The sequence below is a fragment of the Aedes albopictus genome, chromosome 3, assembly GCF_035046485.1.
Source record: "Aedes albopictus strain Foshan chromosome 3, AalbF5, whole genome shotgun sequence".
NCBI lineage: Eukaryota > Metazoa > Arthropoda > Insecta > Diptera > Culicidae > Aedes > Aedes albopictus.
This window is the reverse complement of record NC_085138.1, coordinates 326191207-326335385: the sequence shown is the minus strand read 5'-3', so window position 1 is coordinate 326335385 and position 144179 is coordinate 326191207. Positions and strand designations below refer to the sequence as shown.

General features: G+C 41.0%; 2 protein-coding genes across 2 annotated transcripts in view; one reads left to right on the top strand and one right to left on the bottom strand.

Annotated features, from left to right (window-relative positions):
• Positions 1–2314, top strand: part of LOC134290828 (uncharacterized) — a 5379-nt gene extending 3065 nt beyond the window's left edge. The window contains exon 2 of the mRNA XM_062858033.1: positions 1–2314. This exon is cut by the window's left edge and continues 254 nt beyond it. Coding sequence (XP_062714017.1) covers positions 1–2314 — 2314 coding nt within the window.
• A 62716-nt stretch (positions 2315–65030) lies between these two features.
• LOC115266850 (uncharacterized) lies at positions 65031–122156 on the bottom strand. The gene is made up of 4 exons (XM_062842838.1): positions 121964–122156; positions 83628–83724; positions 83346–83556; positions 65031–71233 (listed from the first exon to the last, which is right to left on the bottom strand). Exons 1-4 carry the CDS (start codon positions 121982–121984, stop codon positions 67801–67803), a joined length of 3762 nt encoding a protein of 1253 aa, XP_062698822.1. The 5' UTR covers positions 121985–122156; the 3' UTR covers positions 65031–67800.
• Between the last annotated feature and the right edge of the window lie 22023 nt (positions 122157–144179).

Below are 144179 nucleotides of genomic sequence, written 5' to 3'. Positions count from 1 at the left end.
TGCACCAGTTGTGGTTCGAGCAAAAATACTAATGCAAGAGCTATGGCTATTGTCCTGTGGTTGGGATGACCCTGTACCGGAGCCCGTGAAGTCAAACTGGGAGATCTACCACCAAGACCTGTCAAAAATCTCCGAACACCGAGTGGACCGTTATGCCTTCCTCCCAAATTCGATCATACAACTCCACACATTCGCGGATGCATCCCAGGCCGCGTATGGTGCCTGCACGTACGCCCGATGCGAAGATGAACATGGAAAAGTGCGTATCCAGCTCCTAGCATCGAAATCCCGAGTTGCCCCACTAAAACGACTAACCATTGCTCGTTTGGAACTATGTGCAGCCGTTGTAGCAGCTCATTTGCACGACCGCATCAAGAAGGCCATCGACGTAAACATTTCGACTTCCTATTTCTGGTCGGATTCAGCAGTAACACTACAATGGCTGCGGTCACCTCCGAATACCTGGCCGACATTTGTGGCCAATCGAGTGTCGGAAATTCAGCAGTACACGCACGGATGCCAATGGAAACACGTTCGAGGAGTCGATAATCCAGCCGATTTGGTCTCGCGCGGTATGTCTGTGGAAGAATTTCTCAAGAGTGAGTTGTGGAGTCAAGGTCCCGGATGGTTGGCCAGCTCACCACAAGACTGGCCTTTGTCAATCCCCCCAGGAGTAGCAGAAGAAGAGTTGGAGATTAAATCAACAGTTGCAATTGTCCAAGCATCATTCGTCCACCCGTTATTTCTCCGCTGGTCCTCTTATAGCCGCCTGCTTCACGTCGTCGGATACATAGTTCGTTTCATCACCAACACCCGCTCCAAAATCCGTACAATGTCATCCCGAGAAAGGTCTTGCAACGGTACGCCACTCACAATTGCCGAAATCGCCAAAGCCAAGACCATTCTGATCCGATTAGCCCAGGAAGATGGATACGCAGACGAGATTAAGGAGCTGAGGAAAGGAAAAACTGTTCGCAAGCAATCACACATTCGCCGGATGAATCCATTTTTTGACCCAGAGGGAGTGTTGAGAGTAGGAGGTAGACTGAATCTGGCCCTACTACCTTATCAAGCAAAGCACCCCGCCTTACTGCCTACCAAGCACCCGCTCACACGCCTGATTTTCGAGCATTTTCATCGGAAGTTGCTTCACGGCGGCGGGCGTCAACTCCTAACAACGGTTCGTGAAGAGTTCTGGCCCCCGCGGGGTCGAAGACTGGCGCAAAATGTTGTCAGAAACTGTTTCCGTTGTTCTCGCCTAAATCCAACACCAGCAGTTCAACAAATCGGGCAACTACCAGCCCAGCGAGTCATTCCAAGCCGACCCTTCAACGTCACTGGAGTTGATTACGCTGGCCCGCTTTACCTTCGTCCCATTCACAAACGTGCGTTACCAGCCAAAGCTTACTTGTGTCTGTTTGTCTGTTTTTCGACCAAAGCAGTACATCTGGAGTTGGTCAGTGATCTGTCTACTCAGGGCTTCCTGTGTTCACTACGTCGATTCATCTCTCGACGCGGACGTCCTAGCCATCTCCATTCAGACAATGGCAAAAATTTCGAGGGGGCAAAGAACGAATTAACCGAACTATTTCACAGATTCAACGACCGATCCCAGCAAGACAGCATTGCATCAGCATGCGCCGACGAAGGAATCACTTGGCACCTTACGCCACCCAAAGCTCCTCATTTCGGAGGACTTTGGGAAGCTGCTGTCAAAGTAGCAAAGCGACACCTCTTCCGACAGCTTGGGTCAACACGATTATCGTTTGAGGACATGTGCACGATTCTTACTCAGATCGAAGCCGTCATGAACTCTCGCCCTTTGTTACCGATGACTGAGGACCCAAACGACCTGGCAGCATTAACACCGGCACATTTCCTAATTGGATCGTCGCTCCAAGCCCTGCCCGGCCCAGACCTGCACAACATTCCAACGACCAGACTCGAGCATTACCAGCAACTGCAGCAACACGTCCAGCAATTTTGGATCCACTGGAGGAGAGAGTATCTTCAGGAGCTCCAACATGACACTCGTGGTTGGGAGCGCAACGACGAAATTATCCCCGGCCGGATGGTCATTCTTGTCGATGAGATGCAACCTACTTTGCGTTGGCCACTTGCCCGCATCGAATCGATTATCCCTGGGAAAGATCATCTAACTCGAGTTGTTGTGCTGCGCACTGCCCGTGGTACAATCACTCGGCCAATCACCAAAATATGCCTGCTTCCGAACGCCACCAGCCAGAGTAGTGAAAATCCACCAGCATCCACAAGCGGTACTTCCAAGGATCAGCCGTCAGCGAAATCAGCTTAAAATAAGTTAAATATCCTGTTAGTTTTAAGAGATAAGTTCGTAGTTCATTCCACAGTAGCAATAAGTTCAATGTTAATTGTTTTTGTTTACGTTTTCTCTTTGTGTTGAACTTGTTCAAGGCGGCGGGTATGTTGGTTCACAACCTATACTACGGCGACTCTGAGTGAGAATCATCATCTCACTCAGTGGTCGGTGCTATCGCTCATGCATGGAGCAAGAATATCTAGCCATTCTGGCAGCTCGGCGCGCTGTTGCTTTCGAGAATCAGCATACCCACTGCAACCACTCCAATTAGTTGCAATTAGATATTGAGGTAGACAACATCCAATAGGAATAAAAGTGAAAGTTATTTAAAATCCCATCGCCCAATAAAGTTCTTCCTGTTGTAACCCGAAGCAAAGTTATCGATTAGTGCATGCAAGTGATAGCCGATAAATAAAGTGTTTGTCGTATGTATAAGGAAAGGTGTTTCGTTATTCCTACTACCGGAGAAAGCACAGCACGTTGCGACTGCCCACCAGTGATTTAGTGCTATTCTGTGCTCTGCTGTCGCGATTACTTTCGTGAAGATAAAGGTGGCCATCCAGCTTCCGATTACCGTCTTGGAGCTACGGAATCCTGGTAAGACGCGCAAAAAAAAAACACAACGTAGGGTCCACGACATCACCCACGCTCCAATTATGTGCATTATATGTCACATATACACTTTTTTGCGATCTGTGTATGTATTGACCAGAAATATGTTAGTGTTGCTTCGTATTTGATCGCCAACACCCTCAGATAGGGGCCCATATAGCCGAGGCGGTAAACGCACGGGTATTCAGCATGACCATGCTGAGGGTGACGGGTTCGATTCCCGGTCGGTCCAGGATCTTTTCGTAAAGGAAATTTCCTTGACTTCCTTGGGCATAGAGTATCTTCGTGCCTGCCACACGATATACGCATGCAAAATGGTCATTGGCAGAGGAAGCTCTCAGTTAATAACTGTGGAAGTGCTCATAGAACACTAAGCTGAGAAGCAGGCTTTGTCCCAATGAGGACGTTACGCCAAGAAGAGAGAGAGAGAGACCCTCAGATAATATCCAAAGGAATCGCCGGATGGATGGATTATCAAAGAAAACACATAATGAATTTTCGAGAAAATCTTCAGCGGAATCCCAGAAGGAGGTATCGCTGAGATCAGAAATGTAAAAAATAGTCCTAGTTAATGAAGTAGGTTGAACATTTCTTGCTAAATTTCTTTCAAAAACGCTCTCAGAAATTCTTCTAGGGATTTCTTTGAAAAAAATCTCAAAGAATTTCAGGAGAAATTCTTTTGGAAACTTCTTCAGGAATCCTCTGAAAAAAAAAATTCAATCAGAAATTCTTCTGGAGATTTATTTATCACGAAATTTCTCAAAGGATTCCCTTAGAAGTTCCTCCTGGGAGGCTATTAGGAAGCTATCTAAGAAATTATTGAGAAATTTTTTAAAAGATTCTTCCGGATGTTTCTCCAAGGATTTTATCAGATTACCTTCCACAAAAAAATATAAAAAAAACTTCTGCAGATATTCTTTCAAAACATCTTTTTAGAGATAATTTTCTTCAAGTACACCTTCAAAAATTCCTCCACAGATTCCTCCAAAAATTCTTCTAGGGTTTGATACTTATATTTCTCAATATTTATTTCACTTTTTTCCTGGGTTTCTTTTGGATAATCTTCAATGAATTTCTAAAGAAATTTTATAACGATTCCTCCAGAAATTTTTGTAGATATTCCTACAAAAATATATTCAAGGATTACGGATTAGGATTATGGATCTGCTATGTGATTCCTATACTGCCCCTATTCGCATAACAGTCCCATGTTTGCTGGGTTTCCTATTCACATGGGACTGTTGTGCGAATGGGGGCAGTATAGAAACTCCTGCAAATTCGAAATCTCTCCAGCGATTCCTTCATAAATGTCTCTGAGAATTCCTTCAGAAATTCTTTCAGGATATTTTTTTTTTGAAAACCATCTATAGATGTTTTTAGAAATTCGACCAGTTTCCAAAGACTTCTACTGATTCCTTTAGAAAGAAGAAATCTCTCATATCACTTAGAAAATCTTTCAATGATCCCTTTCGAAATTGGTTATGTTCATTAGAAATTTTCCCAGGTATTCCGTTTGAAAATCTGCCATTGGATTTCTCTAAGTATGTCTTCATAAAACCTTCTAGGGAGTTGTTTTAGATGTCCATGATTCGTCTAATTTTTATTGAAAAATTTCTTAAAGATATTCCAAGATATATTTTGATTAAACTTTAGAAAAAACCTTTCGTAGAATTAATGGAAAATTCGGTAAAAGCCAATTAAATAAATCATCGAAAATATGTAAAATAGATCGATTGAGGATCCCTGAAAACCTCTGGAACTGATAGAAGTGAAAAAAAAGCACAGACAATTAAACAAAGTGGAATTTGTTTTTTTTTCGAAACACCAAAGTTCAAATAAAAAAACTTTGAAAAAAGAAATGACCAGATTTTTTTTTGTAAATTGAAAATGGTCAATTGTCGTGGGCCGCTAATCTGACTGCTTGCCAAGGGCGCCATGGGACCACGCTACGGCTCTGTGATCAACCTACTTCATTAAACAAGACTAATAGATGAAAGGTTGTGTTGTGCGGGTTGTGAATTTATCGTTCCTGTGTAAGTATCGCGTTATAATAGATTTTCATTTAAGATTGAACCAAGCGTAGCTTGCCCGCAAAGCAAGTATATCACCTTTTGTGGTGCGTTAAGAATAATTATCTACCAAACCGAGACCTAGTGTTGTCCTATTTTTTGTTTTATTTAGAAGCAAGCATTCTGGTAATACAGGCAATCTGAGTATCAAGTCCCTGCTACTGGATTCGTGATGACAGTCTCTGAATAAAATTACAGTCAGGTCTTTTTTTACGCGGTTTTCATTTACGCGGCCGCCTCGCCATTTGTGGCAGAGCTAAATACAGAAAAAAATTATTGATCCATGAGCCCCACTACAAACTTTTAACCTTACTCTCACCGAGGTGTACCGAAAGGCTATGTGTTCACTCTAAAAACGAAAATTTTAATAAAGAGCTCCCGGAGAGGAAGAGTTTTATATAGGGTCAAGTGGGGTAAGATACCATTTTCCATACTTTCATCGTTTTCAATGATATACAGTCGAGTCTCTTACTAAACGAATTCCTATTACAGTCGAGTCTCTTACTAAACGAATTCCTATTAAACTGACTCCTATTAAACGAACTCCTACTAGACAGGGGTGAGCGTTATAGGAGACTAAGAGCTTATGGGATTTCGGCATTTTGGGGGTGTGGCCTATTATCTCGGGTGTGTTAAGAGTTAACGCAATACTTTCTTCGGCAAAGTTTTAGGGCTTGATAATATCTACCATTTAGAACTTTGGTTCATATGATTAGTTGGCAATTTGGCCGCTAGAGGGACCATCAACAATTTGATGCTAAATTGCACTACAGGAACCATATCAGGTTGTCAAGCAAACGTTACGATATGCGACAGCTCAAGACCCTGATAATTTGGAAGGATAGTGTCTTCGGGAAAGTTGTTGGATACGCCAATAACTTACTGAAGATGAGTTGCGAAGTTCGAAATTCCTCCACTGGGCGGCGCTAGTGAGCAAGTAAATTTTCAAAACCTCATATCTCAGAATCCCGATAACTTAGGAAGATGGTGTCTTCGGCAAAGTTGATCATTATGACATAAACTTACATAAAAATAAACACTTGTTTCGCAATTCTGCCACTAGGCGGCGCTAGTGAACATGCAAATTTTAGAAATCTCATAACTCAGAATCCTGACAACTTAGAAAGTTGGTGTCTTCGGCAAAGTTGATCAGTATGACATAAACTCACATAAAAATAAACACTTGTTTCGCAATTCTGCCACTAGGCAGCGCTAGTGAACATGCAAATTTTAGAAATCTCATAACTCAGAATCCCGATAACTTAGGAAGATGGTGTCTTCGGCAAAGTTGATCAGTATGACATAAACTTTCATAAAAATAAACACTTGTTTTACAATTCTGCCACTAGGCGGCGCTAGTGAACATGCAAATTTTAGAAATCTCATAACTCAGAATCCTGACAACTTAGAAAGATGGTGTCTTCGGCAAAGTTGATCAGTATGACATGAACTTACATAAAAATAAACACTTGTTTCGCAATTCTGCCACTAGGCGGCGCTAGTGAACATGCAAATTTTAGAAATCTCATAACTCAGAATCCCGATAACTTAGGAAGATGGTGTCTTCGGCAAAGTTGATCAGTATGGCATAAACTTACATAAAAATAAACACTTGTTTCGCAATTCTGCCACTAGGCGGCGCTAGTGAACATGCAAATTTTAGAAATCTCATAGCTCAGAATCCCGATAACTTAGGAAGATGGTGTCTTCGGCAAAGTTGATCAGAATGACATGAACTTACATAAATATAAACACTTGTTTCGCAATTCTGCCACTAGGCGGCGCTAGTGAACATGCAAATTTTAGAAATCTCATAACTCAGAATCCCGATAACTTAGGAAGATGGTGTCTTCGGCAAAGTTGATCAGTATGGCATAAACTTACATAAAAATAAACACTTGTTTCGCAATTCTGCCACTAGGCGGCGCTAGTGAACATGCAAATTTTAGAAATCTCATAGCTCAGAATCCCGATAACTTAGGAAGATGGTGTCTTCGGCAAAGTTGATCAGAATGACATGAACTTACATAAATATAAACACTTGTTTCGCAATTCTGTCACTAGGCGGCGCTAGTGAACATGAAAATTTTAGAAATCTCATAACTCAGAATCCTGACAACTTAGAAAGTTGGTGTCTTTGGCAAAGTTGATCACTAGGCGGCGTTAGTGAACATGCAAATTTTAGAAATCTCATAGCTCAGAATCCTGATAACTTAGAAAGTTGGTGTCTTCGGCAAAGTTGATCAGTATGACATAAACTTACATAAAAATAAACACTTGTTTCAAAATTCTGCCACTAGGAGGCGTTTACTGCTTTTTTTCGTATTTTTTCGATTTTTTTGGCGGTTTTTTCGGCTTGGCAAAACTAGTGTCGCTTCCCCCGATAACTTAGAAAGTTGGTGTCTTCGGAAAAGTTGTTCAGAATGACATGAACTTACATAAAAATAAACACTTGTTTCAAAGTTCTGCCACTAGGAGGCGCTAGTAAACTTGCAAATTTTAAAAATCTCAAAGCTCAGAATCCTGATAACTTAGGAAGTTGGTGTCTTCGGCAAAGTTGATCAGTATGACTTAAACTTACATAAAAATGAACACTTGGTTCAAAATTCTGCCACAAGGAGGCGCTAGTGAACTTGCAAATTTTAGAAATCTCATAGCTCAGAATCCTGATAACTTAGGAAGTTGGTGTTTTCGCAAAGTTGATCAGTATGACATAAACTTACATACAAATAAACACTTGTTTCAAAATTCTGCCACTAGGCGGCGTTTACTACTTTTTTTTCGTATTTTTTCGACTTTTTTGGGGAGTTTTCGGCTCAGCAAAACTAGTGTCGCTCCCCCCGATAACTTAGAAAGATGTTTTTTTTTTGCAAAGTTGATCAGAATGACATAAACTCACATAAAAATAAACAATTGTTTCGCAATCCTTTAATTTTTTAATTCTTTTAATTCGTCTAGTAGTTTCAGCTGGCATACTCTTAAAAATTCCACGGAAGATTCCTTTCGAGTCCGACTGTCATCAAGGTATACAACTAATAAAATATGCATGCTGCCCAGGGGCAGAATTCCAAACCAAGTATCTCATCAATGAAGAATACAGTCTCTCCAAGATTGCAGAATTCTGAGCTATGAGATTTTCAAAATTTGCGTGATTCCTGATGCCACCTAGAGGCAGAATTCTGACAGAAGTGTCCCATTTTGTGCAAGTCATACTGATCAACTTTGCCGAAGACACCAACTTTCTAACTTATCGGGATTCTGAGCTATGAGATTTCTAAAATTTGTATGTTCACTAGCGCCGCCTAGTGGCAGAATTGCGAAACAAGTGTTTATTTTTATGTAAGTTCATGTCACTCTGATCAACTTTTCCAAAGACACCAACTTTCTAAGTTATCGGGGGGAGCGACACAAGTTTTGCCAAACCGAAAAACCGCCAAAAAAGTCGAAAAAAGGCGAAAAAACCCGGTAAACGCCGCCTAGTGGCAGAATTGCGAAACAAATGTTTATTTTTATGTAAGTTTATGTCATACTGATCAACTTTGCCGAAGACACCAACTTTCTAAGTTATCAGGATTATGAGCTATGAGAATTCTAAAATTTGTATGTTCACTAGCGCCGCCTAGTGGCAGAATTGCGAAACAAGTGTTAATTTTTATGTAAGTTTATGTCACTCTGATCAACTTTTCCGAAGACACCAACTTTCTAAGTTATCGGGGGGAGCGACACTAGTTTGCCAAGCCGAAAAACCGCTAAAAAATCGAAAAAAGACGAAAAAACCCGGTAAACGCCGCCTAGTGGCAGAATTGCGAAACAAGTATTTATTTTTATGTAAGTTTATGTCATACTGATCAACTTTGCCAAAGACACCAACTTTCTAAGTTGTCAGGATTCTGAGTTATGAGATTTCTAAAATTTGCATGTTCACTAGCGCCGCCTAGTGGCAGAATTGCGAAACAAGTGTTTATTTTTATGCAAGTTTATGTCATTCTGATCAACTTTGCCGAAGACACCAACTTTCTAAGTTATCGGGATTCTGAGATATAAGGTTTTGAAAATTTACTTGCTCACTAGCGCCGCCCAGTGGAGGAATTTCGAACTTCGCAACTCATCTTCAGTAAGTTATTGGCGTACCCAACAACTTTCCCGAAGACACTATCCTTCCAAATTATCAGGGTCTTGAGCTGTCGCATATCGTAACGTTTGCTTGACAACCTGATATGGATCCTGTAGTGCAATTTAGCATCAAATTGTTGATGGTCCCTCTAGCGGCCAAATTGCCAACTAACTATATGAACCAAAGTTCTAAATGGTAGATCTTATCAAGCCCTAAAACTTTGCCGAAGAAAGTATTGCGTTAACTCTTAACACATCCGAGATAATAGGCCACACCCCCAAAATGCCGAAATCCCATAAGCTCTTAGTCTCCTATTAAGCGGATTCCTATTGCGCCCCCCGACCAGTGATCTTATAAGAGTCTCGACTGTATATCCTCATTTGTTGGGCTTTCAAAGTGGTAACAGCAACTAGATAATATTTGCTCGACACTTCAGCAAAACTATTCACTAAACTATTGCATTTTCATTGATTTTTAACGATTTTAAAAACTGATTCGTGAAACGGAAGTGGTGCAAAACGACCATGGGGTAAGATGCCACTTCATGAAAACATTCAAAAATTACGTCCATCAGTTTTCAGGCATTTCCGACTCCTTCCCCCCCCCCCTCTGTCGCGCTTTTTTCGTAAACTCAATAAATGGAGTGTTACCCCCCTCCCCGCAAAACGATGATCGTAATATTTGAATGACCCCTAACATGGAAAGCGTAGACATCAACAACCATGCGTCTCCATATGTGCCTCAATCTCGTTGGAAACACTTGGCTGGTAATAAAATCACCAGAAAACCTTAATTGCAAGCACGAAAAACCGGAAGTTGCCAATTTTCATTGGAAAATCAGAAGATTTTTGTGGGTTTGGTGGCCTAGCTTCTAGAATAATGTTCGATGTAAACATATATTGACACCATTCACCTATAGTAATGATCAAGTCCCATTCAGGAATGATTTTATGAGTTGGGTCATTTTACCCCATCTTGGCATTTTGGGCTCTGTTCCCCTACCAATCGACTCAGCTCGACGAATTGAGGTGATATCTTTTTTTTTATAGAAAGAGGAAATCTGCTTCTACAGGTACCCGAGAGGTGGGTCCTCAGGTGATGTGGGGTTGACACTAAAACCTCTTTCTCTCTTCTTCCTTACCTTCGCGGTACGCCCGTTAGGGATGACTTCGAGAAGGGGGGATGACTTCGTACAATGAGTACACTCTACAGTATGCGGCAGGAAAAAATGCGAAAGTGTTTTTCAACTTCAAATCTCATTTTCGGCCATTTGACATTAACCAATTTATGTTTCAACGTTCCATGATCTATAATAGGCTAGTTTTCTGAAAAGTTAATTAAAACATTTCCCATTTTGGTCACTAACCTTTACAGGGCGGCGCCTGAAGATGAAGACAACCAGAATTTTCAAACCACAGTAAATCGCACAGGTCGCTAAATTCCGCATCTGATAAAACAAAATTTTTGATTTTCTCTACAATATCATCAAATATATGTACTTATTTCATCTGCTATGTGAAACTACATGGCTCTGGGTCAGTGTGGTCTGGTTGTTCATCGAATTTGAGCTAATTTTGTTACTGTTACAGTCATTTTGTTTAATGACCATTGGGCACGCAGTTTATTGATATCCGCTATTTAGGCCTACATTATCACATGTTAAATATCAAATGTGTTCATTTTTATTTTCAGTGCTAGAATATAGACATTGACTGATACACTGTCATGAAAAAACAGTCATATTTATCCCATATTTAGCGTGTAATAGTGCCTTGAACTTTTCGCATTTTTTCCTGCCGCACCCTGTAATGGTAAGCGTTCCACCTGCTACCGTCTTAAGTTGTTCGCTCTTCCCCGGAGGCTCGGGCCCTGGCTAGTACATAGACTACCCGTTGGGCTTAAGCTCCTGGATGGGGAGGGGGAGCCAACTCAACTAGCTGTTGTTCGGCTCGCCATTTTCTCTGTAGTTCAAGGACGATTCGAGATACCGAGGAAGAAACGGCATCCCACTTGTCCTCCCCCGTACACATCCTTTCAACAATGTTGTCGGGAGTGATGTCTCTACCGCATACCTCCTGCATAGTCGACCTTTGCTCCACGAAGCGTGGGCATTCAAAGAGCACATGCTCCGCGGTCTCGTCGCAGTCTGCACACTCCGGACATGAAGGAGAACCAGCATGTCAAAATCTGTGCAGATACCACCTAAAGCACCCATGACCTGACAGAAACTGTGTCAAGTGAAAATTCACCTCGCCATGGGGCCTGCTCGTCCACTTGGACACGCTCGGTATGAGCCTGTCTGTCCATCTGCCCTTGCTGGAGGTTGACCAATCCCTCTGCCATTTCAACATCGACGATGTTCTGGCAATCAGTCTTGCGCCTCTTGTGCCTCGTCTCGCGAAGCACTCCTCGTCCTCTGACACCACAAGTGCTATGAGCATCATACCCGCCAGCACGCATACCGCTTCCTTTGACACCGTACGGTATGCGCTGATGACCCTAAGGGCCATCAACCTGTGTGTACTTTCGAGCTTCTCTACGTTTCGCTTGACCTCTAGCGCGCCATGCCGCGGCACCATACCGTAGTATGGAGACCGCAACTGTCGCGAGAAGTCTACGCTTACTCGAGACAATTGCCGAGCTATTTGACATTATCTTCAATAATGCCGCAATCGCCATGCTCGCCCTCTTGCAAACATATTCCACGTGACTACCAAAGTTCAGCTTATCATCGATCATGACTCCGAGTTGCTTCAATGAGCGCTTGGCGTTGATCTCACACCCGCCTGTGGTGACCACCGCATGTTGTTCCGACTTGCGATTGTTCACCACCACCACTTCCGTCTTGTGGTGTGCGAGTGCCAACTGACGTGACCTCATCCAGTCCTCTATTATGCCAATTGCATGCGCCGCTGTCAGTTCCACTTCCTCTATCGACTCGCCGCATACCGTGAGGGTAATGTCATCAGCGAAGCCGACCAGGGGCTCATCGTTCGTCACTGGGGCTACCTCCCCCTGGTCTTTTCGCCAGGGGGGGATGGCAGCCCATGGTCTTGTATCGTGGCGTGGAAACAACGTTTCCACGATCCTCTGTAGCATCACGGGTGAACGTTCCGGGGGCGCAGACGCTCCTATCGTGATATCTGAGTGTGTACATATTAGACTGGGTCAACAAAGTCGATTTTTTGGAACAAAGCTTTTTCGATTCATTTTAGCGTCCAAAGTAACTGTGCAAAATTTGGGAGCGATTGGTTGCTTCCCCGTATTCCGCATTGCGATTGAAATTTGTATGGAATTTAATATGGGAAAACGTGCTTTTTTGCATTTTTCTCATAAGTTAAAATTTTTCGTCTAAAACAGTCTAACCAATGACGGTAAAGTATAGCCTAGGATATGCCGAAAAACTTTGCCCAAGACCGCAAAGTGATCCGACACTTGTGAAAAAAAGTTATAACGTACAGATTGCCCGGTGGCGCTTAATATTTAACATGTAAAGGAATAACATCAATAATAAAATCTCAATTTTTGGCCTAAGTTACCAGGCGAATAACTTTTTCCACTAGCGTCGGATCACTTTGCGGTCTTCGGCAAAGTTTCTCGGCATATCCTAGGCTATACTTTAACGTCATTAGTTACATGGTATTGAACAAAAGAATTCAACTTATGAGTAAAATGCAAAAAAGTACGTTTTCCCATACTAACTTCCATACAAATTTCAATCGCAAAGCGGAATACGGGGACGCAACCAATCGGTCCCAAATTTTGCACAGTTGCTTTGGACGCTAATATAGATTGAAAAAACTTTGTTCCGTGTTGATACGATCAAATTTAAAGATTCTCCATACAACGTTGACCCACTCTAGTACATATGTATGTATGTGTACAAAAAAACTCACATCACTGTTTGGCAGTAAACCTCAACCGTTTTTAATGACCGACGGTTCATTCGACCCGGAATCTGGTCTCATTGTTTCCTATTGAAAATGGTTCAAATCGGTCCATACGTTTCGGAGTTATGACCATTTAGGTGCTCCGGACCAATACCCTAGGAATGGGACATGTATGACAAGGTAACAAACCCATGCATGCGACCCATTAAACCACGACACTTTCTATCATCTGGTGAACGGTAAGCAGGAAAATAGTCTCAGACCATATCTGGACCGGAAATGTTCCAGAACCGGCTCCGGGTGGTAACCGGATGCGCGATTAACAAGAAAAAATATCAAGTCATATTTTGGAAAACTAGTAGGGGAGACACTATCCCCGTGTCGAAACGTCGGGTGAATAAAACAACTCGTTTTTTAAATCCCAAGACTGCGTAGCCGTTAATCGAGAGAAGCAAGCAATAGATATGTATGTGTAAGGGAACCAAAAAACTAACAAAAAAAAAATATACAAAAGCGATCTCAGAAAATCATACCATTTCAGATTCCTGAGGTGTAAATATACAGAATATGGGTCAACTATGCATGGGAAAATTACAATTTTATCGTATCAGCCCCGAACAAAGTTTTTCAATCACCTTTTGTGTGTATAATTATTGGGCAACATTTTGATGCGACTGAAGGGCGTGCTTTGTAATGTGGTTGAAATTTGAATGGGATTTAGTATAGGCAATTCAAATTACTTGCATTTTTGGGCAAACTTTACATAAGTCATGTTATTAATGATAATAAAGTATAGCCTAAAGAATGCAGAAAAACACTTTGTCGAAGACCGCAAAATGATCTGTGAAAAAAGTCATATTCTAGCTTGTAAATTGTCGTCTTGATATGGATCGGCCTTCAGTTTTAGTGAAGGTGGTGAAGCAGTCAACAGAGAAGTTTGATATTTTCAGCTCTGCCTATACACCAAAACCTCCATTTAGGTAATGAGTCGGGACTGCCTAAATAGAATTTTTACCTAAATAGATTCATTACCTAAATGGATCCAGTCTATTACCTAAATGGAGTACAAGGTTGAAAAGAAGTTCAAGAAGGGAGAGTGACTAGGAGATTTAAAGGGGGTCATGCGGAGTTTCAGAGGACTTTCAAGGGAGTCTCAGGAAAGGAGGGGCTTTAGGGGCGTTTTCGGGGGTTTTGGAGGGTCTCAGGTCAGACTTGTCATTCAAATGACTAGATGGGCACGAAACACGAAAAACCCTGCAAAATTCCGCCAGAATGAAATATTATTGAATGTCGGGTCAATGTCGGGTCAATTTTTATCGTATGTTGGGCCACTGTTGGACCAACATCGAAAAACTGTTGGGTCTAAATTGGGTTTGCCGGCCAAAATGAAAACAGGTCAATGATAGGTTGATGTCGGGTTTGACGTCATCAATGATGACCAATGACAATCAAATTCCATTTAGGTAACGTTACCTAAATGGAGGGACCTAAATAGATTTTACCTAAATGGATCCTACCTAAATGGAGGTTTGAGTGTACGTTGAACATAACGTCGGAATAAGTTTCCCAATTTCAGTGATGACTTTGATAAAATTCTTACTTTTAAATAAAATAATTCAAAAGTCAGAAACTTTTCGGCGTTCGTCGATGGAACATTTATTAGAATTAAGCAAGTTGCTCAAATTCCACTTGGTACTAGATTTTGAACAATCCTCGGTACCCAATTAAGTAATTTAAGTTTATTCCTTTACTGTCAGATCGGTGTAACACACTAAATATAGTTTACACAAAATGCAATTTACATGGAAAAATACACGGTAATGAATATTATTGGGAACAGGATTGGTCACACAAAATTTAAAGCTTTTTTTAGTACATCGAGATCTTAAAATTAGTCTATGGTGGTACAGTCCCAGACTGCGGTTATGAGAATTGACTCCCTCCCGTCCGTTACTGCAAAATGTAAAAAAAAAACGGTTGTAAGGTCATACCGGGTGTTTTGGTTATTCGTCCATGAATCTGCCATGTATAATAATTCTGAACTTTTTTACAACTTGAAATGGTAGATCAACACAAGAACACAATGCTGATGTTGTTTTCTAGTGTGAGATGCACCTGAGACTTGATACCAGATGAGTACTTCCTGCAGGTATCGGGGTACAGTATTACCTTAGATCCAATTTCGTGATCAAAATCATTTTGGATCATATTTTTGGAACTTCAGTGTCTTCAAAGAGTTCGTGAGATGATTCAAACATGGATCATACTTTTGGCCAACGAATTATTACAAGATCAGTGCATTAAGGCAGGTGGGAGCCTAGGATTCTTTCCTAAGTGAACCATATCCACACATCAGTGTGGACTTACCACCTTTGGCACCGGGAGGTGACCGAGCACCGGCACATACGAATTGCTCAAGCGGAGTAAGCTTAGGCGTGGCGGGGGACCAGCAGTGGGCTCTGCTGGTCCTCTTCAGAAATTCCACACATCCGGAAGCAACTCTGTTCAAGCGATATGGCACCGCTTCCAAAGTATCACAGCCCAGCTAGAAGTGCCTCGGGCACATCAGGAACGATGCCAGTAAGTTCCTGATTATGGTATACTGGTCATGTTTAGTAATTGGTAAATGAGATGGTACACGCTAAGGTAACTATGCACAAGTGAGCTGATGGCGACGGCATTCTATCCTCTTAGTAAGGTCGGGTGACACTGACTTGAAACGGCGGATAGGCTAATGCCGACGCTGTCTTCCGCCCCATAAAACCGTGGCATGGCCTTAAAGTACGTTCCTGATCTGTGCCCAGCTTAGACAACTATCTGGGTTGAAGTAGGTTCAGATGAACACTCCTGATTAGCGCTGATCCGGCTCTGAGCTCAGTCCACATAAGGGCCTGGGCCAACCCTCGGGTGGCCTCCCTGCTTGCATAGTTAACTACCAGGATCCTTGGCGACTACTTCATCTACAGTGAGGGATAGGGGCTCTAAGGGGGGCCCAACAGACATGACTTCGAAATTCAACAAAAGCGAAGCGCTGCTGATGCTAGCTGAGAAGAGCGGTCCACCCAAACGGACAACTTCCTCCTTGCTGAGCCTTCTGAATCTGCTGAGGAGACGCGGCCAAAGAAGCGTCCGGCAGAGTCGGGTGCAAAGCCGTAGAAAGAGAAGGTGAAATCCAGCGTTAGTAACCAGGCTGCTAAGCCCGTTGCGAAGCGCGCAAGGGGCAGGGAAACCAAGCCCCAGCAAGCCAACAAGAGGAAGAACGGAGACCAACCGGACCTTGGATTACGGTAGGAAAATAGAAGAAGGTGAGAACTACGAAACCAGCCCGCAAACGAGCGAGAAGTGACGCGCTGGTCTTCAAAACCGAGGCAGACACATACGCCGAGGTGCTGAAGGCCATACGAGGCGAGAATCGTCTCTCTCTCTGTAAAAAGCATCCGGCGCACCAGGACGGGAGAGATGATGGTAGTGCTGAAGAAGGAAGCAGCCAATAAAGGTACTTCCTACAAAGCATTAGCCCAAGAGGTACTTGGCGAAAAGGTGCAGGTAAGAGCCCTAACGGCGGAGGCAACTCTCCAGTGTAAAAACCTGGACGAGATTACCGACGCAGAGGAGCTCGCAGCCGCACTCAAACAGCAGTGTGAGATAGATGCACCAAGTGCATCGATCCGCCTGCGTAAGGGTCCGGCTGGTACGCAGATTGCCGCGTTCAAACTCCCCGTAGGGGATGCGAATAAGGCGATTTCAGTCGGAAAGATCAAGGTAGCTTGGTCAGTGTGCCCGCTCAGCATATACGAGCCGCCAGTGGCGTGCTTCAAGTGCTTTGAGCAAGGGCATAAGTCCTGGGCACGCAAAGGCCCAGACCGGAGTAAGCTCTGCAGGAAGTGTGGAGTAGAAGGCCATATCGCCAGGGAGTGCAACTCTGCACCAAAATGCCTGATTTGCACGGCGAACAAGGGCCACACGACGGGCGGGCCTAAATGTCCAGGCACGCGAGGAGGTCGAAGTTCCAAGCGATAATGCAGGTTACACAACTGAACCTGAACCACTGTGAAGCCGCACAACAGTTGCTATGGCAGTCAGTCTCGGAGTCAAGTACAGACATCGCACTACTATCGGACCCATACCGCATCCCTCCCGATAACGGAAACTGGGTAGCGGATAAGGCCAAGCTAGCGGCGATCTGTACAACCGGTCGTTTTCCGGTCCAGGAAATAGTTTTCACGTCGCACGAGGGCTTCGCAATAGCGAAGATCAACGGGGTATACTACTGCAGTTGTTATGCCCCTCCCAGGTGGACGATAGACCAGTTCTCGTCTATGCTGGAATCGTTAACAAGCGCAATGGTGGGATTGAGTCCCGTGATCATCGGTGGAGACTTCAACGCCTGGGCGATTGAGTGGGGTAGCCGCTTGACTAACGCGAGAGGTTGGGCCTTACTCGAAGCTATGGCTAGAATAAACGTGGATGTCGCGAACGTACGCGACAAAAAAAAACCTACAGTAGGAATGGTGCAGAGTCCATCATTGATGTAACTTTCTGGAGCCCGGATCTAAACCCTAGCTTGGACTGGAGGGTCGACGATGGATACACGCATAGTGACCATCTGGCGATTCGATACGGAGTGGAACACGGAGGAAGACGGCCACAGCCGAAGGTCATCGACCGTCATCGGGGATGGCTGACCTCGCGATTCGATAAGCCGGCATTTGTGGAGCGATTGTTTATGGAGAGTAACACCGACGATCTATCCAGCGATGATCTAGTCGGAACCCTAAGCCGTGCATGTGACGCCGCTATGCCAAGGCGATCCCTACCCAGGAATGGACGCAAACCGGTATACTGGTGGTGTCCAGAAATCGCAGAACTCCGCGCATCCTGTTTAAGAGCTAGAAGGAGGATGCAATGGGCTCGTACCGATGAGGATAGAATTGAACGAAGCGAGACCTACAGGGCGGCTAAACTGGCACTGAATAAAGAGATTAAGACTCGTAAGCGGGCGTGCTTCGAAAATCTCTGCCAGGCAGCCAACACGACCCCATGGGGTGATGCCTACAGAGTAGTCATGGCCAAAACGAAGGGCGCGTCAGCACCCCCAGAACGCTCCCCAGAGATGCTGCAGAAGATCGTGGAAACGCTGTTCCCGCGCCACGATACAAGACCATGGGCCCCCGTTCCCTATAGCCAAACCGGCCATAGCGAGGTAGTCGCGGTGACGAACGACGAACTCATTGCAATAGCGAAGTCGCTTAAGTTGAACAAGGCTCCGGGTCCGGACGGTATCCCGATATTAGCCATCAAGACGGCCATCGAGGCTAAGCCTGACATGTTCAGAATGGCTATGCAGATGTGCCTAGACAGAGGCGAATTTCCGGAGAGGTGGAAAAGGCAAAGATTGGTTCTACTGCCCAAACCCGGGAAGCCACCTGGCGACCCGTCGGCATATAGACCTATCTGCCTGCTGGACACCACCGGAAAACTGTTGGAACGGATCATTCTGTCGAGGCTGATGGTCTATACCGAGAAACCCGATGATTCTGGGCTCTCGGATAACCAGTTCGGCTTCCGCAAGGGTCGATCGACGGTGGACGCTATTAGAGCTGTAACCAAAACGGCCGAGATAGCGCTCCAAAAGAAGCGAACAGGAATCCGCTATTGCGCGGTCGTCACGCTGGACGTTAAGAATGCGTTCAACAGCGTCAACTGGACCGCCATTGAGTGCGCAATACACCACCTAGGAGTCCCGGTTAGCCTATGCCAGATATTGGAGAGCTACTTCCCGAATAGAGTGCTAATCTATGACACCGAGGAAGGCGAGAGGAGCTACAAAATCACCGCAGGGGTACCGCAGGGGTACATCTTGGGTCCGGTGCTATGGAACGCGACGTATGATGGCGTATTAAGGCTCAAACTTTCACCTTGCGTAAAGCTGATCGGCTTCGCCGATGATATTACCCTCGTGGTATACGGCGAGTCGATAGAGGAAGTGGAACCGACAGCAACTCACGCAATTGGCATAGTGGAGGATTGGATGAGGTCGAGACATTTGGCACTCGCGCACCACAAAACGGAGGTGGTGGTGGTAAACAACCGCAAGTCTGAACAGCAGGCAGTGGTCACCACAGGTGGATGCACGATCAACTCTAAGCGCTCACTGAAGCAATTGGGGGTCATGATCGACGATAAGCTGAAATTCGGAAGCCACGTAGAATATGCCTGCAAAAGGGCAAGCATGGCGATAATGGCATTGTCAAAGATAATGTTAAACAGCTCGGCAATAGTGTCGAGTAAGCGTAAGCTGCTCGCGGCAGTAGCGGTCTCCATACTACGGTATGGCGCCGCTGCATGGTCGAAGGCGCTAGTGGTTAACCGAAACGTGAAGCGACTTGAGAGTATCCACAGGCTGATGTGCCTTAGGGTGGTGAGCGCATACCGCACGGCCTCAAAGGACGCGGTATGTGTGCTAGCGGGCATGATGCCCATAGCTTTAGTGGTGGCAGAGGATGAAGAATGCTTCGAGCGACGCGGCATAAGAGGGGCGAGGCGTATCGCCAGAACCTCATCTATGCTGAAGTGGCAGAGCGAATGGGATTCCTCCAGCAAGGGTAGATGGACACACAGGCTCATACAAAGCATGTCCAAGTGGACGAGCAGGCCCCATGGCGAGGTGAATTTTCACTTGACTCAATTTCTGTCAGGCCATGGGTGCTTTAGGTGGTATCTGCACAGATTCGGACACGCAGGCTCTCCCGCATGTCCGGAGTGAGCAGACTGCGACGAGACCGCGGAGCATGTGCTCTTTGAATGCCCACGTTTCGTGGAGCAAAGGTCGAGTATGCAGGAGGTATGCGGTAGAGATATCACGCCTGACAACATTGTTGAAAGGATGTGTATGGCGGCAGACAAGTGGTACTCCGTTACTTTCACGGTTTCTCGAATCGTACTCGAACTACAGAGTAAATGGCGAGCCGAACAACAGCTAGTTGAGTTGGCCCCCTTCCCCATCCAGGAGCTTGAGTTCAACGGGTAGTCTAAGTACTAGCCAGGACCCGAGCCTCCAGGGGAAAGTGAACAACTTAAAGCGGTAGCTGGTGGAACGCTTACTATTAGAGTGTACTCCTGTACGGTCCCCCCCCCCCCCCTTCTCGAAGTCATCCCTAACGGGCGTACCGCGAAGGTAAGGAAGAGAGAGAATGAGTATTTAGTGGGTCGATCCCCACATCACCCAAGGAACCATCTCTTGGGTATCTGCCCAGTCAACCAGTGATCGTATAAGATGTTGCATAAGATGATAAAGTGGAGCCGATATACGTACATTTTGCATGCGCCTAAATGGAGGCGTGCACGCATATGGCCTCCACTTTATCATCTTATGCAACATCTTATACGATTACTGGTTGTCTGGGTGTTGCAGATTTTCTCATTCTATAAAAAAAAGATCAGTGCATACTTTCAGGCGTTTATTAGTGTTCGGAGGTTACGGTCCCAATTTACAGAATTGATTCCAATTTGCAAAAACACGGTTCGTTCAAAGATTAAAGTGCAGATTTGAACTCGACATCAATCGATCTAAATCTCGGTTTTGGATGTGGCCGAGATGGATCTTGTTAAAAGGAAAAATAGGTTAGTATGCTTCATCTTTTATTCGGTGTTCACTGGTTTCAAACAGTTGAAAATTCGATCGATACAAACAAGATGTTTGAGTACTGGTTTCTTCTTGGACAAATATTTGACCCTGTGTACTAACAGCTTTAGTTTCCTTAAATACAGCTGACAAGATGTGAGCTATTGCGTGCCGGGTTTGTTATCCATCCATGTCATGCAGTCGCCGCTAACTAGAAGCACATAGACTATAGTTCATAAAGCGACAACAGTTCACACTCAAGTAACCTTAAATGCGAAAATTTATGGAAAGTCAGAATCAGAAAATCAGGCAGCAAGATTGCACGAGTTAGTCTCCGTTACCGATTGAAGAAAGGAAAGTAGAATATCATGACCTCGAAATCGGTGTTCTAACATCATAGGTTACAATATATATAAAATGCATTATATTATCAAAGGATAGCATTTATCGTATGTTTGATATAAGATTTACCGGATAAATTTATTTGAATACATACCAGAGCTCCAAAGTACTACCAGAAACCAATGGCAAACCACTAAAATGTTGGAATTTTACGCCAAATAAGACAGATTCAATCATTCAGTGCCATCCTGATTATCCATATTCATCGATCACATAATATGCTCCAAAATTATCATCTGCCTAAGTTGATTGCCAGCCACGAACTGCCATATGAATAACTGTATGCCCTTCGCCTTGATCAATATCGGAAGCTCACTCTCCCTATACCACTATTCAGATTCGATTATGAGTTGATATGGATTTGGTGTAAATTATTAGCATATTAACGTAACTGTGATTTACATACTGATCGTTTGTCTCGCGCTCATCTCGCGAACGGAGGGTTTGTTGCAACCTAAACAAACTGGTAGGTTTTGTCTTCTTTTTTCAGGAGGCCCTTGATCGTGAACTTCACGGTTGAATCTGGTCGATTAATGAAGATGGCACCGCATGAGCAGCTGATCATTATCATCATGATTCATGTTTTACAACCAACTTCCGGCGTGGGCCGGGTGTCAAGAACCAAACAGCAGCGCTGCTCGCAGGTGTGACATTAATTTAAGTTGGCCCTCTTTTGTTCGTATTTATCATCTGAATTTGCTCAAAATGTGATTTTATAAGGGTTTGTTGGTTAAGGCGCTGTCCATCTCAGACGACCCCTCCCCCTCCCTCCGTATTTTTTTTTTTTTTGAAATTTGTATGGAAGGTAGATTTTGAACAGAAGCCTACGACCACCTCACCCCCCCCCCCCTGCTTCCAATTGTTTTCAAAGTAGAATGACCATCCTAACTTTTTCTAAATTACAAAAGGTAAGTAAAATACCCATAGAATCAATGGCATGCTATTACATAACAAATTTTTCTGCTTCTTTCCAGAACTTTTCGTATGAGAATTTCAAATATTCAACATTTGAATTTTAATAAACAGAACTAACCCCGATCCGATAATGGACTGGCGTGACGATATTTTATGGCCCCGTTGTCGCACAGGCAGACGCCGAGCATTATACTACCTCAATGGAGAACCGAAGAACCAAGTCCACCTCTCAGCCTGAGAAGCGAATGGCGCCATGACACCACCGCACCGCACCGCGTGAATAGGTAAATGAAAATCAGATCGGGCCCCGGTAGCTATAACAGCATTAATTTGTAATAAATTCCGGTCTTAGAGTCCACAATCCTCCGAGAAGATTCCATCAAACTGACGTTGTCGTTTTTTTTTCGCGATCTTCTCCGAAATGGCAGCATGACTACGAGGAAAGGATTTCTTTTCCCAACGAGCAAAGAGGCGCGTTTGTCTTATCTGCTTCTAATGGGCGCCGCCCCGCCAGGAACTGGGTTGGCGCGCCATTTTTCGGGTAGCTTATCAGAAATGGGCTTCCAGATAAAAGGCCATGAATCAGCATATTTCATTGTAACTAAGAGGACAAACGGTTGCTCTCTGTCTGTTCCCGACCCCGGCAATCAAATGCAGCACGCGGGGCTTTTCGGTGGTTATTCTGGGGCGTCAGTGTGGCGTGTCAAAATCCGGCTAATTTCAATTCCATCATCCTAATAAATGGCCACGATTTGATGTGGACTTACTTCCTTACTTGCTCCGTTTTTCATTAGCATCCTTCAGAGTAGTGTATCGGATCTATTTTTTCATCGGTTATTAAAAACGTCGTGATAAGATAAAACGCCGAATAATAGGGTAGTGGCATATTCTACAGTGACGTTACAACGTTTTGACGCCTTTTCTGTCAGATTTTCCGTAAACTTCAAATATCCTTGCATTTTCGGATTTCTTATAAAGTTTGCAATACATATGAACCGTTGACCAGTAAGTTTTCATTTGAAAGATTTGGATGACTTCTTGGAGAACGTGCATCTTCCTAAGCTCCTATATCCACCTATATCCCTCTAAAATTATCTTACAGCATTCCAATACAAATCGCTGGAGGAGCTCCTCAAAATCTTCTGACAATCTTGGAAAAAATCTTGGATACTTCCCTGGAAAAGATGAAAGAAGGATTTCTGAAGAAACCCCTGAATAAGCATTTTGAAGACATCCTGAAAGGATTTTTTTAAAGAATCACCAGAGGATTTCCTGGAGCAATCCAATCCCTAGAAGGATTCCCGGAGTAATCTCTGAGAAAATTCATGGAGGAATCCCTGGAGGAATTTCTGGATAAATCCCTGGAAGAATTCCTGAAGAAATTACTGGAGGAATTTCTGCAGGAATTCCCGGAGGAAACTCTGAAGGAATCCAGGAGGAATTCCCGGAGGAATCAATGGATGAGTCCCTGGAAGAATCCCTGGGGTCATTTCAAAAGAAATCCTTTGAGGAATTTATGAAAGAATTTTTGGAGAAAATTTTAAAGAAATTCCTGGAGGGATCTCTTGAGGAATGCATGAGGGAACTTCTGGACTAATTCCTGGCGTGGAGTAATCCCTGGAATAATTCTAGGAGAAATTCCTTGCGAAACTTTTGGAGGAATTCCTGGAGGGGTTTTTAAAAGACTACCTGAAGAATGTCCTGTAGCAATCCCAGAAGAAATTCCTGGATGAATTCATGGAGCAATCCCTGGAAGACTTCCTGGATGAATTACTGGAGGAATCCTTAGAAGCATTTCTGGATGGAATCCTAGAGGAATCTTCTGAGGAATTCCTTGGAAGAATTCCTGAGGACATCCCTGGAGGGAGTTCTGGAAGAAACTCTGTAGCAGATCTTGGAGGAATCTCTGATCCTTGGAACAATCCCTGAAGGTACTCCCGGAGGAATCCCTGTGGGAATTCCTGAGGAATTTCTGAAAGTATACCTGGAGGAATTCTTGGAGGAATCCCTGAAGAAATTCCTGGATGAATTCCTGGAGCAATCCCTGGAAGACTTCCTTCGGAAATCCTGGAGGAATTACTGGAGGAATTACTGGAGGAATCCTTAGAAGCATTTCTGGATGGAATCCTAGAGGAATCTTCTGATAGCCCTAGAATCCCTGAAGGAATTCCCGGAGGAATCCCTGTCGGAATTCCTGAGGAATTTCTGAAAGTATACCTAAAGGAATTCTTGGAGGAATCCCTGAAGAAATCCCTAGAGACATTTTGGGAGGAATCCTATGAAAATTTCTGGAGGAATTCCTGGAGGGATCCCTGGAGGGATTCCTGGAGGGATCCCTGGAGGATTTAAAAAAATCTCTGGAGGAATCTTTAAAGCAAGTTCTGGAGGAATCTATGGAGGAAGTTCTGGAGGAATACATGGAGGAATACATGGACGAATATATAGAGGAACTACTGGACAAATTCCTAACGGAATCTCTTGGGAAATTTGAAGGGGAGACCCTGGATAAGATCTTGGTGAATTCTTGGAGGAATCCCAGGAGGAACTTCCTGGAGGAATCTCTGGAGGAATTCCTGGAGAAAAATTTAGATAAATTCTGGGAGGAGTTACTGAGGGAACTCTGAGATTAATTCCTAGAGGAACTTCTGAAGGAATTCTTGGAGGAATCCTTGGAAGAATTTCTGGAGGAATTCCTAATGAATCCTCGGAAAAAATCCTGAATTCCTACGGGAATTTCGATTTAGCTATAGAAAAAAGTAATATTTCGTTCACTAAACAACCCAATTGCTGAAAATATTCCTGGAGGAATTGCTGAAGAAATTCCTGGGGTAGTCCCTGGGGGAATTCTGAGAGGAACTTCTAAAAGAATCCCTGGAGAAATTACAGGATGAAATCCTGGAGGAATACCTAGAGGAACTCCTGGAGCAGGGGTTCCCAACCTTTTTAAGGTGGCGACCCCCTTTAAGAATTGTCAAAACATCTGGGGCCCAATGAAAATTTTTGGAAAGAAAAAATATGAGTAAAATGAACGAAAACGGGTTTTTTGGGTACAGTGAAGTAGCCAGAAATTTACTGTGGGAGGAATTTTCGACGATCAATGATTGGTTTGTTTTTGTTCGACACTCACATTTCGTTAACAATGATGTCATGTTCATTCAATTTGAGTCGTAGTTTAAAAATAGCGGCGCAGCCGAAAATTTTTTTCTTCTGAAGGCGTTTTATACTGAAAATTTGTTCCTCAAATTGTGACTTTTGAGGGCCGCGGTATACAAAATTGAATTTTTTTTATAATTTGCACAAAATAGTACATTTTTTTTTGGTAACATCGCGGCCCCCCAGGACTGGCTTCACGGCCCCCAGGGGGTCGCGGTTGGGAATCCGTTTCCTGGAGGAATCGTTTGAGAAATCCTTTGAGGAATTCCTGGAGGTATGTCTGGAAGAATTGCTGTAGAAATTCCAGTAAGTATTTCTGTGGGAAGTCCTGGAAAAAACCCATGGAGCAATTCCTGGAGGAACATTCGGAAGAGATCTTGAAGGAATCCCTGGCGGAATTCCTGGAACAATTTCCGGATAAATTCCGGGAGGAATTCCTGGGGGACTTCAAAAAGGAATTCCTGGCCGAAGGGATTTCTGGAGCAATTTCTGGTAGTATTCCAGAGGGATTTTTTAAGGAATCCTCCTTGGGTAATTCCAGGATGAAATCCTGGAAGAATGCCTGGAGAAGTACCTGGAGGACTATCTGGTGGAATATCTGGAGATATTCCTGTAGAAATTCCAGTAGGTGTTTATGTAGAAAATTCTAAAGGAATTTTCAAGAGGAATCCCTGAAGCAACTTCTTGAGGAATTCCTGGCAAAGATCTTGGAGGCATCCGTGAAGGGATTCCTGAAAGAATTTGTGGATAAATTTCGGGAGAATTTTTTAGAGGAATTTCTGAAGAAATCCCTGGAGATTTTCTTGGAGGATATCCTGGAAAAAATGCTTAAGGAATCTCTGGAGGAATTCCTGGAAGAATTCCTTGATCATTTTTCGGAGGGAATTTCCTGGATTAATTCTAGATGGAGTTCCTGGGCAGAGTCACTGGAGGAATATTTTGAGAAATTCCTGGAGGAATGCATTTAGGCAAGCCTCGAAAAATCCCAAGAGGAATCCATTAAGAAATCCCTGTAGGAATTCCTGGAGAAATCTCTGCATAAGTTTTTGAATGAATCCGTAGAGTAATTCTTGGAGGAATCCCTGACGGGATTCCTTGAAGAATCACTGGAGAAATTCCAGGGGGAATCCCTAGAAGAATTCCTGGAGAAATTTTTGGAGGAATGCCTGTAAGAATTCCTGGAAGAATCTCTAGTAGAACTACTGAAGGAATCTCAAGAGGAATTTCTTTAGGAATCTTTGTCGTCCTTTAGGATTCTCAGGAGGAATTGCTGGAAGATACCTGGTTGAATTTTTAAAGGAACCCTTGCAAGAATTCCCAAAGGAATCCCTGGAATAATTCCTGAAGGAATCAATGGAGGAGTTGCAGGAGTAATCCCTGAAGAAATCCCAGGAATAATTTCTAAAGAAATCCCAGGAGGAATTCCTTAGGGAATCCCAGGAAAAGTTTCTGAATAATTCCCAGAAAAGAACTGTAGAAATCCCAGAATGAGTTCTTTGAAGAATCCTGACAATTTCCTAGAGGAATCTTTGGAGGAATTTTTGGAATAATCCCTGAGGTTGTTCCTGAAAGAATCACAGAAGGAGTTCTCGAGTGAATCTCTGGAGAAATTCTTGGAAAAATACATGGAGGGATTCCTGAAGAAACTCCTTTAGGAATCCCGGAATCAATTTCCTCAGGAACTCCTTAGGAAATCCCACGAGAGTTTTCTTGACCCAGAAATCTCTGGAAAAAACTGAAGGAATCCATATCTGCAGTAATATCTGGACGAATTATTGAATCCTCTAGTTGGACTTTTGAATATTTTCGTGCACAATTTCAAAGGAATTCCTGAATTTATTTCTGAAAAATTTCTGGTAAAATTTTCTGAAATGGTTCCTGGAAGAAATTCCTGCACAAATATTTCGAAAAAATTTCATATGGAATTATTGGAACAACCTCTAGAAGAAAAAAGCCTAAAAGGATCTCTAGTGAAATTTCTTCAGAATCCCTGAAGAATTGCCTTCAGGAATTATCATAAAAAGCACTGGAAAAATAACTGGAGAAAGCTCTAAAGATATTCTATGGAAAATTCCCGGTGGATTGTCTTGTGAAATCCTTAGAGAAATTCTTGAAAAAAAAACTTTGAAGGATTTCTCTCCTTCAAAAAAAAATTTTGGCTGTATTTTGTATTTTGAGGGGGCAGGCAAAAAATATTTATCAAAATATTTGGTTTTACTAAAAATTCTTTAACGAATCCGAAGAGTTTTTAATATTTTTTAGATTAAGTACTTTATTATTTTTATCCCCACCCCCCTCGACCAGCCAAAGAGTGGTGGGACAAAAAGTGAAATAAATATTTGTAACGGCTCTATTAAAAATTGTATGATAAGATTGAAGTAGTAATCTTAGAGATATACTTGGCGATTTTTTTTTGTGGTTTCGAGAGAAACAAATTTGATAATTGTGGATAAAATCCTAAATTATTGGATTGATTCATTTCTTTTGATTTTTTTCTGAATTATTGATGAGCTTGAGATGGCTCAAATTTAAAAAAAATATGGCGGCCAGGGGGGCATGCCCCCCTCCCCACTGACTACGCCCATGATACCTTCTAATATTAATTTGAGGATTCTTCAAGAAGTTCCTACCAGATATTTCAAGAACTCTTTTCTGGAATTTATCCTGGAGATCTTTCTGATATTCATTCAGTTTTGCTCAAGAAGATACTTTTGCAATCTTAGTAGGTTCTACAGGAAGATCACACAGAGTATTCACTAGGCGTATTCCAAAAGAAAGGACCGTCTGGAAGAGTTCTTGAAGAAAAATTAAATTCAAGCAGGTATGCCTTCAGATCCGAGAAGGACCTCCAGAAGTCCAGTATAAACACATGAAGGCAGTACTGGAGGAATTCTTGAGAGTTATCGAAAAAAAACTTAATAAGAAATTTCACAAGTTAACTTTTTGAGGAACCCAACAAGAAATATCTTTAGGAAGAACTTTGATTCTTAATCAGCATTCGGTAAGCATCCATTTCTAGAAATATTCACTTCCAAATTAGGAACATCTAAATAAAAATGTAATTTATTCTATTGTTCTTCCGGAATTAATCTGCCAATATCGCGTGGCACTCTTGGACATGTTGTCCATCAGCTTTAAATCGTTTTGTTAGCATATTCCAAACATAAACCGTTCGCTGATTACCAATGCATGGCAAGGTCGTCCAAATGCACAACTGCTGCTGTCAACCAAAATCGTTTTCTGAAAGGTTTCGTCAACTCCTCCACGACACCAAGGAAAAAAATAATAACAAGCAAACCAGATTCTTCCGATCCGTTGAACTTTCGTGGTGCATCTATGGACGGACGAGCTACTTCTTAGTCCGCCCGCTTCTCCATCACGATCGGAATTTCAAGATCAAATAAACGATCAAGCTACCATGTTGAGATGACCGTTTTCAAAGAGGCACTCTAATTTGGGAAATTTATTCCGGATCAATGCAAATATGATACGCAGGTGAACGATGGCTGTGTAAGACTTACTAGAGAAGGAAGAGAAATTATATCGAAACGAAGCTCGGTCTCCTGTCTGCATTTGACGCATGATACATGATTGTACCATTTGATGGCTCTTGGTGGAAGACTTCGTTGACGACGCCGTTCGAGCATCTAAGGCGAAGATTATAACTCTGAAAATGCTCTCAGCAAGAGATTATAATATTTCATCGAATGACAATCAAATTGGAATTTCGCTCCGACACGCTTGAGCGAATTTAAATGAGTGCAAATTGCTTTATACGGTGAAATTTATTAATTTTGTCATCCCCCAGCCAGATGATTCAACTGCGCGTGGATTTGTTAGGCGCCATGATAAAGCACGACTGCTGCTGGCTGCTACTGCAACGCAACCGGCGACCGGCGACAACCACGCCAACCAACGACGACAGTGACTAACCAGAAACAGGAAAGAGGACGTGATTGCTTCCGAGTTTGTCGTTTTCTGGTTCATCACGACGCGACGTGCGACGGGTCGCGTGAATTGACGATTCTGTGTGAAATTTTGTGCAATGTTTGTGAAATTGCGGTTATTTCGCAGAGCGTGGAATTTTTACTCGATGAGGGCAAACTCCTTGGTGTTTTTCCTATTGAGGCGATCATAAGATGGCTTCGAATACTAGGACTGAAATGAAAACCACGTTTTTCCTAATTTATATTAAAATGATTATACGCACTACTTTAACTACAGGATTATTGTAAGTACATAACGTGAAATAGCTAAACAAAAACAAATGCAAAACTATCGCCATTACACTTGGAATTGTATAAGGTTTAACTTATGGAATACTTCGTTGTTCATGGATCGATTCCAGTCCACATAATTTTGTGTTTTTGTTTTTGCTTTTCATATGAGTTTAATATGTAGAAATTAGTTATAACAAGTTAGATTTATTTCTTAAAGGTAGGTACACTAGATCTATTTTAACACTTATGTGGCCGGCAGGGTACCCGGGTACCTTTTTCAATTTCAAATCTCGATATTTTAATGGTTATTGAGACTAGGATTTTGAAACTCTGTTAGATCTTAGAACTCGTCAATATACATCTATTAATGGGGTTGACCGAATTTTAAAGTGAGGAGGGGCAGGGGGAGGGGCTCCTGCATTTTTTTATTACGTGGAAGGCCGGCAGGGTACCCGGGTACCCACGAAATTGAAATGATCATATCTCCGTCAATTTTTCATCGATTTTGGAAATCTTTAGCTCATTCAACTCAGAAACTCATCATCTATCGGGAAAATATTTGGTTAGACCGATCTAATTACCGTGGTTTTCGGAAAACCCATATTTTTGGGAGCATGTCCTTATACCATATTGAAACCCACATTGTTAAGGCTAGGATACCTTAAAGTGTTTATGGTCAACCATGGCCCCACGGGAAGCGTGTTCCGAAATCACAGTTTCAAGTCAACACGTTTTATGATTCCAGGCCGGTCAGATACAATATGCCAAAGCAATTTTACGATGCTTGGTACCGAAATTGCTACTAACCTACCGAAAATCCCGTATATTGTATTGTATAAAAACATGGATCCGGAAATCCAGATTTTCCGGTACCTATGGTGATCGGACCGGTCCAACCAAATACGATCTCGATAGATAATGAGTTTCTGAGTTAAATGAGGCAAAAACTTTTAAAATCGGTGGAAAAATCGCTGAGATATGATCATTTCCATTTCGTGGGTACCCGGGTACCCTGCCGGCCTTCTACGGGTGTTTTTTTTGCTGGCCACACTACGGTTAATGCCAATTTTATGCAATTATGATTTATGCACCTTTTTATACCTTGCAAAAAATAGAGAGCTATTACGAACCACTATTGTGCTATAGGGGCAAAGGGAGGTTAAGAGGACGTCTCAGGGGGTTTCAAAGGTTTTCAAGTATGCATCAAGGTGTTTTAGAGGTGAATCATAGGGTCTCAGGGGCGTTCAAGGGTGTTTCACGGGAGTTCCAAGGGCGTTTCAGGAGTCCCCAAAGAGTTCCACGGGGTCTCAGGAGCGTTTCAGGGAGCAGGGAGTTGTAACCTACGTACCTACTACTGCTGGCCTTGCGTGAGTTTGTAACAAGGTGGCCTTGCTGGCCTTGCGTATGTAACTCTACATGGTCCGCCATATGAAATGGAAGTTTAAATTCTCTTACCATATGTAAACCACTACACTCACATCATATACAACAGAACACATCTGCGGCTCACCGGCTCGAAAAGATTGGATTACTTACGTACTGCCGTTCTACGCCCGATTGTCCCATGTTATATGGGATTCCCATAAACATGGGACAATTATGTGTATAACGGCAGCGTAGCCATCAACGCATCATCATCCAAATAACCATAGCCAAAACAGCACACTGATAGCGAGAACGTAAGGCCGATCGTTCTACTCATGCGCCGATAAGAGAGCCTAATATAATCTACCCTCGAGCCATAACATCTAATCAGTAACCCTACCTCTATATGACGATGCTCTCGCACTATCTCATCTCTCAGGCTAACTGCGAATTGCTCATTATCGCCACCCACTTCTCAGAGATGAAACTCAAATCTGCACTATAGGGCACTGCATTGTTTTGATTTTGTATGGGATTTTGATGTTTCCTGGCCTTGTTGTTTACAAAATTTCTGTAAGAGTGAAAGAGAAGGAATGAATTCCATGCAGTTCCCTATAGGGCACTGCATGAAATTCTCTTCTTCTCTTTCACTCTTACAGAATTTTTGTAAACAACAAGGCCAAGAAACTTCAAAATCCCATACAAAATCAAAACAGTGAAGTGCCCTATTCCCTATCAATATAACCGAGGCAGAGGATACTTCGATCAGTAGTCAGTTAATTATCAAGCAGGCCAGAAGGTACCTTGCACTAGTAATTTTGCCTGACTGACAAAGCAAGAAGTGACGTAAGAGTGATAGTGAGAACACAGAGTGTGTGCTTAAATGAATCTGAAAAGGGTAAACTAAAGGGTGAACTGTAAAATGTCTGAAGAGGATGTGATTATTCATTTTTAACTCTTTCTCGTAGTTGGAAATATGTACATAAGGTGTGATATAATATCCTCACAAAAAGCAGTATGATGGAGTAGAGTTTGGGAATAATGAGATCGGTAAGCAGAGTGAAGAATGGTGATTTCTAATACCAGTCCCAAATCCACCCCAATAGTGAAGGACTGTGGAATTAAAGTGCCCTTTTTGTGTGTTGTTCAGGCCTTTCTATTTGTGCATCCAACATGACGGTGGCAGCCATCCATTGGTCCACTGTTGAGACCCTGGAATCTGTGCACGACGTTGCCAGCGATGGAGAAGCCGGCATACCGCTAGTCATTAGTCTGTCCGGGCAGGCTCGGAAATGTGCAGTCACCGTGGGATACACTTCTACACACTGACGCCCACACAACTTTCGGATTAAGTATGCAACTAAGTAAGTAATAAACCATTTAACCATTACGCATGTAAAATCTATGCTTTTGATTTCTCCATGGAAGGACCCCAGTAGTCTTTTTTTTTTGTTGGTTCCACTAATTAGAACCAGATTGTTGTTTGGTAAGGTGGATACTTGGGAAACCAATTCCTCCACAGCTTCTTTCAATCGTTTGTCCCCGTCTCATGCGACCTTTCTTTAGGGAGGTGACAGGGTCTCAGAGGATTTTCAGGGTGTCCCAGGAGATCTTAGCATTCTAGGGGATTTCAGGCGCTTCAGGAAGTCTTGAAGGCGTTCCAGAGGGCATTAGGGGCGTTTTAGGGGGTATCACAGGCATTTTTATGGATCCCAGAGGGCTTCAGAGGGTATCAGCAGATCTTAGCAGCGTTTCTGGAGGCTTAGGAGATCGTGGGATGGTAAATGGAGGCTGATTCAGGGCGTTTCAAGGGATCTCTAGGGCGCTTCATGCAATCGAAACACTCCTGAAATCCCCATAATTCCTATGAAATACCCCTGAGCCCCCTTGAAACGCCCCTTAAACGCATCGAAACGCCTCTGAAACCTCCATTATCTCATTGAAACGCCCTTGAAATCCTCGTAATCAATTTGAATTGGCTCTAGTATCCCTGGTAACGTCTTTACAAGGCTCTAGAATCCCCTGTGTAACTATTAAATGCCCTTTAAACATCTCGGAGCGCTCTTAATATGTTCTTGAAACTCCTTCAAGTCTTTTTAAAACAACCTTGCAACCCCTTTGTAATCAAAAACTCCCGAGTCCGCCCCTGAATCGCCCTTCCCAGCAAACACAAAATCTTATAGGAAGTTGAATAGGATGCTAAAGTGGAGGCCATATGCTTCCATTTAACCGTGGGTAAAGTTTGCGTATATCGCCTCCACTTTTGCATCTTATTCAACATCATATGCGTTCGCGTGTTGACTGGGTTGAAGCCCCTAGATACTCTTAAACCCCTGTAATACTGTTGAAACTTCCCTGAAATTCCCACCAAACACCAACGAAACCAGTCAAACTGTTTTTTTTTTCGTTTCATTCGTTCATTCATTTATTTAGCATTACATTACAAACATAATAAAACTGAATCAACAATTCCTCGCCCCACCACTCGGTTCGTGGCTGCAGTCCTCCACAGCTTCTTTGCGGATGTTAGGTTCGTCGTAGATTGTAGCGAGCTCGTGATTCATTCATCGCCGTCACATACCGCTCTTCCGCACACCAAAGATGGTCCTAAGCACCCGCCGATTCTTTTTGACCGTAGCTTCTTGTGAATCCCATAGTAGGTCTGACTTCCACTGATGATGCGTCTGCGTATTTTGCGGCTAGCGTTGTTGCCTGCCGTCAATAAGGACTCTAGATAGATGAAGTCTTCCACCACCTCGGAAGTGTCTCCGTCTATCCTTTCACTGCTGCCAAGGCTTACCCTGTCGTTCGTGGTCCCGCCTGCCAGCATGTAAATACTTTGTTTTCGACGCATTCACCGTGAGTCCGTGAGTATATAATTCTACCACCGTCCTAAATACTATAGCAGTAATATCCATGTCATCCACAAAGCAGATAAATTGGCCGAATTTCGTGAAAATCGTGCCTCGCCTGTTGAGCCCAGCTCGTCGCATAACACCTTCTAGGGCGTTGTTGTATAGCAGGCATGAGAATCCATCACCTTGTCGCAGTCCCCGGCAAGATTCGAACGAACTAGACAGATCGCCCGAAACGCTTACGTAGTTTCTTACACCGTTCATCGTCGCTTCGATCCATCCAATGAGCTTCCCGGAAAAGCCGTCTCTTTGCGGTCGATACTGCCGTACGCCGCTTTGATGTCGATGAACAGGTGGTGTGTTGGGACCTGATATTCGCGGCATTTTTGGAGGATTAGCCGCACGGTGAAGATTTGATCCATTGTCGAGCGGCCGCCAAGGAAGCCGGCTTGATAGCTTCCCACAAACTCATCAACTTTGGGTGAAAGATGACGGAAGATGATCTGGAATATCACTTTATAGGCGGCATTCAAAATTGTGATCGCTCGGAAGTTCTCACACACCAACTTTTCACCTTTCTTGTAGATGGGGCAAATGACCCCTTCCTTCCATTCCTCCCAGATCCGGCAGATGGAAAACTTTTCCGGGCCCATTTTGATGTGTTCAGCTCCGATGCCATCCTTGCTTACTAGCTGACCAGCTGAGTTCTTGAGCTGCTGGAAAGCTTCCTTAGCGTCCCTCAATGTGGGTGTTAACACGTTGTTGCTCCCTGCTGTGCTGACGTAGTCATTTCTCCCGCTGCCTTGATCCACCATGTCGACGTTCTCCGCACCATTCAGGTGTTCGTCGTAGTGCTGATTCCACCTTTCGATCACCTCACGTCCGTCAGTCAGGATGCTCCCGTCCTTATCCCTGCCCGTTTCGGCTCGCGGCACAAAACCTCTGCGGGATGCGTTGAGCTACTGGTAGAGCTTCCATGTTTTTCGAGAGCGGGTCTGCGTTCTTTTATATCGCTCCACGTTCTGCCGGGTCCCGTGCTGCGTTCTTCCCAAAATCTCTACACTCATCGTCGAACCAATCGTTCCTTTATCTTCGTTCCACATACCCAACGTCTGTATCCGCTGCTGCGTTGATGGCTGCTTTTATCGTACTCCAGCAGTCCTCGAGAGGGGGCTACATTGAGCTCGCCCTCGTCCGGCATCCATGATGAATCGCATAGTTCCGAATTCCTCCACTACGTGTCGTTATTGTGCACGCAAATTGCCGGTGTGCACGTTACACGTTAATAAAATAAAAAAAAACATGTCACGAAATATCTAGGCAGAAGAAAATGACAAAAGAAGATCAATTGTTTCCATTAAAATTGAATAGCTGAATGACAAAATATGTTATTGTTTATTTTGGGAAAAAGAGCTAAAAGAACTGAACTGATAATAACTGACAATATAATAAAATAATAACATGCGCTGGTACGTTCCTTTTGCAATTTTGATATTTGGCCAAGGGCTGAAAGTCGCTTTAATAAAGACAAATCAATCAATTTTGATATTTCTAGTCTATCGCGGAGCGGTAACCACTAATTGTACGCGTACAGTTGCCCGCTCTCTTCTGCTTATGGTGGTGCTTAAATTACATTGCGATACAATACGAAATTGGATTCCTGAGTAGATTTTTTTTCATCAACGACCTTGACAATTATCTCTTTTTATTTTAGCAGAAATAACAAAAGGACTATGCAAATTTTTGAAAAAAATAAAATCATAACTCGCCCATCCAAAAGCAAATTAATACCACTTTTCGAAGTTCCACGCCTTTCACCCAGCAGGACCTGTTTGGCGCGTAGATTTCTTATGCGGATCCCTTTCGAATCATTACGCATTGGCATCATTTCTTTTCGAAATTCCGAGAGGCCGCTGTGAAAAAAATCCATTATCAAAACACTGTCCGGTTCATTAGCTGTGAGGCTATTTTTAGCCGGGCTGTTCAACCGAACTCGAAACTTCAGACCCATAAATTCGGCGGAGCCATAACATTCGGGCTAAAAATAAAACTCCTGTAGAGAAAGGTTCCCTGGAATGCCTCTTCTGGCGAGTCCAAAATCACTGACTGCGAGCCATATTTGGAAAGCTGTACGCGAAGAAAAGCAAGTAAAATCTTCAAACAAGAAATAAGAGGTTCAAACGATAATCGGCGTTTTCGGAGAATGCCTCCGCAGCAACGAACGATGGACGGGCGATGTTTCGTTGGCAGAACGCGGCTCAGGCTCAGTGCAATCCATACTTGCACGCTGACTGTTGGCGATACGACGGCGCGTAGGCCGTTATTAATTGGATTCACAGTTCCGGTTCTTTTCGGATTGCCCGCGGTGAAATGGTTGCAGATAGAATGGAAAAACTTGGACTCCAAACATGGGGTTGGAGGTTGTTTCGTATTTTGTGCAAGTCCGAATTATTGACATTTGAATCTCTAATGGATGTAACTGGAACTGATGAGCTCATATTTTGTTTGATCGTGAGAGAACTTCTGGTGTAAATTTATAAATTTAATAAAGAACTAAATTTTTAAATAAAAATAAAGGCGAGTACCTTTCGCTTGTAAGAGAGATGACCATGTGCAAAAAATTCACATTTCATTTGTAGCAATTCTGAAAAATATCAAAGTTAATAAAACTGATAATTGATTTTGTTGAAAATTTAAATATTCCCAAGCGTTACCAGGTTTTTTTTCCTCCCCTGTTGGGGAAATTAAGCCACTGCGTCCAATAGGCTGAACTTTTGTGGCATGTCCCGTTATGATATTCGCATTTAGCCAGCTAATTATCATGTGTCAAGTAATCAGCTACTGCCACGACGCGTCGTCTCCCAGTCAGGTGCAATGGAATTAATAAACTCCAAGACCTTCCCAGGTTTTGCAGACCAGATCTCACTGGGTTGCAAGCAACTACTATTTAGAAATCTTTGCCTGCGCGTGTATAAAGCACCACAACGGCAAAGCAGATGTTCCGAGGTTTCACGTTCCGTATTACAGAAACGACAGATATCACTCTGAATATGGCCAATATTTTTCAAGTGATACCTGCTCGGGCAGTGTCCAGTTACTAGGCCAGTGTATGTACATAGAGCTCTCTTGTTGAGCTCTAAGAGCTTTTTGGTTTTATAAGCATTTGGTGTTATAAATCGTTTTGACTGATTGCAATTTTTGACATCCATCCAATTGGATATCACCCTCTGCTCAGCCCAGCGTTTCAGATCCATTTTAATTGTACAGTTTGATATACCACAGAATGGTTCTGGGCCAGCAAACTGTAAATTGGAACCACTTTTAGCAAGCTCGTCTGCCATTTCATTACCTTCAATACCACAGTGACCTGGAACCCAGTATAAGTTTACTGAATTCCCTTGGCACAGCCTGCGCAGTGAAAGAATGCATTCCCAGACAAGCTTTCAAGTACATTTGTAAGCGCACAATGCTTTTAGTGCAGCTTGACTATCTGAGAAAATACAAATATTTGCATATCTGTAGAGTAATGCGGGGCAAAAGTTCGCACCTAACAGACTTCACTAAATAACTATTGAACGAAAAGAAAACAATATTGTTTTTCTTCGTTAAACGGGTCCCTATCATGTTGCCTTCAAAACGTAGTACTAGATTTTTTCGCGTTCCTTTTGTTGTTTTAGTAATACAATTTTTAAAACAAGTACTCCAATGCGAACTTTTGCCCCATAGTGGGGGCAAAAGTTCGCATTATGCGGGGCAAAAGTTCGCACCTTGTACAGGGTAGTTTATTGGTGTGATGTTCATTTATTTCATGTTAATTCATGTTCATCATTTCCCTCTAGCCATGAAATCTGTTTCTTTCTGTTCTTAGCATTACGGCCCAACTGGAATACGACCTGGTGTTCAGCTTTTGTATAGAGTGTGTTTTATGATGACTTCCATAACTATTAACTAAGAGCTGTCCTTTACAGCGTTACTGAAGTTGTCAAAATACATTGTGGGGTAATCATAGAGATACGTGTTGCACAAAACACATGAAAAAAAAAATCAAATATGCAGCAAATCTATTGAACAAGACCATTATCGAATCTTATCCCCGTCAGTATGGTGATGAATTATAACTGTGAATTTACAAACTAAGCTATGAAAGACCCCGGTAAAGAAGGTAAACATAAGATCTTCAGAAACATGCGAAAAGACACTACGAGGATGACGAAGAAAATGTTTTTTTAGCCATTTTCATTTATTGATTTAAATGCGTGAACATTTGCCTTACAATCAATTTTCTTACAAAACTAAATTCAGACCCTCTGCCGCAACGATTTCAGGATGCATACTACTCATATTATGCATATATAGTAGTTTCTATACGAAATTATCATAGCTTCAAATATTCTGTAATTATATTGATGTACTAGACTCAGAAATCTAGTGCGAACTTTTGCCCCACAGCTACTGCGAACTTTTGCCCCACTGTCGAGGTTTTAACAATTTCCCTTTCTGCAAGAAGCAAAAGTAGTTTATTGTTTATTCGAGTGCACTTCGCGAACTACTATGCATAACGATTCTCGGACATAAAGAGGTTATGAGATTCTTCTTCCTGTTACTACAAATTCTTATTCCAAAAGGCCCAAAAATTCTATCAAAACCCCTAGAAACACATTTTTTCGCATAACTCTGCCAAACCATAATGAAATCATTCCTAATTTTATTGACGAGTAGCTGACCTGATTATGTGTCGAACCCATACAGATTTTTTTGGGTTCTTAACTCGTGCTCAGAAAAAGACCCACTGCGAACTTTTGCCCCGTGCGAACTTTTGCCCCGCATTACTCTATTTTCTCTCAAGGCAGATATTTGCGCATTTCAAAATAGCAAAAATCTCTGCTTGAAACACCGTAGGATAGTGTCCCATCGCCACTGAAATTTGTATTCCAGGGCCGTAGATTCCTGCTCCCGTTTTTATTCCAACTTTTGAGCCATCTGTATAGAATTTGATTGACCCTTGACGAACAGTGGGACCTCCGACTTCCCAATCTGCACGAGTTGTTTCGTGCAACTTGTAAGGAACACCATGGTTCTCCACAGGTTTCATCCAGTCCACTTGCGTGCGCAGCCTTTTCTTTTTTCTCGCTCGTTCATTTTTTTGAACGCAAGAAAGAGCGAGATAAAAGAGGGGGCAAAGTGCCCCCTCTATTATCTGTTTCTTACGCGTGTTTGTTTACCAGAGTGAGTGAGAAAAAAGAAAAAGCTGCGCACGCTAGAGATCCAGTCTTTAATCATTTTCATTACTGGCCTATTTTGAAAGTATTGTGAAATGCTCAGGTGACCTACAAGATCACCTGGCATAAACTTTTCAACTCGTTCAAGTCTCAGCAATTCCTTTTTCTGCTTCGAATTGCATGTAACTCGTGCAAAGGTAGCAGATTGAGAATCGCATCTAAAGCTTTTGATGGAGTGCTTCGCATCGCTCCTGTAACAGCAATGGACGCAAGACGTTGAATTTTCGCAAGCTTTGATTGCGTGGTAACCTCTTTTGTTTTTGGCCACCAGACAAACGAAGCATACGTCACTTTTGGGCGGATTATGGCAGTATAAATCCACATTATCATTTCTGGTTTCAAGCCCCACTTCCTGCCAATAGTTTTGGAGCATAACCAGAACGCACTTGTTGCCTTACCGATCACGGACTCAATTTGAGCATTCCAGTTCAGTTTAGCATCCAGTATCAAACCTAAGTATTTGACTCGATCACTAGGATGAATTTGTATCCCTCCAAGCCGAAAAGCTTTTTGGTTGATCTTCCTTCTCCTAGTGAAAGGGACAATTACGACTTTTGACGGGTTGATGCTAAGGCCCTCCTTAATACACCATGAATGTGTATAGGGCAGTGCATGAAATTATCTCCTTCTCTTTCACTCTTACAGAAATTTTGTAAACAACAAGGCCAAGAAACGTTAAAATCCCATACAAATTCAAAACAGTGCAGTGCCCTATAGTTTAGAGCCCTTCACGCTAACTCACACCGACACAGCGGCTGTGTTGGTCGCTCTCAAATCGACCCTCTTTACATGCCGCACATTTTGTGTGTTGCATGGGCCTTACTCATTCCTGTGTTGGGGGGATGAAGGTTCCACCATGTGTGGAAAACACACATTCTGTGGAACGCCTGGAATATGGAATCCGCTTCCATACTAGCTTTTGTTTTGGGAAGTTGAAAAAAAAAGCAATTTTCAGGATTTTCAGCGATTTTTTCCATCGAATAGCTGAAGCAGTTGGAAATGCGTCAAAACATTTCCATTTCCATCTGCATTCCAGCTCTTCGATGGAAAAAATCCCGAAAATCCACCTCATGTTTACATGTGCCAAACTGTTTGACTGCGGCTCAGGAGACGATTGACTGTTCCGTTTCCACCGAGCCGCACAAAAATGAGTATGAGGCCGGGAACACATGGAATGTGTGTGGCGCGCACACATTTTAAACACATTCGGTCATTTGTGCATGTGTTGCAGCGCTCTGTGCGTTGCCAACACAGCCGATGAGCGAGAAAAAAATAGCGTGTTTGCATTCTTTCCGAAACAGTTTCGTCATACTTTCCTCTCACTATTATGACTATATCGTCTGCAAAGCCCACAACTTCGAAACCTTTTTCCTTCAAGCTTCTTAGAAGATCGTCTACAACCAAGGACCACATTAGTGGTGAGAGGACTCCTCCTTGAGGGCAACCTTTCGTTGCCCTTGCTGTTATAGAAGAACTTCCCAGCTCAGAGGTGATTTCTCTTTTTTCAAGCACAGTATAAATCCAATGTGTGATACATTGGTCGAAGTTTTTGTTCTCCATGGCACGCTTCATAGATGAATAGGAGGCATTATCAAATGCTCCTTCTTGTGCCGTTTCGGGTAACGAAGAATCGACCACAGCGCGCGGATCCCTACAATCCATCGCGATGCGATTAACTTATGCTGCTGCTGCCTGCTGACTGGTCGCGCGGGTATGCTGACGTCTTGCATGGCACCGCTGTGTAGAATGGGATGTGGAGCCGTGCGTGTGTGTAGAGTGAGATTGAAGCACGCAGCCGGACAGAGGTAATCGACAGTGCTGCCAAATTATATGCGGCAGCCACACATCTCCCTTCCTCTCAAAAAAAAAAGTGTTGTACTCGGGAATATACTTGAAATGACTTCCTGTTTATTGTTTATTATGAATTCGGTTGGAATACAAATAACCTTTTTTTTTGGCACGAATATTTTTTCTATTGTTGAGTTGTTTACAACACACATCGGAAGTGACGTACAAGGAGTGGCCAAAATGTTTGGGATAAGCAACGTCTTTTCTCTCGCAAAAAAAAAGTTCTACAACTAAAAGTTCTGTAATTTTTCATGGAGTTAATCAATCATTCTCCAATTTTGACTGTCACCTTTTATATGTATATCGTTGGTACAAATTTGAGCTAGATTGATTAATCTTTTGCGAAGTCAGGACCGTTGATGCAAAATACTATTATTTTAGACAACTAATTTTTGAACTGTCGTATCTCCGAAACCAGTGAATTGAATTAAATGAAATTTTGAGCATTCATTATCAATTTATTGATACTTGATGCCACATAATAAATCATAACGTCTTCTCACGACGAATAAAACTATACCAGTAAATTTTTCAAACCGAAACGTTTTGCCTGCCCTCGCTTTTTTATCGACCGAAGATTTCGAAGATGATTTCATGAACAGCTGTTTCGTTTCATCGTGCTCAGTTAAGAAGTCACAGCACAATGACACACCACACTCCGAAAGTCAAACAATATGCTATATGTGACAGAACTGGGCACCCTCCGTTTTTACATTGAAGGTAATTATAAGCCTCAACCAACAGGATTACTGAAAACTCTCTTCTTTGTTTATTATCGAACCCCTGATAATTTCCACAAGATTATAATGCTCTTTGATATCCCTGTTATTGAAAAACTACGTTCAAACGTCTATAAATTGAAAAACTAGCTATTTTCTTTGTAGGCCGTTCATTCTTGACACTACTCATACGGATGTTTACTTGGGGGTACAAACGGGAGCAACTCTGAGAAATTCTGAACAATTCTATTCGAAATACTTTCATTGAATTTCATTGTTTTCCTTCAGTACATGTAACACTTTTGGATTTGAAACTGATGCCAGGTGACACTTTGGTACAAACGAGAGAAAGACCGAGAAATTCGGAGCAACACTTCGAACGCAGATTCTCTCGTGATCTCTGTCTTGCCCCTAGGATGTTTATATGCTGGCTATTCATCCATGGTTTGAAATTCGAGTATCTGAAAGTCATGTTCATCTGACATTGAACTATTTCGCGTTGGGCTAATAATGCATACTAACTTTTTTCACGCACATTTAGCGTACACTTAGCTTTGAAGCAAAATTATATGTTACATTCATTTAAGTATTGCAATTAATTCACTTAACTGCGTAAACTGATTAAACTGATTAAACGTCGCGATCACCAAGGCAATCTTTGATTATTTCATTCGCAAAATCATGAAACATTTCAAAAAAGCAGAAAATCATGGCTTACGCAGCAATTAAATCTGTTTAGTGAGTACCCCTATTATATTTATAGTATTACTAGTTGTCCCCGGCAAATTTTGTCTTGTCTACTGCAATTTTTGTATATCTATTATATTATACTAGCTGTCCCATGCAAACTTTTTTCTGCATACTGCATCTTGAATTGTCCATGTTTCTTTTGTCTTATAAACCTTTCTTGGGTGAAAACCAACAGAACAAAACTAAGACGACCGAAATCGGACTACCCGATATATATACCAATAAGACCAAACCCAGAACAATTTAAGCCTGGAGCACATAGCGTTCGTTCCGTCGAGGTTTGCGTTTTTTTTGACAGCTTCCCCATGGGAAATGTGTCAAACTACTGTCACGCACACGCAAACATATGCACTGTGTGGGGCACTTTAGTTTAAGTCAATAATCTAATTCCAGTCCAAGTACAATCGAAATCTAATACAAATCCAATCCTCCAAATAAAATTGAATTTTAATCCATATTCTATTCTTTTTTTATTTAAAAAGACACGGACACGTTTAGTACTTCCAGTGAGCTATTCGCTCTTTGAAGGAAGCACGACATTAGGACAATGGACTAGCATACAACGCCCAGTGGCACAACCGAAAACTTTTCCTGACAGTCGGGGAAATCTTTTCGTCAAACGGAACATTCTCCATTGGGCCACTGGGTGTTATGTGTGTTGTCCGTTGTCTAATGTTATGCTTATTCAGCCCGTACAACCTCTGGTTGAAGACGGTGTAGTGTCTTTTGTCTTTTAAAATACCGAAGTTCATTCTAGACCTAATTTAATTCAAACTGCATTAAGATAAGGAACATTGGTAGAAGATGAACAAAATGACACATTCAGATTTTCCAACTACGTTTCGCTGCCTGTCCAATTCGAGCAATATATAAACACCTGCTAATCATCCTGATCCGTTCCCAACAACTCATAGCGCGGTCATCCCGATCCGCTTCCGATCACTCATAGCGCGGTCATCCCGATCCGCTTCCAACTACTCATAGCGCGGTCATCCCGATCCGCTTCCAACGACTCCCCTCAATTTGCAATTATTTTTAGCTTAATCCATCTCTTTATTTTTAATCCCTTAGTGGGAGATCACAATCTAAAGGTCTGCCTCTACACATGTTTTCAGTTCAATGGCATACAGTACAGACATTCTTTACCAGGATTCGTTAAAAATTGCTTCAGCGATTCCTAGAGAAACTAGGATCAAAGCGTGGAAGTAAAACAAATACCCGAATAAAAGCTTACTTTGCTTGCTGTTTGTTTATATAAAATTATGACCACCAAAACTAGCTAATAGGCCCACAATGCCTAACGATTATTAAAAATTGGTAATATCGAAACTTTCAAAACTCAAAGCTTCCAGCACTGTGGGACAACAGGAAATTTGCAAATCTCATCGCCAATATCCAACCAGTGCTGATCTCCTTGGCCCACTGCCAGTGTTCAGCTTGAGCATTAACCACGGTACAAACAAGCAAGACAGTATACACGGAACCACTATTCCATCTGAGTCTATGTTTCCTTGACGCAACTCCTGTTGGGCCCGAAGACCTCAACAAGACCAATTTTCCAGGTCAAAATTCAAACCAGTCTTCAACTTCACTTAAAATTGTCAAAAGTTAGGCAACATAAGGTTTTAGAATTTTTGAAAATGTGTCGTTTTTTATTTTTATGCAAAAGAGCACCTTTTTCTGAGCCACTATGATTTTTTTCAGATTTTTTAGAACTCCATTTTGATACCTAAAATCAATTTCAAAGAGATGTTTTTGATCTCACCTTTTGACAGCTGAGAAACTTTTTGACAGCTCCGCCCAGTACAAAATTCGACGAGAGGTGATTCGACAAATCGCTACCATACAAACTTGAGATTGATTTTCAAATAGGTTGCCGGGCAACCAAAATTCACGAAAATTTGGATTTCGGCGGCTCAGTTTGATTTGTAAAGATTCAGAAAAAAGGCAATTCTAGGCAAAATAATCTACACACCCTACGTCATTCTGGGTGAAATAAATCAAAAAATGATTAAGCCTCTCTTTACGTGAACCATACGCACTACCGTTTAATTCAAATACCCATCGACAGGCCTCCCACTCGATGGGATGGGAATCACGACTAGCAAACAAAAAAAAAAAAACATCACAATTTCGACTCCTGTTCCTCCCGGCTTCACAGTCCAAGTCGTCAGAAAATGTCAGCAAAAAAAAAACAACCAACTCACCCTTAAGCCACATCTCTGAAACTCTGGTAACGCTGCAGCCACAAAAAAAAACAAAAACAACTTTACTTCACTACCGCCTGAAACACACGCCAAACAGCCCTCACCGGCACAAAACGGTCCCGCTGCGCCATGGCCGATTCCTCGCAAACAGCTCTTAAAAACGTTTGGGAAACTGCTGGGTATCCAGCAGCCTGGCAGGATCGCCAATGTGCCGTTTCGGGTAACGAAGAATCGACCACAGCGCGCGGATCCCTACAATCCATCACGATGCGGTTAACTTTATGCTGCTGCTGCCTGCTGACTGGTCGCGCGGGAATGCTGACGTCTTGCATGGCACCGCTGTGTAGAATGGGATGTGGAGCGCTGTGTAGAATAGGATGTTGAAGCACGCAGCCGGACAGAGGTAATCGACAGTGCTGCCAAATTATATGCGGCAGCCACACACTTCTATGTCTAAAAAGGCGCATAGAGCTATTTCTTTTGCTGAAAACGTTTTTTTTTCACCTTTGTTACTAGCGAATGAAGTGCCGTAACCGTTGACTAACCAGATTGATAAGCAAACTGGAAGTCAGATAGGGGATGGTCTTTTATGTAAGAAGAATTGATAAAATCCTTCAAAACCTTTTTCATAGTCTTCAACAAAACTGAAGAAAGACTAATTGGCCTGTATCAGGTATCAGTAGGTCGGCTCCAGAGGCACGTTCTCCTCCATTTGGGAAATTTGTGCCATCATGCTTGCCTGTATGCTTTCGGATGCGTCTTGTCTCGCTTCCCCTTTTTTGGTATAAAGATAACTTTTACAAGTCTCCATTTTGATGGAACGTAATCCAATCTTAAACTAGCCTTGAGCATCTCAATTAGTGGTGGAACCAACACCGCTTCTCCATTTTGAATCAGTGCTGGAAATATTCCATCAACTCCTGCAGATTTAAAAGGCTGAAATGATCTAATTGCATTTTCCACTCTGGCCTTCGTGAAGATTTCATCAGCTAAATCTGAGACGGTGTTTATTGTACTAGTTGACTCTGATGAGTTTATACTAGGACATCCTTCACCTTCCAGAGATATAGTATCATTAAAATCCACACTTAGAACCGAACCTGGAAAATGGGTTTCCATCATTAAATCCAAAGTTTCACGAGGAGTTTTGGTAAAAGCTCCATCGTCGCGCTTCAGGTTTCCCAATTCATTTGAATGATCTTTTGCAAGCGTTTTCTGTAGTCTTGCAACTACAGGAGTGCTGTTTATGTTTTCACATGTCAGCATCCAAGATTTTCTTTTCGATTTTCGTATTTCGTTGTTGTAATCAGTCAGGGCTTTCCTGTACTGAGTCCAATCTCCCGTTTGTTTCGCTCTATTGAACATTTTACGAGAAAATTTTCTAAGGCGATCCAGTTTTAAGTTCCACCATGGCACGTTATCACCCTGGTAAGGTAGAATACTTCTAATAAAATAAAACAGATTTATCCACCTAGTGGTGATAGTGCCTTTCTCGTCGAATATGTACTCATGATCTATCCGTAGATGCAATCAATCTTGCCTTAGAGTCAGTGATCAGCCCCAAATCTCTGTGCTTTCGTAACGGAAGAGAAGGAGGAAATGCTCATAACAGCGATCTGGGACTGTACCACCTACGAATTTCTGAGAATACTTTATTTAGAAAATCAAGAATTTTATCAAGGTCATCATCGAATTGGAGCACTTTTCAACGTTTGGGCAAAGCTGAAAATGTAAGTCCTTTCAGTTGACTGCTTGACCATCTTCACTGGAGGCTGATTCATACCAAGATGACAATTACTAGCCAGGATTAAACTTTTTTCACAGAACACTTTGACAAAGTTTTATCTGCACACTTTATGCTATATTTTATTATCATTGGTTACAAGATTCATGTAAAATTTGTAATGTAGTAATTTGAATTGCCAATGCAATATCACATTCAAATATCAACCACATTATTTACAGAGCTCGCCCTCCAGTCGCATCAAAATTTTGCGCTGTAATTCTATCAAGATTTCATTTTTGGAGTGAACATATAGCCTTTCGGTACACCTAAAGTTTAATGAAAAATCGTCGATTTCGGTGAAAATACTCATATGCACAACAGCACATTTAGACAATAATTTGATGACGCAATTGATTTAAAAATTGGCACAAACATCCCCCATTGTCCCAAGGCGAGCAATCGCGATGTCATGGCAAATTTACATAATTATTTTCCTACAGCCTCTTCGCTAAACCTCATTTTAGATCCTTTGTAGGACGCCACCCCTCCAGACACCGGAAACCAATAGTCCAATTTGCATAATCAACCTTGTCTCCAAGAAAACAACACAGAGAAACGTCATTTTCATCGTTGTTACCCCTGTACGCCGTGTCCGTTTTAATCAAGTCCATTTCTATGCTCAATTTCGCTCTGATTTTAGGCAAAATAGCTTCACACTGGTTGACCCAGTATCAGCTTGCAGTGACGGATACGTGCGTGCGTAAGAACTGGAACCCGAAATGGGTCCATCGACCTTTGTTTTGTGGCGGGTGGAGGAGATTCTTATCCTTCGCACCAATTATTATCGGATCGGACGGAAGATGTTGTTTGTTCGCAGGAGTGTGCGGTCGTTAAAATCAATTTTCGGCCGACGATGTCCTTCGCATTTATCAATCGGCGATCGAAATGAAAATTTTTATATGCTCTCATCATCGTCGGCCGTTTAATTGGAGCTTTCGGCGTCACTTTAATTTTGTTTGGAGTTTATAAAACGGAGCGTTCGGAACTCAGAGTGTTAATTTTTATGGATTATGCTGAATTTCCATGCATGCAAACCGTATGGTGGCTTACAAATTCAGGCACGTTTCAGTATGGCAAAAAAAGTGTTGTATAGTATTGTGGTATTTCTTACCAATTAGTCTGATTGTTACATTGACTATAGAAGTATCAGACGAAGCGACAGCCAAATGCCACAATTTCGAAGCTAAAGGATCGTCTCCGGATAAGAAAGCAATTTTTCATTCCTAATGTCGTTTCAAATCGATAAATTTTCCTGTCTAGAATGGAAGAGTGCTCGAAATGGCACTCTGTTGAAATGTTGAATTCGCCGGGATTTTTTCTGCTCAGAGTTGCAAACCGGATCCACCGGATGTTAGGTAACATCGGGTTTTAAGCCAGACTGCAGCAGCTGGCGGACGCAGTTGAAAACTAGAATCGATAATATTCGAAACAGTGGCAGTAGTGTGCCGTTTTTTTCCGGCTCTTCTCGTTTTTTTTGCCAAAAAAAAAAGTTTTGAAACAGCCACGGAGCCCACGCCACAAGTGGTTGGCTTAAGGACATACGTCATGAAATCCCGCTTGAACAGTGCATCAGAACTTCAGACGCACAAATCTCAAGAAGCAAGCTTCGAACAACAGTGCATTTTATTATTCTGTTCTTGCTCACTTGTGATTAGCTTAAAATAAGAAGATCAGGTGCGCTGGTTTTGTTTACGAAGAGATTTGTACCCTCGAAATCGTGAGTAGGTGACAAAGTCGGCCATTGTGGCGGCCATTTTGGGATTCTAACAAGTCTGTCCTTAAATTTGATATACAAAGCCTGAACACCAGTGCCACATTGGCTAAAGTTGTGGTATTATTGGTATGTTGACGATGTAGGGATGTGATACCGTTAATACACCCAACTTGAGCTTGTTAGAATTTCTAACACTTACCTACATGAAATAATTATACAAGAACCACACTATCTACAATACATGAATAGCGCTAGTTAGCTGTAATCATTACAATCAAAGGAAATTTCAACAATACTAGTTTTATTACTGTGAAACTGTCGATTACCATTCTATTTCAGAACTATTCAAATTCTTTTTAAAGGTCAATCAAATTAAAGTATACCATGTACTTTCCCTCAGAATATAATTTAGCAAACGACAAACAAGCGCCAGGCGCAAAGGCGTGGTTTCGACGAATTTCGAAATTAACCAAACAGAATCCCAACGTGGAGCAGTCAGCCAATCAAGCCATGATAAATTATCACCTAACCGAAAGCACCGAAAGTAGTTATGCGTGGATGTTGGGGTGGAATGAGAGGTGTCATCCGCGACCAACGACGTGTCGCTTTCGTTGGCGTGATTTATTGGATGGCAATCAAATTAATAACGAACGACAGCGCATTGTGGTGTATCCAGCCTGACGGCGACGTCTGCGGGAAGAAACGATTTGAGCAAAGTCTATTCACACTGCCAGTCACTTGATTGTTTGGTGGCACCTAATTAAGTCGTTAGATTTTTGCTTGAAGCTCCGTGTCAGATCAGGAGAGTGACGAGTGGGAGTGGAAATACTCTGGTAAAATACTATCTTTGGTAGCCCATTAAACAGCACTATCCCCGACAAAATATGGCCCGGCAAATTTAACAACTTTGCACTGTATAAAGAGAGACGATCGATTCGGGATTTCATCGGGAGCACCCGCATAATCGGAAAGTCGATCGGCATCGTTTAATAATCGGATGGGTGTTTGGCAGAGCTTATGGTGCGCAAGTTACACGTCATTATTGGTCCCTTGTGTAAAACATAACTTTTACACAATTCAATTCTAGAGAATAGCCTTTATTTACCTTACTTTTTCGGTGAGACTAAGCTGAGTCGTCTCCATTCGGCTCGGATTGCTTTCGAGAATCATTTTTATCGTTGCTATCCGATATCCTAATGACGGGACACCCCCACCGTGGTACGCTACACCTTCCGTTCGAAAACTCCAAGGGTGCGTTGGTCCTCTACACGTATAGCATGCTCCATGCCCATAGAGGACTATCGATTTAATAATTTTGTAGATCAGGTATCAGGTATCAGAAGGCCGGCTCCAGAGGCACGTTATCCTCCATTTGGGACATTTGTGCCATCGCCAAAATAATAGCCTATTTCATCATCTACCTGAGGGGAAAGGAAGGAAATAAGGATGGGGATAAGGACAGGTAGGGAAAAAGGAATAGTACCCTGGAAGAGGATTATATTTTTTTATTCCTTGTTGGATATCTAAGTCACTGCGACCAGTTGATAGATCTATTGTGACATATGCCCCATTTTTATTTAGCTTTGTCAAGTCGACGTATCACCATTGGTATTGGTAATAATCAGACTTTAACCAGAAGCGATATCCCAACACGGTGCCACACTTCGAATGAATTGGACCACCGTATTTGGGTTTGTCCTCCAGACATCAAAGGGTTCTATTAGCCCTTTGTCGAAGAACCTAATTCTTTTAGTTACAACTGCCGGACAACGGCATAACAACTGTTCCGAGTCTTCTGTATCTATGCCGCACAAGCGACATACATCATCTTGAAGTTTTCCAATAACCTTCAGATGATACCAGCTCGGACAGGATACTAACGGAAGAGGATACTAACGCATAAGCGTACCACAATGGGTTCAAACAGCGCCCTGAAAAGGGCACTGTAATAACGCATAAAGCGAGCCTATAGCTCTTTACCTATAGCCTATAGCTCTTTACCACAGCGGGTTAAGAACAACAGAATATCCTGAATATTCAGGTCTCTGAAGTCAGTTTCACTTAATAAGTGTTTACCGAATACTCGGAAACGCAGTTGCGCGAAAACTGGACAGTTACATATAAAATGATATCGAGTTCCATAATCGGATTCACAGCTATCACATTCAAATGAATCAGCTTGCTGAATATTCGCCATGTGATAGCTGAGTCGGCAGTGGCCAGTCAACGCTTTGACCAGAATGCTGCAATTCTGCTTTGACAGATTTGTAAGATACTTCGCCACCCTTGAAAATGACTCAGTACAATACAATTTGGTTTGACGACATGACTCCAAACTATTCCAGTATTGTCTGTGTTGAGTAGCAGCCCAGGTGTGAATCTGAAGCTTTACCCAACACTTCGATATCGGAATAACTGGCTCAGGGCCAATGAAGTCATGTGATGCTCCAGTGCGAGCTAACTCATCAGCCAATTCATTTCAAGCGAAGGAAGAATGGCCAGGTACCCGTACAAAGTGAACAGCGTTTGCTGAATTCAACTCCTCGATTTGGGTTCGACAAGCGATAACTATTTTCGACCTGGAGTTGGCCGAAGCAAGTGCTTTAATAGCAGCCTGGCTATCTGAACAGAAGTATATTACTTTGCCCATTACGTGCTGCTTAAGTGCTGATTGCACTCCGCACATAAGAGCAAAGATTTCGGCCTGAAAAACGGTGCAGTGTCTACCAAGTGAGTAAGACTGATACAGCCTTAGCTCACGACAATAAACACCAGCACCTGCTCGACCTTCGAGAAGGGAGCCATTAGTGTAACATACGATGCCGTCTGAAATACTTCTTTCCAGATATCCAGATGTCCACTCTTCCCGGGAAGGGAATTCCGTGGAAAATGTCCTATATGGAAGATTACAAGCAATTGTAAGATTACTTGGAGCAAGGACAATTTTGTCCCTATTCACCAAAAGTGGAAACAACAAGGTGTGTGTTGATGTGCGGTTCACAGGAGTTTCCTCTAGTAGACCGAGTACCCGTAGACGGTAAGTGCAAGAAAGTGCTTCTTGTTTGAGATGAATGTGTAGTGGAGCAACGTCAAAGAGAACTTCAAGCGCTGCCGTGGAAGTTGAAGAGAACGCTCCAGACATCGCCATTAAGCACATCCTTTGGAGATGGCCTAATTTTGATTGGACCGTTCTCATTTCGCCCTTTTGCCACCACACAAGACATCCATAGGCCAATATTGGCCGAACAACAGTTGTGTAGATCCATTTGATATACTTGGGTTTTAGACCCCAAGTTGTACCAAAGGTTCGCCGGCATTGCCCGAAGGCCATACAAGCTTTCTTGATTCTGAACTCAATGTGAGGTGTCCAGGAAAGCTTGGAATCAAGAATGACTCCAACGTACTTTACCTGTTCAGTCACATCGATTTCCCAGCTAACACAAAGTCTTATATGATGTTGAATAGGATGCTAAAGTGGAGGCCATATGCGTACATGCTTCCATTTAACCGCGTGAAAAGAGTGCGTATATCGCCTCCACTTTTGCATCCTATTCAACACCATATGCGATCATGTGTTGACTGGGTTCAGAATTAAAGAGACGCAGAGGTCGAACGCCATTACGGTTTCGCCTTTCCATAAAAAGAACAATAGATGTTTTACTCGGATTAACCGAAAGGCCATATTGGCGACACTAACCCTCAACTACCTGAAGGGCGTTTTGCATCAGGTCGAAAAGGGTGGTGATACACATACCAACTAACAATGCTAGGTAGTCGTCGGCAAAACCATAAGTAGGAAAACCGCTATTATTGAGTTGCCTCAATAGCGTATCTGCTACGAGATTCCACAAAAGCGGTGATAAGAGTCCCCCTTGAGGGCATCCACAAACACTCAATTTCCTAATCCCTGCTGGACGCAATGTCGAGAACAGATATCGGTTTTTGAGCATTTGATGAATCCAATTGGAAATCATTGGAGATATACCATGACTCCGTGCGGCTTCCAATATGGCATCGAAAGGCACATTGTCAAAGGCACCCTCGATATCTAAGAAAACACCCAAACAAGATTTCTTTTGAGCGAATGCTTTCTCCAAATCATAAACAACCTTGTGTAAAAGAGTCACAGTGGACTTACCAGATTGGTAGGCATGTTGGTTCACATGAAGAGGCACGTTGGCCAGATGAACATCACGGATGTGATGATCCACAATGCGTTCTAAGCATTTCAGAAGAAAAGAGGTCAAACTGATAGGTCTGAAACTCTTTGCTTCTTCATACGACGCACGACCCACTTTCGGAATAAACTTCACAATAATATCCCGCCAGGAATTGGGAATATACCCTGTAGCAAAACTGCTAACAAGTTTTTTTTTTTTTTAAACATGTTTGAAATGATCAAATCCCTTCTGAAGCAAAATAGGATAAATCCCATCTGCCCCAGGAGATTTGAAAGGAGCAAAGCTATTAAGTGCCCACTCAATCGATTCTTTAGTTACAATACTCCGAGCCGAAGCCATGGAATCGTAACTACATGAAAAGACATCAGGTTCATCCGAAGATGTAATATCCACACATCCAGGGAAGTGTGTGCTGAATAAGCATTCCAGAACTTCCTCATCAGAAGAAGTCAGATCGCCATTTGGCAAACGAAGTTCGTTCACTCGGAAATCCTTAGATTTTGCAAGGATTTTATTTAACCGACTGGCTTCACTCAAACTGGAAACGTTTGTACAAAGGTTTTTCCAGCCGGATCGTTCAGCAGACCGGAGAGCTTTCCTGTAGGCCTTGCGAGCGGACCTGAAAGCCTCCGAACCAGCCGAACGTCATCTGTTCCAACTCTTTCTACATTGTTTCCTGAGTTTCGCCAGATCAGAGTTCCATCAAGGGGCTCCTCTTGTGGTCTTCGCAGACCGCAGAGGGCAAGCTTCTTCAAAAGCTTTCATGATGAAGGCCGTTGTAGTATCAACGGCATCATCTAAATCACTTGGAGTGTCAATGGATGGTGAGTATCCATGAAATTTGGCCGCAACCAAATCAGTAAAAAGATCCCAGTTTGTTGACCGGGGATTCCTGAAACGCAAAGTTTGCGAAGTAACATTTAAATGTTCAATAAAGATGTAGCGATGGTCAGATAAAGATTCTTCATCTGACACATGCCAATTGGTCAGCTCGTGACTAATTCTACTAGAGCAAAGCGTTATGTCTAACACTTCCTCTCTAGCAGATACCATGAAGGTTGGGCGGTTGCCTATGTTAAGTAATGCAAGATCTGTACTACTAAGATACTCCATCAAACTGGAGCCTCCCAAGTTAATGTCTGAGCTGCCCCAGATGATATGATGAGCATTAGCATCACTGCCAACAATTAGCGGAGGGCCTTTTGAGGTACAGTATGCGATGACTTGTTTGAAAGCATCCGTAGGGGATGGTTCATCATGCGGTAAATAAACCGAACAATAGACGTATTTCCTGTTGAGGTTTCCAACAGATACATCAATTGTGATAGCACATACATCTCTGGTGGTTAGTTCAGAGATGAGTGTAGCAACTATTGCGTTGTTGACAAGCACACAGGCTCGAGGCATGACACGTGAGTTTGCCATTTCATGTTTACTGAAAGTAGCAAACACCGTGTTCACAATGGGTTGTGATGGGCTGTTCGGGCTCGTTTGGAAGTTGACCATCAATGTTAACTTCTTTTCCCGATCAGCCTAGATAGCTGTGTAGTGTCGGTAGCGGTTGTCTCAATTGGCTAAGAATAACACTACGGATCGCCTGATCCAGTGGTAAGAGTCCACTAAACAGGTGACCCCTAATTCATGGTGTTATGCGGCTTTATGCTTACCGTGCCAAAGAATGAATGGTTAGGGGGGTCTAATAAAAACCTAACTACAAACGGAGCCTGTGGAGTACTAGGGCACCCTCCACAGTATTCTGCCCTTACTGCGCTAACCGGAGCAATGGTGCAGTTGACCTTGTGTTTCTCCGAGATAATCTGCTATCCTTCTTAAGCCTCAACTGCGAGGCTCAATAAGGGTGGGATTATTAGTATGTTGTTTATTAGTTTTAATTATAACCTATATGGCTCTTCGCATTATGCGTTCTTCACAGTGTCCTCTGTGTATGTTGGTCTCTGGCGCTACCGAATTGGTTTTTATCGCTGCTCTTTTTTCTTGTGTTGTGATTGTAAGAGTTTGATCGTGCCTAGTTTGGGTAGTGGCTATGGTTATGATAGCTCAGATCAATCTTCAGCACAAAAGAACAGCTTTGGTCCAAGAACCTTACTTTCGTAGGGAGGATTTCTATGTAGATGTAATGTTTTAATTAACACCAATATGGTTTCGCATTTTGCGTTTGACCCGATGTTTGCTACTTTCAGTAAAATTGAATTGACAGTCTTGCGTGTCATGCCTCGAGCCCCAAAATGTTTTGATAAAACTACTTGTTTGCAGCCTTGCCATTCCCAAATCTTGGTGGGATTATACTGTCAAGTTTATTCCGTAAGTGGATAATGCCTTCGTATGAAGATCAAATCTATCAATTTGACCTCTTTCTTTTGAAATGATTAGCACACTTTGTCGAGCATCACACCCGTGATGTTTTACTAGCAAACATGTCTCTCCATGGGAACCAACATGCTTACCAAAATGGAAAGTCCACTGTGATTTGTTTACACAATGTTGTTTACGATATCGGAAACGCATTCATTCAAAAATAATTTTGTTTGGGTGTTTTCTCGGATTTCCAGGATACTTTTGAACACGAACCTTTCGATTCCATATTGGAAGCCGCATGGATTGTCCTATTTATCTTTCAATGGTTTCCAATTGGATTTACAAAATGCTCAAAAACCAACATCTCTTCTCGGCATTACGTCAAGCAGCGATTAGGAAATTGAGTGTTTGTGGATGCCCCCATGCGGGAGTCTTACCATGACTTTTGAGGAATCTCGTAGCAGAAACGCAATTGAGATAACTCAATGTGGTTTTCCTACTGATGATTTTGTCCATCACAAGCCTCAACAGGCTGCTTCATTTGTATATTTTAGCTGAGAATCCAACTGTGGAACTTTGAATCATTTGATATGTAACTACCCAGTTTATAAGCAACTGCATTTCCGAGTAATCGGTAAACACTTGATTAAGTGAAACTGACCTAAGAAGCCTGAAGTAGCTATAGGCTTACTTTACGCTTTATGCGTTTTCTACAGTGCCCTTTTCAGGGCGCTGTTTGAACCCGTTGTGATACGCTTATGCGATTATATCGACCCTATTCCCTTACCTTCCCTTTCCCTATCCCATCCCTTATTCCTCCCTTCGCTCTCCCTCAGGTAAATGATGAATAGGCTCGTATTCATGGCGATGGCACAAATTTCCCAAATGGAGGAGAACGTGCCTCTTGAGCCGACCTACTGATACCTGATACCTGATGTTAAGTAATGCAAGATCTGTACTACTAAGATACTCCATCAAACTGGAGCCTCCCAAGTTAATGTCTGAGCTGCCCCAGATGATATGATGAGCATTAGCATCACTGCCAACAATTAGCGGAGGGCCTTTTGAGGTGCAGTATGCGATGACTTGTTTGAAAGCATCCGTAGGGGATGGTTCATCATGCGGTAAATAAACCGAACAATAGACGTATTTCCTGTTGAGGTTTCCAACAGATACATCAATTGTGATAGCACATACATCTCTGGTGGTTAGTTCAGAGATGAGTGTAGCAACTATTGCGTTGTTGACAAGCACACAGGCTCGAGGCATGGCACGTGAGTTTGCCATTTCATGTTTACTGAAAGTAGCAAACACCGTGTTCACAAGGTTTCCTAGATAGAAATTCCCCTTACGGAAGTAAGGTTCTTGGACCAAGGCCACTTGGGCTGAATCATTTTGCATAAGTCTGCAAAGATTGATTGTTGCTGTTCTATTATGCTGAAGATTGATCTGAGCTATCCTAACTAGAGATGGGCAATCAGATCCGGACCCGTTCAAAAGATTCGTATCAGTAAAGTGAGTGAGTGAGCCGTGGATCTTTTACAGACAGAGCCGGGTCACTAGTTCACATGCTTCTGTGAGATAGAGCCTAAAAGAACCGTTCTCTTTGTTTTGCTCTGGTTCATTTCCAAAACACAGCTCTACGAAACGTGGTTTTTCTCGCGCCAAGCAGTAGCACACGCAATCAACAGCCTTGTTCCAGTTCCCTTCCCCTGGCTATGCAGCCGCAAACAAACGCACTCGATTTTTCGCTCTCAACTCAAGCGGGATAGCAGTCCGGATTAGAGCTGGTCCCAACGACCCGAACTCGAACACAAACTAACACATCATCATTTCTTTCGTTCGGTTCTTCAGCAGTATCCAGTTTGTTGTGTGGTGCTGGCGCTGGGAGAGAGAGATAATGCGAGTATGTTATAAGAGATCAAGAGAATGAGTGTCGCTTGCTCTGTTTGAGAGAATAAATTGGAAGCAAGCAATTGGTTCGATGAAGCTTGGTCATTCTTTCCACAACTGAGCCGCTGATCTGATCAAAAGATCCGGTTCACTAATGTGATGGATCCGGTTCGGATCCGATCACTGAAGTGAGCCGTTTTGCCCACCTCTAATCCTAACCGTAGCCACTACCCAAACTAGGCAAGATTAAACTCTTCGCAACAACAGCACAAAAAAGGACAGCAGCATCAAAACCAGATCGGTATCGATTGGAAAACGCCAAAGGCGAGGATACACAGAATACACTGTGCTAATCGCATAATGCGAAACCATATAGGTGAAAATTTAAACTAATCAACAACATCTTCATAATCCCGCCCTTAATTAGCCTCAAGTGAGACTAAAGAAGGGCAGCCGATCGTCTCGGAGAAACACAAGGTCCACTGCACCATTGCTCCGGTTAGCGCAGTAAGGGCAGTATCGACCGATCAGAGCGATGGAAAATCACGGACAAAATCGGCTTTCCTGGGAAGCTGGCTAGACTGAGCAACGATGGACGATGTGCAAAACTGTGTAAGTGTTTCGGATAAACTATCCAGCTCATTCGAATCTCGCCAGGGACTGCGACAAGGTGACAGACTCTCATGATCAGCCGGAGAACGACTTTCACAAAATCCGGTCAATTAGTGTGCTTTGCGAACGACATGGACATTATCGCCAGGACATTTGCGAAGCAACAAAGGTAAAACTATTGGTGAATGCACACAAAACAAAGTACATGCTGGCAGGCGGCACCGGACACAACAGGATCCGTCTAGGTAGTAATGTACACCCGATTCTTTTTTGCACTGGTCGGGTTTTTACCATAACCCAGTGAATTTTGAACCGATTCTCATGAAATTTTGTGCACATTAGAGATGGTCGGGTTGCGGGTTTTCAAACCCGAAACCCGACCCGAACCCGAACCCGACGGGTACGGGTCGGGTTCGGGCTTGAAAATTAATAAAAAACTCGGGTTCGGGTCGGGTCCGGGTTTAAACATTTTCAAAATTTTCGGGTACGGGTCGGGTCGGGTTTGAAAAACATCGGGTTCAAGTCGGGTTTGGTACCAGTGTAAAAAAATCAGTATTTAGAAAAATGCTTTATTTGTCATATTCGATACATTTAACAATTATTTTTTGACTCGGGTTTTGGTCGGGTTTATTGAGAAATATTTTCTCGGGTTCGGGTCGGGTTCGGGTTTGATCGACGAAAATTTTTCGGGTTCGGGTCGGGTCCGGGTTTGAGAGAGCTAAAAATTATCGGGTTCGGGTCGGGTCCGGGTTTTAAAATTGAAAATGTTTCGGGTACGGGTCGGGTTCGGGTCTGTAAAATCTGAAACCCGACCATCCCCAGCCAGCAATTTGGTTGCTATATCGAAATTGCAACTGAAATAATCACACATATATAGCACCACAGAAATCGTATTCAATGCACGAAACAGGCATATACATACTAAAGTGGAGGCCATATCGAAACATATATACGATTACTGCGATTCCAAAAAGCATAATTTACGATTTGTTTAAAAATTTCTATGATTTCGCCGATTTTATCCGTCTAAATATACGATTATGCATGATCTTATTACGATTGAGAGTACCAATATACGACTCAAGATTTTCAAATAAAAAAAACAATTGGTGTTCAGTGGGAATCGAACTTAGGTCCTTTGATTGAGAACTGCGCGTCATCTCTATTGGCTATATTGCCAAGTTGAAAATAGAGAGTTCAAAGTGAATGGCATGAAACGAATAAAAATTAGCATGACACGGTACGAGACTTGCGGTGGGAGCGTTGTTGTTGTGCATTGAGTGGCACCAAAAGTGGTGCTGTGCAAGAGGCCCGGAATTCACATCGTTGTTGGAATCTATACATCACTTATTGTAAGTCATCTGCTAGGATGAAAACCTATATATTTGATTGAAATTATTGCTACCATAGTTGGAATGTGTCAACAACAACAAAAATACAAATTTGTGATGAATACATTATTTTTTTTCTTTTTTCCATCATACAAATATGTAAACAAAACCATTTACGATTTTCGAGATTAAGATTCGACTATTAAAAGTGCATGATTGCGACTGTAAAAATGAATATACGATTTCTACGATTTCATTCACTTCGTATACAACGCAAGTGTGACGCAAACGATCAATATACAACATTGTTATAGTTGTATACGATTTCATCGATTTTCATCATACCTATAGGTAGCAAGCTCGATTTAGCAGATTCATAAACGATGTGAAGCGACGATTTCCACGATTCAAAGAAATCATATATACGATGTTAGCGAACTTGCAGCTTGACACTAAGAATGTTTGTTTTTTCACGATTCTATCCGATTTTGTGCGATCCTACCGATAGTATCTCGCAACTTTTATGATCGGAGACGACTATATGAAACAAAATCGCAATTGAAATTTAATTTGCCATGAAATGCGATTTTACGCAATCATTGTCAACAAATATACATATTATTATACAATTCTGATTCAATATATGAAAATATACGATTTTTTCCACACAATGATTTACGATATGTGGTTGGCTGGGTCTCTAGTGCACATGTAGGCACGGTTAGTACTATCTGTGTACAAAAAAATTAGCTCAATACATCGACATTCCAAACTAAAAATATAACAGATGGCACTTTTTTTGTGTGGTAGTAAAATTAAATTTTCTTGGTGAAGAAGTTGTTCCGGAACATGAAGTTACCTAAACTAAAAGTTGCCTTTTTAAACCGTTGTTGAATTCTAATCACTAACTTTTCACAAAACTATCCCGTTTTCTAACAATTTGTTTTTCGCGATTTGTCCATACGATTTGACAGTTCTTGACTACCGTGCTTCCGTAAGCTTGAGGTGAGAATTTGAGAAAGTTGAAAACCGAGAGTAGCACAGACGATGCATTGAATACAAGCGATGGAGTCGCCGCCGGGCTGTCAGCGCTGGAAACTAGATGCTATAAAAGTTCTTGCATGCCATTTTTACTGCTGGCGCCAACTGGGAGCAATCAATAAAAATGTAAACAGCAATCATCCCATTGGTTCAAAATTGACTGAGTTATAGCAAAAAATGACCCGTGCAAAAAAAAAATAATCGGGTGTATGTGACGATAGACGGGGATACCTTCGAGGTGATGAAGGTACTCGTTTACCTCGGCTCATTACTGACGGCTGACAACAATGTGAGTCGTGAAATTCGAAGGTGCATCACCAGGGGAAGTCGTGTCCATCACGGGCTCCAGAAGAAACTGAGGTCTAAAAAGATTCACCCACGCACCAAATGCACCATGTACGAAACGCTAATAAGACCTGTGGTCCTCTACGGGCACGAGACATGGACTATGTTTGAGGAGGACCTGCAAGCACTCGGAGTCTTCGAGCGACACGAGCTAAGAGCGCACTTCGACGGTGTGCAAGAGAATGATGTGTGGCGGAGAAAGACAAACCACGAGCCTGCAGCACTTTACGGCGAACTCAGCACCCAGAAGGTGGCCAAAGTCGGAAGAATACGGTGGGTAAGGGCAGGTTGCTAGAATGCCAAATAACAACGCTGAAAAGCTGGTGTTCGAGACTGATCCGGTTGACATGGCGTGGAGCGCAAAGAGTATGATGGGCGGACCAGGTGGAGCGAAACATGGCAAGCATTGGCAGTGATCGAGGATGGAGAGCCACAATCACAAACCAAGTATCGTGGCGTACTCTTGTTGATTATGTCTTATCTTAAATGTGATGTTAAGCAAATAAATGTATGCATGATCATCACTCGATCCATCGTCGTCCTGATCAATCCTGTAAGTTTTTCCGAGAATCCGTATTCGTGCATAATCTGCCATAGCTGATCACGATCGATAGTGTCGAACGCCGTTTTAAAATCGATGAACAAGTGATGTGTGGGCACGTTGTATTCGCGGCATTTTTGCAACACCTGACAAATGGCGAAAATCTGGTCCGTTGTAGCGCATTCACCCATGCATCCAGCCTGATATTGCCCCATTACCTCTTGCAATAAATGATACACTAAAAAGTTTTTATGCAAGTTTTTTTATGCATTTTTAATTTATGCATCTTTTTATGCCTTTCATAAAAAGAGGGAAAGCTACTCAGAGCTGTACATAAGAAAATTTACTAATGACGGTAACTATTACAACGGCGGCCAGAGAGTGTTTATAGGGCAGAGCAAAGGGAGGTTGCAGGGGCCTTTCAGGGGATTCCCAAGGGGTTTCAGCGGGATACCAGGAGATCTCAGGAGCAGGAGTTTTCGAGAGCCTTGAGTTTCAGAGGCTTTGGAGGCGTTACAGGCACGTTTTCGAGGGTTTCACGTGCGTTACATGGGGTCCGAGTGGATCTTAAGAGGGTTTCAGGATGTCTCAGAGCATTTTTAGGCTGGTTTCAGAAGCGTTGCGGAGGCGTTTGCGGGGGTTTCGGAGAATCTCAGATGCGTTACATGGGGTCCGCGACGGTTTTGGGGGGATTTTGGAGGCAATCAGGAAATTTCAGAGAATTTTTGGCGCGATTCAGAGGCGTTTTCAGGGATTTCGGAGCGTCTCAGGTGCGTTACATGAGGTCCGCGGATGTTTTAGGGGGATTCCGGAGGCATTTCAGAAATTTCAGAGCATTTTCGGCAGGATTCCGGAGCGTTACGCATGCGTTTTCGTGGGTTTCGGAGGTTCTCAGGTGCGTTAAAGGAGGTCCGATGGGGTTTCAGGAGGATTTTGGAGGCATTTAAAGAAGTTTCAGATCGTTTTTGGTGGGATTCAGAGGCGTTACGGAGGAGTTGTTGATGGATTTGGAGTTTCTCAAGTATCGTTCATGAGGGTTTTAGGGAGATTTCGAAGGCATTTAAGGAAGTTTGAGAGGATTTTCAGAGAACCCATCACAATTTAGGTCCCTTTGATTTAGGGGCGTTCTAGAAATCCCCTTGATACGGTCCTGACCTGAAATTCCTTGAAACGCCCCTGAAACCTCGTAATCCCATTGGAACGCCCTTAAAATCATCATAATCAATTTGAAATGCCATTGAAACACCTTTGAACGCCTTTAATAGGCTCCAAAAATCTCCTGAAACGCACATGAAAACCCCTTTAAACGCCTCTAAAACTTCTAGGAACGCCCTCAAAATGTTCCTGGATCCCTCTGAAATTCTCTGAAATGACTCTGGGCATTGAAACGCCCCTCAAATCCCTTGTAACACCCTTTTAAAGGTGACTGAGATCCCCTGAATTGTCCTTAAAGCCCCTTGAAACGTCCCTGAAACCACCTTAATACTAATGAAATGCCACTGATTCCCCGTAATCCCATTAAAACGCTAACAAAACCTGACAGAACGCCCTTAAAAGGCTTTTGAACCAACCCGCTGAAACACCCCTGAAGCCCCATCGAACCCTCTTTTCTGGACGCTCTGGGAACTTTTTGGAAACCCCTTAGCCTTACCTCAAATGCCCTGGAGCAAGGTATGTGCTCGCGAACTAGATTCCCTCATTAAAGCCCAAACTCCTTTTGTCCTTTTCCCTCCACAAATTTCCCTCCTTTTGTCCTTTTTTTAAATTTATGCACCCCAGTAGGCCTATCCACTTTTTCAAAAATGTTCTCTGATTCTCATGTCCACCCCAATAGTATGATTGGCATACTAAAAGAAGTAACTACTCAAAATTTTAGCCAAATCCATTGAAATTAAGAGGTGCATCAAATCAGTTTTGTGTTTTTCGACTATTTCGAAATTCAAAAAATCTTGACTAGGTACACTAAAACTTGTCAAAAATTAAAGCCTGTATCCGCAATAATCGGGACACAGAAGTACGGCTGTAGCTCTGTAATGAATCGGTAAAATTTGCCAAATCATTGACCGAGAACTCTTTGGTGTATGTTTATTATGTGTGCCAAATTTCATAAAAATCGATGCATTACTTTTAACTGTGGATCAAAAACAAACAGACGTGGTTTTAAGCATTTTGTACAATCATGACCAATTTTCATTCGAATAATAGATGGTTCTTTTACGTTACAGTTCAAAGTTCTGTGACGATAATAATAAAATTTCGTTAGCAGTTATGATACTTATAGAGACACTTTCTTGCAAAATTTCATCAACTTTGATCAATTGGTTTGAAAGTTACTGGTGTTGATAGGGGTGAGTGTTGGTGAAAATTTTTCGTGTTTTTCATGTGTGATGTTTGCCTATTCATAACTTTTGAATTTCTCTGCCAATTTTCATGAAATTTTTACAGAAGATAGTTGATTACGTGTATATTATGCCTGCAAAATTTGATGATTATTGATATAGTACTTTCAATAATACAATAGAAACAATAAAGGGTGCTGACTGATTGCTGTCTGAGGGGCTAAAATCACGTTTAGTCCCAATACATGTTTCGACTATAAAATTGTTGATAGTGCATCGATTTTTTTGAAATTTTGCCTATGCAACAAATGAGCGATTCCAAGCAACAGCATCAAAATTAAGGAAAATTTTTAATTCATGATTTTCTATTGAACTGAAACTTTGCACAGTTTTTCAGTTCCATCTAAATCGCCATTTTTCGATATCAAATTTTTATTTAGAGCCACGACTAACTTTTCAAAAGGGTGTATGTGAAAATGGTTCAAAAATATTCAAAAATATGCACAGCAAAAACGGATTGTTCGATTGCTATGAATTTTTCAGCAAAGTTAGATAGCTAAATGGTGATTTCTAAGAAAATATACACTGTGAAAAAAAATATATTTTATCATTGAAAAACATAATTTTTGTCACAAAAACTCAAATATCTCAAAACCCTATCTTTTTACCAACTTGAATTTTTTAGGGAAAACGGTCCATTGTATTAGCAATCTACCATAAAAATTTGGTGATGGTAAACTAATAAACAAAAAAGTTATAACATTTCAAAAATTTCACAATTTTTACATTTAGTAAAAAAAATTTTTCTGTGTAAATTATTTCGGCCGGGAATCGCGATTTGATGCTGATTTTATTGTTCAGCAAAGTTAGATAACTAAATGGCGATTCCTAAGAAAATATACACTGTGAAAAAAATCTTTTTTAACATTAAAAAATATCATTTTTGTCACAAAAACTCAAATATCTCAAAACCCTATCTTTTTACCAACGTAATTTTTTAGAGAAAACGGTCCATTGTATTAGCAATCTACCATGAAAATAAACAAAAAAGTTATGACAATTCAAACATTTCACAATTTTCACATTTAGTAATAATTTTTTTTAGTGTAAATTATTTCGGCCGGAAATTGAAGTTTGATGCTGATTTTATTGTTAATGGCCTTGCGTGAGTAAAACAAGTTGTTTTTATTATATATTATATATACATATAATATAATATACTATGTACCGTAATGTTCCGATTTTATCACGCCCTCCGCGCATTAGTCGTTTATTCATTAATTTGCTGTTACATTTGAGGACAAGTGTTTTCCCTCTTCTTCAAGATGAATGTTGAAAGCGTGTTTTGCAACGTTAAAAATATTGAAATGGGTATAGATGTTGAAGAATATTACAGGGCATTTTTGAAAAGGGGCGTAATTAAATTGTTTAAACAGATGTCGCTGATGGCAATTTCTCAGTTGTTGTCGTTTTCGAACTTCCTGCGCCCTGCTTTACCGATGATATACAGATGGCTCGTTTTTCCAATTCTAGACGGCAGGACGTGCAAATGCGTAATTTTGTACACAATGTGGACATTTGGGCATAACCAGTCTCTTTCAGTTTATCTATGGTGCTTTCGGTGAGATTTCGTAACTCTTTTGAACATTTTTTTTCATCAAACGGTCTACAAGAGAGCGTTGAGTTGAAGACCTTTGAGAAAGCGACTGTTCATCTTGTTCGTTAGATTATAATAAACAAAATCACTTATTAATTTTAACTTACTTGTTTGGTGTTGGTGGCTGAAGAAAAAAAATACTATACAATTTTTAATATTCATAGCGGTAGTATTTTTTTGTTTTTTTCGTGAGCATTGTCAGGTATGTATACAGACAAACAAACGTAACACTGGCGAAATTTTCATTGACCACGCCTTCAACGATCATTTTGAATCTTGGTTGTGGCTTTCATAACAAGAAGAGCGCCCATCGTTTTTCTTTGCGTTTGACGTTTCACACTAGCGCCTTCTGATGACGATATTGCACAACGCAGTGTTTCGTGAAACATTTCCACCAGGTGGTGATAGTGTGAACTGGGCGATGAATTTTCACTAAAATTGTTCTAGGCGTTTCGTCTGTTTGTCTGTGGTATGTACCTCTTATGCATTTGTTGTTGTTGAAGTTACTCGCATTCTTCCGATCATAAAGTCTGTTCTCTACACACTTAATTTTGATTACCGCACCGAGTTCGGTAATTTTTTGACGAGATTAAAACTGCTGAGCACCGAACTCGTTCAGCAAAAATGCATTGTTTACCTTTTCCATACGATTTTGACAGTTGTTTTACTGAGCCTCAGTAAAATCGATTACCGAAACTACCGAGATCGTACTGCTGTTATAATCTCGTCAAAAAAGTACCGAACAGGCAATTCAGAAATAAGTGTGTAAGAGGGATTTTTTTTGCGGATAAACTAGACGTATACGCGTATAAAAAAACTTTTATTATACAGCTTTTGTCTTAAAAATAAATTCAATTCCATTTTTCTTATAATCAACAGCTTTTCAACACTATCAAGGGATTTTTTCACCAGTCACGTACAATAAAAAGTATGACAATCTCAATATTTTTGATCACAACACTGGATCGCGTCTAAGTTTCAAATAGATACTATAGTAATTACGAATAATCAAACTAAAGTATCATGAAAACAACTTGTTTAATTCAGGCGGTAGCCTTTACAATAAAATCAGCATCAAAATATAATTCTCGAAATAATTTACACAGAAAAAATTTTTTTTTTGATACTAAATGTAAAAATTGTGAAATGTTTGAAATGTCATAACTTTTTTGATCAGTTTACCATCACCAAAATTTTATGGTAGATAGCTGATATAATGGGCCATTTCCCCTAAAAAATTGAAGTAGGTAAAAAGATAGGGTTTTGAGATATTTGAGTTTTTGTGACAAATATCATATTTTTTCAAAGTAGAAAAAGAAATTTTTTACAGTGTATATTTTCTAAGGAATCATCATTTAGTTATCTAACTTTGCTGAAAAATTTATAACAATCGAACAATCCGTTTTTGCTGTACAGCTTTTAGAATATTTTAGAACTATTTTCGCATACACCCTTTTGAAAAGTTAGTCGTGAGTGAATATGAAGGTTTAATATCAAAAAATGGCGATTTATATGAAATTGAAAAACTGTGCAAAGTTTCAGATATTTTTGAAATGGTCGCTCAGGATCGACTGACATGACTCCGTGGAATTCCTCAAATGTAGATTGAGAGGTTTGTGTTCAAAATTTCAGCCATTTTCTTCGCCAAATTCAAAAGTTACAGCGCTGGCAAGCAAAACAAGGGTCTGTACAAAATTCAAAGGCGCACATTCTACTCTTTCGTCGCTACAACAAAAAAGTACTGCAACGATCAACATGAAATTTTGTAGGTGAAATGAACACATCTCAAGATGTTATGGGGCCAAATTTGAGCAAGTTTAATGTATCTATTGCAGAGTTACTGGTGTATTTCTGTGTCCCGATTATTGCGGATACAGGCTTTAATTCTGTTAGCAAAAATTGAAAGATATACTTATTTGATACAAGTTCTCCAAACATCATATGCCAATAAAATTAAAGGTAAAATATGTAATTATCGCATTTGTTTTGTTATCAAAAAATCGATTTTTTGATTGATTTTGTTCTGGAACACCCTTGCTTCTTTTGACATCAATGCTGTAGGAATTGAGCAAAAAGAGTCCTTTTTCCAGTATTTCTTTCTTTTTTTTCAATTGTCCTTCCGAGAACTTTTCCAGAAGTTCTATTGGGAATTTCTTTAAGAGTTGTTTGAAGAATGCTAACAGGAGTTCCACGAGTGTCTCCAGTGATGAATAAATGCATTCAAATGTTATTGTGTAGTTTAAATGACTGTCTAATAATCTGCTGTAATAATTACTCAGGAAACATTTTTAGTTAATATTTAATCAATGGACTTCAGAGAAATCCCCAAGAGGTTCGAATAAGTATAATAAGTTTTCTACTCACTCTCAGTGTCATTTATCCACTCAGTGGATGAAGTTTACAAGTGGTAGTCGACATACTCATTCAAAAAGGGGTGCGAACAATCGGTATAAGACCCAAAAGGTAATTGAAAAAACAAACCCATCGGCTTATGCAAGGTTCTTCCTTGTGACTTCTGTTTAATTTTGTGGCGAAGTCTTCTAAATTGAACTTTCGATTTGAGAAAAAAGTAAGTAAGTGAGATTTCTCGGAAGAAATTATTGTAGCAATTTTATGAAGGAATTTAGAATTTAATAAAAAAAAATCTGAAAATATAATTGCTTGGTTTTCTCATGTTACAAAGAAAAACTCCTTGACGGATTTCACGTAGGATTCCTTGTAGGAGTTTTGGGGTACTTTTGGGGGAGTTCTGATAGACTTTCTGGAGAAATTTCCGGAAGAATTTTCATTGAAGTTTCTGAAATAATTCTCTTGAGAAGTTCCCTATGAATTCCAGGAGGATTTTTAGATAAATTCCTGAGAGATCTTCTGGAAGAATTTTTGGAGCAACTTATAAAGAAGAACTTCTGGGGTAATTACTGGAAACTTTTTTTTATTCAGTGGAGTTGCGTATGAGATCCCAGCAAAACTTTCAAAAGAATTTCCGGGAGAAGATTTTAAAGAGGATAATTCGAAAGAATTCTTATAAGAGAAATATAGGAAGAATTTCCAAAGGCACTTCCGGAAGTATTCGTGAAGAAACTTTGTGAGAATTCCCAAAGAAAAGTTTCTTTCTCGCAGACTAATCCAGAAGTATTTCCGATTGAACTTCTGTCCCCATCCCCGGACGATCTTTCGAAAGAATCTCCGAATGAACTTTTGGAAGAGTACTCAGAGGAATTCCTAAAAGAATTCAATTACCCGAAAAAATCCTGATAATAAGATTTACTCTGGCTTAATTCAAATAAAACTACAGATATTATAAATTCAGATAAGAGCTATTCTATCAAATATTGAAACAAAACACAAGAAAATAGTGCCTGAAATAATCAACTCAATAGAACGATACTGTATTTTCATTTCCCAAAAGAACCTGCAAAACTTAAATACCATCAAGTCGATTCGGATCTACTTCATCATGCACATTCCAGAACGCATTTTAAACTATATTCAGTCCACACGCAGAGTGTTTATTCCGAAAGCATCCAGTTGAACATCCCTGCCTGCATATATTAGCATAATGATCGAATTAACATTATTAATGCCCGCTTCGCAGAGTCACTTGGCTGGCATTCACAGTCTCATCCGGTTTGAACTCGATTTTTCAATCTCATCCCCGCTTCCACCGCCGTCGCGTCGGTCTCCTCAGTAGTAGAGCAAAACCTTTTTCCAAGATGGGACCAATCCGAGCAAAGCACGCTGCTCTTGGCTTAGTTCGTGGCTATCCGCACCAACGGTCACCAGTTCCACACTTCCGACATCCTGGGCCGACTCAATCGAAACCAACGGGAGATAGGGGTTGTTCAGGGTTGCGTCGCGGAGGTCAGTAGCTCCTCGGTTGGCGGGCTTCGGTACCAAATCGCCGTAGTTGAATCCTTTGGCAATATCCAGAGCGAGTTTGTCGGCGTCCTTGTGCTGGAACTGCGGGTACTGCCGGAACTTGATGCCACTGGTGGCGCCGATGTTGACTTCGTAGACTCCGGGTTGGACCTGTCGGATGCGGTTTGCGGGGTCGCCGTCACCGAAGACACGAAACTCGGGGGATTCGGTTTTGAGCAGGACTTGTTTGGCATCGACTGGGACTTGGAGGACTACTTCGTAGCAGTTGGACGAGATGGAGGGTTGTATGGAGTATTCGGAGTTGGAAGAGCTGGGTTTTGAAGGAATCTGAGGGGACATTTGTACCGGGCGGGGTGGAGAGATTGGTCGCGGTGGAGCTATGGGCTTTTGAGGTGGGATGTCCTCTTCAACTTCGTCGTAGATGTCTCCGCTAGGGCCGATAGTTGTACGACCTGGTTTAGCGGTGGTAGTCGTCGTCGCTTGGAAATAGGTATTCGAAACACTTGGGCGGTAGCCTGTAGTAGGACGAGGCAGCACAGGTGGTTTACCAGCATTGCTGTATGAGTACGATATGGTAACTGTCTCTGCGGGGCCGTCAGTGGTGGTTCTAGGAGTGGCAGGCAGTTTGGGAATCATCAACGGGTGAGAATCGTCATATGCTTCCACGACTTCGGAGTCATCCAAAATATTTTCTCCTTGGCTCTCTCTAGCAGAATATCCAAAACTGTTCACAGAGCTTTTTTCGGAATCCAGTTGACTACCTCTGGCAGGATTAGTTCGAGTACTAAATGATAAATCTTGAGAAGGCAGATTGGAGTCAGTATTTAGTACTTGTCTCTCTACGTATTCTGGAACACGTATTGCAGGAATGTGCACAACTTCAGGCGCACTAAGTCCTGATTGAGTATCAATCTCAGAGTTGAAGACGGACGAATCTGATTTTTCTGGTCCATTACGATTTATATCCTCAACAGATCCATCTATTTTCCTTCCTTGAATATCTTGTTGCTCTTGAGGTTCTTCTGAAAGCTCCGTGAAGTCGGAATTTGAAATTTCAGCACTTTTGACAGTTTCTTCAACTTCATGGACCACGTCTGGAACATCATGAACGAGACCTGCTGTATTCGTGTTCACTGCTGAATCTGGATAACGAAGAACAGATTCATCAGCATCGACATTGTTTTGAACGGCACTCACAACTTCTTTCTGTTCATGGCTCAAATCATAACTACGTTCATCGTCGTTTGCGTTTCCCTTACTAGTAATGCCATCAATATCTGGGGTGGCTGGTAATATTTGCTCGGTATTGATTCCGGATTTTATCTCTGATGTTGTCTCAGCGGTATTTGCACTTTGATCTGTTTTTTCATTCAGTAAATTTACTGAATCTATAGTTGGTGCATCCCCTATAGGTTCAAAACCATTGTGTTCAAGGTCTTTCAGAGATACATCCACTCCTTCACTAAATGCCAATTGTGTTGAACTTACTTCTTCTAAGATGGTTGATTTCGATAAATCGGCCTGTTGTTCATGATCTGTTAATGGTTCAACCGTTTCTTGCTGCGAAAGATCAGAATCTAGTACAGTTGACGATCCAGTACTTTCAGGTTTTGATTGGTCACTATGCGTTCCTTGATTCAATGGTTGCCCAACGGTACTGGATGTCGTTTCTTTAAGGTTTTTCATGGAAGACGCAAATGTCTTTTGACTCACAGGTTTTTCAATACTGCCTAGGTTTTGCACTGAAGATGGCCTGGTCATGGATGATTTTATATCAGCACTTGGACGAACGCTTTGAGCTGCTACTGAAATTCTCCGATTGTCGTACTTTCCCAGAGATCCATTTCTACGAATCTCAGCAGTAGGAGCAACGGGTGCTTGCGACGGTGAGTTCGCATAGTCCTTGTATTTCACATTTCCCCTGAAACGGGGGTTTGGCTGCTGTGGTTGAACAACAGCCTCAATGGAAGATTCAGGAGTAAGTTCTTCGACGCTTTTTACTTTCTGATCATCTAGCGATTGAGACTTCCAATCGGTTGGGGAAAGATCTGAACCAACAGATTCAGAAGTATGCAATTTAGCGTCAGGCTCATCGGCAAGCCTTTGACTGTCTGCCTCGATGGGTGTTCCAAATACGTTTGAAGCTTGAGCATCAACAATACTTTCGGGGCTAATGGCAGAATCTGTATGATCGACAGTTGCGCCTTTCAGGTTTTCTTGCTCTGAATATGTAACTTCCGGCGATGGATCTACTGGTTTCAATTCAACATGTTGATCATTATCATGCAGTTGCTGCTGATGATCTAGTTCAATCATCGAGGATTCTTTTGTAATCGTTGGTTCTGTTTCATCCGAGCTTACCCCAGCAGCATTCTCTTCATGTTTCATATCGATTGAAGTCTTCACGTCGCCATTTTCTACAGCTACCTTATTCACTTCATCTACTCCCATATCCCCGGACGTTGCTTGGACAATTTCCAAGTCTACCTTCGCAGCTTCAATGTTCTTCTGATTCTTTGTTTCGACGCCATGTTCCTCAACAACCGGTTCTTCAATCTTCTTCAGAGTCTCAATCAGCTGGTTCGCTTTCACAGTCTCAACAGCCGTGTTAACGCTTGCGGGCTCCCTCATATCGGAGCTCCTTCGGAAAGCCGCGGTAGGGTACCAAGTTGCTCCAGCACCTCTCAGTGGAATCAGTCTACTCAAAGGTCTATCATTAGAGTCGATCACGGCTACTGGTATGTAGGTTGACCCATCAGATCCCACCATACTAAACGGGCTACCGAAACTCTTGCCAGTGTTCGAACTTCGTACATTGGTTTTGAAGATGTTCCTTCCTTCATGGGATTGTTTTGCCTTAAACGAAACAGCAACTGTTTTGTAGGTCCCTGGCGTAGTATTAGTCAACAAAGCTTCATTCCCGTTTCCTACTGTTTTCTTGACTTCGGGATCAGCCTGCGAGATCAAATTCTTTTTCAAGCCTTGTCTGGACACTGTAGGTGCAACAGGTTGATTCTGATTCACCGGTTTATCCTCTACTTGCTCTTTCAAGTTAGAGGTCGAAGATGTAGTTGTTTTGTAACTCAACGAACTCCTTTCGCGAACATTTCCTTGCAGGGCTTGAGCTGACAATGTGTTCTTCATCTGGGCTGCTGTTTCCTGCAGAACTTTGATATCACCGTCAGCTTGGCACTCCAGAGGAAATTGGTTCTGCAACTCCAGAGGATGCTCTGCGGATCTGAAATAGAAAGAAATGGAGGTCACAAATTTTATTCAAAGAAGAATAATTCATCAGAATATTCGGAACATTTAGGTTCCTACGTGAAAGATTCTATCACATCAGAGTTTCGCCAAGAAAATTCAAGAATTCAAGAAATTTCAGGGAGTTTCAGATGTTTTCAAAGCGTCTTAGTAGTTTTAATGAGTTAAAAAAAAAACTTCAGGAGATTTTAGGGGGTTGTAGGGTAATTTCAGATGGGTTTAAGAAATTTTCAAGGGGTTTTATGCTGTATCAGAATGATTTTAGAGGATATCAAGTAGTTTAAAGGGGTTCAGAAAGTTGAACAGGGTGTTTCGTAATGCTGAAGGGTTATTCGAAAAGCAAGTTGAAAGGATTTTTTTTAAATACCGTCAGGGTTTCTTTCTGGAACTTCTCTAGAAATACATCTTGTAATGCGTCTCAAGGTTTCTCACAAGATTCCTTCCGTACCACCCAATGCGGCATAGGTTTCTTCCAACTTGAACAGAATAAGATAAAGATCGTACTTGAGACTTTAGAGATTTCATAGCCTTGCATTGCAATTTGCGAGAGATAACTTCACAATTTTAGCTTCTGCACAAATAAAAAAAAAAAAGTGTGAAATTCTGTGACATATGATGCACATAATTGGAGCGTGGGATTTCACAGAAGTTTACATGACATATCATGTAAAAGTCATGAAACATCATGTAAACTTTCATTATATGTCATGTAATTCAGCATGACTCTGGGTGTTTACATGACATACAACACAAATTTACATGATATATCATGTGAACCATCATAACACTAAGCTTACATGACTAAACTGAAGTTTACATGACGTGTAAATCTCATTATTTTTATCTGTGTGTTTTGCCATCAACAAAAAAAACATGTTCAAAAATCAAGATCATGTCATTATCTGTTATCAGTTGGGATGAAGATCTTCTCCAGTAATTGCTGCACTTTCTGTGTTGCTTGTTTCATGTATGTTTTATCCGACAATTCTCTTCGCTGCTCCCGCAGATTCTTCCAGATTCCTACCAGCATTTTTCTAAAATTCGAACAATTCTTTCCGGGAGTCTCACTTATAAGAGACATCCCAGGGCCAACACCGAAAGATTTTTTTTAAATTTAAAAAAAAATATCCAGCAAGAACCTTTAGAAAAAGTTTCAGCTGAAACTCCGGTAGAAATTCACGGAGTAGTTTTAGAAGAAAGCTCACGGAAACTTATTGAAGAAAGTCCGCGAGTAACTGCTGCAGAAAATTCGTGAAAGACTCACTTTCAAATTCGAAGGAGGAGCTTTAGTGGTAAGTAGCTTCTATAGCAAATCCGGAAGATCTCCTGTGGGAAATTTCCAAGAAGAACACCGGAAGGAATCTCAGAAAATCTTCAAAAAATATCCCGAGAGAAACTCAAGGAGGAACTTCGCCACAACATCTACGATGTATCGTTATAAATAACAGTTTTTAGTTAAATATACTGGAAGAGGTTCTTAGAACCATCATAAAGCCAAAATAAAAGGTATAATGTTATATGATGGTTCTCAAAGCCTCCACTAGACTAATTGGCCTTGTAGCATGGTTTCTAGATGGATTTTGCCTTCCAGATTCATTCGCGTCCACATGAAATATGCAGCATCTGATTTGAATCGTCAGCTGGTCAGAATTATCTGTTGGATCTTGTGGAGTTTAGTATTTCACTGAGATGGAATCACCGCTCACGTGCAGCACACACAACTTACCCAGGCTGACGTCGGTTCGCAAGTGGCAAGAGTGAACGCGGTTGGATGACGCCTGGTGTTGTTGCTACGCAAGCAGGGATGCTAACATTGTCTGCTTGACAGTTCGCATCATATTCAAATGCGCTATATCGCCTGCTGTGAACGTTCTCTTTATCACAGCTTTATTCAGTACATCTTATATCTCACAGATCTCGTAATTATCTTCTTTTTCCATTTCCATCTTGATTAATCTTGATTAATATTTCCCGTCTTTACGTCTTCCCGTCACAGATCCTTAATCTTCCAGTATTTGAAATTCTTTCCGGTTTTCTCTTGGGAGTTTTCCAGGAGATCTTTCCGGGATTTCTTCCAGAATTCTTCCAGAATAAATCCTGTAATTCCTGGGAATACGACTAAAGTTCCTCCAAGGATTTTTTAAGAAGGTTTTCTCAATTTTTCTGCATGAGTTATTCTCGGATTGTCATCCAAAGTTTCTACTGTAATTTTTTTAAGAAATTTCGTCGTGCTTTCTTCCAGAGTTCCTCCGTATATCTCTACAGGAATTTCAGCTGGGCTTATTCCTTAAGGTTTCATCTGCTGTTTTACTCGCAGCTTCTCCCTGGACTTCTCTCAGAAAACTTCATCCAGTGTTAGTCCTGGGATGTCTTCCAATGTTTATTTTCATGGATTTACCCTGAACTTTCTCTTAAGATTTTTCCAGAAAGCCGCCGGAAATTCTGCAAGAGCTTTGCTAATATTTCTCATGGAGTTCTTTCCGTGACTTGTTTCAGAGCCTATTTCTAGCTTTTTTTTAAACAGTACGAGAAATAAGTATAAAGACAGAACCGTTTTCCATACAAAATAATCATGTTTAGGGATCAAAATCTCTTTTTCTAGCAATTAGATTATGATGAAATTTTGGATGCAATTTTAAAATAACTAGAATTTTGGCTAGTAATATAAATCATCATCCATGCAAACGTTTGCATCGACTTTTCAGATTCAAATAAGTATAAAGACACGATTTTCATACAAAAAAGTGTTTTTATCCTTATTTGAATCTGAAAAGTCGATGCAAACGTGTGCAGTGCATGGATGATGATTTATATTACTAGCCAAAATTCTAATTATTTTAAGGTTGCAGCCAAAACTCCATAACAATCGAATCGCTAGAAAAAGAGATTTCGATTCCTAAACATGATTTTTTTGTATGGAAAACGGCTCGGTCTTTATACTTATTTCTCACACTGTGGTTGTTTACCGGATTTCTTGTAGTGACCACCTGAGATTATGTTTCTATAGATTTTCTTGGGATTATTCCCAGAGCTCTCTCCGGACCGATGCTTCTTTTGGAATTTCTTTAATGCAGTTGCTCCCGGAGCTCTTGTAGTCTTCGGAATGTCTTGTGGGATAACTTACCAAATTCTTTAAAAGAAATTCCCGGAGAAATATCGAAAGGAATCCAGGTGATATCTAGTGGGAAACTCCGTAAATACTTAATGAAGAAATCTCGAGAGGTACTTCAAAAGAAATCCCGAGAAAAACTGGGACATCACTGAAAAAAGTTTTGGAGTAATTTCAGGATAATATGTAGGAACTCTAAATACTTCCTAGTGATATCCCGGAAAGAACTACGGGGATATCCGGCGAGGAAATCCAAGCTAAATATCGGAAAACTCTGGAAGTAATAAGAAAACTATCCCGGAAAACCAGTAAGAAAAAATACTGAAGGAAGGAACTTTGGATAAACTTTGTAAGGATCTCAAGGAGAAATCCAACGAGAAACTTTGGAAGCATATAGGAAACTCCTACTGAAATACAGGTAGAAATTTTAGTAGATATCCTAGGAAAAACTCAGAATTCTGGAATTTCAACATTACTACAGCACCAGCACTGTGAACAGATATCCAAGTTCAGTTTCAAAATTGTGTGAGGAATTTAATGGTCATATGGTATGTTGAATCACTAATTGGACGTCTGTATTTTTTTTTTCGATTTTTTGGAGTAGAGTTAGGGGACATTTGAGCAGGGGACCTGTTTTCGGCACTTTGTGTTTACTGTTAACTTAAATTATGGAGATATTTCTTTATAGTTTTTTTTTTTCTTTTTTTCTTTTTTTCCTCATTTGTAGAGCTTTTTAACCACTGCGACCATTATTTAGGAATATTATGGTATGACCCATATTTGGTGCTTCACAATTGAGCTGTGATAGACAATGGTTGATGTTTACTATATAATATAGAAATTTGATAAAATTAAGGATAATTTTAAAATTATAAACTTTAGAAATTTCTCCCTAGAAAAACCTGGAAAATTTTTGGAGTTCGAAGACATCCTGCTAAAATTTTATTCATAAATGTTTAAGCGGATTCCAGGAGAGCTTCAGACGAGTTTCAGGGTATTTGAAAATCATACTTGACGATACGGTCTGGTATACCAAAACTCTTTAAACTCGGAATAAATAGTATACCGTATTACCCCGCCACTAAGCGACTGTTGTCGTATTACCGGGGTAAACTTTTAATTCGACAAACTGGTCACCCTACACCATCTTGCTCATTGAAGTTCGGCAACTCTATTTTTGTTTTTGTTTTGGTTTCCGAATTCGTTATGAAATTTCAACAGATATTACGGGGGTGCGAGAGAAGTGCGTGTTCTTTCTACGATCGTTGCCTTTCACATGTCATTCCGGTTGGTCTACAAGCGGTTTAGGTGTCTAATAGCACCAACTCAGAACTTCCGGAATTAGCGGATGCAACCGGAGCAGCTGCGGATGCGAGTATAAGCGCGATATCAAACTGTTTTGCATTTGCATTTAGTGTATATCGCTGCGACATTTGAACACTTTTTAATTCGACATAAAGGGTGTCCACGATGAAATTGGCACACAGAAGATATTGTATAACTTTTGATTGCGTTCACCACAATAGCTAATTTTTTGACCATGAATAATATACAAATGTGTAGCTAATACCATAAAATTTTCATTAAAATCGGTTGAGTATTGGCGCAGATATTGTCGATATCATAAAATGAGATTTTAGAAAATTTGGGCACCCATTTAAAAAATTGCTTTGGCTATAACTTTTTAGTTACCTCATCAAAACGTTTGAAAATTTCACTCGATATTCTTAACATAGTAGGGGGATTCACTTAACTGCGTAAACTGATTAAACTGATTAAACGTCGCGATCACCAAGGCAATCTTTAATTATTTCATTCGCAAAATCATGAAACATTTCAAATAAGCAGAAAGTCATGGCTTACGCAGCAGTTTAATCTGTATAGTGAGTACCACTAGTATCAATTATGTAAGTGGTAAAAATTTGATCGAAATCGGTTCAGTACTTTTTCTAGTAAATATGCAATGCTGAAATCGCTTCAAGGTAAATTTTAGGTATTTTTTGACCATTTTTAGTTCTGCGTGCACTATTTTGACTGTAGAACTGGTAACACTGTCCCGATTTTTATAAAACTTTGACAGTGTAAAATTGTTGTGTTAAACTGTTTACAGTGAAAATTTCAGCCATTTTTGTTGAGTACTTTCAAAGTAAGAGCAGTTTTAATTTCACTATACCAAAAACCACATCTGCTTAATGTGACATAGTGCGACATATATGGCTATAACTTTTTAACGGTATGATCAAATTGAATGAAATTTTGACAAATTACTTCTACATACATACTTTACGTACATGAAAATTTTCATTGAAATCGGTTCAGTATTTTTGGCGCCAGAGTTGAAACGGCAAAAAAGTGATATTTTCCAAAATGTGTGTTTGCACAAGATTCTCAAGTGGCAATTCCCTTGCTTTAACGATATCTCCGCCAATACCCAACCGATTTTATTGAAAATTTTATTTTACACATAATATACTATTCATGGTCAAAAAATTTGCTATTTTGGCGAACGCAATCAAAAGTCACACACTCAAACCTCCATTTAGGTAGAATCCATTTAGGTAAAATCTATTTAGGTCCCTCCATTTAGGTAACGTTACCTAAATGGAATTTGATTGTGTTCAGATCAGTTGGAGTACTTAAGATTAGATATAAGGTTGGTTTACGGGAAAGTAGTTGCGAGTGGTGTTAAGGGGCCCGAGGAGGGATGTGCCCCCCGCCCCTTTCCATGCAGTGTTGAAAAGTGTCAGTATCCAGCGTAATTTTCAGCTGATATTGAGATAAGCAACCATCCTTCCATTATTCAATAGATATCAACTCCAGCATTGATGATGTCAAACCCGACATCAACCTATCATCCACCTGTTTTTATTTTGGCCACCAAACCCAACATAGACCTAACAGTTGTTCAATGTTGGTCCAACAATGGCCCAACATATGATAAAAATTGACCCGACTTTGACCCGATATTCAATAATTCGGCACCAACATTTCAAAAGGGCGTAACTGCATTTGGAAGTAATACCTTCTTTCAAAGCTGTAGGTCATACTGCCTCCCTTACACTCAAACCACCGTGGTTGTCGGAAAGAGGAGAGTTTTTCCCATCTGGTACTTGTTGTGAAAAACATGGAAATCATAACACATGATCCACAGCTTTAAAAGAAGGCGATGATCCCAAAAGCAGTTACGCACTTTTGAAATGTTGGTGTCGAATTGTTCAGTCTGGCGGAATTTTGCAGGGTTTTTCGTGTTTCGTGCCCAGCTAGTCATTTGAATGAAAATTATGATCTAAGACCCTCCAACCCTTATAATAATAAGAAAAAGCGGGGTACGAATAAAAAAGCGTCGAACCAGCGGGGTAAGACGGTAGCAAAACTATGCTCTTTGAGAAGGATACCATTAATGTTTTATAAACATTTTGCATAAAATTTTGTCAAATATATTATTATGCTTATGGTTTGATCAATTTGAGTACAGGAATGGACCACACCCCATACATTTTTGCCCATTCTACTTTGCTCTGATCATAAAACAGTATCATATTCAAATTGAATTATCTTTACCAATGGTTAAGCAACAAATTATCTTTCCTACATAGATAGTTCACACCAAATGCACAATATTGCACATTAAAATAAAAAAAATCAACTCACTATTGGGTAGATCAAGTTATCTTACCATATTAAAACGGTAACAATAGTAGACCCCCTTAGATTAACCCTAAAGTGATACCCTAGGCTTGTTAACATTTATATATTTGCTCAAGCACCTAATCGAATTATTATTCCAGCCTGCGTTTAATCACATGAAACTGCTGTCCAGAAACATGAACCACGGTATCCCGGTGGAAATTTACCGGTACAAACTGATTTGAGCATGAAGTTGGCCAATATTGTCTAATATATACCCTATATTCCAGAAATGAATCCAAAACTTATTTCTACATTTTTGTCAGAAGTCTGAGGGGGCGTCCATAAATGACGTAGCTTTTTTTAAGCGTTTTTTAATACCCCCCTCCCCCCTCGTAGCATTTCGTCACAAATTCGGATACCCCCCCCCTATAAATGACGTAGCTTGTTAAACAACCCCCCCCCTCAACAAAATTTTTATGTCAAAAAGCAAAAAAAAAAATCTAAACTTTGTTCGGATTTCAATTTTAACTTGTATGTTTAACGAATATTATGAAAAAACAACAAAAGCAAGAAAACATTGTCGATCGCCGACCTCAAAACCATAGGTGCAACCAGTGGAGATTATCACCGAAGCTAGTGACTCAATAAACCACCAATCGTTCTGCTTGATGCCGTAGAACAGGAGGTTGGAGCTCCCAATATAGTTAATCTGTATTGCAATCTGTAAACTGTAATCTGTTAGGAATATCAATTTGGTTTCGTTTGAATTAAATGCACCATGGCATTTGAGGGATCCTGCAGGAGTTTCCTCTAAAATTATTTTAGCAGTTGATTCTGGTATTCCTCAAGGAGCTTCCTTTGGGATTCCCATTTTTGAGAATTCCTCCCTTTTTAATTTCTCCAGCACTTCCTTTAAAGATCCTTCCAAGAATTTCTTCCGTAATTTCTTCTTCGATTCCACCAAAAGTTTCTTCTGAGATTTCTCCGGGAGTTTATTTAAGGTTTTTTTAAGCTTATTCATGATTTTCTTCAGAAGTTCTTTAAAAGTTTTCTTCTCCTCTCTTCCACCAGCAGTTCCTTCGGACATCTCTTCAGGGATTTTAACCGGAATTTATTTTGAGATTCCATCAGAACTTCTTTCTAGGTTTCCTAACGAAGTTCCTTTCGGGATTCCTCCAGGAGTTCCTTCTTGGTATCCTTCAGGAATTCTCTCAGATATTCATTCCAAGACCTCCACAAGAAACCCCTCCGGCATTCTTCAAAACCCCGCTCCAAGAGTTGCTTCTGGTATTCCTCCAGGAGTTTTTTTTTCGGATTCCTTCAGGAATTCCTTCCTGGATTCTTCTGGGATTCCTCGAGAACTTTCTTCTTGGGTTTATCCAGGATTTTTCCCCGGGACTCCTCCGGGAACTTTTTTCGGTATCCCTCCATTCACTTCTTCCAGGATTCCTTCATTTTTTCTTCTTCCTCCCCTGTTGGGGAAATTAGCCACTGTGTCCAATAAGCTGAACTTTTGTGGCATTCCTCCCATATTTCCTTCAGGAATTCCTCCAGGATTTCCTTTTTAGCTTTCACCAGGAGTTATATCTAGATATCTTTCAGGATTCCACCAAAGTTATTTTCAGTATTCCTTCAGAAATTACTTCCGGGAATCAATTGAAAATTTCTTCCGTGTTTTCTACAGAAATTAAACCAGGATCTCCTTCTCTACAAATAACTCCCTCTGAAATTCTTCCAGGAATTTATTCAAGATTTCTCCAAAAGATCCATCTGGAATTGATCCAGGAACTCATCACGGGATTTCTTTTTGAATTTCTCAATGATTTCTTTTCAAGATTCCTCCAAGAGTTCCTTCTGAAATTCATTTGGAAGTTCCTTCAGGGATTCCTTCTGAGATTCCTCCAAATTCTATTGGAATGTTTTCAGAAGTTATTTTTTCTGGAATTCCCAGTGGGAATTCTTGTGGAAATGCTATCCTTTTTCTTTTGGGGAAACCTATTAAGAACACCATGAGATAGTCCTTGCAAAGCTACTAGAGGAGCTCTTTAAGAAATTGTTAGAGGAATTCTTCGAGGAAGTCCTGTAGAAGCTAATGTCAAATCAAATGGGGTTTGCTGTGTTAATTTTTTTGACCATTCCGGTCACGGAAAAATAATGCACTGAACGAAAATTACTTGAGCGAATCCGTTTGAAGTGCATACCTCGCATAATGAAAGTAAAAATTGTATTAATTACGAAATACTTTTTTCAATAGGCTGAGTAGAATGCTACGTAGCATATCATAAACCCCTACCCCCCTATCGTCACACATCGTCACAAAATCACAAACACCCCCCTCCCCCCTAAAAAGCTACGTCATTTATGGACGACCCCTGATAGGAATACTTGGAGAACATTGCCAAGCCAGCAACACAACCCAAAAGCCAAGCGTGCGGGTATGCAGCAAGACCATGCTGAAGGTGACGGAATCGGTATCTGGTAAGTCCAGAAACTTATTGAAATGAAAATTTTCATAACATCCTTGGGCATAACGGTACCCTCATACCTGCTGCACAACATACACACACCTGCACAATGGTCATGGTCTAAGAAAGCTCTGAAGTAATAACTGTGGAAGTGGACATACAGGCAGGCTTGGAAAGCATCAGCGTCAACACGAGTCGTCACGCGATTTTTACAGAAGCACCTCTCTCAATGTCATCGAATCGGGAGACGATGCCCAAGAGAGTCTAACAATATTCGCTCATTTTTCGGTCATGACGGAGCGTGACATGGTTGTTAACAAGGCAACTACTAGCACATCGATGGGCTTTGTTATTGTTTGAATCTTTTAAATCATCAATTTATGTCCTCTCTATCTTTTAAATACAACGACTAGCCCAAATTTGCTTAGACCATGTGTAAATTTTAATTTCATAACAATATGGAAGTTTTCGTCATGACGCTTGATTATTGCGAAATGACATGACGAAGTGCGTGATTGCTCATTTCATTTTGTGACGATGAAAAGGCCTACTTGTTCATCGTCATGGGATGGTCACGACCAATAACAGGACTGCATACAGGGGATACTCAAAATAACTGGGACAGGTAAAATTTTCACTTTTCAAAAAATGTTCAAACCGCTGTTACTTTTCGAAAAGGGCATCAAGTATTCTCAAATTTTTACTGTAAGTTCATCAACTAGTTGTGTATCAGTGGTTGAAATTTGGAAAAGATCGGGCCATTCTACACAAAGTTATAAAAGTTCTATAAAAAGGTATAATTATCCGATAGCCAATTTTGAGCTGTTATATCTCCGGATTCAATGATCCGAATGCAATGAAATTTATAACATTTATGACTTATATAATGAGCTTTTAAAAACATTTGACTAAACTTAAAATTCTTCACACGAAAGAAAATTATTTTGATTAGATTATTTTTCAAATATAACACCAATTTATCCAAAACTTCATCATCGTTTCAAAATTCGAGATAGTAATTAGAGTTCATTTAAATTCCCTCTAATTGAATTCAATATATTTATGTTTCAAAGGAAAGCAACCAAATAGCCTTCATTAAATTGAAAAAGTAATGGGATGCATATGCAAAATAGATAAATTTTCTGAAAAAAAAACATGGAATAAATGAAATCGCCATAACTTTTTTTCTTATTAATAATTTTAAATAAAGTCAACTGTTTTTCAAACTTCATTATATTAGCCATAAATGATCAAAATTTCATTGCATTCGGTTCATTGAATCCGGAGATATAACAGCTCAAATGTGGCTATCGAATAATTATACCCTTTTCTAGAATCTTTATAACTTTGTGTAGAATGACCCGATCTTTTCCAAATTTGAACCACTGATACACAACTAGTTCATGAGCTTACAGTAAAAAATTGAGAATATTTGATGCCCTTTTCGAAAATTTACAGCGAGTTGAACATTTTTTGAAAAGTGAAAATTTTACCTGTCCCAGTTATTTTGAGTATCCCCTGTAGAAAACTTGAATGAGAAGCAGGTTTTACCCCAGTTGGGACGTTATTTTAAAAATAATAAGAAGAAACTTCCATGAATTGCTTTGCTTTGAAAATTTTCTTCAAAGTGGTCATAGAATGGGGGAAACGTTTATGCAGCACTAACTACTGCACGGAACTGCCAAACTATCCAAAATTGAGTTCTTTTGACGCAATCCCATAGTTCCGCCCAATAAGCCAAATTTGAGTTAAACTCACGATTAAACTCACACTAGGTAAATTGCCTTTACCTCCAGCAAAAAAATATACTTAAGAGTAGGTAAATTCAACCCAAGACCCCCCCTCATTCAACCCAAATTTGAGTATACCTACATTTACTCAAAATTGGCTTATTGGGCTCAAGGACCCCCATTGGGTAGACGCATCTCTGTTTGTTTTTGACAACATCGGTGGGGGAAAGAGGGAAAACAACCTAATTTTGGGTAACTAGTTTATTCGATATACTCAGCTTTGAGTAAAATCGACCCAAAAATTAGGTAGTTTGATTTCTCCGTGTGGGGATGTAGATTCAGTGATACCCTCATCATAAATTCCATGGAGTTGAAGATTGAGAAGGCTGGTTCTGTGTGGCTGCCCCCACTCGCAGAATACCCATTGAGAGAACGGGATTTGAAGTTTAAAAGCTTTTTCCCATATAAAACTTGAAAAATCACCAAAATTTGAAAAAATATTTCGAAATTTTCAAAACTTAAACAGATGCTTTGCACATGAATACATAACTGTGAAAAATATTACAATCACTACAAAGTTGTTCAGCTTTGTGTTATGTGAACCAAAAATCCATAATGGGACTGTTATGCGGGTACTTTTAATATGGGACGCTCATGACTTGGTATTTTTACCACACATTGACATAAAAAATCCTAATTTTTATAATGGTTTTTGGAAGTACTTAAAAAATGATGACTATTTATAATGTTAACTCAAAAGTGATGATTAGCCAAATGTGACTGTTATGCGAGTGGTGGCAGTGAAAATAAATCATGTTATGCTGTCGAAATAACATTCCTTCCCTTTCCCGATAACCTAACAACATGGGTAACGTCGTTATTGACTTTTTAAATGTGGATTCTCAAATTGTGCACATTATTGAGAATTATTAGCTAATCCCAAGCACCATTCATTGGTTCTCTGTGCATCTTCGATTGTTCTGGTCAATCTCGGACTAGCAACTACGATGTGTATGGCTATCTTTGCTTTGCTTTGATAGAGATTAAGATTGAGATTGAGAAGGATATTAGGACATGACTTATCTAAAAAGCTTGAATCGAACCTAGGGCATTTACCAAAGATAGAATATTTAACACTAAAACTACTCAACTTACCCCAAAGTACGGATTCTATCCAAAAGCCTCTTATCTGGATTGGCCAAATTGACCAACCGATAACCAGCCTTGTCCGCCAAGTAATGCGTTATGAACAGCTTCCCCAGGGGATCCACATAACCGTAGCATCCATACATGGCTCCATCCAAGGATCGCTGATGGTGGAACTGCGTTTCCCCCTGTTTCACCGCATAACCGTACTTGTAGCGGCCTAAAACGGAAAATCAATCGTAAATATATATCAAGAAATCACTTCCACATTTTTAAACTCCCACAACTCACCTTCCTTGAGATTCCGCTCGTTGTACACCACATCGGAGCGTAGCTGCTGCCGGGCGCCAGTAGCCAGTCCAGTCCAAAAGGCCATAAGGAAGCAAACCTGCACAAGAAAAGCAGATGAAACATTCCGGTTCCGATTAGTTAGTGCTTGGCAGCGAAAATTCCATCAATTCATGCAAATATATGTCGTCCACCCGTTAGAATACATTACGCGTCGGGTGTCGTGTCGATTGGTGATATACAGTTTTGCGACGTCGGAAGTATTCGAATGCTGCCGCGCGTAGCAACGAGACATACCTAAATACCACTGGCCAGCTGATTCCAGCTTGACTGTCTTCCAGAGCTAGTATTGAAATTCCCAAAGTTGCGATAGGTCGAGCGAAAATATTCCTACTGGCTGGTTGCTTGTCTACGAAAGGATTCCTAAGGAACCACCGAATGATTTCGTGAATTTTGGTTTATGCTTCCAGCAAAGCCCGGGTAGAGCTTAATGGCAAAAGAATGGCAAATTTTACCATTGAAACAGAATGTTTGAATGGCAAAATGTGTTATTTGTTTGATTGAAATAAGAGTTAAAATAACAAAAATAATAACAAAATTTTGGTAGCAGAAAAACTTAAAAATAACTTATTTTGCCATTGTAATAACAAAGTAATGGTAAAGCATGCGGATTAAATTGGAGAACAAAATAAGTTATCATTGAGATATTGATAACAAAATAAGACTAAAATTAACTGTTATCGGTGAATAACAAAATATGACATTCTTGAGTTATTGATAACAGAATAAAAACAAATTTAGCTGTTTATGTGGCGATCAAAATAATGGTAGGTTTAGTTGTTCAAATTCAATTTTAAAATAATGGTTGATTCAGTTATTATTTCAATGTAGCAGAAGAAAGGTAAAATGAGCTATTTCTTTTTTATTTTCTTCAATAAAATTTAAGTTCATCAATCAATGTAAAAACAGTTTTATTTTGTGGAAACTCAAAACGAAACGAACTTAAAAATCAAATTCACTTTGATGAACGTAGCCACTGTTGCCCCGCGATCTACTCTGGCTTCTCCTATTTAGGAACGTTTGCGCAACGTAGGGTTGTTTGCGATAACATTCGCGATATGCTTATTAACCATATTGGATTTCTCCATCGCAATTCCTACGGGGTCCTGGAGAATCAGTCGTCAGCAAAAATAAAAGTTTATGTTGTACACAACTAATAGAATTGATGTATACATGTGCAAGAAGAATCCCACTACACCAGTGCCCTAGTAGCTTTCTTAAAAAGATCGAAAAAGATAGATACGTCGTTTTACAAATTATACTCTTTAATTGTTTGAGTTCTAAATTAACATAAATTGATGTGCATCAAATAGAATCCATTGCGAATCAAACACACAGCTGAGAATCCGGATTTGTTTACTTTTGCGAGATACATCGAATTCAAAAGTTATGCTTGAAATATACAATATAATAGTTAATGGTATATTAAGAGTAAAATATGTTATGGTTCCTAATGTTTATAAATAATTTCTCACTATATCAAAATAATGGCAAATTTAGCTAGGAATGTAAATTATGTTATTGTTTTGATATTTTATACAATTCATCATATCATTATTGATCATTCATCATTTTGTTATTGATGTGTTCTTTACCATTTTTCATGAATAACATATCAATGACAAGATTTGTTATGATTGTATATTTTGCTATTGATTTGCCATTTTAAGTTTTTCATAATAACAGAAGAATGGCAAAACGAGATATGATGGCAAAACCAGTTATTATTTTGTCCTCTGTTTGCCATTAGCCTCTACCCGGGAGGTTATCTCAGTTTTGCTGTTGGAATCTTCCTTGAGCGAAAATTTACAATCGAGTGCAGAGCGCAATAAATCACAGAAAAAGCGATCATCTTTAAACAATTAGCATTTCAAGAATTGATTGCCAATTCATATTATGCATAATTTTGTTTGTTTAGACAATATGTGTCTGCTTGCATAAAATCGAATGTTTCTTAATATGATATATTCAGCAGTGTGAGATAACCTATAAATCATTGGACTGGGTTCAACGGATAGTCCTCAAAATGTCAATATCAAATGACATCAAAACTTAAGTGATTTCAATTAATCCCAAGAGGAATCCCCGGAAAACTTCAAGATGAGTTTCCGACAAAACTTGTGGAAGAATCCCAGCAGAAGTTTCAGAATAAATCCTTAGCGGAGTTCCTGAAAAAAAAAATCCTAGATAAATTCTCATCTCTGGTTCTCAATGTTTATTTTTTCATAGGAAATTAAGTGTCCCTGAAAACGTTATTCTGCAACGCAGTTACCCGGCTGTTCTTGTTACAGTGATTCCTCCGTTGAGTGATATTTCGGGTTTTAACAATCTACCATTTCCAAACTTTAGGGGTAAAAGCACTACCCAGGTAACCAATAAGCATTTAAATAAGCCATATTTCAGTTTTGTAACTACACTCTACCTGCTTACTGTCATATGATAGCAGTTTGACTGCTTAACTGACCTAAATTAGCAATTGAAATGCTGCTAAAAATCTGACAGCTGTTGCGAAGCATATCAAAAGCATGGTAAGTTTTGGCTAACAAGCACCACAACTGCTACTTTTTTGCCATAGAACTGCTACGAGATGTTGAAAGCACAACACATTTCAATTTTCTAATTTATCTATCCCGACAGTAACAGCCGCTATCATTCGGATGTCCTTTCATTTATTAGCAATTAAGTAAATCAATTCGCCTTGACGGAGGCTCTCTGAGATAATTGCGCTGTGCGTGAAAACAATTTTTTTAACATGGGAAAGGATAGGAGCTGCATTTTCAAATGCTTCTAATTCTTTATAGAAATTTTTTTAAGCAAAACGTTCTTAATGTTATCGAATGAGATTTTGATACGCTATATTATAGACATAACATTGTGATTTAAAAACATTTTGTCTAAAACCAGTTATAGTGTAGCTAATTGAAAGTATATTGCAAAACATTAACTCTTTTTTCAATCTGAAGTCCCTAAAATATTTTAGAAGCATTTGAAAATGCAGCTCCTATCCTTTCCCATGTTAAAAAAAATTGTTTTCACGCACAGCGCAATTCTCTCAAAGAGTTCCGTCAAGGCGAATGGAAGAACAGAAGCAGTCAGTAGTGTGCGGTAGTTCGGCAGCAGCAAAGTTTTGCGCGCTCGATTTACTAGATTTTTGCGATTTTTTTTTTCCTCTTCCCTCTGCGGGGCTCCGACGACGGGATGCCAAGCAGTCAGTAGTGTGCGGTAGTTCGGCAGCAGCAAAGTTTTGCGCGCTCACTTTGCTAGATTTTTGCGATTTTTTTTCCTCTTCCCTCTGCGGGGCTCCGACGACGGGACGCCAAGCAGTCAGTAGTGTGCGGTAGTTCGGCAGCAGCAAAGTTTCGCGCGCTCGCTTTGCTAGATTTTTGCGATTTTTTTTCCTCTTCCCTCTGCGGGGCTCCGACGACGGGACGCCAAGCAGTCAGTAGTGTGCGGTAGTTCGGCAGCAGCAAAGTTTTGCGCGCTCGATTTACTAAATTTTTGCGATTTTTTTTTTCCTCTTCCCTCTGCGGGGCTCCGACGACGGGATGCCAAGCAGTCAGTAGTGTGCGGTAGTTCGGCAGCAGCAAAGTTTCGCGCGCTCACTTTGCTAGATTTTTGCGATTTTTTTTCCTCTTCCCTCTGCGGGGCTCCGACGACGGGACGCCAAGCAGTCAGTAGTGTGCGGTAGTTCGGCAGCAGCAAAGTTTCGCGCGCTCGCTTTGCTAGATTTTTGCGAGAGTGAGTTTTTGGAGGCAAAGTGTACAGGCCGCGTTTTCATTCGGTCGTCGTCGTCGTCTATTTGACTGCTCATCTTCGTACGGGGCGATTTATGATACGATAAATGCAACAAACAACATTTTTTGCGATTTTAGTCAACAGACGTTGAAATGTTCGTCACGTCAAGTGTCGGCCCAAGTTCCAAAGCCACGTTGGTTCAAATCACTTTATTTTCTCTTTCGTTAATTTTCGCACTTCGAAAACTATCTGAATGGTTCGTCATCTTCGATGTCGGCATGTGTTTTGTTTTAGTCCAAATGAAAATAAGTGGTTTGATATTAATAGGGTTGCATGAATCACTCCACTTACCAAAGTGAACTCATATCATGCGCCCTTTCCCCTCCCCACTAACAAAAAGTCCTTCCCATGACAGACGTGGAGACGCAGAGGTGATCTCGGTCTTTAGTAAGCAACGCACGTCATAATAACATTCCTTTCCTTCCTCGATGACCGTAAGGACGTGGCCGGCGCCGTTATTGACCTAATAAAGTTTGGAATTCTCGAAGATGCACATTGAGGACGGTAAGCTACTCCCAAGCTCCGTCTGTTGGTTCCTTGTGCAACTTCGATTGTTCTGGTCAATCACGGAGTAGCAACTACGAATAGTACGGTCATCTATGCTCATGCTCATGCTCATGCTCAATTAAGTAAATCAATGGAAGAACAGATTTTCTAGACAAATTTGCCCTGGTTCGTTTCCTATAATTGATTTTAATTTCCAGCATGCGAGAACACCAAAACGAAATGAAATAATTCCTGGTGTGAGGTTCAAGCCTAGGTTCAAGCCTTAAATTGACCTAAAAATCAGCGCACATTACCTGATCGTCAATAGCTTATCCTGTAGCGCAGTTCAGCACCATCATCAACCCGTGGATCGAGGGATTGAATCCCAATTTCGAAGAAATTAGCAAAAAATAAACAACTCGGCACCTACATTTCAAAAGGGCGTAACTGCATTTGGAAGTAATACCTTCTTTCAAAGCTGTAGGTCGTACTGCCTCCCTTACACTCAAACCACCGTGGTAGTCGGAAAGAGGAGAGTTTTTCCCATCTGGTACTTGTTGTGAAAAACATGGAAATCATAACACATGATCCACAGCTTTAAAAGAAGGTGATGATTCCAAAAGCAGTTACGCCCTTTTGAAATGTTGGTGTCGAACTGTATATGCAGAATGTGCACAAGCTTCAAAAGTTGAACTAGGAGAGAGAGAAAAAATGAAAAGAGCAAGGGAAACACTGAATTGGGGGAAATGAGCAGGGGAAATATTTTTGTTTTTTTTTTTTTTGATAATTTGGGGGATAGGAGATACAAGCATTTATTCAGCCGTATATCGGGCCAAACCCTGCATTTAAGTAGCACTTATGGCGCATATACGACAGAACAGCATTTAATGACCTGCTGTAAAGGCGTATATAGTGCTAAATAAATGCCATTTTAACTGCTTATTGGTTACCTGGGTATAGTCTATAGATTTCGGTAAGATTTTTAAAAGCATTTTCAGATTCGGCATCAACATATTTAATTTGTTCAATAATTTTCCAATCACAATTTGAACCCCGGATTCAAAGTTTTCAAATTTGGCTTTTGACTATTTATTTATAAAGTGTTGTATTTTCTTGTAAGATTTTTTTTAACGGAGCTTGATGCAGGTCCGTTCAGTACATACACAGAGAAGCAGACGTCACAATCTGTTCGCCTTCCATCGATCACCTGTTTAACGGCTGATTCAAATTCTTAACGTTTAAAGTTCGATGCCAGCGGCACCCATGGGTGCTGCTATGAATAATATTCATTTTTTGCCGATAATTCAGTTAAATTTAGGTTACCGAGCACTCGGCTGTGCGGATCTCGGCAAAAGAATGAAAATAAGCCGAGCTCAACTAAGGGGCTGTCCATAAACCACGTGGTCATTTTTTTGGGACTTTTCAAACCCCCCCCCCCCCCCCCCGCGTGGTCATTTGTCCATACAATTTTTTTTATTTGTCCATACAAAATGGTCATTGGCCGAACCCCCCCCCTTCATGGCCACGTGGTTTATGGACAGCCCCTAAGTTTGCATAATTGTTACACAGCCAATTTTGACACATTATTGTGGTTTTCATTATTTACCAACATTAGTAATTTTCACCTTCTAAAGTGAATTTTACAAGCAGATTTTTCTATAAAACAATAAAAAGGAGTTTTAAACATTGGAATATAAAACGAAAATAATGAAAGTGTTCTTTTGTATGAAAATCGATTCATATTATGAAATGATTGCTTGTTGAGTGTACCTGTTTTAATGAGATTTGTTGTATTGACTGTCAAACGATAAACTACAACGATCCACGCGCCACCATCTTTCGAATTGTTGTTTACGGTGAAGCAACACCGCGAAAAAGGTACATGTGCTCTCCAACATTCGAAAAGTGGTGGCGCGTCGATCGTTCTACGCTAGCGATTTTGCGGTGAAGTCATGACATTCGGAGGCGAATTGGCTTTCAAGGGCAAAACAAAACGTACTGTTACCCATCTTCGTTTCGGTAGCGCAACTACCGAACTGATGATGTTTACCTTTTTACCTTTCTCGTACACCAAGGTGTACCGAAAGGCTATATGTTCACTCCAAAAACGAAAATTTGATAGAACCTCCGGAGGGGTCAAGTCTTATATACCAATCGACTCAGCTCGACGAATTGAGGTGATGTCTGTGTGTGTGTGTATGTGTGTGTGTATGTGTGTGTACAAAAAACTCACACTTTTTGGCAGTAAACCTCAACCGATTTTATTGACCGATAGTTCATTCGACGCGGAATCTGGTCCCATTGTTTCCTAATGAAAATGGTTCAGATCGGTCCAGCCGTTCCGGAGTTATGGCCATTTAGGTGTTCCGGACCGGCACCCCAGGAAGGGGCCAGATATGAAAACGCTACAAACCCATCCATGCGGCACATCAAACTACGGCATTTTCAATAACATGATGAATGGTAAGCAGAAAAATAGTCTCAGACCATATCTGAACCGGTAGTGTCCCGGAACCGGTTCCGGGTGTCCCGCCGGAAGTGACCAAACATAAAAGTGAACTAAACCCATGCATGCGACATATCAAACCGCGGCTTTTTCGATAACGTGGTGAACAGTAACCACGAAAACATTCTCAGACCATATCGGAACCGGTAGTGTTCCGGAACCGGTTGCAAATGTCCCGCCGGAAGTGGCCAAGTATTAAAGTTAACCAAACCCATGCATGCGACATATCAAATAGTGTCTTTTTTGATATCCTGATGAACAGTAAGCAGGATAATATTCTCAGACCATATCTGAACCGGTTGTGTCCCCGAGCCGTTTCCGGGTGTCCCGTCGGAAGTGGCCAAATATAAAATTGAAATAAAACCATGCATGTGACATATCAAACCACAGCTTTTTCGATAACCTGATGAACAGTTAGCAGGAAAGCATTCTCAGACCATATCGGAACCGGTTCCAGACGTTCCGCCGGAGGTGGCATAGTATAAAAGTTAATTAAATCTATTCAAGGGACATATCAAATAGTGGCTTTTTTGATATCCTGATGAACAGTAAGCAGGAAAATATTTTCAGAACATATCTGAATCGGTTGTGATCCAGTACCGGTTCCGGATGTCCCGCCGGAAATGGCCAAATATAAAAGGGAACCAAACCCATGCAAGCGACACATCAAATCGCGGATTTTAAGGCATCTTGATTTAACAAAAAAAAAGTTTCCGGCCATATTGGGGACAACCGGTAGTGTTCCGCAACCGATTACGGTTGCCCCATCGGAAGTGATCAAATGTAAAGGAGAACCAAACAAAAAAATTCGAAACATTTAATGACTTTTTAGGTAAGCTGATGAACGGTTAACAAAAAAATCATAGACCATGCTTTGGAAGAAGGTTGCGACCATTCATTTGCAAAGATTTACATTCATTTGTTATTATCTCAGTTCAGAAGCATGCTATCGAAAAACAATGTATGGTTAAACCTTGTAATTTTATCTGAAAGTTTGCCGAATAACATTGGGGTCGCACACGCATACCAAAGTCGTGAGCGAGCTGTGAAGGTAACTCTCCACGCGGTGAATGTTTATAACATTCACGCTGTGGAAAGTTGCCTTCACAGCTCGCTCACGACTTTGGTATGCGTGTGCGACCCCAATGTTATTCGGCAAACTTTCAGATAAAATTACAAGGTTAAATTCATCCATACATTGTTTTTGGGTAGCATGCTTCTGAACTGAGATAATAGCAAATGAATGTAAATCTTTGCAAATGAATGGTCGCAACCTTGCTTTGGAAAACCAATAGTGTGCCGTAACCGGTTCCAGGTGCCCCGACGGAAGTGGTCAAATGTAGAAAAAAAAAACCAAACGCATACACGCAGCACACTAAATAACGGCTTCTTCGATAACGCGAAGAACGGTCAGCAAGAAAATAGTCTCAGGTCAGTAGTGTTCCGGAACCAGATTCGAGTGCCTCGCCGGAACTGGCGAAATGCACGAATGAACCAAACCCATACATGCATTACATCAATTTGCGACTTTTTAGGAGAACTGATTAATAATTTGCATGAAACTAGTCTAAGACCACATCAGGGACAATCGGTAAGTGGTAAAATGTGAACCGAAAGTTGTAAATGTGAAATTGAATCAAATCCATGCGTGTCGTACCATAAAACCACGCTGATTCGACAATGATTGCTGTCAAATTACCCGTGTAAACTTTCAATTCGATAAACTAACTCTATTTTAGTTCTGTTTAGATTGTATGATTTGTTTTTGAACACAAATCTTACAGATATTGTGGTGGTACGAATTGATAGCTTGTATATTTTACGATTGTTGGCTTCCGAGGTTCACTGCGGTTGATCACCAAACGGATCAGGTGTCGGAATGCACCAAATTAGAACTTTCGGAAGTAGCAGCTGCACGAGGAGCCGCTGCGGGTGTAAGTAACATCACAATATCGTATCATTCGTATTTACAGTGTATTACACTGAGACATTTGATCATTTTTTTAGTTCAACAAATTTCGAATGAGCGGGGTACAAGTTAAAAAGTGTCTTATTAAAGAGTGATGAATACGCGGGGTTTGACAGTACATCAAATAGCAGCTTTTTTGATAACTTCTTCTTTTTCTTTATAGCTCGACGTTCGCATTGGAACTTGGCCTGCTTCTCTTCTACTTAGTGTTCTTTAGAGCACTTCCACAGTTAATAATTGAAGGGTTTTCTTTGCCCGCCATTGCATGAATTTGTATATTGTGAGGCAAGTTCAACGATACACTATGCTCAGGAAGTCGAGAAAATGTTCCCAAGCGGAACGGGAATCAAACCCGCCGTTTCTGGATTGGCGATTCATAGCCTCAACCACTAGGCCAACTGGAGACCCTTTTTTGATAACACGATGATCGATTCGTAAGAACATAGCCTCAGACCATATTTTAGACAACCGGTAGTATCCCGAAACTAGTTCTGGGTGTCCCACTGGAAGTGGTCAAATGTAAAAGTGATTTGTACCCATGCATAAGATAAATCAAATCGTGGTTTTTTTAGGTAACCTGATGTACGTTAGCAATGATTGCCTCAGACTATATTTGGGAGACCCGGTGGTGCTCCGGAACCTGTTCGGGAAAATAACCAAATGTACCATGCGACACATCACATCACGGCTTTTTTAATAACCCGAGGAACGGTTAGCTAGAAAATAGGCTCATACCAAATTAGAGACTACTGGTAGGGTTGCACAACCTGCGTTTGATGCTTCGCCGGAACTACGAAAGTAAATAAAATCAATGCAAGCGATAAATATGTGTAAGAGAACAAAATCTTGACATATTAAACCCACATACAAACAGACGTCTCACTATACTCACTACGTTCTTGTTTTTAACGGTCAATAAAATATAACCTAGACTGTGCAAAAAAAAAACTTTATCGAAGACCGCAAAGTGATCTGTAAATGTGTAAAAAGCTATATCTTAGCTTGTTAGTATCGTCTTGATATTGATCAGCTCCCAATGTTAGTGAAGGTACTCAAGCAGTCAACTGAGAAATCTGATATTATTCAGCTCTGCTTTTACGCTGAACACAACGTCGGAGTATGTGCCATCAATAAGTTTTAAGTCAATTCAATGATGGCTTTGATAAAATGCTTGCTTTTCTTAAAAAATATCAGGATTCAGGAACACTTTGACTTACGTCGACGGAAAGATCGTGAGAACATATACGACGAGAAAGGCACTATCACCTCTAGGTGGATTAATTTGGGTTTTTTACATACCTATCCACATAATCTGTTGGGGGAATTATTTTATTTTTCCTATATACTTACAACCCACATCCGACAATTGGGTTTTTTAATTTAGAAAAATGTAAAGATTTTTTGATTTTATACGAAAGAGCACATTTTTCTGAACCACCATGATTTTTTTCAGATTTTTAGAACTTCATTTTGGTACCTAAAATCGCTTTCGAAGAGATTTTTCGAAATCACCTTTTGACAGCTGCCCAACTGCTTGACAGCTCCGCCCAGTACAAAATGCGACGAGGGGTGATTCGACAAATCGCTCCCAAACAAACTTCAAACTGATTTTTAAATAGGTTCCCGGGCACCAAAATTCATGAAAATTTGGATTTCGGCTCAGTTTTGCATGCAGATTCTGAATATGGAATTATCTCAACACCGCTAAAGAAGCCAATTTTTTTAAGTGGGAATGGTAGAACTTTCAATTCCCTCGGTTGCACGTACATTAGTTTTGCATTTTGTTCCACCATTTCCGTGAAAAATGAGATCCGGCTTGTGCAAGTGAGGAGTTGAGGTTAGAATTGTAGGATATTCTAGGTTAGATTTGCTATCCACTTCGCCTGAACGATTTTCAGACCCAGAAATATCATACTTCTAATTAGTTTTCACTGCCGTAAAAAATACTGTTATGCTCAGAAAAGTTATACCTTCGGATCACACTCATTTACTCGTAAATCTCAATCTGACTGTAAAAATAATGAATTTCTTTCCAATGTTTTGAAACCCCGAACGAATTTGACATTGCTTTCGGGAAGCTTCATCACGACGACGACAACACTTGTAACCGAGGTGGTAAGGGACTGGTTCAAAAATAAAAGATTATCATGTTACCATTGTAGTGGTGGAACAGAATACACACATCGAATAAGTGAGACTTTCGTCTCACTGTGAGAACTGTAAATCATAGGTGGTACTCCGATACTCAATCGGATCGAGATAAATAAAGGAGAACCTTATAGTCAGTACTCTGCACAAGACGTATTTTATTATCATCCGGAAAATGGACTTTTTTCCGTTTATAATAGTGGCGTACGAGGATGAAGTACGGTTTTTTTCAATAGTTTGTTTTAATGAATGTGGCTTGTTAATTTGTCAGTGCTTCAAGTGCGTGCAATCGGCCTATTTAACGGGTTTTACGTGTATCCGCAAGTTTATACGTGCAGTGCAATAGTCCAATAATTTCCCTACGTGATGTGTCTGGTTGATGAACAGAACATTTTCCTCAATAACATTGTTTTTACCTGTTGCAACAGATTTTTGTTACATTTTGTGTGACTTTACTTATGTTATGTTACTTATGTGCATAGATGTCATGTTATGTTTACTTATGTGCATAGAGACGAACATAGAGAAATCACAACATATTTTAGTGTTGCACCATTTTGAATCTGGCTTAAAGATTCTTTTATTTCAACCACTACGACAGTTTCGAGGACCATTTTACCTTTCCTTTTTGTTCTAAGTAAGCCCCTGGAAGAGGATTACCGCCATGGTATCTTTGCAGCCCGAGAGTGAGTGGTACTGTTTTATGAGCAACAAAACCGCAGAGGCAGAGAGGCTCCACAGTGAGAATGAGTAACACCTATCAACGAACGTTATGATCAGCAGGACCAGAAGTCAAATTCGCCCCCAAAACGACGATTCGGCCGCTTGGGAGTGTTGTCGTCGTCGTGATGATGCTGCCCGAAAGCAATGTCAAATTCATTCGTGGTTTCAAAACATTGGAAAGAAATTCATTATTTTTTACAGTCAGATTGAGATTTACGAGTAAATGAGTGTGATCCCAAGGTATAACTGTTTATTCTGAGCATAACAGTATTTTTTACGGCAGTGAAAACTAATTAGAAGTACGATATTTCTGGGTCTGAAAATCGTTCAGGCGAAGTGGATAGCAAATCTAACCTAGAATATCCTACAATTCTAACCTCAACTCCTCACTTGCACAAGCCGGATCTCATTTTTCACGGAAATGGTGGAACAAAATGCAAAACTAATGTACGTGCGACCGAGGGAATTGAAAGTTCTACCATTCCCACTTAAAAAAATTGTCGGATGTGGGTTGTAAGTAGGAAAAATAAAATAATTCCCCCAACAGATTATGTTGATAGGTATGTAAAAAAAGGTAAACATCATCAGTTCGGTAGTTGCGCTACCGAAACAAAGATGGGTAACAGTATGTTTTGTTTTGCCCTTGAAAGCCAATAAGTATTGGCTTTCAAGGGCAAAACAAAACATACTGTTACCCATCTTTGTTTCGGTAGCGCAACTACCGAACTGATGATGTTTACCTCTTTTTACATACCTATCAACATAATCTGTTGGGGGAATTATTTTTTTTTTTCCTACTTACAACCCACATCCGACAAATTTTTTGACGTAGGACTACGTCTCTCTTTTCTATACCGGGTGTCATTCTAAATTTTCAGAAATCAGCCGCGTTACGTTTAAAGTGGAGATTTTGAGCGTTAATAGCTCAGCCATTTCTTGTTGAATTTTCAAAATTTTGGCACCAATCGATTGCAAATCTTTACACCAATTATGTCCAATAATAATATTTGCTGTTTTTCAATAACAAACTATTGAAAAATTGGGAAAAGTGAACCCATGTTTATTCCAGCCAATCACGATCGAGCACATTTTGGAGCACATTTTGGATGCTCCCGTCGAATATAAAAGCTACTGCTTCTTCGCATCTTCCCTCATTTGCCTTTGTCGTCTCGAGGTGAACGCATCGAACGAGAGCTGCCCACTTTCTTCGTTTGCGTTTTCGCTCATTATTCTTTGACGGCCGTGTTGGCTCGGCGTCGGTGGTTGTCGGCAAGGGTGCTGTTGCACATTCGCCTTCTAACCGTCTAACGCAGCAGACGAAGGAAAGAATACGTTTCATCGATTGCTCGGCGGTGGTGGCAGAGGCAGCAAAATCCACAGAAAGATCAGCGACATACGAATTTGCGAGTTGCGTCGCTGTCCTCGGGGCTCGGTCCTTTCGCCGATTGATTGGCGGTGGCGCATTGATGATAGCATCAGGAACATCCAGGGCAACAAGCGGCGGGCCAATTTTCGACGGCGTTCAGCATTCAGCACGGAGGAATCCAACACGCATTGCGTGGCATTATAAATTCATGTCATTTTTTGTCTAAAATCTTTCAAAATTCAATCGGTTCTTTTCAGGACCATAGAAAATTATTCATCAAGAGTTGTGAATCAGATAATTATTTCATTCCATCATGGATCGGTAAAAGTGTGGTGCAACCGAAAAGTGAAAGATTGAATGCTTGGTGGCCCCGCAAGAATGATGATGCCGGCCACTAATGGTTCCATCCGGAATTTATCAACCCTATCCGAACCATTTTTTGTGAAACATCGATAAATTATAACGTTGTTCGAGTTAAAATGATCTTAACCTTACAATATTTTGATTACTTTATTCGTTAAATGGAAATTTTCTCATTTCTCGGTTGATTAACCGTTTCAAGCGTCTGGTGCATGCGGGGCGGGTCATGCAAATAAAATATACTGAAAAGCCAGCCGAATGGGAGGAGCTTCATCTGCTAATCTAGGGCATAAAAGCTGCTCCCTCTGATTTCTTTCGTCATTTTCGTTGGATCAGTCAAGCAGGGTGAATGTCACCTCCACACCTGAGTGTAGGGTCCACTTCCGGAAGCAACTCTCGCAACGGCAAACTCCAGCTCTCCAGTTCAGAAGCTTTCTCCGGTCGTTCGGATTCACCAGACTTCCCACAGGTTCGCTGTCCGTCGTCCGCCGACGCTCCACTTTATCGCAACTGTCACTCTACACACTCATTCGTAACTGCTCAATTCGCATCATCTACACACTCAATGTAAACATAGAGAGTGCATGCCAGTACAAACCCTACACCCCCATCTTTCTTTAAAAAAATGTTATGAACCTGACATCTAAACAATCTCTCTTTATGTAACACTAAAACTACAGGCTCCCTTGAATTCAGCAAATTTAACCCATGCTCTGAAATGCAATACCAGCCTTATTATCACTCAGCAGCACCCATCATTTACGCTATGCAACTCAATACTTGAAAACAACAATCCACAATGCCTCCGCTGGACTTTGGCCTGCCCAGTAGCAACATTCCATAAGCAATCTAACATCAAGGACCTTCCCCACCTGCTATTGGACGAACTTGCTCATTGTGGAAAACTCATTGATATATCACATCCAGGAAATCTCGAATACCTTACGATCGAGACGGGAATCCACCCGAGCAGGAGAAAATAGCTGAAGAATACCAAACTTAGGTATGGAAAACCGAATACCTACAACCTGAATGAGGTATTCATAAGCCCTGTTTAAGAGGTTAAATACCTAAAATAATAACTGGTGTTTTCTGTGCATAACACGTAAATAATGACATCAGGTATGGCAATACCTAAATAATAATCGGCGATTTTTTTCCATACAAACAGTGATTTGTCCATAATTGAATAATACCTCAAGCAGTCCTCAACACCAAACCAATAACTCGTTGAGGTATTATATCAATACCAACACAGTACCTAAATAAGTTATTTTCCACGTCAGGATAACCGACCAATACCTTGTCTTGGTTTGGTACCTGACTTTGGTATGCTGCAGTTATGTGTCAGTTATTTGTTTCTGCTCGCACAACTCAGCTTCTCTGGGTTAGAAATTTCAAGCCCTATCCATTAGACCAGTGTTGCTCAAACTACGGCTTGCGGCATAGACGCTAAATTTCAATTCAGCCCGAGGTATGCTTCAGCCCAAGCACCACTGCATTGGACTAACTGGAGATCCAACATCTGTCAAATACGAAAACACATCCGCGAAACCAGAAACAGTTATCCATAACCTTCCCCTCCTTAATTATCAAACCCCGTCACACAAATTATCAGAACAATCCACAAAACAAGACTCTGTGTTCAGCAGCTACCATCAACCTTCTTGCATCTTTGCATGCCGGCCCACATGCTGCCCAACATCAACGTGATGTGACGTAGCTCAACTATTTTCGAATAACATCCCCTTGGCTTTTCAAACCTTTTCCAATTCTAATTCCAACTTTTTACCAATGAACAACAGTCAATAGCTTTGTCAATAGTTTTACATGATGTTCACTTTTCCATGACAAGGAAATAATTTGAAGTCAAAGTTCAATAGAATTCTATAAGCCGCACTGCACCAAAACGTCAAGCAAGTGAATGAATGAATATAAATAATGTATATGAGAGAAACTAGACAAAGTAAGACAAAATGCCTAAATTCATAGGGCAATGCCTGTTTTAACACTCCAAATGTTTTGACTCTTCATCCAGCTGACTTTTCCCATTGGTGCAGAGGTTTCCGGGTCGATGTGAGTTCCCACAAATCCAAACAAAAACATACCTTAAGGATTTGTTTACCTCTCAAAAATTCCAGTTTTCATGACACAACACATGGCCATCCACAATGAACCCAAACCTTGAAGTCACTATTTTCTCTTCTTAGTCACGTTTTCTGTCTGTGCATTATACTCATTTGATAGGAGCCACGTGTGTCACTCTCCGAACTTATCCTTCATTCGAACTACACACTGCTTTTCATAATATTGCTGACCCCTTCGGTGAACGGTGTAAAATTTATTAATCATAGACGTCAACTCCTTTCAACACTAGATACAGTACACGTTCGATAACTACAACATGTTTACGATTCACTTACCGAATGAAATTCGATAACTGCAACAACTGACAGACGTCACATAGCTGTTAGTTGCTGCAGACGAAAAACATCGCATTGCAACAAAATTGCATGCAAAAAAGCATCGCATCGCTGTTGACATTTCGTTTTGACGGATAGCGGTGCAATAACTGCAAAATTGTTGCACTTAGCAGACTTGCAGTTAAAAAGCATTGCAGTTAAAGCGTTTGCACCGAGCGAACGTCTACTGTACTTTATTTTTCAGCCAACTTCTCAAATACGCAATTCAATGACGCACAAAGTCCAACCAAATTTTCTCATTCCAATCCCAACCATCCGCGTACAGATAGCTAGCCAACCTTCAACAACCAAGCTTCAGCAACCCTTAGTATAATCAACAATCCATTCTTGAATCCAGCATCCGGGTCAGTAAACAAAACATGTCTCGCTTTCCCTTCCACTCCATGCACAAACCATCAAACATCACACGTTAGCTTGGTGTAATTGTGACAACTGTTGCATCAAATCCATCGAACTACGAAAACCCTGTTCTCCTCTACCAAGACAGAATCAGTGGATCAATGAAGCAAACTTTTCTAGTAGTCACCCCGTGTAAACAAAGGCGCCAGCGTATATGGGCATTGACACATTGTGACAGCAGTGGAGTTACGTCAAACACACAAGGCTACAGTGGCACTTTCTGTTCGCTTCATAGCGGCCATTTTAGTTATTTTAGTGATCCATTATATACATGTATTACCCATTACAAGTACTTTCAAACCATGGAATACAATGGCTCACGCCCGCACGTCTCTCGCAAGAACTATCAGGCGATAATACGATTTACTTCTAGTGCTCTCAAAGTCTCAAGTGCAACTTGGAATCTCTAAGTTAGACCAATCTTCCTAGAGGCATCCTCAAACCATGGAAACACTACACTGCCTTCAAACACAACATGCAAGGCATCGCCTCTCCATCATTCAGCCAATCATCACACTGTTCCCAATCAATGGATCCACTAATATACCCTGGTGTTCTTCAAGATGTAATGGAATCACTTCCCAATTCTCAAACACCCTACCTGAAGGAAGGAGCTTCTAAAGTAAATTACTTTATTTCCATGCGCCCCTCAGTAATGGAAATGTTACCATGTTGTGGTTACAGGAACTGCCAAAACCACTACCAACTACTATTGTGTATTCAACGCACCCTTAAGTCATGACAACACAACACCTCGATGTCACCTGATTTCAGGAATTTACGGATCCTTTTCCGGACGCCCCCAAGCCATGGAATCACTACCTTGCTCCCAAGCACCCTTGCAGGGACTTTCAAGGTTATTCTCTTTGATCGGCAACCCGCAACGATCAAATGTTCCTTTCGACCGGCAACCCGCCACGGCCTCGATTATAACCGGCACCCGCAACGGTTAAATTCCTTTCGACCGGCACCCGCCACGGTCTCAATTGTCCGTTCAACCGGCACCCGCAACGGTTGAATTTCCTTCGACCGGCACCCGCCACGGTCTTTGTTCTTTTTAACTGGCACCCGCAACAGTTAAATTTGCTTCGACCGGCACCCGCCACGGTCTCATGTGTTCTTTTAACCGGCACCCGCCACGGTTAAAATTTTCTTCAACCGGCAACCCGCCACGGTTGAAAAAATGTTCAGATAAATACCGATTGTACCACGCGCATTCGCAATTCTCCACTGAAATATCATACAAGCACGCTCTCTCACTGAGCTGTCCAAAATTATCCATTAACACCTGCCGAATTGTTGCACCGTTTCTCCCCCCATCATCACAACACCAAGCAACCTACCAGCAATCCATCTGAAAACAAACACGTTCAAAGGGCCAAAAACATTCACCGTAACGAGGCCTTCCATCCCATCCTCGTCGCCAATTGTAGGGTCCACTTCCGGAAGCAACTCTCGCAACGGCAAACTCCAGCTCTCCAGTTCAGAAGCTTTCTCCGGTCGTTCGGATTCACCAGACTTCCCACAGGTTCGCTGTCCGTCGTCCGCCGACGCTCCACTTTATCGCAACTGTCACTCTACACACTCATTCGTAACTGCTCAATTCGCATCATCTACACACTCAATGTAAACATAGAGAGTGCATGCCAGTACAAACCCTACACTGAGCACTACCCATCGGCGACTCTCGGCTATCGTGCTGATAGCGTCATGAATCTTATCCACGGCAGAAAGCGGCCTACCAATTTTCGGTGGCATCCTGCAGGATTAGCACGGAGAAAACCAACACGCATTGCGTGGCAAGGCGGTTTCATGCCATTTTCTTCCTGAAATCGTTACTTTATCAAACGGTCCTTATCAGGATCACCAAAAAATGATTCTTCAAGAGTTGTAAATCAGATAATTTTACTCCATCAATCGAGAAAAGTGTGGTTCACCCGAAAAATGAATGATTGAATTCCGGCCACTAATGGTTCCACCCAGAATTCAGCAACGCATTACCCTATCAGAACTATTTTCCGTAAAACATTGTTTAACTCTAACAATTTTCGAATTAAAATGATCTAAATCATCCAATATTTTGTTTACTTTAATGCTTAATGAAATTTTTTTCCATTTCTGGGTTGATTAATCGTTTGAAGCGTCAGAAGCAGGCGGGGCGGGCCATGCAAATGAAATATTCTGGAAAGCCAGCCGAATGGGAGGAGCTGCATCTGCTAATCTAGGGGTATAAAAGCTGTTCCCTCTGATTTCTTTCTGGATTCCGCCAGACTGAAAAAATGTCGAATGTCGGGTTAAAGTCGGGTCAATTTTTATCGAATGTTGGGCCACTGTTGGACCAACATCGATCAACTATTGGGTCTATGTTAGGTTTGGTGGCTAAAATCAAAATAGGCGAATGATAGGTTGATGTCGGGTTTGACGTCATCAACTATGGTAAAAGCTTTAAACCTACAACACCACAAATTTATGCTTCCTAGCTGGGGCTCAATTGAATGATGTGCCTCGACTGAGGCTGGAGCTGAAAATTAGTAAAAGCTCGAGATCAGTCTTACCCAACCAATCACAATCAAGCATAGTTCTGTGAGGCGACACGACGAAACTTATATAAGTGGTGCACACACTCATTTCGATCATTTCATCGGCACACACAGCAGCGGACGGACAGCACCGAGCGGCAGCAAGATCCCAAAAAAGATCCGCTTCAACGGATGAGCAAGCGGGTGGCACCGCCCTCTGTCCAATGAAGCCTCGATTCTTTTCGGATCAATCGGTGGTGGCGGCATGGGTGGCAATGAATTATACCAAAATGGTTCTTTTAAGGTTGAAGGATTCGTCATTGACATAATCGTCATCATTGAAAGTTCGAAAGCAGTTTTCTCATTCTAAACTGAAATTTCTGCAGTGAAAATAAGTTCACTGTACTCCAATCTTCAGCCGCAATACAGTGAATACATTTTCACTGCGGAAATTTCAGCTTTGTACGAGAAAACTGCTTTCGAATTTTCAATGATGACGATTATTTCAATGACGAATCCTTCAACTTTAAGGGCCCCAAAGCTTCCGAAAGAGTTATTTGGAGCATTATTCAATTATTTCTAAAAATTCAACTAATTCTAATTTTTAGTTTACTTTATCGATAAAGTTTAATTTTTATACTAAATATTCTAAATTCCAAATTTACTGTCAATGTCATTCCAATCGAGTAGGATACCTGTCAAATGCGCTTAAAGGCATTGCTCGGCAGCATCATCGTCATGATACGGGAATCATCATTACCAGCAACAATCGCCAGATTTCGAGTCTTTAGCATATAGTGATTTTACTCTGGCCGTTATTTTTGCTGAATAGATACACGTTTACTTCATCTGTGAGCCCCAAATTCTTTATTATGCGTTAAAAATTAGTCCTACGTCAACATTGCGGTTATGTCTCAGACATTACACACTCCTACACTGAAATAAATTTTGTTGTTGTTTCCACCGAATCCATGGTAAAATTAAGAACTGTACCAACAATTTTCAACCGAATGCAAAATTCTGTTAATTGTACTGAAACATTGTCAATATTACCATGCGTGAAGTACCATTGACTAAAAACATTCTTGATGTTACTATTTTGACATCGTATTTTTGACCATGTTTATCTAAGACGCGCAACATTCAAGTCTACATGGTCGAAATTACAATGCCCAAATAGTAGAACCAAGAATGTTTTTAGTCAACAGTAATACACGCATGGTAATATTGACAATGTTTCAGTACAATTAACAGAATTTTGCATTCGGTTGAAAATTGTTGGTACAGTTCTTAATTCTACCATGGATTCGGTGGAAACGACAACAAAATTTATTTCAGTGTAGTTTTTATGTGGGAATGGTAGAACTTTTGATTCCCTCGGTCGCACGTACATTAGTTTTGCATTTTGTTCCACCATTTCCGTGAAAAATGAGATCCGGCTTGTGCAAGTGAGGAGTTGAGGTTAGAATTGTAGGATATTCTAGGTTAGATTTGCTGTCCACTTCGCCTGAACGATTTTCAGACCCAGAAATATCGTACTTCTAATTAGTTTTCAATGCCGTAAAAAATACTGTTATGCTCAGAATAAACAGTTATACCTTCGGATCACACTCATTTACTCATAAATCTCAATCTGACTGTAAAAATAATGAATTTCTTTCCAATGTTTTAAAACCCCGATCGAATTTGACATTGCTTTCGGGAAGCATCATCACGACGACGACAACACTCCCAAGCGGTCGAATCGTCGTTTTGGGGGCGAATATAATAATAACTACGTGTTAAACACAATCAGATGTCCAGAGATAAGCCGGTCAGCTTCAGCGGAACAGTGAAACAATGCCATCGTATCACAGATGTTTGTTGATCAGCATGTGCGAATCAAAGCTACTACACTGACGGAGTTTGTGGAAACAAAGATGCTGTTTTTTTAAGTGTGATAGATGTATCCTGTTTAGATTTTGTTGTTTTATGTAACATAATTTGCTATTTTTTGTACGTGTGTTTCCGTCGGACGGTAGTTTGTGCAACATTATGTATTTTTTTTTTATCTTTCGTGGCCGGTGAAGTTTATTTTTAATACGTTTTGTGTTCCCGGTTTATTTTTTCTACGTACTATTTTTGTGTAGTCGGACACCTGACACTTTTGTATTATTTTTTAAGTAGCAATAATTTGTGTGATCATTATTTTTACCAGTCATTAATGACAAATGATTTTTGTTTTGAGTGTGTTTAAGTTTTTTTCTAGCTTTGAAATATGACAATTTTTTTTTTTGTTTCTGGGGGAGGAGATCCTGTTAGAAATTTAAGTAGTTTATCAACTTTGTGGAAAAAAAATGTTTATATGTTTCACAATAAAAACGTGCAAATAATTGAATGACCATAAGTTTATAAAAGTATGTTTCATAGCATACCAAGCACTATATAATCAAAATGATTATGTTAATCAATCAGAATCAAAACTTTTCGAATACTATATATTTCTACTTAAGGGTAGAGGAGTTGTAGTGGTGGAACAGAATACACATATCGAATAAGTGAGACTTTCGTCTCACTGTGAGAACTGTAAATCATAGGTGGTACTCCGATACTCAATCGGATCGAGATAAATAAAGGAGAACCTTATATGTAGTCAGTACTCTACACAAGACGTATTTTATTATCATCCGTGTTGCGACGCCGCAACCTTTTTTGAACCGGTCAAAAATATGAACCCGTCTAGTCACAACATAACTGCAGCATGACAGTTCTCGTGCAGATGTAGTGGTAGAGTGAAGGGATATGAAATCTGCGATTAGATGAATTCGGAAAAAGGTAAATAAAAGACGAAGTGCAATTTCGCCATCGCAGAAGAATCAAAGTTGATCAAAGTTAAAGTCAGTAGTTTTGATGTGATTGATTTATTTGAGTTGGATTCAATTACAGACTAATTTGAATCCGGTAAGAGCTGGTAGTGCTGTGAAAATTACTGAGACAAAAACAGTAAGTTGAAATCTGCATATAGAAGAAAATGTAGTTGTTAGGTGCAATTTAGTTATACTGGACATTTCTCTCTAGTCGCGCAAGCATCGGTATCTGGTGAGTCCTGCAACGAGGATATCTACCGAAAACCTACCGTGCCAGTGGATTACATTGTAAGTAGACGGGAACAGAGAAATTATGTGTGAAATTGATAAATAATTGTACATATTTGTGATCCCATAATAGCTCTCACACAGCGGACACCGACTAGGGTAACGGTCCCAAGTATTGTCCAACTAAGTTGTAAAATTCAGAAAAGAAGTCGTGGCAGAGGAAATCACTTAATTGTGAGCAGTGTAAGATAAGTTTTTGTAAGAAAATGTTTAATAATTGCTTTTAATAAATTACAGTTTAAGCATTGCTGAAAACCAGTCGGCTGCTCTAAGAATTTCGGTTTCCCTCTCGGGAACAATCCGGAAAATGGACTTTTTCCCGTTTATAACAACCATGATACGCGGTACTGACTCCCTCTTTATTAAACTTATCACTTAAATACTAGTTTACATTATTCACCTCTCTCTCATTTTCTTCTCTCACGCTTTGTTTTTGAAGAGACAAAAACAATTGTAAGTGGAATTTTGCGCGTGACCGTGAAATAAACTTTTGTTTGTTTTGGTCAGCACAAACCATTGCTCTTGAAGTGGCTCGAAAAATATATGCAAAGAAGTGTTACATAAGGGACATTGTGACGACTCGTGATGGATGTAAGTAAGTCGGGTCGTCACACACTCCCAAGCGGTCGAATCGTCGTTTTGGGGGCGAATAAAAGAAACATTCCTATTGTGCTAAATTTTGAGCAAAATATACGTTTTATGATGTTTATCGTCATTTGTAACGTCATGTAGGTATAACGGTCATTTTCAAGAAAAGCAACCCAAGTTGAGCTTACTTGCAAATCATCATCATATCATCATTAAAATTTTATTGTTTTAGCCTTAGTTTATCCATTTGCTACAATACTTGGGATAAATACTCAAAATTTAACCTTATTGGTTCTATGGTAGTTGCGACTGGAACTTGGTGTTAACTTTTATGTTCGGCTATCTCAGTCATACACTTAATTAGACGTTATATGTTTATTTTACCCGACGTTTCGGCCATTGGGTGTGGCCTTTTTCAAGGGAAAAATGGTTTCCCTTGAAAAAGGCGAAGACGAGAAACCATTTTTCCCTTGAAAAAGGCCACACCCAATGGCCGAAACGTCGGGTAAAATAAACATATAACGTCTAATTAAGTGTATGACTGAGATAGCCGAACATAAAAGTTAACTTATTGGTTCTATTTAGCTACAGTAGAAAGACAAACTTTTCGTACATTTTACTTGCGTGCCAGAACAAATGGATTTCAGGAAACGGAAGTGTACTGCTATAGCTATATATATAGGGTATTGGTTCCCTTAATAAACATGTCCCATTTTCATCCTACGAAAAACAAAGGATTGATGCGCTGTTTGTTTTGTTTCTTATTTTTGTATTTTTTGTTAGAAGTGAGCACCCATGAAAACAAAAAAACGGAATCAATCGGTGCCGTAATCGCTTGTTCTCGAATAGGATGAATATGGGAGCGTGAGATTACTGATGGTACACATACTCTATATAGCCTATAGGCTTATAAAAACCAAAAGAAAATTACATTATTCTAAACCGTATGCTTTATTTAATCAGTATTATGTGACCCTTCAATACATGCATTCATTTTGAAAATATGAATCACGAATGTGAAATTAAATTATATTTTCGAAATTTGTAATTTGTATGAAAACTTAAAGGACACGGTGTATCGTAAATCCAACCCAGTCTCTGAGGGGATACCTTGTAGTGTGCATATAGGCCAAGCATACATTTTGGCGCAGTTCACAGTAACCGTATCAACTATGAACGAATAATCCGCTTCGCCTACATGTCTACAATTTGTGTCGTGTGCTAAAAGTTGAATCGCAGCAAAAGCGAATCGTGTGAAAACCGGTTGATAAGTCGACGACACCACGTGCTCGGTTCACACATTCTATTTCCAGTAAGTAGGATGATGGGTAGGATGAAATCGTTGAAGAACTCTTTCTGAAAATGATAGCGATTGTCAAGATGATGGAACCAACATCCTCATTAGTATTTTATAACGTAGGCGTATGTTTTAGAATGGTACAGCCGGCAACTTGACGATGAATAATTTACAGGGCGCCTTCTAAAACTACGTAGACTCAAAAGAATGGAGGAGGGCTTACCAAAGCTTACGGCCCATACGAAATTTATCGTTTAATAGATAAAAGTCTACTTGGGGGAGGGAAGTCTGAAATGACCAAGATTGAGTCTACGTTGTTTATGGACAATGCCACAAGTCTAGGGCGTACTGACTGAATCCTGTGTGAAATGGTGGTACTAGTAGATTAGCTCTGAACTTAACTAAATTATTTTTCAGCACATGGTGTGACGTTGTAAAAAGTTGGAAACATTAGCTGGAGGTTATCAAAAAGCCAAAACTGTAAAATGTTAAAAGTGATTATTGGGTTTCTCATTAATGTTTAGACTACTGTGATAATTTGAGAATCCACTGAATCATCATTTCCCAGCGAAATTTCACACTAATCAAGCTTATTTTGTTTACCTGTTGTGCATCCGACGCCCCTGTCTTGAACTCAACCGAACTTGTGCATGCCAGCCGCTGCGAAGTCGTGTGCGAAATTCGACTGTGATGATAATGAATTTCGGCCGAGTCTAAATGGGTGCAAATGTTGCAGTATATTCAAATTCTTTTGTGTTCCCATTCTTTTTGCCTTTCTCGTACACCAAGGTGTACCGAAAGGCTATATGTTCACTCCAAAAACGAAAATTTGATAGAGCCCCCGGAGGGGTCAAGTGTTATATACCAATCGACTCAGCTCGACGAGTTGAGATGATGTCTGTGTGTATGTATGTGTGTGTGTGTGTGTGTGTGTGTGTGTGTGTGTGTGTGTGTGTGTGTGTATGTATGTGTGTGTGTGTGTATGTGTACAAAAAGGTCACCTCATTTTTAGATAGTAAATATCAACTGATTTCAACGATCGATGGTTCATTCGACGCGGTATATTGCCCCATTGTTTCCTATTGAAAATGGTTCAGATCGGTCCAGCCGTTCCGGAGTTATGGCCATTTAGGTGTTCCGGACCGGTACCCCAGGAAGGGGCCAGATATGAAAATGCAACAAACCCATGCATGCGACCCATCAAACCACTGCATTTTCGATTATCTGATGAAAGGGAAGTAGGAAAATGGTCTCAGACTATATCTGAACCGGTAGTGTTTCGGAACCGGTTCCGGGTGTCCCGCCGGAAGTGGCCAAATATAAAAGTGAACTAAACCCATGCATGCGACACATCAAACAGCGGCTTTTTCGATAACCTGATGAACGGTAAGCAGGAGAATAGTTTCAGACCATATCTGAACCGGTTGTGTTCCAGAATCGGTTCCAGGTGTCCCGCCGGAAGTGGCCAACTAAAAAAGTGAACCAAACCCATGCATGCGACACATCAAAGAGCGGCTTTTTCGATAACCAAATGAACGGTAAGCAGAAAAATAGTTTCAGCCCATATCTGAACCGGTTGTGTTCCGGAACCGGTTCCAGGTTTCCCGCCGGAAGTGGCCAACTAAAAAAGTGAACCAAACCCATGCATGCGACACATCAAACAGCGGCTTTTTCGATAACCAAATGAGCGGTAAGCAGTAAAATAGTTTCAGCCCATATCTGAACCGGTTGTGTTCCGGAACCGGTTCCAGGTTTCCCGCCGGAAGTGGCCAAATATAAAAGTGAACCAAACCCATGCATGCGACACATCAAAGAGCGGCTTTTTCGATAACCAAATGAACGGTAAGCAGTAAAATAGTTTCAGCCCATATCTGAACCGGTTGTGTTCCGGAACCGGTTCCAGGTTTCCCGCCGGAAGTGGCCAATTAAAAAAGTGAACTATACCCAGGCATGCGACACATCAAAGAGCGGCTTTTTCGATAACCAGATGAACGGTAAGCAGTAAGTTAGTTTCAGTCCATATCTGAACCGGTTGTGTTCCTGAACTGGTTCCAAGTGTTCCGCCGGAAGTGGCCAACTATAAAAGTGTACCAAACCCATGCATGCGACGCATCAAAGAGCGACTTTTTTGAACCAGATGAACGGTAAGCAGGACTACATCTGAACCGGTTGTGTTCCGGAACCGGTTCCAGGTGTCCCAATTAAAAAAGTGAACCGAACCCAGACATGCGACACACCAAATATCGGCTTTATCGATAATCAGATTAACGGTAAGCAGGAAAATAGTTTCAGCCCATATCTGAATCGCCAATATAGTAAACTGACGAAGTTGAAGGGATGAATCCTGCTGAATGCTTCTGATGATGACCGAAGAATAGTAGGTCGAAACGCTTAATGCTAAACAAGCTGTATATCACCGATAACCACCAATCAATCCTCTAAATAACATATCTGAACCGGTTGTGTTCCGGAACCGTTTCCAGATGTCTAGCCGGAAGTGGCCAGTTTTAAAAGTGAACCAAACCCATGCATGCGAAATATCAAATCATCAAAAATGTTCGATAACCAGATAAACGGGCAGCGGGAAAATAGTCTTTGACCAAGCTCTGACCACACCAAAGATTACCGGCAGTGTTGCAGAATCAGGATTAGGTGCATCGCCGAAATTACAACAAAACAAAATCGATGCAAGCGATACATATGCGCACAAGAACAAAATTTTGATAAAAATTCATGCGATCTTGCAAATCACACCATTTTCCTGAGGCGTTATTATACAGTAGGATGAATCAACGTTGTATGGGAAAATTTTAATTTTATAGCACTTAAATTACTGCGCACAATTTTGATGCAACTGGTTGAGCCATCGCGCTCTGTAACACGGTTAAAATTTGAATGGGTTTTATTATGGGAAATTTTACTTGCTTGCACTTTTTTTTGTCAAATTTTACATGAATCTCCAGTGCTAGTAAAGGTGGTCAAGCAGTCAACTGAGAGGTTTAATATTTTTTTGCAATCTCTCATCGTAATAGGCTGTTTTCCCTCACGCAAATATGACAGGAAAAGGCTTACTTTCCCACACCAAATTAGCAGTGCGATAATGGTTCATTACAGCACTGATTTGCGTTGCGTAATGAACCACTACAGCACTGTTTTCAGTTTTGATCAACTTCTTGATGATGGTAATGGGAGCAAAAAGTTTTCTGCAAAATGGGGCTGACAAAATCAGGTCCTTACTGTACTTGAGGCAAGATTTGAGGATAATTTTAAACAAAACTTTTTCATCAAACTCCATTCTGATGTTCATAGCCATGTTTAAGAAAGTGTGATCATAGCAGGTTATGCTGTGTAGTTCTCAGAAATTTTTAAACCTGCATCCAGAAAGGTTTAAACATTTCTGAGAACTACACAGCATAACCTGCTATGATCACACTTTCAAACATGGCTATGAACATCAGAATGGAGTTTGATGAAAAAGTTTTGTTTAAAATTATCCTCAAATCTTGCCTCAAGTACAGTAAGGACCTGATTTTGTCAGCCCCATTATGCAAAAAACTTTTTGCTCCCATTACCATATGGTCACATTTTATGCAATTTATTAATTTTTATCATCAAACTACTGCTGAGATGCAGAACATAGAGGGATAAAAAGTATGAAAAACTGTTTCAGTCTTTGAAAAGAGTAAAAAATGTGAAAAAGAGGATGACAAAATCGGGTCACTTATGTGGTAATTTATGAAATTGCAAATAACGTTGCACGAAACTCGGTGCAGAACTCGATTTTTACAGCACTCATCGTAATTATCCAACACAGCAAGCCTCGTTGGATAAATGTATGACTTGTGCTGTAAAAATCCTCATTCTGCACTTTGTAGCGTAAACTACTATTTCAGCTCTGCTTATACGTTTAACATAATACATAACATAGGAATATGAGCCATCAATAAGTTTCCAAATTCGATTATGGCTTTAATAAGGTTCTTGCTTTTCTGAACAAGGCTGACACAAATTTCGATTTTCTCTTAAGTCCAGAGGGGCCCCCCCTTCGAAATTTTGGATCGGAATTCAACATTTTGAGGAAGGACACAAATGAATAAACAAATAAATTTTTAAATTTTAAGGTGTAGAGTCCTCCAGAAAATTTCTTACCAAACCCGATGAGTTAATCGGTTTTGCTTAGTTGTTTGAGTATTTTTTTCATCAAGTAAATTTATTATTTATCAACTCCACCCCCTCATTGACGAACGAGCACTGTGACAAAAGAAGAAAATGATATTTGTTCCGTTCTAGAGTATTTTTAGAATTCAGGAACACTTCGGCTTATGGCGACGGAAATATCTTAGAGTACATATTCGACGAGAAAGGCGCTATCACCACTAGGTGGATTAATCTGGGTTTTTATCTGTATTAACCCTTTGGAACCGGATAATTTCGCCATTGCTGCCGCAACCTCGCTGACTTCGAATACGTTTGTTATGCTCGGTTTCATCACCGGAGTCATATTGACTCCTCTGGCCCTAAACGGATAACGAGATGGCGAAACTGGAAGCATTTTCTCATTTTTTGGTTTTTGATTTTTTATTAAATAACGATGCAATATTTTCAAAATCGGTTTTCGTACACATGTGGAGTATGGATCAAGGTATCTTCTGAATTTTTTGTGGTGGAAAATGTTTTTCGTTTTTGCAAAAACCATTTTTGAACAAAATTTCAAAAAAAAAATGGTTTCTGCAAAAATGGAAAACATTTTTCACTTCAAAAAAATTTAGAAGATACCTTGAACCATACTCTACATGTGTACGAAAATCGGTTTTGTAAATATTGCTTCGTTATTTAATAAAAAACCCAAATTAATCCACCTAGAGGTGATAGTGCCTTTCTCGTCGTATATGTTCTCACGATCTTTCCGTCGACGTAAGTCAAAGTGTTCCTGAATCCTGATATTTTTTAAGAAAAGCAAGCATTTTATCAAAGCCATCATTGAATTGACTTAAAACTTATTGATGGCACATACTCCGACGTTGTGTTCAGCGTAAAAACAGAGCTGAATAATATCAGATTTCTCAGTTGACTGCTTGAGTACCTTCACTAACATTGGGAGCTGATCAATATCAAGACGATACTAACAAGCTAAGATATAACTTTTTACACATTCACAGATCACTATGCGGTCTTCGATAAAGTTTTTTTTTTTGCACATTCTAGGTTATATTTTATTGACCGTTAAAAACAAGAACGTAGTGAGTATAGTGGAACGTCTGTTTGTATGTGGGTTTAATATGTCAAGATTTTGTTCTCTTACACATATTTATCGCTTGCATTGATTTTATTTACTCTAATTTGGTATGAGCCTATTTTCTAGCTAACCGTTCCTCGGGTTATTAAAAAAGCCGTGATGTGATGTGTCGCATGGTACATTTGGTTACTTTCCGGAACAGGTTCCGGAGCACCACCGGGTCTCCCAAATATAGTCTGAGGCAATATCATTGCTAACGTACATCAGGTTACCTAAAAAGACCACGATTTGATTTATCTTATGCATGGGTACAAATCACTTTTACATTTGACCACTTCCAGTGGGACACCCAGAACTAGTTTCGGGACACTACCGGTTGTCTAAAATATGGTCTGAGGCTATGTTCTTACGAATCGATCATCGTGTTATCAAAAAAGGGTCTCCAGTTGGCCTAGTGGTTGAGGCTATGAATCGCCAATCCGGAAACGGCGGGTTTGATTCCCGTTCCGGTCGGGAACATTTTCTCGACTTCCTGAGCATAGTGTATCACTGAACTTGCCTCACAATATACAAATTCATGCAATGGCGGTCAAAGAAAACCCTTCAATTATTAACTGTGGAAGTGCTCTAAAGAACACTAAGTAGAAGAGAGGCAGGCCAAGTTCCAATGCGAACGTTGAGCTATAAAGAAGAAGAAGAAGTTATCAAAAAAGCTGCTATTTGATGTACTGTCAAACCCCGCGTATTCATCACTCTTTAATAAGACACTTTTTAACTTGTACCCCGCTCATTCGAAATTTGTTGAACTAAAAAAATGATCAAATGTCTCAGTGTAATACACTGTAAATACGAATGATACGATATTGTGATGTTACTTACACCCGCAGCGGCTCCTCGTGCAGCTGCTACTTCCGAAAGTTCTAATTTGGTGCATTCCGACACCTGATCCGTTTGGTGATCAACCGCAGTGAACCTCGGAAGCCAACAATCGTAAAATGTACAAGCTATCAATTCGTACCACCACAATATCTGTTAGATTTGTGTTCAAAAACAAATCATACAATCTAAACAAAACAAAAATAGAGTTAGTTTATCGAATTGAAAGTTTACACAGGTAATTTGGCAGCAATCATTGTCGAATCAGCGTGGTTTTATGGTACGACACACATGGATTTGATTCAATTTCACATTTACAACTTTCGGTTCACATTTTACCACTTACCGATTGTCCCTGATGTGGTCTTAGACTAGTTTCATGCAAATTATTAATCAGTTCTCCTAAAAAGTCGCAAATTGATGTAATGCATGTATGGGTTTGGTTCATTCGTGCATTTCGCCAGTTCCGGCGAGGCACTCGAATCTGGTTCCGGAACACTACTGACTTGAGACTATTTTCTTGCTGACCGTTCTTCGCGTTATCGAAGAAGCCGTTATTTAGTGTGCTGCGTGTATGCGTTTGGTTTTTTTTTCTACATTTGACCACTTCCGTCGGGGCATCTGGAACCGGTTTCGGCACACTTTGATTTTTTTTTGTTAACCGTTCATCAGCTTACCTAAAAAGTCATTAAATGTGTCGAATTTATGGGTTTGGTTCTCCTTTACATTTGACCACTTCCGATGGGGCAACCGTAATCGGTTGCGGAACACTACCGGTTGTCCCCAATATGGCCGGAAACTTTTTTTTGTTAAATCAAGATGCCTTAAAATCCGCGATTTGATGTGTCGCTTGCATGGGTTTGGTTCCCTTTTATATTTGGCCATTTCCGGCGGGACACCCGGAACCGGTTCTGGATCACAACCGATCCAGATATGTTCTGAAAATATTTTCCTGCTTACTGTTCATCAGGATATCAAAAAAGCCACTATTTGATATGTCCCTTGCATGGGTTTAATTAACTTTTATACTATGCCACCTCCGGCGGAACATCTGGAACCGGTTCCGATATGGTCTGAGAATGCTTTCCTGCTAACTGTTCATCAGGTTATCGAAAAAGCTGTGGTTTGATATGTCACATGCATGGTTTTATTTCAATTTTATATTTGGCCACTTCCGACGGGACACCCGAAACCGGTTCCAGGACACAACCGGTTCAGATATGGTCTGAGAATATTATCCTGCTTACTGTTCATCAGGATATCAAAAAAGACACTATTTGATATGTCGCATGCATCGGTTTGGTTAACTTTAATACTTGGCCACTTCCGGCGGGACATTTGCAACCGGTTCCGGAACACTACCGGTTCCGATATGGTCTGAGAATGTTTTCCTGCTTACTGTTCACCACGTTATCGAAAAAGCCGCGGTTTGATATGTCGCATGCATGGGTTTAGTTCACTTTTATGTTCGGTCACTTCCGGCGGGACACCCGGAACCGGTTCCGGGACACTACCGGTTCAGATATGGTCTGAGACTATTTTTCTGCTTACCATTCATCAAGCTATCGAAAATGCCGTAGTTTGATGTGCCGCATGGATGGGTTTGTAGCGTTTTCATATCTGGCCCCTTCCTGGGGTACCGGTTCGGAACACCTAAATGGCCATAAATCCGGAACGGCTGGACCGATCTGAACCATTTTCAATAGGAAACAATGGGACCAGATTCCGCGTCAAATGAACCGTCGGTCAATAAAATCGGTTGAGGTTTACTGCCAACAAGTGATGTGAGTTTTTTTGTACACACACATACACACACACACACACACATACACACACACACATACACACACACACACATACACACACACAGACATCACCTCAATTCGTCGAGCTGAGTCGATTGGTATATAAGACTTGACCCCTCCGGAGGCTCTATCAAATTTTCGTTTTTGGAGTGAACATATCGTCGGTTTCCTGCAATAGGGGCACAACTCAAAATTTGTCATTTTTGAGATTTTGATGGCAAATGATGAAAAACTATGTAAAATTTCATCTCACAAAGACCCGTTCCAAAATTCGTTGTGAAACACGAGATTTGGGCATTTTCACCAATTTTCCGCAGTAAGGGCACAACTCAAAATCAGTCAACTTTTTCAATAGTCGTTGAAAAATAGTTGTCAAAAATTTATGAAACAGATAGTCCTTCAGCCCCTTTCAATGATACAACAATCAAAATTTGTTTATTTTTGTCAAATGATGAGAAAAATAATTGAATTTGCAGGAGGTGCTTCATGATTGCCAATTTTCAAACGCTCATTCTGAAAATTCACATTTTTTGAGTTGTGCCCTTATTGCAGGAAACCGACGATATAGCCTTTCGGTACACCTTGGTGTACGAGAAAGGCAAAAATCAAAAATCAAAAAAATGATGAAATGCTTCCAGTTTCGCCATAAGTTTGTCGGAAGTGCATCTTGAATCTCAGGTCAAGTCAGAAACAGATTTCTTCAGATTTTTTATCCAAGGATCTTTACAAACATTTTATGCCTCTTTGAGAGCGATTTCGAAATGCAAGGAAATCACTCAAAGGGGCTTTTCCCTCTTTCAAAATTATAAGTTAAATAAACAACAACTTTACAGACATTCTTCCATAAATTCGCTAAGCAAGCTCTCCTGAGATTCCCTGAGGAATTGCTTCAGGGATTCCTCATGGGGTTTCTTCAGGAACTATTATAGGAATTTCTCCCTCTACGAACTGTTTTGAGGAATCCTTCAGAATTTACTAAGGAATTTCAGCGATTTCTTCAGTACCTGGGATATCTTCAGAATCTTCTCGTGGAGTTTCCTCCTAGGATTTCTACAGGAATTCTTTCTGTGATTCCTTCAGGAATTTCTCAAGGTATTCCTACACGAATTTTTCCAGAATTCCTAGGGAAATTCCTGCAGGGATTCCTCTAAAAACTGCTGCAGGGATTCGTTCAGGATTTCCTCTGGAAATTCCTCCAGGGAATCTTCCCGGAATTCCTCCTAAAAGTGCTACAGTGATTTTTCTAGGAAATACTCCAGGAATTTCTCCAGGGATTTCTCTAGGGATTCCTGAAGGAATTTATGTACGGCCTCCAGGAATTCCTGTAGAGATTGGTCAAGGAATTTCTCTACACAGGGCATGTATCTCTACAGGCATGTCTCCAGCAATTTCTCCAGGCATTCCTTGAGGTATCAGGAATACCTTCAAGAATTCCACCAGGACTTACCCCAACAACTCCCTCGGGAATTCCTCCAGGAATTCCTTCAGAAGTTCCTGCAGGAGTTGATCCAGGAATTCCTTTTGAAATTACTACGTCAATTTTCCCCAAGAATTAATCCCCGAATTTATCCAGGAATTATTCCAGATGTTTCTCCAGGAGTTTTTGCTGAAGTTCCTCCAAGAGTTCCTCTAAGCATTCCTCGAAGAATTCCACCAAGAATTCCTTCAGGAATTTTTCCAGGAAATCCTCCATGGATTCCTTCAGAAATTATTTCAGGAATTGTACCAGGAATTTTCCAGGGATTCCTCCAGGAATTCTTCCAGGGTTTCCTCCAGGAGTTTCTCCTCTAAGGAATCTAATTCAAATAATTCCTTTAGGGATTTCTTCATGAATTCTTCCTGGGATTCCGCCAGGAATTTGTCCAGAAGTTCTTCCAGGAATTCCTTCTAAGGTTCCTCCAGAAGTTGCTTCATGGAATCCTCCAGGAATTCCTCCAGTAATTTTTCCAAGAATTCCCCCAGAGATTCTCCAAGAATTTCTCCGGAAACTTCTCTAAGGTTTCTTCCAGGAAAAACTCTAAAGAGATTTCTTCAGAAATTTCCCCAGGGATCCCTCCCAGAATTTCCCTAGGGAATCCTGCAGAATTTATTCAGGAATACCTTCAGGAATTCCTCCATGGATTTATCCAGGAATGCCTCCAGGGCATTCACTAGGAATTCATCTAGGGATTTCTCTGGGAATTCTTTCAGAAGTCCCTTCCAGAATTTCTCAAAAGATTCCAACAGGAATTCATCCAGGGTTTGTTCCAGGCATCCAGGAATTTCTGCGATGCCTCCAGGAAATCCTCCAGTTACTCTTTCAGAAAATCCTCCAGGGATTCCTCCAAAAATTCCTCTAGCGATTTATTCAGGAATTCCTTCAGATATCGTTCAGAAATTCCTCCAACAATTTCTCCAGGGATTCATCCAAGAATTCCTCTAGAACTTATCAGGGGCTCATTCATGATTTCCTCTAGCATTTGCTCCAGGAATTCATCCAGGGATTCCTTCAGGATTTCCTCCAGGTATTCCGGCAGGAATTTCTTTAGGAATTCATCCAGGGGTTGCCCCGGGAATTCTTTCATAGGTCCCTCCCAGAATTCCTCTAGAGATTCTACCAGGAATTCATCTAGGAATTAAACCAGGGATTGCTCCACGCAAGCATTCGTCCAAGAATTTCTGCGATGCTTCCAGGAAATCCTCCAGTTATACCATTAGAAACTCCTCCAGGGATTCCTCCGATAATTCCTCTAGCGATTTATCCAGAAACTCCTTCAGGTATATTTTCAAAAATCCTTCCAACAGTTTTTTTCCAGGGATTCCGCCAGGAATTTGTCCAGAAGCTCCTCCAGGATTACCTCCAGAGATTCCTCTAGGAGTTGCTTCAGGGGTTTCTACAGGAATTTTTCCAGGAACTCTAAGGATTCCTCCAGGAATTCATCCAGGGATTGCTCCAGGTATACTTTCATAAATTCCTCTAGGTATTCCTACAGAGCTAACTCCAGGTATACCTGCAGAAATTCCTCTAGGTATTTTCCAGGAGCTCTTTCAGGGATTGCTCCAGATATTTTTGAAGCGATTCCTTCAGAAATTCCTCTCGAGATCTTTTCAAAATTTACATAAATCCGTCCATCATCTTTTCTGGTGATACCCCCAAAAATTTTTTCCAAGACTACCTGAAAAAAAAAAACTCGAATAAATTCAATATCTCAGCTCGGAGTGGATGGATTCGAATAATTTTTTGACACAAACTGTAAAAATCCCTATAGTTTCAGATAAGGAGGGTTTCGTTCGCCGCACTATGCTGGAAATCAGTGTGTTGATCTCGTTTTACCCCGCTCTCTCTTTCTCACACATTTTTGAGAAAATCCTCATCTATTCCCACCTGACGTTCAAATTCAATACCTTTTTTAACTCGTATTTGTGTAAAAACTTCCACAGTATCAGCAATTTGACATAGGGTTGGTCTTGCTCTTATTGTTTGCGTTCCACTTCGGGCGGCGATGCATGTAAAATTTTAAAGAAAAAGGGGATGTAGGGGTAATTTGGTAATATTTCAATTTTTAAGGCCGTGTGGTGAGCCAAACCAGCTCCATTCGATACTACGGAAGTTTTTACACAAACCCAAATTAAATAAATTATTTAATTATACATACAGGGGATGGCCAAAATGTTTGGGATAGGCAACTTTTTTTCTCCCACAAAAAAAATCAACATGCTGTAACTTTTCATAGAGTGCATCAAAAATTCTCAAATTTTGACTGTTTGTCAACCTATTATATGTGCATCATTGGTAAAAATTTGGGCTCGATTGATTAATTTTTCGCGAAGTTATAACCGTTCGGGTAAAACACTATTATTTAGACAACTAATTTTTGAACTGTCATATCTCGGAAACCAGTGAACCGAATTGAATGAATTTTTTAACGTTTATCAACAATATATTGATACTTAATACGACGTTATAAAATGTTATATTTTCTCACGGCGAATTAAGTTATATCGGATTGCAATTTTTACCCATATAGAGGGAAATAAGTCAAATTTACAATACCATACAAAAATTACTAAATGTGTTCTTCCTTCAATCTAAATAGGCTCTAATATATCTGATTAGAGATAACTTGAGAACAGAAGTGGAAAATCTTTGGATATCAACACTTAAATTTATTGACATTGATGTGAAAAAATTACATTTTTTCGAGAAAAATCCAAAAAGTGTCGATCCATGATAACTTTTTTCGACGTTTAAAAAGTACCTATGTTGTAATAGTTTGTAAAGCATTTACATATTGTTAGTGTACGTACAAAATTTCATTCAATTCGGTTCACTGGTTTTCGAGATATGACACCTCAAAAATGAGTTGTTTGAAAAATAGTGTTTTACGCAAACGGTTCTAACTTTGCGAAAAATTAATCAATCGAGCCCAAATTTGTACCAATGATGCACACATAATAGGTTGACAAACAGTCAAAATTTGAGATTTTTTGATGCGCTCTATGAAAAGTTATAGCTTGTTGAACTTTTTTGTGACAGAAAAAAAAGTTGCCTATCCCAAACATTTTGGCCATCCCCTGTATACACATTATTCGCAAGTAGCGGTCATTTCAAAGTAATATTTTAGTAGTTATTGTGTTGGTAGGCTTATGCGCATTTAATTTTACCGTGAATATTGGGGTTGCAGAAGCATAAAATTAATGCGATTCGAAAATAGTGAATATTATCATCTTGGAATGAAATAAATCAACTTGTTAATTTAGTAAAACTATCTCGCATCACAAGAAAACTTAGCTGAAAGAGATTATTTATGTGGGCATGTTATGGAAATGGCGGCAAACTATCAATTCATTGCTTATTTGAGCAAAATTAACTATTTTCAATTCACGTCAGCTAATTTTTCAATATGGCGATGACCATAATTAGCGAAAATAAAACGAAAGCAATTTTACTTTTATGATGACCGCAATAAACCTAGCAGTGTCGTAGCTTCTTCTTTTTCACCAACAGATGTTGTTACTAATCGAACGGATCGCCATCTGTTGAGAGTTTTTTTAGTTTTATTGTGGTAATAATAAATGCCAGAAGGTTTACATATCGAAGAATTTTGTTTGCTCTTGAAATCTGGCTTTATGGATATCTTCAAGTATACTATAAAGCATTTCATTAATGGTTTTCATAAAAGTAGTCATAAAACTGTAAGTTTTAATTATTGCTGTAATTAAACCGTAATAAAATCAATCAAATCCATTTCATTAATGGTTTTCATAAAAGTAGTCATAAAACTGTAAGTTTTAATTATTGCTGTAATTAAACCGTAATAAAATCAAACAAAACCAATCAGTAATGCAATTGTTACTTGGGTTATCCAGTTGTTATTCTTTTCTGTTCTGTTATGCTATGCATGTTTAGAGGCTTCTTAGCTTATATCTGATGGCAATGTCTCCACTTCTGTTTTGAACCAGTTTTTAAAACCGTCTAAAATCGATGATAATGCATTAGTATTGTGAATGTTTTCAATGTAGTAACAATATTGTTTAGTCGCAGTAAACACGTTGAATGCCATATAAATATTATCGTTTCCAATGGAAAACGAAGTTGACACATTGACAGTTGACCATTTGGTGGTAATGGCGGATGGACCACTTAGCAAACCATTTCCAAAAACTGCACCGCGAAGCAAAAGACCTGAGGCAGATTTTGTTTTGGTTATGCATACCTGATTCAGCGTGTTTATGCATAATTCAGAGTGGCGTAGGTTTCTATATTGACCTATTCTGAAATTTTCGACGCATATTTTATAATCTTATACAATCTCTGGTACAAAATATGTATATGAGATAATTGAAATTGGATGCCAAAAGTCCTTGAAGGTTTACAACATTTCAATTTCTTCTTCTTCGTCTTTTTCTTCTCCTTCATGGCGTAACGTCCTCATAATATAAGGAACCCGAATCCGTCAGTCTCATCATGTTCAAGCTGTATACTCATGCCTTTACAGCTGTTGCTACAAGGACACTCATTACACGTCGTAACCTCCATCAAATTCCGTTCTAACAAAGTTTGCTACATAAAAGCTTCTGAATCTAACGCTTGTGGAAGAATGCACTTTTAAACTCTTATGCAGCAAAAATGTTAGTTGGAATTAAACTCTATTCGACTATAAATGTAACTCTGAATAATTTCTGGTGAAATTATCCAAATTCTCTTCTGGAAAAATGTTCACACCACTTGAAAAGAGACTCGACTAGAGACTCGAATTCCTACATTGACGAACTTCATCATTGCCTTCATTCTTCGGTCTAACCATACCAAATAATTCAAAATTTACAAATAAATAAAGATCATTACAAATCAAATGAAAATCTGATTTGAGAATATTAAGTGGAGTTAAATTAATAAGGTACTAATATTCAAACAAATAATTCCTTATTTATTTGAAATCATAAGAGAAAGAAAAACAGAAATATTAATCAAATCAGAAATGCAGAAATTGGTGATCGAAAACATAACGATTAACGAGGCACAAACATGCCATTAGACAAAGGCTAATGTAACAACTTGGTAACCAATATGACAAAACATATGCAATCTAACCAAATGAACACTTACTAGAATTATGAAATGCTTCATGATGTTTATTTCTGCATCTGGTAAAAGAGTCCAATCTTCACTGCAACAATTTCACACTTAACACAAAATTCCCACAAGGCTACCTCCTTTCATCAGAAAAAGGATTCACTTGCAGAAAACCGATCCGCGCACACCGCTCAGCCCGAAACGCACCAGAAAACTAAAATCCACCAAAAACCTTGCCAATATTTGAAGCCCTGAGCGTGGCGACGGGTATGCAGCCGAAAAGCCGGTATCCATTAAAATACAAACACACTTGTTTGCAGGTGCTCCTCCTCGCCTGGCCAGACAGACCCGGCCCGGCCGTACACTGCGAGATATTAGCGAAGTTCTCGCGGCGGCGAAAAGATCGGTGACGACGCAACACTCGCTGATAATTTATGCATTTCCCGAAAAATGTTCCAGACTCCACGAATCATATTATGTACCTATGTGCTTAGGAGGAGTCCCGCACGGTAACGTGAATTCTGGATAAGGGGTTTACAGTCAGGTAGCAAGTAGTGCGAAGCACGGTTGGTGGGGTTGTAAATCAACTAATTTGCTTGTAAATTTGATGGTGTTTGGGAGAGTCTAGTTAATTTGAATTTCACGATTCCTACACCCTAAACAAGAAATCCTAGCAATGATTAAAATATGATGATGATACACCTAGACGTGTAAGTGGAATACCTGTAAGTAACTAAGCAAAAGGAACAGTGCTTAATCTGTGATATGATGTTCTTATCTATTTCTGTTGTATAACGGAAATATGAGTTGTTACCTAAAGGTCCCATTAGACATGACAAATATTTGACCAAACAAGCCCAACAAATGACCAACACAACGTGAATCATAGCAACCTTGGATGAATGTCGGGCTTCAATGACAAATATTTGTCATAACGACAAACAGTCTAATGGCCCCTTAACATCTATGTCCTGGTTTATTTTATATTCTAGTGTAAGCTAAGCATGTTGAATTTTCTGTTTTCTTCGAAGATCTACCATATCATAAATTTTTATGCTCAAAACTTTCGTTACCACCACGCGTCGAAGTCAAACGCCGTGGTTTAACATCGAGCAGCTGCGTAACGTAGCAGTGGCTCAAGACTACGCGCAGCAGTTAGCAGTGGCCCTACCATCGGAAGAGCAGCTTGGCGCATCTACACTTGAAGATGACTGAAGGGACATTCGATCCGCCATAGGTAGTACCTCGGCTGCAGCACTAGGCTTCGCGACTCCGAATCACAGATTTGGCTTCTCTCACGCACATTATCGGCTAGGTAGCTACTTCTCGCTTTGTTTTTGACAACAATGCGAGCGAGAGAGCGAGGAAACAACCCACTGCTGGGTAAAAAGTTCAAGCGGTTTTCTTATTTTTGCGTTCTTTTAACGTATTTTTAGGTAATCTGTTTTTTCCGTGTACCTGCATATTCATAGTCAGCTGATCGATACTTGTTTGTGTGAATGTTACGCACTCACTATAACAATCCGTTTCCGACATTCTTAGCAAACTGCAGTAGAATCACTTGGCATGATACGGGACCTCGCAATACAGGCGACTGGCTCCGACAAAGCTCCACTCCTCAATGAGGCAGCAACACACTCACTGTCTCGTCATGATGATTGCTGTCACCGATGCTTACTAGGGGAAGGACACGCAAGGGGAATATCACTAATCATTATTCACACCCCACATTCTCCTCCTTCTCCGAAAAAAAAAGTAGTCTATCAAACAGGCTTGTAATTTGTTTCCACAATGTACGCCAAATCTACGCTATTGCTCTCTTTATCTTTGTCAGTCCACTGTAATCGTTAAAAACAAAGAACACCTCAAGACACAAGAATTAAGACGAAGAGCCACATTTTTATGTCTCATTTTTGCGCTCTTTCGTTGTTCACTTCTGTTGGGCCACAAAAACTTGAACTTTTAAAACTCGCACTTTTTTGTATGTATATATATATATATATACTATATATATATATATATATATATATATATATATATATATATATATATATATATATATATATATATATATATATATATATATATATATATATACAAATATATATATATATATATATATATATATATATATATATATATATATATATATATATATATATATATATATATATATATATATATATATATATATATATATATATATATATATATATATATATATATATATATATATATATATATATATATATATATATATACATATTCATACACATCGTTTTGGAGTCACATACTGCGAAACGCGGAAGCGAAATGCAGATTGTTTTTGTTCGCTCTTCGACCTTCGATGTCACAGGTGCTCAAACTGCTTCGGATGCTCTGCCTTCGTCACAACTGCTTTCTGCGAGAACTGCTTCAAGCGGTACAAGCTACTTCTACGTTCACTAACCAGCCAACCATAACCTCCTGGCCTTTCATCACTTTGCAGCAGATTCGGTCGAATAAACCCATTGTACCCAAAGTCGCAAAATTTACTCACCGATAACAGGTTACCAGATAATGGCGGAACATGGTAAACGTCCTTCAGAGTAACAACCCTCCGATCATCCTTTCCGCCATCAGATTTCCACTGTCAACTCCATTTGACTTAAGTCTTTGATTTAAGATATCTTACTTCCATCCGCCAGGCAGATTTCCGGCTGCTTCGTTCACGTCCTTCAGGAGATCATCGTACTGGTCAAGTGAGACGTAGCACCGGAGTCCAAGTACTACCGGTTTGCGCTAGACGTCGTTACAGCCATCTCTATTCCATCCGGTACCTCTGCAGTTAGGTTCACCTTACTATCCGCAGACTTCTTCGTCTCAGGCCGCACACTGGGTCTCGCCGGAAGTCACTTTCTTCCTCACAGTTGTGGCACACATACCTCTTCTTTTCCGTCAATTTCGACTTAACCCTTTTCGTCACTTTCTCGCCGCCGCGCACATTACCGCCGTTGTACTCTAAACGACGATGCCACTATTCCCGCAGCTTACTTTCACGAAATACACCGTTAGTTCATTGTCCTGCTTGTTTACGATTACGGGTATCAACCTGTCGTACGATGCTCGACAAAATCAGTTCCGTGAAAAACTCCATTTGGGAGACGCCCTTGGCGACTGTGACCGGACACCTTTTGTTGATCGGAACGAGCGCCTCGAGATCTTATCCAATGAGAAACCATGAAATGATGAACCCGCTTCGGATGCATTTTCGTCAAATGACGTATCAAGACTCGGATTCGATTCGTCCATCTCCTCCTCAGACTCAGAGCCGTCCTCCACGGCAACCGGCAAAGCACTCGGGTTCAGTCCCTGTTTCGATTCGTAGACTATTTTAGTGACAGTATTACCATAAACTAATTTCAAGACCTCGATGTACTAAAGAAACCATTAAATTTTGTGTATCCAGTCTGGTATTCAAAAATATTCATTACCGTGATTTTTTTCCCGTGTAAATTGTGTTTTGTGTAAATTATATTTAGCGTGTTACACCGATCTGACAGTAAAGGACTACATAAATTACGTAATTAGGTACCTAGGATTGTTCACGCCTTTCGTCCTTCCACTTACCCGACGAAAACCTTCTTCGCTTTCTTATCCAACTTCTGCCGCTATTCCTTTGGGACATGGACGTACATGGTATTCCGAACAAAAAAATTCTCATGTGCGCGTAACCCGACGTCTCCACTAGACAGAAATGTCTTGCCATTTTGCTGGACAGATGTGTCATGACAGAAATGTTCACTCGCTGTTTGCATGAAAAGCAGCGGTGTTGATCATTTCTGTTACGTTTTCTCTTTCTGGCAGCAAAATGGCAAGACATTTATGTCTAGTGGAGACGTAGGGTAATACGGCCTTTTCTCATGGCATCGCTCATACGGCGTTTCCTTGACGGCAGACAAAGGCAAACGATTCTGGATCTTCACTATGCTGAGCTGTTTTCGGTAGGGGACTGATATGTCTTCTTGTTTTCTTGTCCCGCAAAAAAACTATGCTACAATGAGAGACAGGTTATCTGCTTGGCTACAGAAACCTCGTATTGGTGAAATAGGGATGCCATTTCCTTGGTTTTCGGCGACTATCCAACAGTCCAACAAGCCATTTCCTTGAACGGTTTCCATTATACATACTTGCATTTTCTTTAGCAGAAACAATTTTTGGCGGTTGTCCAACACGCCATTTTCTTGGACGGTTTTCATTACACGTCCCTGCATTTTCTTTATGCAGAACAGTTTACAGCGGTTGTCCAACGTGCCATTTTCTTGGACGGTTTTCATTACACGTCCCTGCATTTTCTTTATGCAGAACAATTTTCAGCGGACCCACATTCCATTAATTCGCTCCAAAGCGAAAAATCCCGTTTATGCTTACCTTATTTTCCCAATCATACCAGCCTCGATTCACCGCGAGTATTTAATGACTCCATTCCCAATTGCCGATTATCTTATCTGCCGCCACACGTCGTTTGTTTGCCTTTACTTTTCAACCGAGCGAAAACATGCGGATGAACCATCCTACGAAAGCGTGATCACAAGTGCCGAACAAGAACATGATCGAGCATGCACGCAAGGATCGACTGAAGAACCACCCATTCAACCATCACGTGCTATCAGTCAACAACGAGAATCAACCATACCAGCCTGGGTGGATGTGCTCGAACCGCTGCATACACATCCACAACGGCGCGGATAAAAAAAAACTACTCCGCATTCTCAGCACGCCGCGTTTGTAGCACTAAACACTTCACACACACACTGCCGTTCTACGCCCGATTGTCCCATGTTATATGGGAATCCCATATAACATGGGACAATTATGCGTAGAACGGCAGCACAAACAACCCACTTTTTCTCACTGTTTACATGCCAAGTGATTCTACCTACTTTTTGATTATCTTGAAATAAATTATGATGCACTCCTGGCAGGATCGCCAATGTGAATGTTACGCACCTCACTATAACAATCCGTTTCCGACATTCTTAGCAAACTGCAGTAGAATCACTTGGCATGATACGGGACCTCGCAATACAGGCGACAGGCTCCGCCAAAGCTCCACTCCTCAATGAGGCAGCAACACACTCACTGTCTCGTCATGATGATTGCTGTCACCGATGCTTACTAGGGGAAGGACATGCAAGGGGAATATCACTAATCATTATTCACACCCCACACTTTGTCAACTGCGAATAAGGCAATCCATGAGACAGATGCGATCAGCTGATTTTCTTTGTTTACCATATATTTTTGACATTCGTCGATCGTGGTGACAGTTGAACACAAAGGAATTTGTTAAGCACCGAGAACACTCGACGAAAATTTGGTAAGCTATACATACACTGTGTTTACAATTTCAGCTGTCACCCCCATCGCGATATGTCGTCATGGATTGCCTTATGAAAGTCAGTGAATATTTGTAAACAAGTTACAAAGTATTAAATTGCTGCTAAAATATTAACTTTTCGATTGCATTTGATGGTGCTTTACACTGATATTGTCCCATTTGATTGTCGTGGAGTGATTTTGGTGGGAATCGTAGCCATAAACGCAGGTAATTTTGAAGATGATTCTCGATCGGCTTCATATTCAATGACCACGAAATGACTGACTGTGTGAAGAGGGAGAGCGAAAATGAAAATATTTGTTTTGAATATTCAGTGCAGAATCATTCAAATTCGTGCTGTTTTCAGTCAATGACTTTGAACATTTTGCACCCTGTGTGCAGGTGAGGGCTCTGACACATGAGGCGACTCTGAAGGTCAAGGACATTGATGAGATCACTGAAGTGGAAGAGCTCGTCACAGCACTGCGGCAACAGTGCGATGTGCAGGCGGCCGCCGCAGCCGTTAAGCTACGGAAAGGGCCAGCAGGGGCACAGATAGCTTTGGTTCAGCTACCTGTGGCGGACGTTAAAAAGTCCGTTAAAGTAGGGAGCATAAAGGTGGGCTGGTGTGTATGTCACCTGACATTCCACGAGACACCAGAGGTTTGCTTCAGGTGTCTGGAACCAGGACACAAGTCGTGGGACTGTAAAGGCCCCGACAGGCGCAAACTGTGCAGGCGATGCGGCGCTGAAGGTCATAAGACCCAAAGCTGCACGAGTCCGCCCATCTGCATGATCTGTAGCGGGAAATCTTCGAACAACAGACATTCGATGGGTGGTCCAAAGTGCCCGGCCTTCAAGAAAACCGCAGTGAACAACAAACCACAGTGCAGGTAACGCAGCTGAACCTGAGCCACTGACTGTGATGCGGCTCAGCAAATGCTTTGTCAGGCGGTTTCTGAGTGGGAGACGGATATCGCAATCATATCGGACCCATACCGAGTACCCACCGGCAACGACATCGGATCCAGGAAAATGGCGGCGATATGGACGACGGGTAAATACCCCGTGCAGGAGTTGGTGTCTACTACCTATGAGGGCTTCGTGGTCGCCAAAGTAAACGGGGTCTTCTTCTGTAGCTGTTATGCGCCTCCGCGGTGGCCGATCGAGCGGTTCACGCAAATGCTGGACCGCTTAACGACCGTGCTAACAGGGCGAAGGCCGGTGGTAATAGCGGGTGCCTTTAAGGCCTGGGCCGTGGAATGGGGAAGCCGTTTCACGAACCAGCGGGGTCAGATCCTGCTAGAAACATTGGTCATCTTAGATGTCGACTTGGCTAATGTCGGTACCAAGAGTAGGGGAATTAACGTATTTTGGACACAGCGTTACGCCAATATATTTTGGACTTTCATTTGTTTTTGCCGTAAGTGTCCAAAAAGTATTGGCTCGTTGCTGTGTCCAAAATATGTTGGTTCCCCTACCTATAGTCGAAACGGAGTGGAGTCAATTATTGACGTGACCTTTTGTAGTCCTTTCCTAACAAGTTGTAGTTCAAACTGGAGAGTAGATGATGGCAACACTCACAGCGATCACCTGGCGGTTCGCTACAGTATCGACTACAACAACAGCAGAAGAAGAGGCGGCTAGGCCAAGGCCAAGCCCTCGCAGGTGGAAGACATCATACTTCGACGAAGAGATATTTAGGGAGGCGCTCCAACGTGAGCGAAACTTAATCGGTTTAGACGGTGACGAGCTGGTAGCGGTGCCCTCACGTGCGTGTGATGCGACCATGCCTAGGCGAGTCCACCCTAGAAATGGGAGGCCACCGGCTTACTGGTGGACCGACGCGAGTGCGGACCTGCGCCGCGCCTGCCTACGGGCTAGGCGGCGGATGCAGCGAGCACGATCAGAGGAAGAGCGAAACGAACGGCGGGTGGTGTTCGCCGCTGCAAAAGCCGCGCTTAAGACCGAGATAAGAGCAAGCAAAAAGGCCTGCTTTGAGGGTCTCTGTCAGAGTGCCAATACGAACCCGTGGGGTGACGCCTACAGGATCGTTATGGCCAAGACGAGAGGTGTGATGGCTCCTACAGAGCAATCTCCAGAGATGTTGGAGGGGATCATTGGAGAACTTTTTCCGCGTCATGATTCTAATCCTTGGCCTCCTTTCGTAGGACACCCTGGGACTGGGGCTGGCGATGAGGAGAGGGTCACCGATGTGGAACTTGCGGGGATAGCTAAGTCCCTTAGTGTAGGTAAGGCCCCAGGTCCGGACGGAGTTCCGAACCTGGCCTTAAAAGTAGCTATTGCAGAGGCTCCCGAGATGTTCAGGTCTGCCATGCAGAAATGCCTGGACGAGGGAGTTTTCCCAGAAGCTTGGAAGAGGCAGAGCCTGGTACTTTTGGCAAAGGCGGGGAAACCACCCGGAGACCCGTCGGCATATAGACCAATATGATTGATTGACACGGCGGGGAAGGTGCTCGAAAAGATCATCCTTAATAGAATGTTGAGGTTCACTGAGGGCGAAAATGGTCTTTCGAGCAACCAGTACGGCTTCCGGAAGGGGAGGTCCACCGTAGACGCTATCTTGTCGGTTACAAAAACCGCCGAGAAAGCACTCGAGCCGAAGAGGAGGGGAATTCGCTTCTGGGCGGTAGTGACTCTGGATGTAAGGAATGCGTTTAATAGCGCCAGCTGGTCTGCTATTGCCGATGCGGTCTTGCATCTGGGAATACCGGAGTACCTGTACAAGATTCTCGGAAGTTACTTTCAGAATCGTGTACTAGTCTACGACACGGAGGTGGGTCGGAAGTGCTTTCACATAACCTCAGGAGTCTCGCAAGATTCCATCCTGGGTCGGGTGTTATGGAATGTCATGTACGACGAGGTGTTGAGGTTAGAGTACCCAGTGGGAGTGGAGATTGTCGGATTTGCCGACGATATCACGCTCGAAGTCTACGGTGAAACGATCGAGGAGGTGAAGTTGACTACCGACCACTCGATCAAGGTTGTGGAGGCGTGGATGCGGTCCAGGAAACTGAAGCTGGCTCACCACAAGACAGAGGTGACGGTTGTTAACAACTGGAAGTCGGAGCAGCAGACGGAGATCAGTGAAGGAGAATGCACTATCCTGTCAAAGCGCTCCGTCAAACACCTGGGCGTGATGATCGACGATAAGCTTACCTTCGGTAGCCACGTCGATTATGCCTGTAAAAGAGCCTCCACAGCTATTGCGGCACTGTCCCGGATGATGTCCAATAGCTCAGCGGTGTACGCCAGTAAGCGCAAGCTTCTGGCTAGTGTTGCTACGTCCATACTTAGGTATGGCGGCCCGGCGTAGGGTACCACGCTAAGTACTGAATGCTACCGACGGAAGCTGGAAAGTACTTACAGACTTATGTGTCTGAGGGTTGCGAGCGCGTACCGTACCGTGTCACACGACGCTCTCTGCGTCATTACTGGTATGGTGCCTATCAGCATTCTTATCAGTGAGGACATGGAGTGCTTCGAAATGCGCGGCACAAGAGGCATACGCAGGACTGCCAGGATAGCCTCTATGGTCAAATGGCAGCGCGCGTGGGACAGTTCCATCAAAGGAAGGTGGGCCCATAGGTTGATACCGAGGGTTGATAATAGGCGCCATGGGGAAGTTGCATTCCACCTGACACAGGTCCTTACAGGCCATGGTTGCATCCGACAGTATGTACACCGTTTCGGGCATGCGGATTCTCCTGAATGCCCAGTGTGCAATGGTTTAGAGGAAACGGCGGAACATGTCTTGTTCGTGTGCCCGCGATTTCGCACAATGCGAGACCGCATGCTTGCCACATGCGGGGAGGACACAACTCCGGACAATTTGGTCCAGAGGATGTTCAGGTATGAGGTTAGCTGGAACGCCGTTTCAACGGCTATCACCCATATCGTCTGGGAGCTACAGAGGAGGTGGCGCGTGGACTCGGAGAATGGCTAGTCCAGATGCAGTACAAGAGGTGGTCCAGGGGTTCGGAGTCGGCTTCGTAGGTCATACCGGTGCCTTGCGGTCGAAATCCGAGCCCGCGGTTGGAAAGGGGTCCCCGGCAAGGGTCAGGGCAGGTGGAGACCCTGCTGTCAGCAACCTTCTGGTGCAGCTGATAGCGCCTGGAGGGTAGTGATACCCTTGCCTTCAGCAGGTCAGATCGGGTTGCACGTGGGCATCAGTTCTTGATGTCTGCAAAGCAGTTGGGCGCAGGCGGGGTTGACCCTGCCCGCCTTCCGAGGACAAAGGGAGTGGCTAGGACTACTCGGGAAACTGGCTAAGCGCATGTTACCGTGATGGACTCTCCAGAGCGAGTCATCGATGTTCGTTGCTGCTAGGCTACGCAGCTAACCTTGAGGGTGCGATGTGCACTAGCCCCTCTCTGAAGCAATACCTTCTTGGTGGTTCCGGAGAGACGAAGGGTTTGGCGACCATAGGAATGTGTTTTAGTGGGTCGAGGAGAGAGTAGTCCTGGCTTTTACTAGTGTTGTAGAAGACGGCCTTAACCCCACACTACCCTAACCTTCCTGTTAGGGTGTCTGTTGAGCAGATTTTTCCCCCTATGGTTTGGAAGGAAAAAAAGACCCCTGTTGCCGCAACCGCTGTGCAGCGGTAATCGGTCTACATAAATGGTGAAACAACCTGGGATTCTTTAGTGTATCGATGCACCCAACAGATCAATTGTAGTCAATATAGACTGCGCGGAAGGGTTAGCTTATAGAAGCACAGTCAGCTCCATTGTTAGCTCCTAGCGAGTTGGTGAAGTCGTTATAAATTTGGCACGCAGTAAGTGCAATAAATACCAGTTTGCGATAGCAAGTTTCCAAGTCTGTTATCGTAGTTGCGTAGCATATGGAAAAAGACAGAATTCTTTAAAGCTGTTCAGTATAACAACTGAAAGACTGTTTTAATCCACTCCATCATCCATCAAACTACGCCAACAGACCCCAAAGGGTAGAAGGGTTTTGTAATGGGGTCATTTTTAACCCAAACCGTGCTGTTCCCAATGTGATGCAACAGGAAGGTTAAAGCGTGATAGTAAGAATATTACTGTACTGAGCTTTGTTGAGAGGGCAAAGTCAAAAACCAAAGCAAAGGGAAGAGTAAATGGCAAAGGGTTTTAAACCTATTATCATCATAACGCTTCATTGGCCAACGAGGGGAAAGACGGGATGTTATTTATCACTGGGAAGATGGGGAATCAAATTAGGTATATTCCCGCAACAAGTATGAAGAAAAATAACAAAATCTCATAAACTAACCGCACGGGCACTGTCTGTGGGCACGCGAAAACAAAAAAAAATCCGCCGGAGAAGATGTCACTTGGTCAAAGCCAAAACTTCGCGAGAAACGGGTCATTCAACTGAACCAGTTTTCGAGACTCAAGTGGACGCTCCGCGGTGATCGCTCCGATATTCTTTTTTTATGTTTTGTTTGATTTGGAAAGAACCGATGATGATATTAGAAAGGTGAACAGTACTGGGATTCAGAGCCGGTTATGAAATGCTGGAGAAAAAAAAAAACTATTTCCATAATGATTAAGACCGAATGGGCTGAAATGTAAAGAGTACTCAAAAATGGCTTTGAGTTTAGAAAATATTCGCTGATGATTTTGAAAACAAACCTCATAGAAGCACATATCAAAAAATATATTTTATTTTAATTACCTGTCACTGATATTCCTTTGCTGTAATACCCATCTTCTTCGCAGTAAAACATCCCAAAGGGGAGATAGATGCCTCTCAGCTTAATGTTCTTTGAGCACTTCAACGTTATTAACTGCGAGTGTACTTTACCGATTTTTGAATACACAGGGTAGAATTTTCGGATTTTTGGCCATAGTGCCTTATTCAGTCTATTGCGATCTAAATTAGCATAAATTTAGTTTTTACTACTAAAAACTGCAAGAAAATAGAAATCACGCACCATGAAGTACATATGCACGCTTGTGATACACATCGTGATTGTGATGTCGTTGATGGTGGTCGAAGACACGACTGCTGGAGGGTTAATACTCTCGAGTTAAGTGCTTCGGCCATATGGATCCTCATCAACTAATCATGAGTAAATTAAAATGATACGTTTGTTAAATGAAATTAAACAAAACTTATTATTTTTTAAGGTCCACATATCGATCCACCCTCTGCATTTTATCATGACACAAATTACCATTTTAGTGGGAGTTCAGCTCTTCTCCGAAATGGAAAGACCGCCCCGGCCGTCCGCCTGAACGATGGGGGTAAAGTCATCTGAGCATCTGCAGACATTTTATGCAATTTCATGCTATAAAGTTTACGAACAAAAAAAAAGTTGTCACAGCTGGACGCTACTGAAAGCCGAGAGAACCAATTCAATCTTCTTTCCAAAGATGCACCGAACCGTGTGCAGCCAGCAGTAGCCTTGACATTGACACAATCTTGCGCAACCTCTTTCGCCAAAAGAGATGTTGACAGGGAAAAACCTGTTCCTGGTTGCGGCTTTTGAAAGGGCTTAATTGCAATTATCGAGGGTTCTTTAATTTTATGTCTTCGCTAATTGGCTTCTTTAGCGGTGTTGGGATAATTCCATATTCTGAATCTGCATGCCAAACTCAGCCGAAATCCAAATTTTCATCAATTTTGATGCCCGGGAACCTATTTAAATATCAATTTGAAGTTTGTACGGGAACAATTTGTCGAATCACCCCTCGTTGCATTTTGTACTGGGCGGAGCTGTCAAACAGTTGCCTAGCTGTCAAAAGGTGATTTCGGAAAATCTTTTTGAAATTGATTTTAGGTATCAAAATAAAGTTCTAAAAATCTGAAAAAAATCGTAGTGGCTCAGAAAAAGGTGCTCTTTCGTATAAAATCAAAAAATGATTACTTTTTTCAAAATTTAAAAACCCAATTATCTCAGACAGCATGTTTTTTTTTTCATTTATTCTTTCACTTTTTCATTCGTGAAGTCTTATCACTACTTAAAACATGCATATTGAAAAGAAGTTGGCGATTACTGTTAAATCCTTTTGAAAACTTACTTTTGTACCACTAAACTTCACATGGACAATCGTAGTTTCAACTACAAAGTATCCAATAAAATATCCTTACTTTGTAGGACTGCATGAAAAATAGAGACAAGAACGACATAACGTCTAAGCAAATGTGGTCAAATACATCATTTCTTTTTTTTTATTTCAGATAAACCAAACTACTACACCGAAGAGTAAACTACAAACTACTCTGGTCTACACTCTTTACAGTAGTCATATCCGTTACACAAAGTTGTGTGATAGTTGTATAATTAACTAATGTTACTGGAACTATTTGATAAGGGATTGATATTAGTTTGTACTCTTATTACATTTGGGCACAGTAAGGCTGGCAAAGCGATCCAGACCTCTTGTAAGGTCCTTCAGCCTCTTCAGATCTGGTAACCAACCCCGGTGGGAACTTTGGTCGTATGCTGACAGGGACGGGGGCTTTGATTTGGCAAACTTACTGGGTACCTCCGGACAGTAAACTGGAAGGTTAGTCTTAGGCCCTGCTCCAAGTATCAATTCCATTGCTTGGTTTTGTTTGATTTTTATTACGGTTGTGAGAACTTCCGAGCGATCACAATTCTGAATGCCGCCTACAAAGTGATATCCCAGATCATTGTCAATCGTTTTTCACCAGTTAATGATTTTGTGGGGAGTTATCTAGCCGGCTTCGTTGACGTCCGCTCGACAATGGATCAAATCTTCACTGTGCGGCAAATCCTCCAAAAATGCCACGAATACCAGGGTCGACTTCAAGGTGGCGTACGTACCACAGTATCGACAGCAGCGAGCTATGGAAAATCATGGACGAGAACGGCTTCTCCGTGAAGCTCATTCAATTGATCAAAGCGACAATGGACGGTGCAAGAAACTACGTACCTAAGGGTTTCGGGCGATCTGTCTAGTTCGTTCGAATCTCGCCGGGGACTGCGACAAGGCGATGGACTCTCATGCCTGCTGTTCAACATAGCCCTGGAAGGTGTTATGCGACGAGCTAAGCCCAACAGCCGAGGCACGATTTTCACGAAATTCGACCAATTTATCTGTTTTGTGAATGGCATGGATATTTTGGAACGGTGACAGAACAGGGGACTCACAGTGAACGCATCAAAAACGAAGTATATGCTGGCAGGCGTTACCACGAATGACAAAACAAGCCTAGGAAGCAGTGGTACGATAGACAGGGACACTTTCGAGGTAGTGGAGGACTTCGTCTTCCTCGGGTCCATTTTCAGTGAAAGTTGGGCCTAATAAGGGCTCCACAAGAATCTGCAGTCGAAAAAGATTCACCCTCGCACTAAATGTACCATGTACAAACTGCTTATAAGACCGGTAGTTCTCTACGGGCACGAAACCTATGCTCGAGGAGGACAGGCAAGCACTCGAAGTGTTCGAGTGGCGAGTGCTTAGGACTATTTTTGGCAGTGTGCAGAGGAACGGTGTGTGGCGACGAAGAATGAACCATCAGCTCGCTGCATTCTACAGCGAACCTAGCATACAGATCCAGAAGGTTGCAAAAGCTGGAAGGATACGATGGGCATTTTGTGAGAATGTCGAACAACAACCTTGCAAAGCTGGTGTTCGTAAGAGATCCGAAAGGTACAAGAAGACCTGGAGGGCAGCGTGCAAGGTTGGCGGATCAGGTACAGAACAATCTAGCAAGTGTTGGACGCGGCCGAGGATTGAGAACTGTAGCCACCGAGTATTGTGACGAAAAATTGTTGATTCTATTTGATCATGGTTGTAATGTAATGTAATGCTAATCCTGAAATTTAGCCCCTAACATCTACAGCTGTGTCAGTTGCTATTTTTGATATGAACTATTATCCAAGTATAATCTCTTACCTCCTGAGAATTGTACAAACTAGTGTTTCAAAATTCTTTAAGAATACTCTGGACCTGAGACAATGACTCGCAAAAGTGAAAAGAAGGTACAAGGTACATGCAGGAAAAAAGGCAAAAATTGTTGTAATACAGCTGTCACGAAATGTAAGTTTTGTGACCTAAATAGAGAGAAGTATTGTTATTCGAAGAAAATTATTACAATAACATTCACTCGAAAAAGCATTGGCTGCTGCTATGGTGTCAAAACTATACTGAAAACAAAATTGTTATACCTTGTATATTAGGGTTGCCCACACTTATGTGAAAAACAATTTTTTTGAAAAATATCAAGTCTTACCTCCTGAATCAATTGTTTTGGATTCCCAGAAGCAAAATCGGTCAATCCTGAGGGGGCGCTAGCTTTGTATGGGAAAACGTGGCCAAATGTATGCAGAAATTTTGTGTTTTCGACTTTTGCCGCTAGGTGGCGCTGTAAGCGATTAATAAATAAATCCAATGGTATTATCATCGGTGACTATATGCCAAACAACTTTGTCAAAGACCGCAAAGTAATCCGATACCTGGTAATAAAGTTATACCCTAGGTAAAGTGAATCGAAACTTTATTGTTGTTTTTCCAGTACATGTAAAGGAATAATATCAATAATGAAATCTCAATACTCTGCTGGGGTATAACTTTTTTCACCGTTGTCGAATCACCTTGCGGTCTCCAACAAAGTTGTTTAGCATATGATCATCTACAAGAATACCAAAGGGATTAATTATAAAACGCTTCCAGCGCTACCTAGTGGCAAAAATTTAAAACTTAAGTTTGCTGCATACATTTGGCCACGATATCCAATACAAACTTCAAGCTTGTTGAGCGCCCCTTTAGGCTTGACCGATTTTGCTCAAATTTTGAACGTAGCTTGTGGGAGTCCAAAACAACTGATTCAGGAAGTAAGACTTGGTATTTTTCGAAATTTTTGATCTTCATATATTGTTATATCACAAACCCATAAATGAGTTTGTGGTTATATCTCACGAAAAAATCCGATTTCTATAACATATCGAAAAAGTTATAAAATCATAAAACATACTGATTTAGGATAGTATGACTACAAATCATGATATCATGACGATAACGACGATTATATACTGTTTCAGAAATTATAAATACACTTTGTTTATTAAATAAAATGAACTGTTCAAATGATGTCCATCAACTTTTTTTAGAATGCTGCTGTAGTGCTCCATTTTGTGTACTTCTTTTCAATAAGGTTTTTTCAATTTTGTAAAATTTAGCGATTTTTTTCAATTTTAAATTAAAGAGCACCTTTGATTTTTTTTCCAGATTTTTGGGACTATGATTTTTTTTTCCAGATTTTTGGGACTTTTTTATATCTAAAATTAATTTCAAAGAGATTTTTTGAAATCAACTTTTGACAGCTGAGCAAGTGCTTGCCAGCTCCGCCCACTACAAAATCCGACGAGGGGTGATTCAACCTATCGCTCCCATACTAACTTCAAATTGATTTTTAAATAGGTTCCCGGGCACCAAAAATCATGAAACTTTGGATTTCGCCCCAGTTTGACGTGACGATTCTTACTTGATACTTGATGGGCTACAACTCGTAGCGTTGAGTCTACGCCGAATGAAGCATTCGCCTCCAGTGGTCTCGGTGCTGGGTCAATCGCTTCCAGTCACCCTGAACGTTTAGAGCCCTTAGGTCCTCCTCAACTGCAAAAAGCCACCGTTTGCGCGGCCTACCACGAAGCCAACGGCCACTTCCTGGATCTCTGCTGAACAGTGTTTAAGCTTGTCGTTCTTCCAGCATACGAGCTACGTGCCCAGCCCACCGCAGCCTGCCGTGTTTTATTTGCTTCACTATATTCATCCCTTTATATACTTGGTACAATTCGTGGTTCATGCGACGCCGCCGAACGCCGTCCTCCAGTTTACCGCCGAGTATTGGTTGCAGGGTTGTTACAACAGCGCGAATTTCGCGGATTTCGCGATTTTCGCGGATTTGGCGCGGATTTATCCATGGAATTTGGCCCTCGCGCGGATTTGGCGCGGAATCGATTTTTGTAGTGTGTATAGCGATATAATTGAAAGATTATCGACACTTGATAATAAAATTATGAAATGTGTTTGTTTAAATTGCCAAGTTTGGATACAGTAGTAGGTAGTCGATATATTTCAAAAATATGTTAAACTAGCTGTCTCCGGCAAACTTTGCGTTTTTCAACGTTTCAAGTCCAAGTCTCAAAGCCGAGGAATCGGACGTTTCGTTCACGAATTATGCGTGGTCCTACGTATGCCATTGCATTTATATATACAGTGTCTTACAACACAATACGTCCACCTGTCATTTTTATACAAAATGGCCAAGTTTGACGATTTTCAGTGAGCCGATTTGGCTGAAATTTTGGCAACCGAAATGAATTTACGGGAAATTTAAATTGGCTTCTTTAGCGGTGTTGAGATAATTCCATATTCTGAATCTGCATGCAAAACTGAGTCGAAATCCAAATTTTCATGATTTTTTTGTGCCCGGGAACCTATTTAAAAATCAATTTGAAGTTTGTATGGGAGCAATTTGTCGAATCACCACTTGTCGCATTTTGTACTGGGTGGAGCTGTCAAACAGTTGCCCAGCTGTCAAAAGGTGATTTCAAAAAATCTCTTTGAAATTGATTTTAGATACCAAAATAAAGTTCTAAAAATCTGAAAAAAATCAGAGGTGCTCAGAAAAAGGTGCTCTTTCGTATAAAGTAAAAAAATCGATACATTTTTCTTAATTTAAAAACCCAATTGTATTGAATTGATTGAGTTCTGTTCACTACTTCCAAAGTTACAGATATACGAAACGACAAAACAATAGGACCACTTTCAGGTTGCCTTTACCAAAGGATATATCAGAGTATCTGATGTTCGATGATTGATGTACTAGTACTATAATTAAGGATGTCATTTAAACTTGGGGACATTTTTATTGAATTGACCACAAATAACCATCATAAAAATCTGGTGTTATTGTTTTGTCGCACCGTATATCTGTAACTTTGGAAGAAGTGAACAGAACTCAATCAATTCAATACAATTCAAATTTCCCGTAAATTCATGTCGGTTGCCAAAACTTCAGCCAAATCGGCTCACTAAAAACCGAGTACCATATCGTCAAACTTGGGCATTTGAAATAGGACCGGTGGTCTTATTGTTTAGTCTGAACAAAAAAAAACACAAAGCAAGCGGAACTTTGGGACTGGTTTCTGTTTTCTCGTTTTTCTTTGGGCGGATTTTGGAATGGACGAATGTGCTCGAGATGGCGCTGCTGTGTGGTAGTGAAGAATTTAGAGCAAGTTTTCATTTTGGTTTACAACATTTTTTTTACGATTTTTATCAGTCTTCAAAATATTTCTCTGAAGAAGTTGTGCAACAATTCCTCTAATATTTCTATTACGGGTATGTTATGTATCTAAATTCAACTGTCAAAGAACACAAGTTTCTAAAAAAAAATTAAATTTGTTCCCAGGAATTCCATTCATCAGAAGCCGAAAGACTAGTTCCGAAAAAATCTGCCCGAATTACCGGTACAATTTTAAAAGTCACCTGCTATATATTTTTATTATAATAGCTAGTTTATTTCGAGGAAAATCAGATGAGGGAAATCCTAGAGAAAACTTTTGAAATAGGCATATAAATCATTACAAGAATTGTTACTGAAAACTTTAGCGAAAATTTCTGGGGAATCTCTGCAGGCATTCCTGGATATATTACTGCAGGAATTGTTAGAGAAACTCCTAATAAATCCAGGAAAACCCTGTAAGAATTTCAGTGGACTCAGTGGACAGTGAACCCTGTAAGGATTTCAGTGGACAGTATTCTCTTGAGAAAATTCCTCACTGAAGATTCATTCAAGAATTGCTTAAGCATTACTCAAAAAATCGAAGTGATCTTATGAGAATTCTTTAGGATACTCTCAAATGCAAATTCTCTCTAATTGGTTTTAAAAATTCTTCTAGAAAATTTGTATTCAGGTACTGTCTTCAAAAAATATTCAGAAATACTTAACCTTAGTAAGGTCTTGGGGTCTTTTTTGACCTTTTTGAAATTTCAATTCTCTGTAGCTTTTGTTTAACGAATCCTAGCAATCTGAAATTTTCTGAGAATTATTTTTTCGCGGAAATAAACCATTCCCAAAAATCAAAAGCATTGAATGACCCCTAGTGGCGCTCCCATAAAAAAAGTTACAAATAAGACCCTGGGGTCATTTTTGACCCCAAACTTTGGACAGCTCGCAAAAATCAGTGGCTTGACCGATTTTGGATCTCTTTGGCTCAAATGAAAGGGGCACAAGTCTAGTTTTCAAAACCACCGAAGAAATCCGGATTCGGCCACTATGGCCACCGGGAACCTGCTTCAACTGAAAAATGCCGCTTTTGAGACCCTAACTTTGGCAAGCTATAACTTTGCAACCAAACAAGTAATCAGGACCGCCCAAGGGTCGTTGGAAAGGTATTCACGTGGACTTTGATTATAGACATTAATATTGATTAATTATTGAGAACCGGTTCGGGAAATCCGGAACATCCGAAATATTAGTTTTCATCATTGCTATGTGCTTGAAAATCCACAAATGTATTCCCTTTATGCATTCTATTGCATTACTTCTCTGCACGCTTCACTGAAATGAGACACATATTGTTTTAGACCATTTTTGAAGGGTTCTGGGCAGGTCTGGTCAATGCGGAACGGGTTACAGGGACTCCGGAAGGTGGTCAATTGGGTAACGACAATGAACTTCGTATAGTTTTCACTCCAAAACCCGGCGCCACATGGGGCAACCTTCGTGGATTTTCATATCTGTTGTTCTTGTGATACCCAAAGAGATTGATAGCCATCTTCTTCTTCGTCTTCTTCTTCTTCCTCTTCTTCTTGGCGTAACATCTCTACTGGAAAAAATCCTGCTTCTCAGCATAAGTGTTTTATGTGCACTTCTACTAGTATATACCGAAAGTTTTCTCTGCCAATCATTAGTTTACATATGTATATTGTGTGACAGGTACTAATATACTATATGCGCATGGCAGTAAGAGTAATTTCCCTTACGAAAAGTTCCTAGGCCACCCGTAAATCGAGTCCGTCACCCTCAGCATGGTCATGCTAAATGCCTTTGGGGCCGCCAGCTATGGTTGTAGGGGCCCAAAATGAATAGTCATGTTGGCTCCCCGTGATCACCGGAGTGGCCACCGGAGCAATTCATATTGTATTGCTCTCAGATTATTACAATAAATGTAGGCATCGACAGCTAAATTAAAATCATTTACATTTATGATTTGTGATGTTCTGGTTTAAAAATGAACAAATGATGGTTTCAATCTTGTCTTGCGATTTTCGACTGTGAAGATTGCAAATTGGGTTCCAAACGTTGGAGCCAAGAAAATAAATTCGTAGGTCAATTTATTATGCAAGCCAGACCAAAGTTCGGTGAAAGATCAAAGATGATCTTTCCAGGCCATGGTCACTAGAGAAACTGTTTTACAGCATACACTACCCGTCATAAGTACGGACTCACAAAAAGTATTGCAACAATATTGCATCACCCTGACTCACCTCGATATCTCCAAAACCTGAGGACTTACAAAGATGCTGTCTTCAGGAAAGTTATTCAGAAGACCAAAAACAACAACTTTTCTGAAGGCGGCATTTTTGTAGGTGTTCTGGTTTTAGAGATATCAAGGTGAGTCAGGGTGATGCAATATTGTTGCAATACTTTTTGTGAGTCCGTACTTATGACGGGTAGTGTAAGTAGACATTTAGCAGCAGACCTCATATTGTGTTTCACACTTGAGGTGCAAAGTGTGAGATACCAATCGGTCATTTGATTCTTTGTGATCAAAGAATTGATTATAAGAAGATTCCGTACTTTAGAAAATGAAGTTTCCGGTGCTTTAGAAATAGAAGTTATACTGAGAATTACTCCAATAGCTTCACCATGAATTTCTCCAAAAGATGCACTGAGCATTTTTGTAGGAGTCAAACCGGGTATCTCTCCTTGAGGGATTCACCGATAAATCATCTAAAATTTCCGCGAATAATTTATCTAAGAGATTCCCGGAGAATCTATTGAAGGAATTTTCGGGTCGATCTCCTTCGGAACTTATAAAAATTTCTGGCAAAAATTCCGAAAGAACTCTTGAAGGAATTTTCGGACGACCACCCGAAGAAATATCCTGAGGGACTACTGAAGGGAGAATGTACGGTGTAAATTCTAAAATAATTACTTAGAGAAATTCTTAGTGGAGTTCCTAGAGGATTTTCCAAAGGTAGTTTGAAAAGAAATTTCCACAAGTATTTTCGGTGGTACTCCTGTTAGGAAAGTATCTCCTGTGAATTAAACTATCAAAGGAACTCCTGACAGAATTTCTCTAGGGATTAAAAGTTTATCTCCTAGTGGAAATTTGCGGCGGAACACATAGAGAAGTATTTTGAGGAATTCTTGGGGAAATTCTCTTTTGAACTCTGTGGAGCGGACCTGGTGTGGTGGTTAGAACACTTGACTATCACGCCGAGGACCCGGGATCGAATCCCACTCCCGACATACTCACAAAATGTGGGTTCTTCCTTCGGAAGGGAAGTAAAACGTGGGTCCCGAGATGAACTAGCCTAGGGTTAAAAATCTCGTTAATACAGACAAAAAAAAAAATCTTTTGAACTTTTAGAACGATTTCTGAAGAGATTTTCGGTGGAACTTCAAGAAAAATTCCCAGAAGAATTCCCGATAAAACTCTTGCCAGACTTCCCGATGGAACTTCGAGAAATAATCGATGGAACTCCTAGAGAAATTCTCTTTGGAACTCCTTGACGAATCCCAAGTGGTTTTCCTAGAGGGATTCTTGCTGTAACTCCTAGAAGAATTTCTGGTCGCAGTCTTAGAGGAGTTCCAGTGAATGTGCTGAAGGAATTCACGGTGTATTTGCTGGACGGATTCAAGGTGGATCAACTACTACTAATTCTGGATATTAGCGGAGGGGGTCCCACAAGTATTCACAGAGGATCTTCGAGTGAAACTTCCTCTGTAACTGGAAGTACTTCCGTTGAAACTTTGAGCAGAATTGCCAGTGAAACTCTGACAGCAACTCCTAGAGGAATTTCCAGTGGATCTACCAAAGAAATAATTGGTGGAAGTAGAAAAAAGAAACAATTAGTGGAACTCCTAGAGAAAGTCTATTTGGAACTCCTAAGAGATTTCGCAACGGAACTCCTAGAGGATTTTCCTGAGAAACTCCTAGAGGCATTTCCGTTGTAACTTCGGAAACAGTTCTTAGTTCAAAAAATTACTTCTGGCGAGAGAATTTCCGGGGAAACCTCTAGACGTTATGGAGAAAATCCTTAGTTATATTTTCAATCTTTCGAGATATCCTCGATTGAGTAAAAAAATAGCACTCATATTTGCCAAAGTTGGTCAAATTACGAAAATTTACAAAACAAAGTTTAGTAACCTTGTACTACAAAATAACTTCGATACTAAGCTTCAGTTTGAATACAAATTTTGCTTATTATTGAAATGGTTTTCGATAAGTACTAAGCAATTTTGTTGATGAAATGCGTAAAGTGCTGAGCACCATTCATTGATCTAGACGAATTCCTGCAGGAGCTCCTGCGGGCACTTCTAGATGAATAAAAGGTGGAGCTTCGTGAGAGATTCTTGTTGAACTCCGTTAAATTCTGCCGGAATGCCAAGTGAAACTCCTATAGTAATAATCGTGGGAGCTCCCGAAGGATTTTTTATTTTCACCGGAGATGAAAAAGGCCGCTGGAATAGAGCAATTTTCAACAATCCTTCCTCTAACACAGTGGTCCTCAGGCTCACAGTATACGCGGGCCACAATTGAGTTTTACAAGAAGGCCGCGGGCCATAAGGCATTTAGGAATTTATTTTGATAATAATTTCAATAGACTTTCGACATATAAGTCATGCTTTATATACTACAGAATAATATTTCAGAGTCATTATTGGGCATAATTATTT

Coding starts and splice junctions, on each gene's coding strand:
- LOC115266850 (XM_062842838.1), bottom strand. CDS start 121,984: ATGAAGCATTTCATAATTCTA. Junction 83,725..121,963: donor TGAAGCATTTCATAATTCTA/GTAAGTGTTCAT, acceptor TTTCTTGTGCAG/GTTTGCTTCCTTATGGCCTT. Junction 83,557..83,627: donor CGAGCGGAATCTCAAGGAAG/GTGAGTTGTGGG, acceptor TTTCCGTTTTAG/GCCGCTACAAGTACGGTTAT.